General features: G+C 39.2%; 3 protein-coding genes across 5 annotated transcripts in view; all 3 read left to right on the forward strand.

The window, feature by feature from the left end:
• tmem19 (transmembrane protein 19) overlaps positions 1-29,282 on the forward strand; it is a 75,784-nt gene extending 46,502 nt beyond the window's left edge. For both annotated transcript variants that reach the window (XM_052119062.1, XM_052119061.1), the window contains exons 4-7: positions 3,810-3,947; positions 16,654-16,908; positions 24,948-25,157; positions 28,928-29,282. In XM_052119062.1, the coding sequence (XP_051975022.1) occupies positions 3,810-3,947; positions 16,654-16,908; positions 24,948-25,157; positions 28,928-29,091 (767 nt within the window). In that variant the 3' untranslated portion in view covers positions 29,092-29,282. The remainder of the gene's footprint in view (positions 1-3,809; positions 3,948-16,653; positions 16,909-24,947; positions 25,158-28,927) is intronic.
• Positions 29,283-49,669: 20,387 nt separating this feature from the next.
• On the forward strand, positions 49,670-100,029 carry zgc:171422 (uncharacterized protein LOC100001353 homolog). Of its 2 annotated transcripts, XM_052119054.1 has the most exons (9): positions 49,670-49,760; positions 51,012-51,214; positions 57,915-58,007; positions 74,401-74,496; positions 78,749-78,859; positions 87,963-88,083; positions 88,292-88,562; positions 97,651-97,703; positions 97,797-100,029. In XM_052119054.1, the coding sequence occupies exons 1-9, from the start codon at positions 49,757-49,759 to the stop codon at positions 99,020-99,022; spliced, it is 2,178 nt and encodes a 725-aa protein (XP_051975014.1). In that variant the 5' UTR covers positions 49,670-49,756; the 3' UTR covers positions 99,023-100,029. The 2 variants fall into 2 exon arrangements, with proteins under 2 accessions (XP_051975014.1, XP_051975015.1); XM_052119055.1 differs by lacking the exon at positions 57,915-58,007.
• Positions 100,030-136,226: 36,197 nt separating this feature from the next.
• Positions 136,227-144,179, forward strand: part of large1 (LARGE xylosyl- and glucuronyltransferase 1) — a 113,553-nt gene continuing 105,600 nt past the window's right edge. Inside the window, exon 1 of the mRNA XM_052118848.1 lies at positions 136,227-136,706. The gene's annotated coding sequence lies outside the window, so the exon portion shown is untranslated. The remainder of the gene's footprint in view (positions 136,707-144,179) is intronic.

Raw genomic sequence — 144,179 nt, forward strand, 5'->3', positions numbered from 1 at the left:
CGATAGCTCAGAGCTCGTACGTACACACTTTTAGGGCCTGAATATTTCTAGGTGAAAGGGTACAGAAGGTTTATTCTTTGCCAAAAACTCAAATACAATAAAACCTTACTTAAATTCTTTGTTATAACAATTGCAAGTGAAAGTATTCAACTTATCAGTTGGCTGAAGAGACAGGGGTAAACCCACCCCTTCAGAATATAGTTTAACAAAATGTAATTATTAGTTAATTCTATCATAATATAGTCATGGCAGTTTGTCTGAAAGGATACAAAATGTTCAGATGTCTTACAGCTGGTCAGGAGCAGGTACAAATTTATAAACGGGGCTGATATGATAATATATATTGTTCTAGTCAGTACTCTAGCTGCTGCATTTTAAACCAATTGAAGTTTATTTATTGAGCCTGCAGGACATCCTCCCAGTAATGCATTACAATAATGTAGTCTTAACATCATGAGCCCATGAATTAGTCTTCAGCATCAGAAACTGAGAGCATGTGTCAGAACATGGGATATCGATATAATGATTATTGATCGGCATGTGATTTTATCGATATATACACTCACCTAAAGGATTATTAGGAACACCTGTTCAATTTCTCATTAATGCAATTATCTAATCAACCAATCACATGGCAGTTGCTTCAATGCATTTAGGGGTGTGGTCCTGGTCAAGACAATCTCCTGAACTCCAAACTGAATGTCAGAATGGGAAAGAAAGGTGATTTAAGCAATTTTGAGCGTGGCATGGTTGTTGGTGCCAGACGGGCCGGTCTGAGTATTTCACAATCTGCTCAGTTACTGGGATTTTCACGCACAACCATTTCTAGGGTTTACAAAGAATGGTGTGAAAAGGGAAAAACATCCAGTATCGCGGCAGTCCTGTGGGCTGAAAATGCCTTGTTGATGCTAGAGGTCAGAGGAGAATGGGCCGACTGATTCAAGCTGATAGAAGAGCAACTTTGCCTGAAATAACCACTCGTTACAACCGAGGTATGCAGCAAAGCATTTGTGAAGCCACAACACGCACAACCTTGAGGCGGATGGGCTACAACAGCAGAAGACCCCACCGGGTACCACTCATCTCCACTACAAATAGGAAAAAGAGGCTACAATTTGCAAGAGCTCACCAAAATTGGACAGTTGAAGACTGGAAAAATGTTGCCTGGTCTGATGAGTCTCGATTTTTGTTGAGACATTCAGATGGTAGAGTCAGAATTTGGCGTAAACAGAATGAGAACATGGATCCATCATGCCTTGTTACCACTGTGCAGGCTGGTGGTGGTGGTGTAATGGTGTGGGGATGTTTTCTTGGCACACTTTAGGCCCGTTAGTGCCAATTGGGCATCGTTTAAATGCCACGGCCTACCTGAGCATTGTTTCTGACCATGTCCATCCCTTTATGGCCACCATGTACCCATCCTCTGATGGCTACTTCCAGCAGGATAATGCACCATGTCACAAAGCTCGAATCATTTCAAATTGGTTTCTTGAACATGACAATGAGTTCACTGTAGTAAAATGGCCCCCACAGTCACCAGATCTCAATCCAATAGAGCATCTTTGGGATGTGGTGGAACGGGAGCTTCGTGCCCTGGATGTGCATCCCACAAATCTCCATCAACTGCAAGATGCTATCCTATCAATATGGGCCAACATTTCTAAAGAATGCTTTCAGCACCTTGTTGAATCAATGCCACGTAGAATTAAGGCAGTTCTGAAGGCGAAAGGGGGTCAAACACAGTATTAGTATGGTGTTCCTAATAATCCTTTAGGTGAGTGTGTATATATATATATATAGAATATATGAGGCATCAATATATTTAAATTAGAAGCCCAATTTGTGTGCTTTACAATTCACTCAATTGACTTTGTTTAACAGTCTGGTGTAATAGCGTATAGAGACCACAAGAGGGTGATATAACATGTATCTCATACACACAAACACACACAGGACAAGCTGATGCTGGGCAGGAGATGGCCATCCAGAGTTATGAACGTTTTTGTACCTCTTCAAGAAATTACGTTGTTTTGCATTCTGTGTGTGGTCATGCTGCTCACCTTACACTTTCTTAAAGTTGTGTTGAGAAATATGTCTGAAGAGACAAATACTATTGTCTCTTCTATTTCTGTCTTAAAAAAATCCTGATGTACAGTGTATCGATAATCATCGGGAAAATCTTCTGATTATCGATGCATGAAAAAGGCATTGATCCCAAGCCTAGTCGTAATATAGCAATATTTAAAGAGATTAAAGAATGCTGTTCTACAAATTTTGGTAATTTGAATTTCAACGGACAAATCGGTATCAAATATAACACGTAAGTTCTTCGCTGTTGAAGATGATGTAACAGTACATCCATCGAGAGTCAAATTATATTTTAGCGGCTTGTTTTTAGAGGTTTTTGGTCCAATAATTAGTATCACTGTTTTGTCATATAACCAGTTTTTCACACGAGCCATGCTTTGTTTTGAACTAAACTGCCAGTGTGAAAGCCCCGCTAAGAGTGCTGTGTGCTGGATGGGGCCCAGAAAGGCCCGAGACCCCACAAATGAGGGAGATGTGCTCCAAGTTAACTTGAATCAAATCCGCAATCACCTGTAAACATGACACACACAAAAGAGGAACAGCAAAGACATGCATGTGGCGGACCGAGCGATAACACTCTGAAACACAAAAAGATAAATTGTGAATAACATATTTATTGTTTTTTTCTTGTCTTACAATTACAATGGATATGAACTGGAGCTCGCAAGGACACAAAATCACCATACAAGTATTATAAAAGTAGTCCATGTGACTTATTCTTATTCTATATTCAGAGTCTTCTGAAGCCATACAAAAGCTTTGTGTCAGAAACAGACCCAGATTAAAGTCATTTAAATGAAAAGGCTTTTTTACAACATAAACATAGCAGAGCAAATTCACTAAATGTTGCTTCATTTTTGCGTGCATATTTCAGCTCAGAAATCTCTTATTCACCAGCAGTTATTTTTAGTGCAAACATGCATCCTTTCTATGTAAACTAGCCTTAATATAGATTGTACTTAATTCTTAAAACTCAGTACTGTTTGTCTGGTGCAATTAAGCAGATGATAAACAGAATTTCACAGATGTGCTGTGTAGTCAAGTGCAGTATCAGAGGAGTCCTATAAAGAGAGGATTCAGGTGGCAGGGTCACAGAGGTGGAGTGATGCTGTAAAGTCCTAACAAAGTTTGCCAGATTGTGCTAGCACTCAAAAACCACTTAAAATATGGAATTGCTCCATGTAAATTGTGTTCAACACTGATTTGTGGCAGTGACTGATTTGTATAATTCCTGTAGTGGATCAGGCTCTAAAAGAGTGCAAATAATGGCCGCAATACATTCTTAGTGAAATCCCCCATTTTGTTTTTTTTACAGGAGATTGTAAAGAAATAAAGCACAAGCACACTTTTCAAGAAAAACATTTTGAAAGATTTGAAATGGTAAAACAATTCGAAAAGTATTGTGATACTTGACCATAACTTGAAAATAGTTGATGAACTACACTGACCTACAAAGGCAAAGCACAGTCACTACACCAACAATGATAAATCAAAATGGCTTTAAAGCGTTTTGATTGTCCATCCCAGTGTTATCAAATTTTCACTTTAAATATGTGCATAGTTCAGACAGATAAGAGACTGTTATATTTAATTTATGTATCAATTTTGACAAAAATATGTAGTTACTGCATTTTGCCTTTTGTAGGGCGGTGCATCCAGTAATTTATTTTGTTAATTTTGTGACTAATTAATAAATTAATAAATGTTTAATCTCATTTCAGCGATGCTGGTCGGCTTCATTCTTACTATGGCCAACATGAGCTTTTTTGCAGCTTTGTTGACCTTTTTCATCACATCCAGCAAACTAACGAAATGGAAGGGGAGCATTAAGAAACAAATCGACTCCGATTACAAAGAAGGTAAGTACGCATGGCTGTTTGTTTACTGAACAATAGAATATTGGTCATTATTTCATCTTTCAGTTTGTAACATGGTAAAAGGGAAAGGAGGACGTGAGAAACGGCTTGACAATATAAATGATCATTTAATAATAAACTGAACCAAAAAGACAAACACACACACACAGGTGTCAGACAGCTGCCCGTATCTCTCTCTGTCGCACTGCCATCTCCGGTCGGCCTTTATCCCTCTCGGAGGCTTGATTATCCTGATCAGGGGCTGGGTGTGTAGAATCACGACCCTGCCCCGCCCTCGATGTACATCCCCTCCCTCTTTCCCTGTGGGCATGCCTTCCACTCCATCTGCAGGCAGGTCATCCACGTCTACCTGGATGAGGGAGGGGACAAGGGGAGGGAAAAAATGCAGTACTTACACACTGTAACGGCGATAGTGCCAAATTAAAACACTTACATTATCAACTGAGCACGATTTAGCAATGCCTATACTGAATTAGTGAAACCTATATCATAGAGCTCATGGAGAAACTGTCCAACCAGTCACATTAGAGGGCATTCATTTTTTTGAGAAAATCAAACAAAAACTGTCTGTCCATGAACATTTTGCCCTATGCAAGGCATTTATGTTGGAAAAACTATATAAAATGTATGAGTTGAGGGGAAAATTTTCAAAGGAAAAAGAAAGAAACAGAAAATAAGTTGAGGATCTAACCTTGAATTAACTTGCATAATAATTGCTAACAATTATAGGCAAATGCAAATGAGATGACATCATCTTTACAGGCTTCAGAGTTAAACATACAGATCCAAATATGGTGAACCGTTGATCTACACAGAAGATGTTATCTAGACACATAACATCGATTAGCTGGAACCACAGAGTCTCAGTTGGTCAGCAGATAATTGTTAAAGGGTCAAATGTAATCGTAAAACCAAAAGGACTCTTCTGGTGCCAGAGGGGGACTGACCAACATCGAATTACCTGGCTGCAATTACTCCAACAATTCCTGTAATACTGTACATTTAGAGAAATACTATAGGATAGAAAGATGAAAGAAAAAGACTGCATCCTAAGAGAAATGGCAGACTGTAAAAACACTGGAAATGGACAATGCGGAGCGGCAGTGGGAGAGAGAGAGAAGAGAGAGAGAGAAGGAAAAAATAAATACATTTTCTCACCGGATCTCCGATATGCCGTAACTTGGTCCTCGGCCTCTCCTCCACCCTCTAGTGGATGACAGCCGTGCCCCCCCGGGTGAGCAGAATCAAGACCCCGCCCTCTGCCTTGCCACACATTTGTATGCAAGAAATTTCACATGGGGGATGAAATTAATATGCAAGATTTGATTCTACCATGAATAGTCTTAAGCAAGATTTGCTGGAACATATTTTAACAACACAGTACTGAAAACTGAGCCCACATTTTACATTTCCCAAAACAGCGCTGTACTTAAATCATTCCAAATAACTTTCAACACTATCAAAGGTTTTTAAAAAATCTGAGATTTAGTTGAATAAACATTCAATTAAACTTTAACTAGGCTAAAAGATTGTGCATGTTGATCATATGCGTGTCCATATAGGGGCACATAACAAGTAGGGGTGGGCGATATGACCAAAATCTTATATCACGATAATGATAGTTAGTTAATATATTAAATAAATTGTACCGTTTTTTTGGGATAATCCAGTCAGTGAAATAATCACTTCCAAATACTTACTATTATATCATTTTCTCTTTCTTTAGAACTTGACAGTAATCAAAGTAAAAAAAACTAAACCTCCAGCTTGTGGAACTACTCCACAGATGCAGCACCTGTTTTAATAACAAGCTCCTCTTCATTTTCTTGACTTGTCTGAGAGTCGTCCTGTTATCTGGAGATGTTTTTGCAGGGGGTTTTTCTGGGTAACAAATGATTAAAGTAAGTGATCCCGCTCTGCGCTCTATTGTAAATATCGGGAAGCCTGCTGGACTTGTGCGCACTAGCATGCTCCAGATATAGCGAAGGCAACATGCACATGAAACACAGATGAGCGTGTCAGGTGAGAAGCATATTAAGCACTTATGAAGCGCCGAACACAAGAACATGCCATTGAATTTGGACGGCTGCTGACATTTTTTTAATGTCATAAAAACCTTGTCCATGTTTCTTTAAATCTCAGACTTTTGTAAAGCCCTACTGTTAGATAAGCCCACGGTGCGCACATTAATATTTACATATCGCAATATACACGATATAGCATTATTTCTATTGACTGACACTTTATATTGTCTCCATGACATACAGTATATCTTCATCTTGCCCAGCCCTAATAACAATCATAACAAGCAATTAGTCTTCCAAAAAAACATTTACTCATTAATGTTCATTATGTGTCCAAATCCCAGACACTGCTTTCCATTTCTACGTTTAATTTATTGCAGTTCTGCACAAATTTCACTCATTCTTGTCCTTCAATAACCTCTCTATGTTTATGAACAATAATGAAAAATGTGAATGAAAAGTAAAACCTAAAAATAACCATCAGAGAACATCCTGTAAAGTTCTCATTAGGTTGTCAAACATAAACCTACCTGTCACGATCCCCTGTTGTCTGCCCTGTGTTTCTCACTTGTCACCTGTCCCGAACTACACTTCCCATAATCCCCTGCCCTCATCACTGCCAGTGTCATTGTTCTCACCTGTGTGTAATTTAAGTCATCATCCTTCGGTATTTAAGCCCTGTTGTTTGTTCATTCGTGGTCGGTTGTCAAATGTAAATGTAGATGTTTGGATGTGAATGTTCCTGTGATATGTTATCCTTGCCCTCCGTAGATGTTAATCCTGCCTGTGTACTCTTTGGATGTTTTTGGTGTTTTTGTTTTATTTTCCCATCGTGGACGTTTTATTTGTTCCAGTCTTGTTTGTCTTCATTATTTCAATAAAACCGCATTTAGATCCTCACCCCTCGTCTGCCTTCATAACAGAACAACCGACCGCCAAAATGGATCTAGCAGATTCTTCACAGAACTAACCCAGGCGGATTTATCAATTCGCAAGTTCTCATACTACTTCTCCACGGTTGCCATCCACACCGGTTTTGATGACGCTTCCCTGAAAACCATCTACCGACTCGGACTACCAACACGCCGGCAGAGGGAATTGCCGAAACCCGGAGATCACTCATGGAAAGGAGTATGTGATGCTCGCTTTAGAAAAACTCGCTGCCGAGGAACCACCTCTCTCGATCCCGGGTTCAGCTTCTGATCTGCCCCCGCCTGCCACGGCCAACGAACCTACGCCTACCATGGCTGACGCGCTGGAAGTCTCGTCCGTTCCAGAGTCAGCGTTGCCAGCCTCGTCTGTCCCAGAACCAGCGTGCATGGCCTCGTCCGCCTGGAGTAGGAGGAGAAGAGGAAAGGCCTCTGCTCTCCAGTCTCCGCCTTCCATGGCTCCGTCCACAGAACCTTCCAGAGCTGCGCCTTCCACGTTCCACGAACCAGAGCTTACGCATGCTTCGGTCAGCGAACCAGCGCCTGCAGCCTGCATCCTCGACCGTCCCAGAGCCAGAGCCAGCGCCTGCATCCTCGACCGTCCCAGAGCCAGCGCCTGCAGCCTCGACCATCCCAGAGCAAGCGCCTGCAGCCTCGGCCGTCCCAGAGCCAGCGCCTGCAGCCTCGGCCGTCCCAGAGCCAGCGCCTGCAGCCTCGGCCGTCCCAGAGCCAGCGCCTGCAGCCTCGACCATACCAAATTTTGTTTCGATAGCACAAAGGTTTACAGAGCTATAGTCTCACTTCCTGTTTTACGTTGACCTCATTAACTGCAATGTCGTAACTTTTAAACAAAGGCAAAAATCTAAATTCTGTTCTATCATTTCTGTGCGAATCTATCTGGAGATTATTTTGAGCAAAGTTTAAAGGACATGAAACGTTTAAACTGTAAAAATCATAATCCAAGATTGCAGCCACTTTCCACCTTACTCACAGTACCACACACACATGATTTTTTTTTAAGTTATATAGTGCCCCTAGCATCACAAATTGATGAAATCTTGCATGTGACCTCAGAATGTTCTCGTGCCCTTTTGTTTTAAGTTTTGTTAAGTTTAAATATCGCTCTTACAAGATTCTGGCCAATTAGTCATTATAGGCCACTGAATGATAGAACATTTGATTCTAGCCTGTAATGTTCCAGAGTTATTAGCAAAAAATATAATTAACTTGTAGCGTCACCTTGTGGCTGATTCTCTCAAAATGTGTTTCGTGTGGACACCCTGCTTGTGTATAATCTGTTTCATTGCCATTGGGAATTCATAATACAAGTTATTAGGTGCTGAAATTGGATTGGATTGGCTGATTAGATATTTGTCAATGTGTCAAATTCCACCGATGGTACAGTATTGCTAATGTGAAATACTTTTGATAACTTTTTGTCAGGAGGATCTGTAGATGATGTTTTACCAAATTTTGTGTGAATCGGACACCACAAAGTTGTTAGCATTTCTTTGTTTTCATAATAATCAAGCCATTTAGATGATGTGGACATTCTGAAATCAGGTCATCTGGAAATCATACTGAATACTGTAATTCTTACAACTATAACTCACATTTGAATTTTAAGATTTACCACTACATTAATCCCTGAAATAATATAAAAAAAATTCTGGTTGAGTATCTATTGTTAGGGGTATAACAGTTATGACCCGGACCAGATATGGAGAAAGAAAACCAAGAGTCAGAAGTTCAATCAAAGAATCAAAATTTACTGAAGAATAGTTTGCAGTGAAATTGGTACAGCCAGAGGCAAAGTCTCACGAGGAGATCGAAAGCTAACTCATACATTACACAAAATCTTACATCAATTATACCATTTGCAAGGAGTACATTCTATTATTTCACTCCTGATTGGCTAACAGAGCATAAAGTCACAACATATAGATAGCTATAGCACATCAACATTAATCAGCGCAATTGTCGTCCTGGCCCGAGATTTACATCTGAAGTGACCTCGCAGATGGTCTCGGCGTCTTCGAGTCTGCCTGCTGTTTCTCCCTGGGTTCAAAACCTGGGTAGAAGGTCAATACGCTACACACGAAACACTGACGAACGACAGTGTTTCTCTCAGCACAAGGGAACCAGAGCACACATTTATCAGGTAATTTTAACCAAAACAGTGAGATAAGAAATATTCACCCCTCAGGCAAAGGAGAGGAAAGAAATAATAAGAGAAAATTTACACTTCTACTTATTCAAGTGCTATCACATAGGATTTTAAATCATATAATTAGTCATGGACAGGTAAACATCAACCACAGAATACATCTGGAACATATGTTTAACATTCTCCCTGGTGTCTCATCTCAAGCTTATTCCCAAGACGACCTTCAAGTCAGCCTCTGTGCAGAACAGAGAGAGAGGCTTCAAGGAATGTGCATGAAATCAAAAATTAACTCTTAACACACATATGATTCAGCGTATATTTCAGTTATGCATAAGAAAAATAAAATTGATTATGTGATCATGCATATAGTTAATTCATCACTTTATTAAAGAAGTTAAGCAACAGAATATAGATAGATATTGATATAAAAGGATATATATATGTATTGATATATCTGAAGATACAAGGGATTTCGACCCTCACCCTTTAGTCCCCCGTTTTAGACCAATGTGGGGTCCAATACCGCCACGTCTGGTCTACCAAGTGAGGTCACTAAGGAAGGTGGAGTGGTAACGCATGCTTCCCTGACGGGTCACACTTGTCTCTTCAGCCTCATTGCGGACATGCTGGATACTAAAAATTCCCAGTCCCCACGCAAAGGCTCTCCCCCCTTCCACTCACAACAGGGCATTGATGTTATCCTTCTTAAGTTTCTCTTCCAAGCGTGTCGTCAGTTTTCTCAGTCGGTTTTCCTCCTCGGAAGGGTTCAAGTTACTGCAAGCAGACCTGCATACATAAGAAAAACAGAAACGAACACACATCCACACACACAGGCAGAGGACACCCACTCCCAAAAGAGCTCCGAAAGCATATAACACATATTTAACAGCTCCCATGACCAAATCCTCTGACGCAGCCACAAACTCCTCCCAGGCTTCCTCCACATATTCCTCCACTGTTTCCGTCATGTCAGTAAATATTGCTCCTACCGAAAAAGCCAAAACCAATGCTACTGCTATAGCAGACGGAGGTTCGAATCAGTATACCATGGAGTGCCCTTAGATTTAAGCCATACAGAATTCAAATACTCATAACCTGCAAATGGATCATTAGTTTTTATCTGTTCCAGAAATGCAGTGATACATTTCTGCCGAGCTGTTTAGCCTTCAACCGAGGAAAATATTCAGTCTTCTGCTTCAACTCTGCAACACAAAGAGACAGCTCTGCTTCGTTAGCTTTCTTACTCTTATCAACTGGACGCCATGCAGGACCCATGGGGTGTGTCAACCTGTGTTTAGCACAGTCCTTTGATGGAGTCTTAGACTCTAGATCTCTGATTTCCTGTACTGAAGGAATTGGACTCAGAAATTGTCTAAATTGTTTTGCCCTGTCAAACCACTCATCTCCAATAGCTACATCGGACAACTGAGGCCACATCCTCACCTGAAATGATTTATAATTGTCCCACAACAGCTCCTCATACTTTAAAGGTACCAGACTAGTCTTTGCTCGAGTGTACATCGTTTCAATATTCAGTTTAAACACTTGCAAATGCATCCAGGCTGTCACATTATAAGCCATCGATGTAGGACTATAACATTTATCTTCAAGGTAATCATGCAAGTGATCCATGTTGAAAACAGTTTTGTTAGCAAGGTTCCTAGCAAACTCATACTGGTGTAACACATCAGAAAAACTAGCCCAAGTGTAACCTGACTTAACAAAAGAAGCATTACACACCTCCCAGGGTATCTCCATCATCTTCACACCGGTGAGCTTCTCAGAAATTTCTCTACATTTATCAACATCTCCAGGAGGAAACATCTTAACAAACCACTTTTGAATTTCTTTACCTAAACAACGCTCAACATGTGCAGTCTCCTTCCAAGGGTCATCGAATCTAGTGTACCTGGGCCAAGAGAGGGACAAAGCATTAATAGCAGGCAAACCATTTTTACTGCCATTCAGATCGAACTTGTCCTTGTCAGTTTTATCTATCCGTCCTAACCTATCACAGACTGCACCGTAAGCCCTATTAGTGTCCCATCGGATCATGTGGCATTTAGTTGGGACTAACACTCCCCATCTCATCAAATCCTTATCATTTATTGCGGTTTGATACTCATCAGACCCAGGTTCTTCTCTAATCACAATATTGCTATATATATAGCTTAGGGCTACATCTTTAACTACTTTGTTGTAACCAAGTTCATTCTTAGCTTTGGGAAGATAGTATGACATGATGTGGCGAGGATCAGGAGCACTCGGGTAGAACAGAAGTTTCACTGCTTTTCCACCTAAAATCATGTGGGAGTCATTCACATCTGCTACCTGACGCCTCCTTCATTCTGCTCTACTCTCACCTTTTCTAGATTTTAACAAGTATCGATTAACCATATCCATTCGTATAGAGCATGCACTCATGTTTTCACGAGCTATGTGGTCAGGGATCCAGCTCATTGAACTGAAATCTCCTTCAAACAGGTCAACGCCTCCACTCCTCATCCACCGACCTTTCTGCATAATGAGGGTAGTATCGGGATAATTTGGGGAGTGACCAAGCCAATAGGTCACTGTCTCATTTCCGTCCAAACGATAACAACGATCATTTACCTTTTGGTACATAGTCTGAATTAAATTTAGACCCTCAGTTTAATTTAGACATGGGTATTGTACCCATGATGGACGGTTATCGATCTCCTCGCAATCCCAATGAGTTGAAAATGCATGGAATCTCCCTGTCCAAATTGAAATTTGAATCCACATCAAAAATGATAAAGCGATCAGAATTAAAAATACCAACGAGAGCGGAAGTACCAATTGGATGAAAGCTCGTTTCACTTTCAGTCGTCTCTCACTACGCACTTCTTCTTGAAGAATTAGCAGCTTCAGTATGTCGTCGGTTTCAGCCATCTGTAATGATAAAACATTTGTTCTAGAATTCTAGAATTTTAACATACACGACAGACATTTAATGATCCCGAGGTAGTAAGTTGTTACACTTTTCAAGTGGTTTCACCTGTGACCAATGTCTCCATACGGTAGGGGGAAACTATCTCCCGCTGTAACATTACATTGTCACCTATTTCAGGCAAACCAGGCATGTCTTTTTGCTCAACATTATCTCGATCTGCTTGTCGTGTGCTAACACTAACCCGTGTGTCTCGCAGACTGTCATCCAAAGCTTTCAGATAATTTTGTAAAGCGTCTTTCAAAGGCCCGGATGGTCCCTCATGTTGCAAGGGGGCATCCCAGGGCAGCCGCATGTAGCGACCTGTCATTACCTCCAAAGGGCTGAGCTGTGTAGTCTTGTTAGGGCTGGCTCTCATGCTTAACAAAATCGCTGGGACAGCCGCATGCCACCCTTTCCCCCACTCCAACAATCTCTTTCTCAATGAAGTTTAAGCGTACGATTAGTGCATTCAATAGATCCGCTAGATTGGGGCCTAAATGGAATGTGAAAGTGTTGCCTCACCCCCATCAACTTCATGACATTTTTCATCACCTTACCAGTAAAATGTGTACCCTGATCTGAATCAATTTGTAAGGGCAAACCCCATCTTGGGAAAACTTCATTCAACATAATCTTGGCGGTTGCATCTGCGTGTGCAGTTTCTCAGTGGAAATGCCTCAACCCATCTGGAAAACAGATCAACAATCATTAGAATGTATGTAAAACCTCCACTAGGGGGCAGTGGACCTATGAAATCAATTTGGAGGTGTGTCCACGGCCCTTGAGGTCGAGGGGCATGTCCTAAGGGAATTTTCATCTTAGAAGAAGAATTAACCTTAAGGCATACTAGACATCTCTTACAAAAATCATTGCAAGAAGCCCTCAGTCGTGGCCACCACCAGGTTTTGGAAATCATTGCATGTAGTTTTTCAGGACCTGCATGTGCCAAACCATGATACAAAGACATTAGTTCAGTTCTAGCAGAAACAGGCCAAACAAATCGCTCATGAAATTTCCACAGTCCTTCTGCATTTTTCTGAGCTCCTAATTTCGTCCATTGTTCTATCTCTTCCGAGTCGTCTTTATCATAGAGTTTAAAAATGTCTCTGGGGGTCTCACTCTCCTGAGGAGCAAGAGCCATAACACTCACGCAAGTCTCAGTCCGTGTTGCAGCCTCTCTGGCAGCTGTGTCAGCAGCTCGGTTTCCTGTGGCCTCAGGAGAATTGTCCATTGCATGTCCAGTGACTTTGATAACTGCTCCTGTTGCAGGAAGATCACAGGCATTCATAAGTTCTTTTACCTGCTGTTGATGAGAGATCGGCAGACCGGCAGTGGTTAGAAATCCTCTGCGTCTCCACACAGGGCCGAAGTCATGAACAGCACCATATGCATAACGGCTGTCAGTGTAAACATTGACTCGTTTCCCTGGCCATACTGCAATGCTCGTGTCAATGCGACCAGCTCGGCCACTTGAGCCCCTCCTCCTGAAAGAGAACCACATTCAACAGTTTCACCATGTTCATTTACAACAGCCCAGCCAGTGAAGCATTTTCCCTGTTCATGAAAGCTGGAACCATCCACGTAACAGCTTCATGGCATCGGAAAGTGGTTCAGATTGAAGAGGGCTCTGACTGTCCGTCTCGATCAGTCGGGCACAGTTGTGTGCAGTTCCTTCTTCTGGAAGTAAGGAGGCAGGGTTGATAGCAGTTTCTATGTCAATATTTATATCCACATTTTTACTCAAGAGAGTGGTCTCCCATTTAGCTCGTCTTTGATTAGAGATAGAGCCTAAACGAGTGTTTGTTAACAGTTTCAAAATCTGGTGTCTAGTGTGCAGTATCACCTTCTGATGAGTCACAATGTCCTCTGTAATCTTTACAGCCCATTCTGCACAGTCGCATATCAACAGGCACGGATGCTGTCCTGCCATTGAAACAGGAATAGGAGCTGAGTAATAGCCTACCATCCCATAGGAGTTTCTTCCTGGAACCCTTTGACCCAGGGCCACTGAATAGGATCGAGTTCCCACCCATGTCCATAGATGGAACGGCCTGCTGGCATCGGCATGACGTAATGCTGGGGAGGAAGCAAGAGTTTCTTTGATACTCACAAACGCCTCCTCCATCTCCTCAGTCCAGTCGATCAGCTCCGATCCAGGTTTTCCTCCTTTCAGCACCTCTGTGAGTGGTTTAGAAAGTTCAGTGTATTCAGAAACATACTGGCGGCAATAATTCAAAAGACCCATTACTTGCCTTAGACCAGTGACCGTGTTTGGTTTTGGAAGTTCAATGATAGCTTTAACTCGTTCAGGAGTGATGCGTCTGCCGTGCACACCCACAATTTGCCCCAAATAAGTCACTTCAGGCAGTGCTAGCTGTGCCTTCTTCAAGTTAACCTTGAATCCCCCGTTTTGGAGGGCATTCAAAACAGTCTGTACATTAGTCAAATGTTTGAACTTGGTTGGACTAGCAATTAAAATGTCATCCACATATTGTAGGACAACAGATCCGTCACACTCAATTTGTTTTCTTACCGGATCGATGAAGGATGCTAGTACCTGGTGAAACAGTGTGGGTGAGTTGCAGAAACCTTGTGGCAAACGACTCCATGTCCATTGGCGAACCCTGCTGGTGAAAGCAAATCTGCCTTGATCCTCCTTGGCTAGGGGACAAGTCCAAAAACCATTAGAAATGTCTAAAGCAGTAAAAAGACAATGTTCAGATCCTATCTCGTGTAGGATAGTTGCGGGGTTGGCCACCAGAGGTTGCATTTTCTCAGACACTGCATTCAGAGAAGTGTAATCAATGGTCAAACGCCAGCTCCCATCTGGCTTTTTGACAGGCCACATAGGAGAGTTAGTGGGGGAAGCACAGGGGATCACAATTCCCCGTTTGCATAACTCATCAACAACAGTTTCAGCACCCTCCCGAGCCTCATTTTTCAATGAGCAAATATTTTAGCAGCAAATATTTTACGTGGATAAAGTAACTATAGCAGCAACAATACTGGATTTCTACACAATACACCACAAAGTATTCTTCACAAACATCCTGGTCACATATACTGATCCATACCAATTCGGGTCACAATTTATTTATTTACTTGGGACCGCTCCTGATGCATCCCTGGCAAAACAATCCCTATTGTATTTTATTTTATTTTATAACTAATATCTGAATCCCTAACTGCCTGATTCACTAAGCTCGGGTACCCCTATCTGAGGTGGAAGAGACTGAGCAGGTTTACGGTGCCACTGGACCTCTCGTCCAGGGACGCACTCTGCCGGGTGGTGCTTCACCCATGCCCACCTGGGCCCCCTCACAGAGCACGTTTCACTTGCGCTGTTTGCTGTTGCCCCTTAAACAGCTCTCTCAGCGACTTCTTATACTCTCAATAGTATAATTAAATTACTCTTCACACGCCTCGTCGGAGTGAAGCTCTCCCGCTCCCCTTCAAAATCTCTTCCAGTCAGACAGCCCTAACAATTAATAAAAAGCTTCCTACCTTGTTTGCTGATTTGCCAGAGATGTCACCACGGAGTGATTGCCCGCATCTTCCACCAAACTGTTAGGGGTATAACAGTTATGACCCGGACCAGATATGGAGAAAGAAAACCAGGAGTCAGAAGTTCAATCAAAGAATCAAAATTTACTGAAGAATAGTTTGCAGTGAAATTGGTACAGCCAGAGGCAAAGTCTCACGAGGAGATCGAAAGCTAACTCGTACCTTACACAAAATCTTACATCAATTATACCATTTGCAAGGAGTATATTCTATTATTTCACTCCTGATTGGCTAACAGAGCATAAAGTCACAACATATAGATAGCTATAGCACATCAACATTAATCAGCGCAATTGTCGTCCTGGCTCGAGATTTACATCTGAAGTGACCTCGCAGATGGTCTCGGGCCTCTTCGAGTCTGCCTGCTGTTTCTCCCTGGGTTCAAAACCTGGGTAGAAGGTCAATACGCACACACGAAACACTGACGAACGACAGTGTTTCTCTGCGCACAAGGGAACCAGAGCACACATTTATCAGGTCATTTTAACCAAAACAGTGAGATAAGAAATATTCACCCCTCAGGCAAAGGAGAGGAAAGAAATAATAAGAGAAAATTTACACTTCTACTTATTCAAGTGCTATCACATAGGATTTTAAATCATATAATTAGTCATGGACAGGTAAACATCAACCACAGAATACATCTGGAACATATGTTTAACATTCTCCCTGGTGTCTCATCTCAAGCTTATTCCCAAGACGACCTTCAAGTCAGCCTCCGTGCAGAACAGAGAGAGAGGCTTCAAGGAATGTGCATGAAATCAAAAATTAACTCTTAACACACATATGATTCAGCGTATATTTCAGTTATGCATAAGAAAAATAAAATTGATTATGTGATCATGCATATAGTTAATTCATCATTTTATTAAAGAAGTTAAGCAACAGAATATAGATAGATATTGATATAAAAGGATATATATATATGTATTGATATATCTGAAGAGACAAGGGATTTCGACCCTCACCCTTCACTATTATACGTAATCGTTAATAATCACTTTGATTTAGAGAATCATTGGGGTTAACATGAGTCTTGTTGTCTCTGCAGGTGGCCAAAGGAATTGGTTGCAGGTATTCTGTAATGGTGGAGTTCCTACAGAATTGGCCCTGCTCTATATGATTGAAGCTGGACCTGGGGAAATAGCTTTAGATTTTGTGAAGCAGTATTCAGCCTCGTGGATGTGTTTATCGCTGTTGGGAGCCTTGGCTTGCAGCACAGGGGACACCTGGGCTTCAGAGGTCGGTCCAGTGCTCAGTAAGAGCAAGCCCAGGCTCATTACCACCTGGAGAGATGTTCCAGCAGGTACAGATACAATGTTGCTTGTTTACTGAAGTTAAAGAAATATTCTGGTTAAATACAATTTAACCTTAAGATACAGGTGCTGTTAGTTACCATGTGAGGACTAATCCCCTACCCAGAATTTGTAACTCCATTTCTATTGTAAATTAATAGAAAGTATTAAAATTAGGTAAATTCTACTTTGCATTTTTTCTTAAGAACTTGAAAAACATTGATCAGCTCATTTAATAATTATTTGCAATTGTTTTGTTTTTTTAAAGCAAAGAATCACTGTCCTAATATTGCTGTCATTACCATCACACTTTTTATTTTATTTTTAGAGAACTAGAAAATTTAATGAGCTTACTAGGAATGCGTCTAGTTGGTTATGATGTAAATGAGGGGAGTGACAGTTTAAACATCTGAAATGTAATTCATTTCAAGAAATGTACATAATGAACTGAAAGTAGCTTATTAGGTGGTATTATCAAACCATTCAAGTAATTGAGAATTTTAATTCAGGAAAAATGTATTCATTTTTATAAATGACTGCTAGCTAACTTGGTGTGTTAGCAAGTCCATGGCTTATCCAACTTTTCATCCAAAATCTGAAGAAATGTCATTACCATAACATATGTGCTGTCCAAATCTGGAAGCGCTCTTTATTAACTGTAAGCCGTTCTACTCGCCGCGGGAGTTTTCTTCGTTTATTCTGGTGAGTGTTTACATTCCTCCTAACGCGTCTGGGAACATAGCGCTGCTACAGCTGGCTGATCAAATCACAGACACAGAACAACAATACCCGGACTCAGTTATTATTATTCTTGGGGACTTTAACAAAACAAATCTCACACGCGAACTGCCCAAATACAGACAGCATATTACATGCCCCACCAGAGACAGGAATATAATTGGATCACTGCTATACAACATTAAAGGATGCATATCGCTCTGTCCCACGTGCAGCTTTGGGACTCTCTGATCACTGTCTGGTTCATCTTCTCCCGACCTACAGGCAGAAATTAAAATCAACAAAGCCAGTTGTAAGGACTATAAGGAGATGGACTATTGAAGCAGAGCTGGAACTACAAGCCTGCTTTGACTGCACTGATTGGAGTGTTTTTGAAGCTGCAGCTACAGACCTGGACGAGCTCACAGATACTGTTACATCATACATCAGTTTCTGTGAGGATATGTGCATCCCTACTAGGACATTTTTGTCATTCAACAATGATAAACCATGGTTCACAGGGAAACTCAGACAGCTTCGTCATGCCAAAGAGGAGGCTTACAGGGGTGGGGATAGAGTCTTGTATAATCAGGCCAGGAACACACTGAATAAGGAAATCAGAGTGGCTAAAAGAAGCTACTCTGAGAAGCTGAAAAGCAGGTTTTCAGCTAACGACCCTGCATCAGTGTGGAGTGGCCTGAAACAACTTACTAATTACAGGACTCCTACCCCCAACCTTGTGGCGGACCAACGACTGGCTGACGACCTGAATGTGTTTTACTGCAGATTTGAAAGGCCCGATTTCACACCCCACATGCACTCGGACCTTCATTTCACACAACTATTAACACCTCCTGCAACCCTCCTCCCCTCTCCTGCTACACTACCTGCACTCAAGATCTGTGAGGACGATGTGTGCCGTGTCTTTCGGAAGCAAAGAACAAGGAAGGCTCCAGGACCAGATGGCATCTCACCAGTTTGCCTACGTTCCTGTGCTAACCAACTGGCCCCCATCTTCACTCAGATCTTCAATAGATCACTGGAGCAGTGTGAAGTCCCATGCTGCTTCAAACGCTCAGTTATTATCCCCGTCCCTAAGAAACCTAAAATCACAGGACTTAATGACTACAGACCTGTCGCCCTGACATCTGTGGTCATGAAGTCATTTGAGAGACTGGTGTTGGCCCACCTGAAGGACATCACTGGACCCTTTCTGGACCCCCTTCAATTTGCTTATCGAGCAAACAGGTCTGTGGATGATGCAGTCAACATGGGTTTGCATCATATCCTGCAACATCTGGACAGACCGGGGACATACGTAGGATCCTTTTTGTGGACTTCAGCTCGGCTTTCAACACAATCATACCAGATATACTCCGGACTAAGTTAAACCAACTCCCTGTTCCCACCTCTACCTGTCAGTGGATTACCAGCTTTCTGACGGACAGGCAGCAGCTTGTGAGGCAGGGAAAATTCACTTCCACCACCTGTACGATCAGCACTGGTGCCCCCCAGGGATGTGTGCTCTCCCCACTTCTCTTCTCCCTGTACACCAATGACTGCACCACCAAGGACCCCTCTGTCAGGCTCCTGAAGTTTGCAGACGACACCACTGTCATTGGCCTCATCCGAGATGATGATGAGTCTGCATATAGAAAGGAGGTTGAACGGCTGGCTGTCTGGTGCAGTCAAAACAACCTGGAGCTGAACACGCTCAAAACAGTGGAGATGATTGTGGACTTTAGGAGGAACACCCCAACATTGTCCCCCCTCACCATTCTAAACAGCACTGTGGCAGCAGTGGAGTCATTCAGGTTCCTGGGCACTACCATCTCACAGGACCTGAAGTGGGAGATACACATCGACTCCATTGTGAAAAAGGCCCAGCAGAGGTTGTACTTCCTTCGCCAGCTGAGGAAGTTCAACCTGCCACCAGTGCTGCTGAAACAGTTCTACTCAGCAGTCATTGAGTCTGTCCTCTGCTCTTCAATAACTGTCTGGTTTGGTGCAGCTACGAAATCAGACATCAGAAGACTACAAAGGACAGTTCGGTCTGCTGAGAGGATTATTGGTTGCCCCCTGCCCCCCCTTCAAGATTTATACACTTCCAGAGTGAGGAAAAAGGCTGGTAAAATCACTCTGGACACCACTCACCCTGCCCACTACCTTTTTGAACTGTTGCCTTCTGGCCGGCGCTTCAGAGCTCTGAACACCAGAACCGTCAGACACAGGAACAGTTTTTTCCCTCAGGCCATCCATCTAATGAACAATTAAATTGCCCCATTGAGCAATAATTATGTGCAATACACAGTTTAATTTTAATTTTAATTTATATTTTCCATCATATCCACTTCTGCCATTACTTACATTGCTCTGTACATAATATACAGGTTTTTGTTATTTATATAACAGATTGTGATAGATTTGCACTACGTGTGTGTATGTGGGTATGTATGAAGGTGAGTGTATGTACGTATATGTATAATTATTTATTTTGTGTTCTTTTTTGTTTTTAATTACCTATGTCTTGCTGCTGTTTTTGGTATTGTTTGTATTGTTGTTGACTGGAAGCTCCTGTCACCAAGACAAATTCCTTGTATGTGTAAGCATACTTGGCAATAAAGCTGATTCTGATTCTGATTCTGATATGATATAAAAAAAGCACACCATAACACATTATGTTAAATTAGACTTGATCAAGGACATGAACAAATCTATATATATATATATATATATATATATATATATATATATATATATATATATATATATATATATATATAAAGTAGAAGTCAGAAGTTTACATACACTTGGGTTGAAGTCATAAAAATATTAGCAAACTATAGTTTTGGCAAGTCGTTTAGGACATCTACTTTGTTCATGACATGAGTCGTTTTTCCAATAATTATTTACAGACTGATTTTTTTCACTTATAATTGACTATATCACAATTCCAGCGGGCCAGAAGTTTACATACACCAAGTTAAGTATACCTTTAAGCAGCTTGGAAAATTCCAGAAAGTGATGTCAAGCCTTTGTGCAATTAGACAATTAGCTTCTGATAGGAGGTGTACTGAATTGGAGGATTTTAAGGCCTACCTTCAAACTCTGTGCTTCTTTGCTTGAAATCATGAGAAAAAGAAAAATCAGCCAAGACCTCAGGAAAAAAATTGTGGACCTCCACAAGTCTGGTTCATTCTTGGGAGCAATTTCCAAACACCTGAAGGTACCATGTTCATAGGTACAAACAATAATACATAAGTATAAACACTATGGGACCACGCAGCCATCATAACGCTCTGGCAGGAGATGCATTCTGTCTCCTAGAGATGAATGTAATTTAATGCGAAAAAAGTGCATTCAATCCTAGAACAACAGAAAAGGACCTTGTAAAGATGCAAAAAAAAGAAAGACTGCAGTTTGCAAGTGCACATGGGGACAAAGATTTAACTTTTTGGAGAAATGTCCTCTGGTCTAATGAAACAAAAATGTAACTGTTTGGCCATAATGACCATTGTTATGTTTGGAGGAAAAAGGGTGAAGAACCGAAGAAAACCATCCCAACTGTGAAGCATGGATTGTGGGAGCATCATGTGGGGTTGCTTTGCCAAGGTGTATGTAAACTTCTGACTTGAACCATATACAGCCGTTGCCAAAAGTGTTGGCAGTGACATAAAGTTTGTGTTTTGCAAAGTTTGCTGCTTCAGTATTTGTAGATTATTTTTTCACATGTTTCTATGGTATACTGGAAAACAATGATAAGCATTTCATGAGTTTTAAATGCTTTTATTAGCAAAAACATTCAATTTATGCAAAGAGTCAATATTTACAGTGTGGACCCTTGTTCTTCATAACCTCTGCAATTCGCTCTGGCATGCTGGATATCAGCTTCTGGGCCAAATCCTGACTGATGGCGATCCATTCTTGACTTATTAGTGCTCGGAGTTGATCACAATTTGTGGGCTTCTGCTTGTCCGCTAGCCTTTTAAGGATTGACCACAGGTTCTCTATGGGATTAAGATCCGGGGAGTTGCCTGACCACAGATCCAAAATGTCAATGTAATGATCTCCGAGCCACTTCATTATCACTCTTGCCTTGTGACATGGTGCTCCATCATGCTGGAAAATGCACGGATCATCACCAAAGTGCTCCAGGACCGTTGGGAAAAGTTGCTCTTGCAGGACGTTTTGATACCATTCTTTATTCATGGCAGTGTTTTTGGGCAGAATTGTGAGAGAGCCCACTCCCTTTGAAAAGCAAACCCACACATGGATGATCTCAGGATGCTTCACTGTTGGCACGAAGACACAGGACTCATGGTAGCGTTCACGTTTTCTTCTCCAGACTATCGATTTTACAGATGTCCCAAACAGTCGGAAGGGGGCTTCGTCAGAGAAAATAAAAACATTTGCACCAATCTTTGCTGTCCATTCCTTGTACTTCCTGCAGAATTTCAGTCTCTCCTTGATGTGTTTCTTGGCTTCTTTGCTGCCCTTCTTGACACCAGGCCATTGTCCAAAAGTCTTCGCCTCACTGTGCATGCAGATGCACTCACACCAACCTGCTGCCAATATTGAGCAAGCTCTGCACTGGTGGTGACACGATTCCATAGCTGACTCCTCAGCAGGAGATGTCCTGGCGCTTGCTGGACACTCTGGGATGTCCTGAAGCCTTCTTCACTGCAGTTGAATCTCTCTCCTTGAAGTTCTTGATGATCCGGTAAATGTTTTTTTCAGGTGCAATATTTTTTGTAGCAATTTCCTTGCATGTGAGGCCATTTTGATGCAAAGCGATGATGGCTGCACGTCTTTCTTTAGAGGTAACCATTGCTAACAAGAACACCTCCTTTTAGAGCAAACAGGTCTGCTCTTATAATCTAATCAGAATGATAAGAGGGATTTCACCTGACTAGTACTCGTTCACACTTTCCCAGGTGCTACTGATATGATTAGTGAAATTATGTCAGCTGGTAATTTTGTCCCATGGCCAAAAACAGTGAAATTTGGGTTTTTGTGATAAATTTCATTATTTTGGCCAATGAAGCTTTTTGCAATTATTTGCATCACTCTGCACAATATTCTAGAAACAATGTGAATCAACACCACAACAACTGAAGCAGAAACACAAAATGTATGTCACTGCCAATACTCAGGCATGTGATTGGCTAAGGACAAAAAAGCAGGAAAATATACTGATATTGCCATTTTCTTGCTGGCCGTCGGCTTCTCAGAGTGATTTAGTTAGTTAGTGTTAGTGTAGTTAGTGTTTTTTAGTTTCGGGTTGTATTTAATCTTCTAAAAAACGTCAGATCGTCCGCTTTTTGGCGGCCGCCAAAGCATATTTGTGTCCCGCAAAAGAATGACTGCTGCGCTTGACAGGGCGCAAACGAGCAGAGAGAGAGAGAGAGAGAGAGAGAGCACTCACGTCTTCAAACAACACGAGCGCTGTCTTGCTCTCTCTCCCTCGCGCATATTAATCCAAATCAATTGACACGATAGTAGGTCGGAAGACCGCAGTTTCACGTGGAGCATTTGGAGATTTTTAGAGACTCTAGGAACAACATCTCAACACTAAATTATAAAGGCCTGTCTCATATAGACGCCTGTCTCAAATACAAGCCGGTGCAGTTCGACGATTTGGGCTATTTTTTTTAAGTTTTACGGTATATGAGGTAAGCAGAGCTGACCCCATGGATCCAAGCCGTCTGAAACGCCTTTACATAAAAAACACTGTCACAACCATTCACAAGAAATTAATTTATAAGTTGCCAAAACCTTGAAAACAACTTATACATCATACAACGATTCATACAGCAAAGTTTTAAGGGTGGCTAGAAGTAGCTAACTTAGCTATCTTATTATTGTATAGCTAGCAAATACAAGTAACCCCCACCAGTTTTTTTTACAGATCTACATGATTCACGTAGGTCACATTTTCAGGTCGGAAAATCCGGAATTCCGGATTAATCCGGAAAAATCACATCCCCGAATACTTTTTACTTTTACTTTCACACAAATACAGTATATATGTATATACACCGATCAGCCACAACATTAAAATCACCAGATGGTTTAATTGTGTGTATATATATATATAGATGAAGTGGTTAAGTAAATAACATTGATTATATTGCTACAGTGGCACCTGTCAAGGGGTGGGATGTATTAGGCAGCATGTGAACAGTCAGTTCTTGAATTTCATGTGTTGGAAGCAGGAAAAATGGGCTAGCGTAAGAATCTGAGCGACTTTGACAAGGGCCAAATTGCGCTGGCTAGACGACTTGGTCAGAGCATTTCCAAAACTGCACCTTGTGGGGTGTTCCTGGTATACAGTGGTTAGTACTTACCAAATGTGGTCCAAGGAAGGACAAATATTAGATTTAAATATCATGCAAAAATTATATACAGTATAATAAGAACAAATGACCAACAATGATCTTACAGGACAGTATCAAAATGGCAAAAAATGGCTTTTTGTGATTCTGCTAGATGTATTTTACTTTCAACATATATCCAAACAGATAATAGAAAAGAAAAGTGGGTTTTAAACTGTTCTGGCAGTATTCTGTAGTTGATACAAGTGACGAGCACACAGCCCCTGAGTCTCCAGAATTTACTCCGCATGGTGCCAAAAACAAAAAACATCCAGTGAGTGACAGTTCTGTGGACGGAAATTACTTGTTGATGAGAGAGGTCAACAGAGAATGGCCAGACTGGTTCAAACTGACAAAGTCTACTGTAACTCAGATAACCACTCTGTACAACTGTAGTGAGAAGAATATCATCTCTGAATGCTATTCTGAGATGCGGGTTGGCCCGGTTTTGGTGGCACGAGGGAGACCTACACAATATTAGGCAGGTTGTTTTAATGTTAAGGCTGATCGGTGTGTGTATATATGGTGTATATATTTGATTATGCATATGTGTGGGGTTTCAATTGAATCTCTCTATTTTAGTCTATCACATGGGTGTCCAAACATTTTCTACTGGGGGCCAGATGCAAAAATAAAGGTGTTGCGGGCCGCACAGTTGTAATAATATTAATTAAATATAGCTGCAAACACTATCACGCAAATATTTTACTCTGTCACAGTATAAATTGGTTTTAATACATAAAATAGGAAGGGGGACCCTTACTTCATATTTGGAGGTTCTTGGCATCACAAAGTTTAAAAATCCCTGTGTAAAGACTTCAAGGACACTTGACCACGCCCCTGCTGCCACACCATGTTTATTTAAATGAAGTAAATTCTTAAAATGTTGTAAACATTGTTGAAGTTACATATGTTGCTCCTTTGTCTCTTTTGATATAAAATTGGTTAATGAATTCCAGGTACCAATGGAGGAGTCACTCTTGTTGGTCTAGTGGCTAGTTTCTTGGGTGGAGCCTCAGTTGGTTTAGCATTCTTCTGCACACAGCTCCTGATGGTTAAAGATCTGCATTTGGCAGATCCTCAGTGGCCCATCATCTTATATGGAGCTTTAGGAGGCCTGCTGGGATCGCTGCTGGACTCTTTCCTGGGGGCAACCATGCAGTATTCAGGTGAGGAATGTAATTAAAGGGGCAGTTCACCCAAAAACAGAAAATTATTTCAATAAAAGTTCAGTGGGTCCAGTCACAATTCACTTTTTTACATTGTTTCAGAATTTGTTCCTAAAGGTGTCACACCATACCATATTTTATTTCATTTTTTCCCCCAGAGGTCCTAACTTACAATTTATTTTAGTGTTTTTTGCCCCAGTCATTAAAATGGAATTGAATAGTAATTTATGTTCTTCTGATGTTTAGAAATAAAAACAATTATCCTCCTCATTACAAGACTGGGTGTTCCCAATTGAATCGTTTAAAAGGCATCATTGACGTGTAAATGTGTGTGGTCATATTATGTTCATATGTTGTGACATCACAACCATGAAGATTATTAAAAGTTTTTGCAGTTTAGCTACAATAAATGCACTTTTTTAAAAAACTGCGGGGATGAAGTATGTAATATAATGTACTAACTCTGACAATTATATTGATTGGCAGATGTCAAACAGTCAAAATATCATGAATGGCTGATGGATGGCTACGAATGACTGTCAATCATAATAAGGTGTTGTCAATTGTATTGAGGTTGTGTTGGCATAAACTATCACTCAAACTAAGATGTCAAGCGTGTTGTTAATCATGCTGATGTTATTATGTAGTGTGTATTTAAGGGGCACAGCACTTACTCACAAAGGAATCTGTTGTGACCATGACTTTGTGTTCAATGAGGGAGCGCGTTTAAACCAAGCAGAAAGTGTGGTCTGTAAAAACTTCTCATGGAACTGTCAAATATTGTGAGGCATGAATTTACTATGTCTACTAGTGGTCCGAATAGGTTTGTGTTTGATAAACAACGACGGACCATAAGATATACTAATGTGCACCACTCACAGGAAAAGGACTAGTCATACTGCAATGGCTTTTTCTTAGTTTGAGCCACTGCCCCTCATAATGTTTGTGCACGGTCCTGAGTGAAACTATAAACAAAGAAATAAACATACTTCAATAATAATGTCTGATAATTAATACAGCACTTGTACCATTCTAACAGCATCAGAATTAGTGTAATGTTCCATACAGCTGGCAAATAAGAAAATTGAAGAGGCTGAAAAGTGTATTGGAGTGCACCTTTAACTGAGACAAATTCAGCTGAACAGTTAAACAGGAAGGAAGATGTTGACCAGTCAGAAGAAATTGGCGTTTCAGTGGGCATCAAATATTAAAGCCATATATTAGTGAAATCAAATAATCAAAATGCACAGTATCCCATGGCTATTTTTCCAATTTCCTATTTTTAACTTGAGCATTAAATCGAGATGACAAAAAATACATCGTTTTTGGTTTTTCCGATTTTGAAATCCTAATTGAAATGAACTAACGGTACATGGATTCTGATGCACAGTATTGCTAATACTAGCCCATGGACAATTATTATCAAATCATATTACTAGCTGAAACATTTTGCATCAATATAGTAAGTACAATGAACATGAATATAACCCAAATGAATACATACAGGCGATTTTTGTTGCAAGATTGAGGATTAAATAACTATGATGCAATTGAACAGAGCAGTCATTACAAATGTTTGCTGCCAAAAAGCTCTTTTTCTTTTTTTTTGATTCATCTGACTCCGGTCTCATTTGAAGTTCCAGTAATGTCTGGCAAACTGAAGATGCTTGAGTTTGTTGTTGGATGAGAGCAGAGGCTTTTTTCTTGAAACCTTCCCAAACAACTTGTGGTGATGTAAGAGATTTTTTTTTTTACTTTCTGACCCCAAGACCCAACTACTTTCTGCAATTCTCCAGCTGTGATCCTTGGAGATTCTCACTGTGCGTGGAGACAATATAGACACACGTCCTTTTCCAGGCCGATTCTTAACATCTTCAGTTGATTGGAACATGTGATTTATTGCCCTGATGGGGGAAATGGGTATTTTCAATGCTTTGACTATTTTCTTATAGCTACTTCCCATGTTGTGAAGCTCAACAACCTTTTGCCGCACATCAGAAATATATGCTAAAGTTTAACCAACTGTGATTTGATGATTAAAGGAATTTGGCCTGTGCGTTACCTGAAACAGGAAGTCATGACTGAACAATTTCATGTTCCTAGTCACCAAAGTGCACTAAAAACGGTCAAATATGAATGGAAATATACTTCAGATATATTTTACCCATAGGAATTTCTAGGGGTGCCAATAATTGTGGCCAACATGTTTTGGAGAAAAATATTTATTTAATAATGAGATTTATCCCCTCTAAAATGTTAGATTTTTGTGATTTAAATTTATTAATTTATTTTTCAAAAGGATAAACAATGCAGATTTTTTCACAGCCTTCTTTGCTCATATTTCCCATGGGTGCCATTATTTTTGGCCACCACTGTATCATAACATTACCATTTAAAGGCAGTATTTTAATCTGTCAACAATCTACAAACCATTACAGCACATTTCCTGTCTGGCGTGATTAACACGCCACTACCAACAGCTTACTTGGCTTGTTCTTTGGTCTGTTTCTCAGGAGCAAGGAGAAGGATTGTCTTAGTAATGGGTTGTTTGAAAACTTTTGGTTCTTTTGCTTTTTTGCTTTTTTTTTAAGTCTTTCATTTCCACCCTACGGACTCTGTAGTCAAGTGAGGCATTTTGCGAATGGGGAAAAGCATCCTCAGTTCTATTTTCATGTCTATCTTTGTTGAAGGGAACAGAGGAAGATTTGTCTGTCTTGTGAAATGAGAACGCTCAACCTATTTGACTCCCTAATTGCCTTGTCTGCTTTAAGTTTGTCTGATTTCCCCAATATACAAGTTGAAAGTGAAATGGACAGAATGCACGGTCAGTAGCATTGTCACTTTGATAAGGGCTTCTGTTTTGCTGGGGAATATACCAAAATGAATCCTGCTTAATTCTTCCAAGTAATATGTACATATTTTATACATGTCTTTTCTTGTGCCACTTGACAAAGTTTTGCTCACTTCATGCAGCTGAAATGTTGTTCATTTCTTTCCATAATTCCTGTTCTTTGTATTCAATTCTAACTTACTGTAGAATAATTTAAGGATAATGTGGCAGGGCGGAGGGCGGGTCTGGGTTGTGACTCCACACACCCGGCCCCTAATCAGGCTAATCAAGCCTCAGAGAGGGATAAAGGCCGACTGGAGACTGCATTGGGACAGAGAGAGAAAGTTACGGGCAGCTGTCCGACACCTGTGTGTGTTTATCTTTTGGTTAAGTTTCATATGAAAATATTATTTATATCGTCAAGCCGGTTCTCGCCTCCACCTTTCCATGAATCCCTTTACAGATAATTACATCGATATTCAAGAAGTGATAGCCTTTGTCTAAAGTTGAGCAGGTGAAAATGCTGTTGTCTGCAAACCATTGCCCTAAGTTTTGTGTAATCAGTGGTAATTTCATTTTTAACATGATTTTATCATGAAAGTAATTGATATTGACTTGTGTTGGCAAAGAAACTGCTTGACATTTTATAACAGTATATACAACACGATTGACATCTTTGTTTGAGTGATCGTTCATCCCAACATAACCTCAACATGATTGACAATAGAGTTAGACACCTTATTATGATTGACAACCATTCATAAGCCATCAATGACATTTTGACTGTTTAATATCTGCCAATCAAACACACTTCTTCTGTGGAGGAATTTTCAAGTTCTAAAAGTTACGGTATGCTGTCATAGTACAATGAAAATTTATTTCTTGCAGTGTTCTGTGAAATCATTCTAAATATTTGACCAATAGAGTTTTTTCCCTCAAGGATACGACGAAGACATCGGGAAAGTTGTGAGTTACGAGACGAAGAGTGTCAAACGAATTTCTGGGAAACCGATCCTGGATAACAACGGAGTCAATCTTTTCTCTTCTGTGCTCATAGCACTATTCCTGCCTGGCTTTGCATGGACCTTCTGGCCGAGGCAGTGAAATGCAATGTTATTGTGCATCATATAACTTAGTTTGTGTAAAAAAACTAAAACATAACCATTGCTTTCAAAGGAATTTTCAAGGAATAAAACAGAACCATTCTGTATTAAGAATGTGCTCATCCAAAAATGTAATGTACCAGCTTAAATTGATAGTTCACCCAAAAATAAAAATGAAACATTCTCTGAAAAGCATTTACTCACTATCAAGCCATCTCAAACTCATATGACTTTCTTCTGTGGAACATTAATTGTTTCACCAAAAATCATCACTTCTGCCCAGCCCTCCTACAGTATGCACGTTCATGAGAGAAGCTTGTCCAATTGCAGCCATTGGTGTGCCACTGGCGCACCCCTTAATGCGGTGCATACATGGCTAACGCATCTCTGGGTATCAGATCAGCTTCCACTCCTCAAATTCAAGAAGTGAAAGCCTGACTCTAGATCAGTGGCTGTGGAAGAATTCAACTTACATTGCTTGAGAGGTTACAGCCGAAGCCATTTATTTTACAACAAATATTAAATAGTGCAACTGTTCAATTAAAACAAGTTCATCACAAGTTTGTTGCATTTCTTTTTTTAATTATATCCATTCACATTTACATCAATAAGCATCTAATCAAACTCAAAATGAGCCAGCAGAGATGACTTTGGAAATAAATGAATCCGAAGAATTCCTCACGCCCGTTTCACACATACTCCGTTTGCAGTGCGTATGCGGTGCGTATTTTTTTCCGTTCCCATGTTAACAGGTTAGAGCTTTTACACTGCACGCGGATGCAGTCCGTCGATCCGTTCCAGTTGCGGTGCGTATACAGCAGTGCAGCGATCGTTTACGGACCGAGTCTATTTTTGCTGTGCTGCACCGCAGTGAATTAAAGTGACAGCGCATTGTTCACATTAAAATAGACATATATTGTCAAGAAACTGTAATAATTTCTTCATATACCCATAATTACAGTTAATGTGTTCTACAGTTACTAAATTACAGGGGCAAGAAAAACAAAAAAAGAATGATTATAGTCCCAAAAGTTGCAAAATGCCATCCTATATGATTGTTTTTTTTCCTAAAAAAAGACAGTGAACCCAAATGCATCTCATTCTTCTCCTTATTAGCAACAGATATAGCGCGATAGCTTTTCTTCTGTCAACAACTCGAACTATCAATTACATTAGAGTAAACAAAAGAGGTGGGGGAGTTGCAATGTTTGTAGATAATAGGTTAAAGCGTATGATTGTTGAAAGTATGACGACTGCTATTGATGATATTTGTGAGTGTTTAACGGTGGAAATCGATATGGGTAAAATGAAGAATGTTGTCGTTAGTTGTGTTTATAGAGCACCCAACTCTGGTATTGAAAGCTTTAAAGAAGTGTTTGAGACCTTGGTTTTGAATGCCAAGCAGAAGGTTGCTTATTTCTGTGGGGATTATAATATAGATTTATTAAATCCGAGTAAATTACCTGCAATAGAACAGTTTATTGAGGTAATGTACTGTATAGGCCTATATCCATGTATAAACAAACCGAGTAGAATTACCACCCACTCAGCAACAATAATAGATAATATTTTCACAAATAATATGAGTATTAATTTAGAAAGTGGATTGTTAATAAATGATATCACAGACCATCTGCCAATATTTGTACTCCATGAATGTAAATACTATAAATTGGATACCAGCAAAATAAATAAACAGAGGAGATTAAGAACAGATCACACCATGAATAAATTAAAAAATGACTTGTTAGTTCAAGATTGGAAGAGTGTGTATGAAATAGGGGACGTTGATTTAGCCTACAACTCATTTCTAAATACCTTTTTGACTTTGTATTATAAAAATTGTCCAATCCAGCAATCAGAGATAACATCTAAACGTCCAAATAAACCCTGGGTTACAAGGGGTCTGATGAATGCTTGCAAAAAAAAGAATACTCTATATAAAGACTTTGTTAAGTATAGAACTGAAGAGAAAGAATTTAAATATAAGACATAGAAAAACAAATGAACAGCTATCTTAAGAAAATGTAAAAAAGATTATTATAGTAGATTGCTGGAAACTAATAAAAACAACATAAAGGGTACGTTTAATATTTTAAATTCAATTATTAGAAGGGAAAAAACAAGTACTGGTTTTCCAAATGAATTTATTGATAATGGTAAAATAATTAAAAACATGGATGAAGTTGTGGCTGGCTTCAATAGATTCTTTGTGAACACAGGCTCTAATTTGGCTGATGAGATAATACCTCCACAAGAGGGTGATGTCCCACAATATTTTGAAGAAAGAAATCCAGCAACTATTTTTTTGAGAGATACTGATAAAACTGAAGTACTTGATATAGTTAATAACTTTAAGAATAAAAACATCAAGAGACTGTAATGATATTGATATGCTTTTAATTAAACAACTAATTGCAGTAATAGTAGATCCCATAGTATATATTTTCAATCTCTCTCTGAAATTGGGTTCTTTTCCCACAAATATGAAAATAGCTAAAGTGGTCCCTATCTTTAAAGCTGGTAAACAGAATCTTTATACTAACTATAGGCCAATCTCACTGCTTCCCCAATTCTCTAAAATTCTGGAGAAGATATTCTCCATCAGATTGCATAGTTTTATTGATAAATATAGGATCTTAACTGATAGTCAATATGGTTTTAGAACAAACCGTTCTACATCTCTGGCATTAATAGATCTGGTGGAAGAATTAACAACCAGTATTGATGATAAGAAGTTTGCTATAGGTGTATTTATAGACCTTAAAAAGGCCTTTGATACAATAGATCATCATATTTTGCTTCAAAAATTGGAAATTTATGGAATTAGGGGAATAGGGCTAAACTGGATAAAAAGCTATTTAGAACATAGACAACAATATGTGCAGATGGGGGAGGAAAGGTCGAAGCTTCAAAATACAATATATGGTGTACCACAAGGTTCAATTCTAGGACCAAAATTATTTTTATTATACATAAATGATATTGTTAAAACTTCTGATTTGTTGAAATTTGTAATTTTTGCAAATGATACAAATATATTTTGTGAAGGAGAGAATCTCCAACACTTGTTGAAGACTGTCTCTAAAGAGTTGGCTAAGCTTAAATTGTGGTTTGATTTAAACTAAATATAAATATTTATATTCAATATAAAGAAAACTAAATTTATGATCTTTGGGAAACGTAGAATTCCCGAAGATTTAACTATTGAAGTACTGTGTGATAATTCCAGATTAGAAAGAGTTTATGAAAACTCCTTTTTAGGAGTAATAATTGATCACAAACTAAGCTGGAAACCACAAGTTAACTATATTAGTTCTAAATTGGCAAAGATTAATGGTATATTTTGTAAAGTGAGACACATATTGAACCGAGATACAATGTATATTTTATACTGCGTGCTTTTTCTTCCTTATTTGCACTACTGTACAGAAGTGTGGGGCAATATCTATAAAACCACCCTTAAGACGATATGCACAATGCAGAAAAAGGCAATTAGAATAGTCTGCAATGTTGGTTATTATGTACATACAAATTATTTATTTTTAACATTGCAAACATTAAAATTTAAAGACATAGTGGATTTAAAGACCACACAAATTATGTACAAAGCTAAAAACAAAGTACTTCCTAGTAATATTCAAAGATGGTTTAAGGAAAGAGATAGCAGACACAATTTAAGAAGGAGAGGAAATCTCTCAAGCAATGGCACGCACCACACTTAAAAGCCTGTGCATATCCGTCAATGGGGTGAGGTTGTGGAATAATTTACTTGTAATAATTAAGGAAAGCAATCATATTGTGCAATTTAAAAGAAGGTTTAAAATGTCTATATTAGAAAAGTATATGAATTAAGGTGGACTTGGGACAAATGTCTCATTTCCTCTTCAAGAGGTTGATTTGAATTACCATACAGTCTGTTTCTTGCCATTTTATTAATATTTATATTATTGTTTGTATTACATTTTGGGGTTTTCTTTTTCTTTTTTTTTTTCTTTTCTTTTTTTTTGGTTAAAATATGTTTTGTTACTAATGATTATGTTCTGAAGAGGAAGGGGAAAGGAAAAGAAAAAAAGAAAATAAATAAATAAATTATTATTTATTTAACTGTTAATGGCAGCGGATATATGGGGTAATATATGGGAAGGAATTGGGGGTGGGAGTAAATAAGTTATACTTCTTTCCACTCCCTTTCGACCAACTATTATTATAAGTGTAAATAATATGTGTGTATATGTGTATATATTTATATCTATGTATATGGGAGATAAGCTGTGCTATGTTATTTTTATTTTTATTTTTTTTATTTGTGTGTGTGTGTGTGTGTGTGTGTGTATATATGTATATATTATTTTATTTTGCTCGAAATAAACTTCAATCAATCAATCAATAACTGATTTAGTGCTGAAATATCAAAAACAAGAATTTGTTTTGGTATTTCAGTGCCTAAAATCACTCAGAAATAGTCGAAACCAAGACACATGATCATTAAGTGCTTGAGTTCACATATTTTGTTAAATGTTTTAAAGTTATTGCATGTTTTGTGATTGATTGATTAAAGATAATCTCTTATCTAACTACATGTAAAACAAAATCACAATGATTAAAATGAATTTTCATACTGTTTCAATGTCTTAAACAATCGTTTGGGTTTAAAATCAAAATTCCTTACACATTTTTGATTTTGTGGCACACAGAAACTGCGGATCAGTAGCGCACTGCAAACGCAGCATATGTGAAAGCACTATAGCGCGTGCTGCTCCTGTACCGTATACGCACCGCATACGCACCGCAAAAGGAGTAGGCCTATGTGTGAAACGGGCGTTAAACTTGTGAAGAAGATTTTATCACAACTTTTAAAATGTTTTAAGTCATGTCTGAATGCTTCGAAAACAGCATTTATCCTTAGTATTCATGTTTCATCTGAAAACAAATGACTAAAAATAATTAGCAATATGTACTGACATCTGTATATAATAAACAAGTAATTCAACTGGAGTGTTTGTATGAGTGAATGTTGTACTGTACATTTGTGTGGATCGTATGGAGGCTATAGGAAATGTTTTTTAATATTATTATTAATAAGATCAGATGGGAGGAGGGGAATACAGTGCCTTACCCTGCAGTTACTTCACTCAATATGCTTAAAAACTGGAAATACATAAGAAAATGTATGTATATGTAAACCTTTTTCCACACAGTTCTGTCCTTGCTGTTAGCTTCCCAAAGAAGGCATTCACTATCAGGTCATGCACACTTTTGGGGCAATTCGTTAATAGTAGTATAGCATGGGAATTGACTGAAGGTTAGTGACATCCTCTTCTTGATGGATAATAATGATCAAACTGATGTCTTACTCAAATAATCAATAGGTTATGTTACAACACTCTTACACAAATGACAGGTGCTTAAAATGCATGTTTCATAAAGCTTTGAAATTTGACTAATCATTTGTTTCAAATCAACGTATCTAAGCTCGCAATATATAATTTGTCAAGTCGTGCCATTTCACAGGCAGGTGTTGCCAATGTGTGCCATTATGAGCCATTTGAAAAAGTCATTAAATCAATTGATTGAATTGATTCAGAGCTTCAAGAAACTCCTTTACGATAAATATTTCTGCAAACAGTATCTCTCCTAACTCAGAAGAAGAATCTCATCCAGGGTAACTAAAAAAGAAACCCATGTTATAACATAAAACTACATAATTAACATTAAACGGAACTTAAAACATAATTAGAACCCCCAATAACTTTTAAATGTTAAAGACTCCCCAAAACCTGCACAGATGTACCTCATTAATTATGCAGTGACTATAGCCAATAGCAAGTCCTCAAGCATAAACAACAACAGACATTAAAGTATATTCCTGGTAAGGACTATAATTCTATGCAGTTTTAGCATCTGATATTCATTTAAATAGGTAAACGTGAAAATATGGTCCATAACCCCTGGAAATAATGAAAGTGGATGAGGGCACTCTGGCTAGCTGTCACTGCCGTTCTGTGTTGTTTTGTAGACGCGTGTTGAAGCGTAAGGAGATGTTCCATTATACACAAGTCCAAATGTTTGTGTAAGTTGTTATAACTTGCATTATATGACTTATATGATAGTGGTAGAATGACCATAGACTGTTTAGACAACGTTATCAAGCTTATCGTGTAAAATAACGTGTTTTAAAACCTACGTGGGTTTCGTGTTATTCTTCTTTCAAGAGGGAAATTCGTCTTAATATACAGTAAGACAAGATTGATATCGAAGATCAGTCATAAAGTCAGCAGCATTAGACAAAGTAGGATAATGTTCAAATATTGCTTTGTATACTATTATTGGGGATGAGGAAATAACTTTAACCCTTCAAGTCACTCAATGTCAAATGCAGTAGCCTATGCTGCTTTAAAAACGGTATAAATCATAAGGCATATTGTGCTTGTGTAACATTGTTGAATGAAGACACAATCAATAAAAGACTGTCAAACGGTTTAAGACACATAAAAAAGGGACCCATACACAAGAACATGCAGTTGAACCTATATAGTGTTCCAGAAGTATCCAAAACCGAAGACAGCTGCCTCATCAAAGGTATGTGTGAACTGAGAATATAATGCAGATTTGAATCTCTTTATTTAGATTACGTCAATATTCTAACTGTGTATGTTGATAAATAACTGGTCAGTCACCGTGCTTTTGACAATCTTGGAAGCTGCTCTGGTATACGTTTTTTCTTTCTTTTTTATGACCACTAAGTTATTCACGCAATCTGTCGGGTCCTGCACTGGAACTATGACTTACGTTCTCACCAATTCTTGCAGAGTAGTTTTTAGTCTGTCTATGATGGCCAGAGGGACTTTCCTGCAATCATGCACTACTAGATTTATACTTGAGTCATCATACATGTGATAAACACCAGGAAACTCTTCAAGCCCTGCAAAGACAGACAAATATTCTTCAAATAGCCTTTCTTTCATACACGTGTCTGATAAACTAAACGTTTTCTAAAACATCTTTTCTAATGGACATTAAACATTTAATGTAAAACACAACACCGCAAAGGTATGTTACAAACACACACACACACACACACACACACACACACACACATATATATATATATATATATATATATATATATATATATATATATATATATATATATATATTAATTTGGCAGATGCTTTTATCGAAAGCAACTTACCAATGAGGATTTTAATCTAGTGTCATAAAAAAAGAATATATATATATATATGAGTTGAAATCTGAAGTTTACATACACTTTAGCCAAATACATTTAAACTCAGTTTTTCAAAGTTCCTGACATTTAATTGTAAAAAACATTCCCTGTCTTAGGTCAGTTAGGATCACTACTTTAAGAATGTGAAATATCAGAATAATAGTAGAGAGAAGGATTTATTTCAGTTTTTATTTATTTCATCACATTCCCAGTGGGTCAGAAGTTTACATACAGTTTGTTAGTAATTGGTAGCATTGCCTTTAAATTGTTTAACTTGGGTCAAACATTTTGGGTAGTCTTCCACAAGCTTCTCACAATCAGTTGCTGGAATTTTGGCCCATTCCTCCAGACAGAACTGATGTAACTGAGTCAGGTTTTTATTCCTCCTTGCTCGCACACGCTTTTTCAGTTCTGCCAACAAATCTTCTATTGGATTGAGGTCAGGGCTTTCTGATGGCCACTCCAATACCTTGACTTTGTTGTCCTTAAGCCATGTTGCCACAACTTTGGAGGTATGCTTGCGGTCATTGTCCATTTGGAAGTCCCATTTGCGACCGAGCTTTAACTTCCTGGCTGATGTCTTGAGATGTTGCTTCAACATATCCACATAATTTTCTTTCCTCATGATGACATCTATTTTGTGAAGTGCACCAGTCCCTCCTGAAGCAAAGCACCCCCACAACATGATGCTGTCACCCCCATGCTTCACGGTTGGGATGGTGCTCTTCGACTTGCAAGCCTCAACCTTTTTCCTCCAAAGACAATGATGGTCATTATTGCCAAACAGTCCAGTATTTGTTTCATCAGGCCAGAGGGCATTACAAAAAGTAAGATCTTTGTCCCCATGTGCACTTGAAAACTGTAGTCTGGCTTTGTTATGGTGGTTTTGGAGCAGTGACTTTTTCCTAGCTGTGCAGCCTCTCAGGTCATGTTGATATAGGACTTGTTTTACTGTGGATATAGATACTTGTCTACCTGTTTCCTCCAGCATCTTCACATGGTCCTTCACTGTTGTTCTGGGATTGATTTGCACTTTTCACACCTAACTACGTTCATCTCTAGGAGACCGAATGCATCTCCTTCCTGAGAAGTATGATGGCTGGAAATTGATTCTGAGGTCTTGGCTGATTTCTTTAGATTTTCCCATTATGTTAAGTAAACAGGCGCAGAGTTTGAAGGTAGGCGTTAAAATACATCCACAGGTGAACCTCCAATTTACTCTATCTTCCTATCAGAAGCTAATTGCCTAGAGGCTTGACATCATTTTCTGGAATTTTCCAAACTGCTTAAAGGCACAAACTTTGTGTATGTAAACTTCTGACCCACTGTAATTGTGATATAGTGATATGTGAATTGCGACTTTTTCCATCTGTAATGTGATCTTCCAACAAACAAAAAACACTTTAACAGCCTGTCTACATAGCATTTGTCCTCTCTCCTCTAGGCCAGCCCGTATAATGTTGAATCTGCAAAAACTTCCTAATATTAGGACAAGATCTACAGACACTCGCAGCCTATTTAGGGCATTTAACACACCCCTCTATCCACCCCCTACACTGCCTGACACCTCACTGACAGTAGATGTTTTCTCTTGCCATTGATATGCTGATGACACACAGCTCTGCTTGTCTTGCCAGCCCAATGACACCACGGTGACTGCTCGAATCTTGGCCTGTTTGGCAGACATCTCGGCCTGGATGAAGGAACACCACCTGCAACTTACCCCAGCGAAGACTGGGCTCATTGTCTTTCCAGCCAACCCTGCTGTTGAACACAACATCACCGTTCAGCTGGGCTTAACTACAATAATGCCTTCCAAAATAGTCAGAAATCTAGGGGTAACATCAATAACCAACTCAATTTCACAGACCACAACTTAAAGCCAGCACGATCACGTAGATTACACTCGACAATATCCGGAAGGTAAGACACTTCCTCTCTGAACATGTCTCACACCTGCTTGTTCAGTCACTTGTCATAACGGTTGATGCACGTATCAAATCCAAGGCTCTGATGCTGGGATACAGGGCAGTCACTTGGTCTGCTCCAGCATACATAAAATCATTCCTGCAGTGTTATGTTCCCACAAGAAGCCTGCGGTCGACTAATAAGCAGTGTGAACACAAAGAGGCACCAAATCACTTTCCCGGACTTTTGGTTTCACTGTACCTCGTTGGTGGAATGACCTGGCCAACTCCATCCATGAAGCAGGCTTACTCTCTGTCTTCAAACATTGGCTAAAGACACACCTTTTTATTGAGCACTTAACTATGCACTCATAAAAATATATGAATAAGAATGATATACTGTATAATCTTGTTGCACTGTAATCTGTTTTGGATGGTACTATTCTGATGCTATAGTGCAACTTTATATTTGGATAAATGCATCTGCCAAATGAATAAATGTAAATATAAATGTAAATAAAAAACCTGATGGCATAAGTCTGTAGACCTAACCTAACTAATAATTTGTGGATGCACCTTTTGCATTGATTACAGCAGCAAGTCTTTGTGAATAAGTCTCTATTAACTTTGCACATATGGGGCCTCATTTATAAAGACTTTCGTAAAATGATCTTAAATATGACATTACAACCATTTCCTAAATGCATCCTACTTTATAAATCGCGGTTTATCTTAAAATCATGCATATTTGTTTCTGCTGTTCTCTTCTGCTTGCTTTTGCCTTTAATCAAACTGCATTGTAGTCAAATCACTCGTTTTATTTGTCCTCAACAACAGATGACATGAGGCTGAAGGGTGAATTGATAAAAAAATTAAGGCAAGTTAAAATATGAGACTGTTGCAGTGCTTTCAACCATCTGTATATTGATTTAGCTATGTTTTAAGGACTGTAAACTATTTATCTCCTCCTCCTCGCTCCCAAAATGTGCTTGATATAGCCCATTACATACCGTGTATTACACATGCCTGTTATCTCGTAGGTCTTAAAATGTATGGAAATGGGCATTCTGTTACAATGGATATTTAAAATAAAGCTTATACATTTAGCATACATAATGTAAATAATACCACATTCTGACTTGTTTTGAAATATTCTTGTTCACATAAACATGATAAATAACTTATTAATAAATTCAGTCAGTCACTGACTATTCGTATTTGGTTTTTTCTTTCTGATTAACACTTTTATTGATTCAGACACATGAAACACGTTCGCCATTCACACGTTCGACCCTCGCATGGCACCCATGGATTTTGGGATCTACCCATTTCTTTGATTTACTGACACTTTTGGAGGAGATGTTTCTTGTACCTGTATGATTTTAATGCTGACCTATGTCCCAATTTTTCTGTTACTCTAAATGTTTTAAATCAAATTACTGCATTATCTTTCAAATGTGATTCACTGACTATTTTTGTCTACATTGTTTGAATCTCTGAGATAATCACGTATGTAGTGTTTTTAGAATTTGTCTGTTATTAAATGTTCACATTGAGTGTGATTGAATGTTTATGAGATAATTTCTGATTGTTAACAGGTGTTCTCAATGAGATGTGTGTTTGAAACAAGGATATTTAATGAAGTGTTGCCTATTGAGGTGTGTCTGACGGATGTCTCTCTGTTTGAAATGTTGCTGGTGTTTTTGTGGGGGGTTTTTTTTTTTACTAAATAAAAGGGAAGTGTAACACAGTGTGTGGATTTTCCTCTTTTTATTTTCATACTACTACGAACAGAAACTGCAGCATTATCTTCATATATAAAGTGCTTATGAGAGACATCACTGCTTTCAGTGCAAAGTGATTGTTACTGTCCAATGTTTTTTGTTCCTCATTTGCATAAAGCTGAGGAATGTAAACTTTTTGACACTCGATGATGCTTAACACTTTCTCCGCACCGCTATAAATCCCAAAATCCTCGTTGAGAAAGTGCCGCTCGACTTCAATAGTGGAAAAGATGTTTTGAGTTGTTGGTATTTGTTGCGACAGTCTCGAACTCTATTCACGTTCGTGCTCCCTGTTTAGAGAAGAAAAGTCAGTCTACAGCGATAGAAGAGCATTGAGAAATGATATAGCTGGGCGAGAGATGGAAAGAGAGAGAGAGAATTGAAATGAACCCCCCATCTATAATAAAGTATAGAGATAAGTGATATGAACAGATCAGTTGTCACTCTCAAAAATCATTGTGATACAGTGGCACAAGAAATAAACACTGTTGTTTCAGCATCGCACACCAGATATGTTCAAAAATAAGGTATACTACATATTATTTCCAAAACATCTCCATGTGAGGCAGTATTAAGCATACACACTGCACTGTTCAGTTTGTTGAGACTCTACACAAATATGTTTCAGTTTAGGAGCCAATGGCTCAAACCATGTTTCTATAATATATAGAATTTTGTAACCGAATACAGCGTCAGCCTCGTAATTGCCATGTTGGTGTTATTGGCCCATTGGTAACCATTCACAATTTGAAGCTGATCAGACCAAGCATGACCAAGTTATACCCACTTCCTGTTCGACTTCCTGTTGGCTGGAGCTTAAGACTGTCAGTGCAAAATTGTCCAGCTTAATGAGATCTATATATGTACCGAGTTTAGAGACTGTAGATGAAAATAAATTATATTTTAAAGGGGGCAAAACAGAGCCCCCCCACAACTCCCCCATGTGAACTGTTGCCCAGGCCTAATGGTTAAAAACTATCAAAGTGTGTGCCAAATGTCATGTAAATTTAAGCATTCCAAGTGCCTCAAAAAAACCCTAATATGTCTGTCATGGTGTCACGATCCCTTGTTGTCTGCCCCGTGTTTTCTGCTTCACTTATCACATTCCATGTCACGTTTTCCTTGTTGTCCGGCCCGTGGTTTTCACTAGTCCTTGTCAAAGAAACTACACTTCCCATGTTTCCCGGCCCTCATCTCTGCCTGCACTGTGTATTGTCCACACCTGTTTGTTATTTTGTCATCATCGTGTCTGTCTATTTAAACCCTGTTGTTCCTCCTCTCGTTTGTCGATCGTTGTCGTTTTATGTTTTCTAATGTTTTCATGCTTGCTCTTGTTCCCATGTATGTTCGTTTGAGGATAACCTTGCCCTTCATGGATGTTTCGTGTTCGTTCGAGGTAACCCTACCCTTCGTGGATGTTCCCTACCCGTGTACTCCTGGAAGTTATTTCGTGTGTTAATTTCATTTTCCCATCGTGGACTTTTCCTTTGTTCCTGTGTTTGTTTATTTTGTTGTTTGTTAGATCCGAACCTCCCGTCTGCCATCTCCTGCCTTCCCACAATCATAACACATGGTGAGAAACATTTCCTCACGAAAACTTGTGAATATCAGACAAACTCTGTGGCAACCACAGCGATAAACTCATTCAAAGTGTTAGGGGGTGCTATGGAGTCCACTGGCCACACCCAAGACAAATGACAAAAGAATGATAAAATCTTGCCAAACTTTGATGGGTATTCTAAGTTTCAATAGTTTTGAAAAATATAATAAGAATTTACAAACTAGGGGACGCTGTGGACCCAATGAGGCACGTTTACTGAATTGCAGTATCAAATCAAAAGACGTCCTAAGACAAATGTATGTGTACACTTTCATACATTTTCAGCCATAGTAAGCCCCTCAAAACACAGCGGGAAAATGTGAAAATCCCACATTCCATCCAAAGGCTAATACAAATACAAACAAGTGAACTTTGTCTAACATGATGAGAGCTGAGGCACATCTGAGCAACTTCATCCCAACCATTGCTTGCATTTGGAGGCGCTGTAGAGCTCCTCGACCACACCCAAGCCTAAACACTACATAACATTTGGATTTTACGCAGGTCTGATGTGTGTGCCAAGTTTCTTGACTTCAAGTATGATGAATGGTTGAATGCGGTAAAAATAAAATAATAATAATAATTGTGAAAATTATAGAGTGGTGGTGGTGTAGTGGCTAAAGCACAGGGCTGTTAATCAGAAGGTCACAGGTTCTAACCCCACAGCCACCACCATTGTGTCCTTGAGCAAGGCACTTAACTCCAGGTTGTTCCGGGGGGATTGTCCCTGTAATAATTGTAAGTCGCTTTGGATAAAAGCGTCTGCCAAATGCATAAATGTAAATGTAAATGTGAAAAAACATTCCATAAACAACAGGGCTTAAGCACCTCTGGTGCTTGGGCCCTAACGAGCAGGGGTGTAAAGTAACAAATTACAAATACTCACATTAATGTAATTAACTACTTTTTCCTCAAGAAATTTACTTTTTTAAGTAGTTTAAAAAGTTATACTTTTACTTGTGTACATTTAAGTGCTGTAACTGTCCTGGCAAGCTGGCATGCTGAATATCAGCTTCTGGGCCAAATCCTGACTGATGGCGATCCATTCTTGCCTTATTAGTGCTCAGAGTTGATCACAATTTGTGGGCTTCTGCTTGGATTGACCACAGGTTCTCTCTAAGATCTGGGGAGTTGCCTGGCCAAGGATCCAAAATTTCAATGTAATGATCTCATTAGTGAATTATGATTAGTGAAATGATGTTTGCAGGTCATTTTGTGCCAGGGCCAAAAAAACAAGGACATTTAGTTTTTTATGATGAAGTAAATTTTTTTGGCCAATGAATCTTTTTGCAATTATTTAAAATACATCTGATTAGAAACAATGTGAATCAACGCCACAACAACTGAAGCAGAAAAATTTGCGAAACACAAAATGTACGTCACTGCCAATACTTTAGGCCACAGCTGTAGATGAAATATAAAAGATTGACTTTTTATTTCCTGACGTCTGTAACTGCGCACTGTTTGATTGACAGGCGTGTGTCCTCCAAGAGCGCGAATGTGGTTTCGCGCCTAAATGATCAAATACACAATAATTCTGCCAATGCCCGTCTTGTTGAGGATTTAATGTAAACGCAGTCGTTTATGTCTAAAGTGAATTGAAATAGTGGGACAAAAAGAGTATTTGTAACAAAATGTCAGACTTGAAGTGAACATGTAGGCTACGTGAATTTAGCAGTTTCTAGTAGGCAATATATCATATAAACGTTATTAATCAAACAACATCATTTACTCACCCTTATGCCATCCCTGATTTGTATGTATATCTTTCTTCAGAACACAAATAAAGATTTTTAGAAGAATATTTCAGCTCTGAAGGTCCATACAATGCAACTAAATGGTTACCAGAACTTTGAAGCTCCAAAAAGCACATAAAAGCAGCATAAAAGTGTATATATATATATATATATATATATATATATATACACATATATACATATATCACACACACACAACTCCAGTGGATTAATCCATGACTTCAGAATTGATATGATAAGTGTGGGTGAGAAATAAATCTATATTTAAGTAATTTTTTGCTATAAATTCTTCTCTCTGCCCAGTAGGTGGCGATATGCATGAAGAATATGAATCACCAAAAACACAAGAAGATAGTGAAAGTTAAAGTGGAGATTGACTGAGCATGGAGGAGAATTTATAATAAAAATGGACTTAAATATTGATCTGTTTCTCACCACATCTATCATATCGCTTCTGAAGACATGGATTAAACCACAGGAGTCACATGGATTAGGCTAATTTTATGCAGATTTATGTGATTTTATGAGCTTCAATATCTTAGCACCCATTCACTTTCATTGTATGAACCAAAAGAGCTGAGATATTCTTCTAAAAATCTTAATTTGTGTTCTGCAGAAGAAAAGTCATACACATCGAGATGGGTAAATAATGAGAGAATTTAAATTTTTGGGTGAACTATTTAAGCGTGATGTGGCCCCTGTACCAAACAACGTTTCCCATGCCTACACTATCTCCTCTATTGTGCAGGACGTGACGTGCCAAGTGATCCTGCTTATTTAGCATTTCTTTGCATTCATTGTTTGAACATGTTTTATGCATAACAATAACGCTTTGTCTGCATATAGGTAAATTTAGACCCTACACATAAACTGATTTTAATGTAATTGTTTCATACATTATGATTAAAAATGGTGATTAGTGTATTGAAAATAACTTTTTAATCTTCATTTCTGTTGAAGTTCATGTCTCCATTAATTTTTTTTGGAATCAGATATAAGTAGTGTTTATTAGGGATGGCATTCTTTAATAGTAAAAAACGAATATTCTATTATTTAAATGAAGGTAATTAATGAGAAAGAGACATTGTCAAATTATTTTTTTTAGTCATAAATGCATCACCATTAAAAAGAAACAAGCTTCAAATTATATTCAAAACAAGCTTATTTCATGTCCTGTGTTTTTAACAAAAATATTTAAACAAGCAATGCGTGAAAACAAAAAAGAATAGAACGAAAGCATTTTAGCTAAGAAAAGGAAACGGCTAATGAAATAGACTGACACAGTTAACATACAGGACGAGTTTAAACACTCGGCATATAATAGTTTTCATATTTATATTGTATCTCATGTTTTTGTTGAAAAAACAAGCTCAGTAAACTAAAAAACACAAGTTTAAATGTTTGAATGCACGTCTTTGCTGAATTGCAATATCAAATCAAAAGATGTCAGAAGAAAAATGTGTGTCAAATTTCATACGTTTTCATCCATCGTAAGCCCCGCAAAACATTCCATCCAACATGGCTGACTTCCTTTTGGGCGGAGTCAGATACAACCAATTGAATTATGTCTAACTACTGTTCAGAGTCATTCGATCTACACTTGCCAGACGCATGCACACGATTGAACTCAGCAAGTCATATGATTGGAGGGAGACTGGAACGGATGTGGTCTGGCGCATGGTCAGGAGAAGGCAGAAATTCTGGCTCAAACATTTACTAAAATCCACAGCATAGAAAATGTAGATGATAAATTATAAAAAATAAGACAAGAAGTAATTAATACGCAGGGAAAAAACAGGAATCTGATAGCATAATGGATGTTGAGTTTAATTCTTTTGAATTAATGATTGTTATCAATAATTCAAGAAATACAACTCCAGGGAAAGACATGGTTAGCTATATATAATATAGGTATATATAGTAATAGTTCATTGCTACATGTATATCAAGCTCTAATACGTTGTAGTAGCAGTGGTTCTCAACCGGTGGGGCGCGCCCCCCCGGACACTCTCCCGGGGGGGGGTCCGAGTAGGCTACGATGGAAGGGGAAAATAACTGGAATTTTTTTTTTTTTGGCCACATTTTTTTTATCACTAAACTACTGTCATAAAAAAAATATAGTTTTGTATGTACATAACTCCTGAATAAAAATTAAAATGTGTTTGGACTGATTTAAAAAAAAAGTTTTGAACACATTTTATTGGTTTGTCGATAGTGAGCGCAAATGCAGGTGATAAGCATAAGCGGTTTCATTAAGCGAGTCATTGAGTCGTTCATTCAAACGATTTGTTCAAATGGCCGATTCATCAAGAATGAAACAGATGTTTGTGAATGGGTCATTGAATCTTTGACTCAACCGATTCGTTCACAACACTGAATCATTCAAAACAGTATTGTATGTGAGATGCGCTATGCTAAATAAATAACAATACATTGTTGTAACAGTAATATCTCCAAGTTTTGTTTTTCACTGTAAAAATGTCATGATTTGCCAATGCAAAGAGAGTGCCGCCACTTTTTCCCCCCACTTCAAGCACTGATTATAACACAAACAAATCATCCTCCTGGCGGCTTTTTTTTTTGTCAAAAGCGACAAATCCAGCGACTTTTACTGGTGTTTTTGGAGACTTTTGTGGTGTTTGGAGACTCGAAAGCTCGAATCAATCTGCAGTTAGGCCTACTGTGCTCAACGAACAGCGGGTGCTGCCGTGAGCCCCTCTCCCGTCCAAAAGCACTCACAGGCGGTCAGTCTCTCAGTAGCCTCGCGCAGCAGTCAGAGCAGAGAGGAGACACACACCCCTCCGCGTCCAGGCTGCAAATGAATCGCACATGCACATGGCCGCCGCCGTTCCCGCCCTGGCTTACAGAGCGGGGTATAAATGTAAATGTTCACTCACTCTCACACAAAAATAAATCACTGCATTTAAATTGACTCACGACATAGCTTTCCATTCACTCTAGTCTAGTCTCTTGCCAAGTTCACTTGTACCAGCTCTCGCTAGTCTTATCAATCTCGATTTACATAGGCCTTTACTACAAAACCCCAACATTCTTTTTAAAGACTAAACCCACAAACATTCTTTTTTAAGATTAGATCAAATCTCAGCCCTAGCCAGTATTTTTTTTTTAACTGCTAGGCAGTAGCTACACTTAGCTAAAACTACCCACACGACTAAGACACACACACACACACACACACACACACACACACACACACACACACACACACACACACACACACACACACACACACACACACACACACACACACACTGACGAGGACTACAATCGTTAAGTATTAAAATAAAATCTGAATTGTCTGCAAAATAATTATTTTGTTCGTTTAATTAAAGATTGTGCCTAAGTCCCGACTGATTAGCCCCTGATACGTCTCTCAACATACACCACACACACAGTTACATATTGCCTAAACTTTATTGAAAACACATAAAAATTGAGAAATTTCTTGTGAGGACCAACAAGCCAACCGACGCACCACCAGCTGCAAAAAAGCTTCGAAGGTACGATGAAGCATACCTGCAATTTGGGTTTACAGTCACGGCTGATCTGAGACCTCAGTGTGTCGTGTGTGCCGAGGTGCTGGCAAACGACAGTATGAAGCCCTGCAAATTAAAAAGGCACCTCGAAACAAAGCATGCTGGCATTAAAAATAAACCAGCTGAATATTTTAAAAGAAAGCTTGATGGCCTCCATCAGCAACAGGCAACCATTTGAGTGCACAGCACTGTGTCTAAACAGTGTTTGGAGGCATCGTATGTAGTGGCCAAAAGCATCTGGATGACACTATGTGGCTTGCGTCTCTGTCCTATTTGGTCGATATATTTGACCGCTTGAATGGCCTCAACCTGTCTTTGCAAGGCCGCGAAACTCATATTTTGCTCCTTGCAGACAAAGTGCACGCCTTCACACAAAAACTAGACCTCTGGCATGGCCGCATCAGTTGAGGGAACTGCGACATATTCCCCAGCCTTGCAGACTTTATCACTGATGCAGGCACGTCACACGATTTCTCCTCCCTATTTCAATCAGCGTCTGAACACCTGTCAGCAATGAGAAAACAATTTGCGACGTACTTTAAAGAGGATTATCGCTCTTTTGCGTGGGTTCGATATCCGTTTCTGTGCACAGCAAACGAGCTATCAATTGATATGCAGGAACAGCTTATTGAGCTGAAGAGTGACAGTAGACTGAAGGAACTCTTTAGCTCCTGACCTCTTTCGTCATTCTGGGCAGCATTGATGCAGGAATACCCTGAACTCTGTGATGTCGCCTTGAAGATTCTCCTTCCTTTCGCGTCGACATACTTGTGTGAGGCAGGATTCTCAAAAATGACTGCACTCAAAACGAAATACCGCAATCGTGCACAAATCGAGGATGATTTGAGGCTATGTTTATCAAACATTGAGCCAAGAATTGAGGATCTTTGCAAGGCAAAGCAGGCTCAGGTCTCACATTAACATCACCTACCAGCAAGCTTCTGTAAAAAATGCAGATGATGCCCAGTAATAATAAAAATAATAAAGCATAAATTAATATCAGAGGTCTGGTGCCAATTCCCAATTATAGCAATAGCCTAGTAATGATAATAGGCCTACTGATGATGATGATAATAATAATAATAATAATAATAATAATAATAACAACAATAAAGCATGTAACCTCATATAATTATATAGCAATAGCCTAGTTGTTATGTATACCCTGTCTTGTTTTTTCGTTGCCCTTTGTTTGTCATTTTTGTCACTTTTGTAGCTCCTTAGTTTTCACTTTTGGCACCCTTGTAACTCCATAGTCTTGTTTTCCCTCGTGTTCATTGTTTTCACCTGCCCTTGTTAATTTGTCATTTGCTTCTGTTAATCACCTTGTCATCTAGTTTTGTTCTGGTTGTTCATTGGCCCCTTTGTCTCACATTCTTGTATTTAAACCCTGTCTGTTTGTTCAGTCTCTGTCAGTCGTTGTTTGTTAATGGAGGTATGTTGTTAGCCTGGTATGTGTTCCCTGCCTGAGTTCTCTGTTTGTGTTCATCGTGTTTAGTTTTCAGTTTTATGTTTTATTTCCCCATTGAGGGTTGTTCCTTTGTGTTTACTTGTTTGTTTATTTAATAAATTCTTAACTGCATTTGGATCCGCATCTCCTCGTCTGCCTCTCTGCTCAAGCGTTACACTAGTAATGATGATAGGCCTACTACTACTCATAATAATAATGCCTGCAAGCTCACATTAGAAGTCTGGTGCTACTGCCAATTATTATTATTATAATAATAATAATAATAATAACAACAATAAAGCATGGGGCGGGCGGGGGGCACTGGGGCCCCAACTGCAATGAACCAGCTCTGGGGGGGCCCAGCTTGCAAAAGGTTGAGAACCCCTGGTCTATGGGATGCATTGTATTGGGGCAGCAGCTATCAGCAGTCAGTATGGAAGAAACTGGATCTCAGTATAGCATTAAGAATATGCTGTAGAGTAAAAAGATCATGCCCTGTAGACGCAGTCAGGGTAGAAATGGGAGAGATGCCGCTAGACTTGAGAAATCTTCAAGGAGCATTGAACAGTCACCGTACTCATATAGTTATGCAGGATTGTTGGTGTAATGGTGTATTTCTGTTGGGTGCCAGCACACGGTGGGGTAATGGGGAATGAAGTGATTTATAAGCTAGCTAAAAAAGCATTAGATAGAAATCTGGTGGATGTTAAAGTACTCATGGGGAGGAGTGAGGCAAAATCTGTATTAAAAGGAAAATAATAAATCTATGGCAAGGAATGTGGGAAAGCAGGAATACAGGTACGTGTCTTTATAGTATTTTACAGTCAGTGGTGAAGATATATTGGCGGGAACAGGTAATATTGTCTAGATTAAGATTGGGGTGTGTAGGTTTGAATTCTACTCTGGCAATAAAGGGTAAGCATGAGAATGGTTTGTGTGGAAAATATGGTGTTCCGGAAACTGTGGAACTTGTATTTTTGTATGCAATAAATATGAGGTATATCGAAGTATAGTATAAAGAGCAGACCAGTAAAGGCTTTGAGGGATACACGGTTATATAAGGCCCTTTTTTCATTTTTACACAACACAGGATTAGGGTGTGGAATATAATGTGTGTGGATGGCAGTGTTTTGACCAGCTCTGGAGTTTTAGGAGCGCAGTGTGAAAGCGACTGTTGAAGTCTGGCTCTGTTTTTCCGGGGGCAGGGCGGGGTATCTCATCTGGACAATAGGTGGCGGTAATTCTCCTAAAGAGTGAATGGCATTAAAGAAGAAGAAGAAGAACAAGAAGAACAAGAAGAAGAAGAAGAAGAACTCGGCGAGTCAACGGTCGAAGTTGGAGTCAAGACTGTTTGTTAAGCTACTATTTTAAAGGAAAGAAATGGGTATGTACACGTATACCTTATAATCATATTAGTCATTTGATGTTTGATGATGGTCATGTTTGTCGCTCAGATAGGCTGTTAATGTGCAGTATGTGTGATTTATACGTACAAATACATCATGCAGGATGCAACGTCTAGATTATATATTAGCATGTAATGTTATTAGTTGTGCTTTTAGCTGTGTTTTAGTTGCAATTAGTCGCAGCTGATATTTATAACATAATAATAACACACACGATTTTTTTTTCTTCAGGGTTTGAACAGAAAGTCCATACCATAAACAATCATAATAGTTTCAAATTATATGCACTAATAGCATTTTTTTACAATTTCGAAAATTTGGTTGACATTTTACTTCCCAAATTCTACTTAAAAAAATTATTTAGGTATTTTTTATAGGATTGGGTTATCGTGTGTCATTAAAGTTAATTTGACTGCTAGATTCTTATGTTTTAAGAATTCTTATTCTTAACTTTTTATAAAAAATGCGAATTATAATGTTTTTTAACACGTCATCACACACAATATCAACAATCCACACCGTCACGCATTATGGCCGAAGTATACTTTGTGTTTGTGCAAATGCTTAATGTATGTGTATGTAAATTTAGACATAATAAAATGCTGGAGCACTGTACACGTGCAGCCCGATTATTCTAACACTCACAATTGAGCTGTTACAAGAATATGTAAACAAAGAAGATGAAAAATTCCATGTTTCCGTTGTATTTTTCTCAATTCTGGGATTTCAAGTTTTATTACATTTTATCATTTAACAAAACTGTCCTATCAAGTTAATTAATAGAATATTAATTAAATGAAAACAGAACGATTACTTTTCAACATACTTTGCATTATTTTTTATTAAATGAAAAACATCTATATTGATCCTCGCAGCACAATCTAAATCCCTAAATTAGACTTTTTTGTTTTTTAAACTGTATAAGTATTATTCAGTATTTTAATTATTATTCAGGGTCTGAACTCCTGAAGAGAAATAGTCCAGTATCTCGTATCAGTCGTAGCGCACATGCACCAACCACCTGTTTATGCACGCACAATCAAATGGAGTATACTTTGAACGTGTTTGACTGTACGCATATGATCAGAACTTTATTATACCACATGTGATAAGGTTTTTAACTATGAAACAGTTTAAAGCAGTTTAATTTTTTCCAAGATTTCTTGTGGTCAAAGGCGTCCATAAATTAAAGTGTGTGTGTGTGTGTGTTCTTGCTCATGTTTTTATAGAGTCTGTCCCGCCACTCTCTTCTCTACGTCTTCTGGTTCCTCCTCTGCGTCTCACATCCGCACTCATGTGGCAAATTGTTCAGGATCAGAATGTGGAGCAGTATGGAAAACTGGAGGAATTTGTTTCTGTGATGACAAACCTGGTGCCAGAACTGTTGAGTAAACGGCAGAGGGCAACTCTTATAGTAGGGCTGCGAGCGAAGGTAACATTCATTCATGAGCTTTCAATGTGGTTTACAGTCCTGACAATATGGAATTTCTTGGCAGATACAGTGAACTGATAATCATTTGCTGTTATGGCTGATACCTGCAGTGCTGTGAAAAGTATTTGCCCCCATTAGGGCTGCACGATATGGAGGTAAAATGTGATGTGCGATGCAATAATCCTACGATGACGTCATCGGAGCCCCCAACGCTAGGAGTGGGAGAAAAAATAGCTTCAGTGGTGCATCGTGGTTCTTCAACGAATGTGAATCAATTCTTAAAACATTTGGAGTCGATTCAGATTTCAGGTTAAACCACGGTAGCACAGTGGCACGTGCCAGAGACGTAGTGAGATGCTAGAAACTGCCACTAAAAATCTGATTTTTTTCATATCCAGATTGTATCCGTATTATATTGTATCTGAGTTTTTGATAGTCTGGACAGCGAAAAAAACGCATAAAATCAGATTTTTTCGAATCTAACTACATCGGGAGGTGGTTTCAAATGCAATTGAAATGTTATTTTTTTTCAGATGTCTCAGTCCGGACGCTCTGGCTGCTCAATTCGAATTTCAAATGGTCTTTTGTGTCACTCTTAACGCGACACAACGATGACGTCATAAGATTCACGCCTTTACGCAACGCCCAAATAAACTGTTAAAAAAAGGTTTATTGGAATGAAAAAGGACGATCTTTCCCAGATGTCACAAACTTATTTGTCTTTTATTCCAAATTACATAAAGCATATAATGTGAAGTGTTACCATTAGCTTTGCAGCAGATATTAAAATTCATCTATAATTATTTGTAATATTTTGGTAAAAAGCATATGAATATGAAGTTTTTTGCACCATTGTGGTATATCCTAAAATAATCTGTGTTGTTGAATATATATATATATATATATATATATTTGGCGGTAATTCATGTTTGTGTTAATTTCAAACTTGGTTCATTCATTGTGGGACTTCTTGTGGAAAAATTCTATCCAGAAGCGCTAGTCTCATTTTATAATAGCCGCTTTCCCACCATCGGGTCATTAGCCCACGTCACACACCCCGCCCATTTCACAAGCAAGAGGCGACTCGAGATGAGCTATCGTGTTATCTAGTAATCAAGAATATATAGTTTATATTGTGCGTTAACATTAGCTAGCAATATAATTAACAGGGTTTCCCGCAGCACTTTGAAACTAAGGCGGTCGCCTAAGCAACACACGCCTGCCGCCTTAACTACGTCGTCAAAAAAATATATATGAGCGATATTCGCCGTGTTACTCTGTCCTGTTTTCTCCCTTTCCATCTTTAAATATGTGATAAGCCTTCGTGTTCGCTTCAGTCTTGTTATCAGCGTTCTTCCAAGTAGCGCGCGTGTGTGTGTGTGTGTGTGTGTGTGTGTGTGTGTGTTCATCTGAGCCTCATTGGTCTGTCACTGCTCGTCAATGTCAGAATATTTGAGATGACCAATAAAATCAAAGTAGGCGGGCTTTATGTTTTGTTTATGCTTTATGTGTGAGGGGACAAGACACATTAACCAGGGTACCCGCAGGATCTTAAAAGCATTGAAAAATAATCTCAAATTAAGGCCTTAAAAGCCTTGGATTTTGTATACAAAGTCTTGGATTTCGTTACAAAGGTATTATATATTTTTTGCCTTTACTAGGATTAAGTTCATACCATAACAAAATTAACTGTTACTAATGCAGGCTAATTAAAAATTCATGCAACGTTGAGTGCAGAAATCGCAAAAGCGTGCGCACCGTTACTATGGTTACTAGGCAAGTGAATTGCAGAACAAGATAGTAGCCAAGCGTAGTTTGTCATCTGAAGTGGGAACGTTTCAGTTTAATGCCAGAATTCAAAGTTTCAGTATTTGTCTTAATTTGTGACAGGAGTTATGCAATTCCAAATACAAGTTCTTCCTTTGGGCAGCGCTTTGTCCATTGTCAGTCTAAAAGGATTTGTACTGTGCCCGCAATTTGTTTTATTTTTCCTGAACCTGTACCGTTGTGCGCTTGTGGCACAAGCCCCGAATGTGTCAGTGGGAATGCAACTGGCCCTGGCACACATTAGCACACCCTCATTTCACCCAATAGTGGAAATGCTGCTATTATTATCTCTATTATATTATTATCTCTATTATAGTATAGATTATCTATATAACAATGTGCCATAGTTCTTCCATAATATCCATAGTTTTAACAATAATATTTGTAATAAGACCATGGTAACCATAGGTAAATCCATGCATGGCTCCTCACTACCATGGTTAGTAACTATGGTTTAAAGAACTTTGGCACTTTTGTAATTAACAGCTGTCTAAATTGAAAAAAGTATTTTGACACAATGCCATAGTTAATACAGTTTGTGCTATTACAGTAAATGGTCAATGTTTGTAAGCTTTGTGATCTGAGAATTGAAAATTTTTCTCTTTTCTTTGTCAGTGCCATTTAGAATGTGGTGGCTGTTTGTTTTAAACTAGTTTCATCACTGAGAGACATTTGGAGTTTTGTAACCAATAATTCTGTATTGCATTTCACAATCCCCACCATGCATCTCACTGGTTTACAAGTACATCTGTATGTACTTGTATCAGTCTGTATGATTGAGACCGACCCACGAATGACCACGACCTGTTCTGTGTAGCTGTGTTGATTAATGGTCTTGGTAGCGCTGTTATATTCCACTTTTGGAGTGAGCAAAATGCACTCCAAACATACAGTAAAGATGACAGGGGAAGGCTCATTAATCTTCACGAGGAAAGCATTAACTGATTGGTCAGTGAGATGATCCAATCCCATGCCATCCTACGTTTTAGAAATGAGCTCACGGGCCACATGAAATGAAGTGAGTCTGACACGTGAGTTATGCGGTGATGTCACTGTGAGTATGTGGGTGTATTTGTGTATGTATGTGGTGTTGTCTCTTTCACGGTGTAGAAGGCACACAGATTACTGGAGCTGGCAAGCGTTATGTTACATCAAGAATATTAAATCGACCCAGTGAAATCTCAACTGTGGCGATCATAATGCATATAGTGGAAACACTGGTAGAACAACAGAAAATGTATTTTGAACTTTAATAGTGAAATTGTGATTAAAGCAGCAGACATAGGGGTGCAATTGTTATGGATAAGGTTAAATATGACTTTGAAGTACACAGACAGTTAACAAATAAAATTATGAGAAATTTAAATGTTATCCTACAAAAGTAACAATATATCTTCTTAAGAAGGTGCTAACTCACAAAATATCACAGAGGGTTCTGAAACATTCCTCTTTCAGCACAAGTCGGCCTCACAACAGTTTTGAAAAATGCAAATCAACTGGCCGTGGACAGCTGTGAGAACATGGCCCTTAGTGGATGGGACAGGGCTGGTGTGAGAGAGTGGGGCAAGCAGTCTGTCATCTGTCAGTTGCCCATGCCGGCTCTCACTAAATATCAATCAAATCCCTTTATTGTCACTCGACCATATACACAAGGGTGGGTGAAAGTCTCGGGAAACTGACCAGCGGTTATGTGCTACTTTATCCCGAAGTAGAAATCGAAAGCAACAGGCGGACAATTAAGTGAGAAAATTGAATTGATGGAATTCTACTATGCGAGAGCAGAAATTTTTACCAATCAAATGCTCAGTTGTACAATGGAGGCATGAAAGCAGAATGCTCCGCATACAAGTTAGGACACACTGATCCGCAAGATCATACATGTTTATTAGTTTTGATGCTGAGATTTTTTGTGTGTTCGCCGTTATTCAAGGAAATATGATTTGATGGTATTATTAATTGTACATACATGTATTTAATTGAGGGTGTCCTAACGCAGAACCAGGCTTGCATATTAACTTCGATTAACTTCGGCTCCAGTGACGCAGAGCCATACAACCAACTTTTTCTGCGGAAGAACTACAGAGAGCTAATAATAAAATACAAAAACCCAGTTGTTAGACCAGATAAAATCCACTATCAATTTTTAAAGAATCTACCCCACCTTTCCCTGAAAATGCTCCTTTAGAATTAACTCTATCAGGAAAAATCCCATCCGCTTGGCATGAAGCAGAAATAATACCCATTCCAAAGCCAGGATAAGACCATAACGACCCTATAAACTACTGCTCTGTAGCTTTAATCAGTTGTTTATGCAAAACAATGGAGAGCATGGTCAATGATCGTCTGGTCTGGATACTAGAATCTATACATTCCATAAGTAATGCCCAATGTGGTTACAGATCACCTTATTTGTCTTAAGGTTATATTTGTGACACCTTTACCAGAAAAGAACATGTTATAGCTGTCATGTCATAGCTGTAGCCTATGACATGGCATTTAAAATGGGAGTGTAGACTTTTTATATCCACTGTGTGTGTGTATATATATATATATATATATATATATATATATATATATATGTGTGTATATATATATATATATATATATATATGTGTGTGTGTATATACACTCACCTAAAGGATTATAAGGAACACCTGTTCAATTTCTCATTAATGCAATTATCTAATCAACCAATCACATGGCAGTTGCTTCAATGCATTTAGGGGTGTGGTCCTGGTCAAGACAATCTGCTGAACTCCAAACTGAATGTCAGAATGGGAAAGAAAGGTGATTTAAGCAATGTTGAGCGTGGCATGGTTGTTGGTGCCAGACGGGCCGGTCTGAGTATTTCACAATCTGCTCAGTTACTGGGATTTTCACGCACAACCATTTCTAGGGTTTACAAAGAATGGTGTGAAAAGGAAAAACATCCAGTATGCGGCAGTCCTGTGGGCGAAAATGCCTTGTTGATGCTAGAGGTCAGAGGAGAATGGGCCGACTGATTCAAGCTGATAGAAGAGCAACTTTGCCTGAAATAACCACTCGTTACAACTGAGGTATGCAGCAAAGCATTTGTGAAGCCACAACACGCACAACCTTGAGGCGGATGGGCTACAACAGCAGAAGACCCCACCGGGTACCACTCATCTCCACTACAAATAGGAAAAAGAGGCTAGAATTTCCAAGAGCTCACCAAAATTGGACAGTTGAAGACTGGAAAAATGTTGCCTGGTCTGATGAGTCTCGATTTCTGTTGAGACATTCAGATGGTAGAGTCAGAATTTGGCGTAAACAGAATGAGAACATGGATCCATCATGCCTTGTTACCACTGTGCAGGCTGGTGGTGGTGGTGTAATGGTGTGGGGGATGTTTTCTTGGCACACTTTAGGCCCCTTAGTGCCAATTGGGCATCGTTTAAATGCCACGGCGTACTCGAGCATTGTTTCTGACCATGTCCATCCCTTTATGGCCACCATGTACCCATCCTCTGATGGCTACTTCCAGCAGGATAATGCACCATGTCACAAAGCTCGAATCATTTCAAATTGGTTTCTTGAACATGACAATGAGTTCACTGTGCTAAAATGGCCCCCACAGTCACCAGATCTCAACCCAATAGAGTATCTTTGGGATGTGGTGGAACCCGAGCTTTGTGCCCCTGGATGTGCATCCCACAAATCTCCATCAACTGCAAGATGCTATCCTATCAATATGGGCCAACATTTCTAAAGAATGCTTTCAGCACCTTGTTGAATCAATGCCACGTAGAATTAAGGCAGTTCTGAAGGCGAAAGGGGGTCAAACACAGTATTAGTATGGTGTTCCTAATAATCCTTTAGGTGAGTGAGTGTGTGTGTATGTATGTATATATATATATATATATATATATATATATATATATATATATATAGTACTTGTGAAAAATGTTGCATAGTGAGGATGTCTTATGCTATAAATCGTTTTCATTGATCAGTTAACATCATACAAAGTCCAGTAAACATAAAGTTGAATCAATATTTGGTGTGGCCACTTTTGCCTTTAAAACAGCCCCAATTCTCCTAGGTACAGCTGGACACAGTTTGTCTTGGTTGTTGGCAGATAGGATGTTCCAAACTTCTTGGAGAATTAACTGCAGTTCTTCTATCTATTTAGTCTCAATTGCTTCTGTCTCTTCATGTAATCTCAGACTGACACAATGTTCAGTGGGGGGCTTTGTGGGGGCCATGACATCTGTTGCAGGGCTCCCTGTTCTTCTATTCTAATCTTTTCTATTTGCAAAAGTAATGTTTGGGAGGCTAAAATGTATTTTCCCTATTGACACACTAAAGCTGAACATATAAATACTATCTTAAGACAAATCCTTTTGTGAAATATCTTAAGTGCCTAAAACAGTTCCACAGTACTGTGTGTGTGTGTGTGTGTGTGTCTGTCTAATATAAAATAATAAAAAAAAAAAATATATGAGTTGAAAACAAGTATATATTTCCATAATAGACAATGTTCAGCAATGGTTGCACCACATTGCTTTTCCAGTTCAGTCAAATTTAATGTCAAAAGAGTTGGTCACCTCAGCAAAACAGACATTATTCCCACACAAGGACATTATGAAATTAATCAAATTATAGAGAAAATAACAATTTCAGTATCTTTTTGAGGTCATACCACATGATGTTCAATTTTGGCAAAAACACACAAGCAGTTTGAAAGGTGATTATTTTCCAAAAAATTAAGAGTGGAAATGACCTTCAACATGTACCCAGAGGTCTTTTGAATTCTGGACATCTGGTCATTTTGCGTCGGGCGCACCACATGAAAACATTTAATTAAACAAACATCTTGAGACTGTACTGACTCTAATAAATCTTTTTCTAGATGATTCTTGAGATGTGTCGAGGTGAACTTCCAGCAGACCTTCAGACTGTCAAATCACACATTCACCGCATTCAGACCACTGATTTATTAAAGGTATGCCAATCTTGGATGATCTGTTTTCTATATAGGCAAATTTTTTTTTTAAAGATGAAGTTTGTCATTTCGGTGCCACCAGACAAAATTGCAAAAAGAAACCTTTTCAAAACAGCTTTCAGAATACGCTGCTGTTGCCAATCTTCCATTGATCAAACAAACCGATAGACCCACCCACAACTCATGCCATTGGTTGAGTCAGTTGTGTTGTGTCTCATAAACCGTGTCAAGGTTAAAAAAAAATAAAACCAATGCATGGATGAATCGTTCACAATAAGATCAATAAAATGTATTTAGAAAATGGATAGGGTCATGAGACACAGGATCACAGTTTGGCAACTGACACTTCAAGAGATTTGCCCTCACTACAAATCACCATGATTTTACTACAGTAACTATAGTTTAAACATTGTATTTGTAGTAAAATCATAGTTAGCACAATATAAACATGATTACTGTCATGGTTACTATATAGAAACTACAGTATTACTGTTATAAAACCATGGTGACAGCAGTCATGGTTACTACAATATTACTATAGGAAAACCATGGTTAATTTTTGCCAGGGTCCTTAACATTTTCTCTAATTATTAAAACATTTGAACTTAATACCTGCACTAATACTCTACATGCATCAATTTAAATTGCACTTCAAACGCCTCTCAACATTGAGAAGCTGTACATCACTATAAAAGTAATAACCTTGCTATTAGTATGCATACGAGAAGAGATGTTGTGATAATGCTGCTTGAGTATTTTAATCATACATGGAAATCCCACTTGAACACTGCAAGTGCTTTAGTTGCTGTTTCACGTCTGTCCGAATTGCTTAAAAATGTAAAGGAGTGTGTGCAGTCTCGGCTCACCTGCGGCTCTTTCCCTGGGTGATGTTGTCGTAAATGATAATCATGTATCATTGTATTACTATAATGGCATCTTAATGGCATTAATCAAAGCCCATTATTGACGCTTGTGATGGATTACAGCCACGCAAGGAAACAGGACAAACTTGCATGCGCGTTTTAAATGAACCCTCACACGTTATTGGCATATATTACTAGTATAAGGTACTTGTGTCGAGTGATGTCTGCAAACAGTGCCTGTTTTGTAAAAGTTTTTTGACCATCACCCTTCCCTTTTTCTTCCAATTTGGAATGCCCAATTCACAATAAACTGTCAGTACATATGGTGGTGTAGTGACTCGCCTCAATCCGGGTCTGAGACCATCAACCCACGCATCTTATCACGTGGCTTGTTGAGCACGTTGCCGTGGAGATATAGCACGTGTGGAGGCTTTACGAAATCCACCACGGCCCACCAAGAGCGAACCACATTATAGTGATCACAAGGAGGTTACCCAATGTGACTCTACCCTCCCTAGCAACCAGGCCAATTTGGTTGCTTAGGAGACCTGGAGTCACTCAGCACGCCCTGGGATGAAATGTTTTCTTGACCAAATCGTGCTCCAGATGCATCATTATATGTGATGTGAACCCACCGCGGTGCCAGTGCTTCCCGAACTGTGACTGGCGACCCATACGTTTTTTGTTTTTTTTAATAGAGAACCGTTACACCACAAGTGTATACCTAGTGCACAGCTGTAGGCCTCTGCTAACCTGATAGCTAATGTTATTGTGTTGAAATAGTTTTGCTAATCAGCTGCGGGCCCACTTTTACCTACAATTGTGTAGAATTATGCAGATTGTTTTTTGTTCTTACTCTCATGAATAGTGTTCAAGTCTGGAGATGGATACATTTTTTACAAATGGTCATTTTACATCTGCAATCCACGGAAGTGCCTGGCTAACTTGCTATGTAACGTTATTGTTTTGGTAAAGGTTTACTATTCAGCTGTGGGCCAGCTTTTACCTAAAACTGTGTAACAAATTGGTAAATCTCAAGAGTCTTATATAATTATAAGCTGTAATGTTATGGCCTCTATCGGTAGTCCACAGCTTAATTGCTCACTAACTCTGGAATACTCCCAGTAATGAGGGAGTAAGCCTCTGTTCTCCGTTCATAGCTCTGGTGAAAAAAAGTTCACCTACACCCGTTCCAGCAAAAGATGCCTAACTTAGATGCACTACATGTCTTTCAGTTGAGTTTTTGTTAGGTTCACAATAATCAACAGTGTACTTGTAAGAAAGCTACAAAATTAAAACTTACCACTGTGAAACGTCCTGCTAAAGTCATGCTTGCGATGGTGATTCAGGTCGGTCATCTTGTTCTTCCAAACTTTCATTATCGGACTCAAACTGGTATGGCAAAATCTGATGCCACTGTTACTGTAGTTATAATAGTGTTTACAGCTGTTAAGGAAGCCTGACACTCAGTAAGGGGTGTTTCCGACACATGGTTGACCAATCACAACAGACTGGGCCAGCTGACCAATCAGAGCAGACTGGGCTTTTCGAAAATGGGGGCTTTAAAGAGATGGGACCTAAATCGGAGAGTTTCAGGCAGAAGGTGAAAAGAGGTGCTGCAGCAATGTCCAGTATGAGAAAAATAATGTGTTTTTTTTTATATATGTATATATTAAAGCATGTAATGTTCTAGTAGACTCTCAAAATAAAGCCATGAACCTGTAAATTAGCATAATATGGGCTCATTAATGCCTTAACATGAACTAATGATAAACAACACTTATTTACAGCATTTATTCAACTTTGTTAATGTTCATTTAGACATGCACATTATTAATGTACATATATAATATAAAAAAACATAATATACTATATACAGTATAGTGTGTGTGTGTGTGTATATGGGATATTGAAAGAATTGTTATTCAGTTATGTGATTTTACTGTGTTGTTAAAAAAAAAAAAATATATATATATATATATATATATGTGTGTGAAACCTATTGTAAAGTGAAAGCAATTCGCATGATACAAACATTTGCAGATTGTCAATAAGTTTTGCACTAGAGAACTCATGTTTTCTTAAAAAATTTGAAGTTTAGTCCTTAATTTTCAACTGTATCATTTCTTCCACGTTGGGTCCATTCTTGGTGCTTTCCTTCAGTCAGAGCAGTCAATGCTGAATTGGAGTTTCCGGGAGTCACTTGCGAGTCTCCCATGGTAACACTGTGGGTGGCATTGAGGGTAATGTAGTTCTTCATCATGAAATCGACAGCTGAACCATGGAACCAGATGTTTCCAAGCTTCATTTTTATTATTACAATCATTAATCATTACTTATAATAATAATAATAATAATTATTATTATTATTTCTACAGTGAGGATTATATTTGACTATACAGTTATAATATATTTCTGTTGCAATTTCTTCAATTTCAGGCGTTTATCTTTTATTATGAATCGTGCTTTTATTTTGACGTGTATTTTTGATGGAGATTTAACTTCTCTGGATAAACAGTTTGCTAAATGGCCCAGTGCGATCGATAAAACACAAATGCTGTGATTTAATTATATTAAAATAATGCTTCAGAGTGGATTAGTGCTCTGTCATGTCTGTGGAGTCCGTCAGGGCTGTTTTAAGGTTGTCCTGTGCCCCGGGCTTATCGTTCGCTGGGCCCCTGTCAGTCGTCATAGCGGGTGGAAGGTTTACACTCTGATCATGTGCTACACTGACGGGTTTAGATGTTGCGCACTCTCTATATGTTTACATCAGCGTCTCCTGCAGAATGTGTTTACATACGCCCTCCCAAGAACATCAATGGGAAAATACAGCGAATAATAAGCGAGTGAGCATTTGAAAGCAGTCGTGTGTCAGTTAGACAGTGTGGGTAATTAATTCGGTTCTCAGTACTGTTGAATTGTTACATCTTTTTTATTTTAGTGCCGACTTGGTACCGAAGTACCGGTACTTTTGACAACACTACTAACAACTAACACTTTACAAAATGCATTAGATAACGTCAACTAACACTTAAAAATAAACTTGTCTTTACAGTATTTATGTCTAGTGCAATGTTAATAATAACATCGCACAAGACAAATCCTGTAAAGACATGTTATTTTTAAGTGTTAGTTGATGTTAACTAATGCATTTTGTAATGTTCCTTTTAAATGAAAGAAAATGTATTCTTATAGGCTGTTGTATAAACCAACATTAAACACTTTAGAGGCACTGTTCCTTGTTAGGTCACATTAACTATTTATCTATAAATGAAAATAAACCAAGATTAATAAATGCTGTAAAAGGGTGTTGTACATTGTTAGTTGACATTAGCTAATGCATAAAGTAATGTTTACTTGTACACACTTTAAATGTTAATAAACGTGTTAGTATATGTATAAATTAAGATTAATAAATGCTGTAAAAGTGTTGCTCATTGTTAGTTCATGTTAACCAAGACATTAATTAATGTTAACAAATGCAACCTTATTGTAAAGTGTTACCAATTAATGAAAGAATTCACACATTTATTCAGTATACAGCCATGGCCAAAAGTATTGGCAGTGACATACATTTTGGGTCAAATGGGACTTCCAAATGTACAATGCCACAAGCATACCTCAAGTTGTGGCAACATGGCTTAAGGACAACAAAGTCAAGGTATTGAAGTGGCCATCACAAAGCCCTGACCGCAATCTGATAGAAAATTTGTTGGCAGAACTGAAAAAGCGTGTGCAAGCAAGGACGACTACAAACCTGACTCAGTTACACCAGTTCTGTCTGGAGGAATGGGCCAAAATTCCAGGAACCTATTGTGAGAAGCTTGTGGAAGACTACCCAAAATGTTTGACCCCAGTTAAACAATTTAAAGGCAATGCTACCAATTACTAACAAACTGTATGTAAACTTATGACCCACTGGGAATGTGATGAAAGAAATAAAAGCTGAAATAAATCCTTCTCTCTACTATTATTCTGATATTTCACATTCTTAAAATAAAGTAGTGATCCTAACTGACCTAAGACAGGGAATGTTTTCTACGATTAAATATCAGGAATTGTGAAAAACTGAGTTTAAATGCATTTGGCTAAAGTGTATGTAAACTTCTGACTTAAATTGTATTGCAATACAAACAACTGCAACACAATGAACTGTAAGCTGTTAAGAGAAAATATTGTATTGTTTGTCTTCTATGCGGTGCCTAGTAGCAGTCACGTGACAAATGAACGAAATTCTGCTTGGAGATGATCTAATCAATTCTGTTTCCTGTAGAGTCTGTGCGGCTGTCACCTGACTAATGAACAAAATTACTTGAATAAAGTTTCATTCATTTTGCTGAACTAAATCCAAATATCCAAGTCAGTAAACTGTTTTGATATTTTCCTCCCTACTACTTTCAAGGCGAGGTATTTGACAACTCAAAAAAGCCTAACATGAGGGTACACTGATGAAAATGGACTCAATCATGTTGTCCAAAACATTGAAAATCGGGGGTAAATAGGGAAAACACAGACTGATCCGCTGTTTTTATGTGATGTTATCAAAAATGTCTCATTTCAATAAAATATTTATGCTAATTTATTTCTATGCTATCAAAATGGATGTCGCTCCTATTCTGTGGACTGTATTCCACTACAGTTATAATTGAAATCATTGGTAATTAGAATACAGTTACATTTCAGTTAAGTATTTTGATTACTGAAGAGATTACTTTGCATTTTATTGTCATTTGTTTCATTTAATATTTAGTCCTTTCAGATGGAAAACATTTATACATATAAATGATGCGATGTGATCAAGAAAATTCACGTTGGATAATAATAATGTTTTTTTTCTAATAAGACCTTTTGATATTAGGGCAAAAATCATATTCTTCATAATAATTTTTGTATTGTTTTACTGTAAAAATCCGTAAGTCAAGATCAGTTTGATCTATCTTGTTTTAGAAACAACACTGCATAAGATATTTGGGTTTTTCAGATAATGTACTTTTAACATGTGTATTTTGTTTTACTTACATTTACATTTATTCATATGGCAGACGCTTTTATCCAAAGCGACTTACAAAAGAGGAAAACATCAGCGAATCATCTTAAGGAGACAGTGGTACAAAAAGTGCCATACTACTAAGTTTCACTATCATCAGAATAGTATACAAAACAGATTTAAGTGCAACAAGAAATGTAAATAATTTGTATTTATTTTTTTTTTATTTTTTTTGACCGGTTAAGTGCTTTTGGAAAAGATGTGTTTTTAGCCGTTTTTTGAAGATAGAGAGTGAGTTAGCTTCCCAGATTGAGTTGGGAAGGTCATTCCACCACCGTGGTATGATGAAACTGAAAGTCCGGGGAAGTGTTTTGGTGCCTCTTTGTTTTGGTATGAGAAGGCAACATTCCATAGCCGACCGCAGGCTTCTGGTGAGAACGTAGCTCTGCATAAATGTTTTTAGGTAAGCTGGAGCAGACCCAGTGATTGTTTTGTATGCCAGCATCAGGGCCTTGAATTTAGTATGTGCATGAACCGGCAGCCAGTGGAGAGAGAGACAAAGAGTGGTGTAACATGTGCTCTCTTAGGTTCATTAAAGACCAGATGTGCTGCTGTATTCTGGATCATTTGGAGAGGTCTAATAGCACGTGCAGGAAGGCCTGCAATGAGAGCGTTACAGTAGTCCAGTCTAGTTATGACAAGTGATTGAACGAGCAGTTGTGTGGCATGTACAGAGAGGAAGGGTCTTCCTGATATTGTAGAGTGTAAATCTACATGATCTTGCAGTTTTTGAAATGTGGTCTGAAATTTGGCTCATCATCAATGGTTACCCCTAGATTTCTGACCGTTTTGGAAGGCGAAACTGTAGTTGGACCCAGCTGCACGGTGATGTTGCGTTCAACACAGAGTTTTTATAGTCAAAACAAGTGAAAAAATCTACCAGTGCTGAAGATGTAATCCAAAGTGTTAAGAATCCGTTACTGACCTTGAGTAATCTAACAGAATACGTTACAAATGACATTTTACAGCATGTATTCTGTAATCTGTAGTAGAATACATTTAAAAAGTAACCCACTCAACCTTGTGGATATGTATGGAGATGTGGTATGCATGTACTGTATATGTATGTATATACACTGCCTGGCTAAAAAAAAAAAAGTTACTGTTTTTGGATTAGCATAAGCAGATACTTAAGAGCCTATGATTTGATTATCATTGCAGTGATTAATATGTTACAGCTTGCAACAATTCTTTTAACACTTAATCTTCTAATCGGGCAGTGGTGGCTCAGCGGTTGAGGCTCAGGGTTACTAACCAGAAGGTTGGGGGTTCAAGCCCCAGCACCACCAAGATGCCACTGTTGGGCCCTTGAGCAAGGCCCTTAATCCTATCTGCTCCAGGGGTGCTGTATCATGGCTGACCCTGCACTCTATATGTGAAAACTAATACATTTCACTGTATATATGCAAAAAAAACTGTGTGTATAAAGTGTGACCAAAATAAAGGATTCTATCTTAAACAATCATGCCGGAAGACATATCCCGTGGTTGTGGAAAATATGTTACTGTGTTTCAGAAGCGGCAAATTATTGGCTTGTATTAATAAGGAGATTGCTAAAATCACTGGAATTGGGTAAAAAATCGACAATAGAACTCATGGCTATGTTTTATGGTGAACGTAAGAGCATCTCCACATGCAACGAGAACTTGCAGGCTTGGGACAAAGCATCTGTGTGGTCACTTGTTAGTGAGGCTAATCAGAAAAATACTACTTCAGTTTGCTAGGGAGCATAAAGATTGGACTGTTGAGCAATGGAAAAAGGTCATGTGGTCTGATGAGATGTACCTTGTTCCCAAGCGATGGGTGAGTCAGGCCAAGAAGGGAAACGAATGAAGCCATGCACCTGTCATTGATAGTGCCCACTGTACAAGCCTCTGGAGGTATTGTTATGATCTGGAGTTGCTTCAGTTGGTCAGAACCGCCTTAAGTTCCTCCCAAGCTATGCCCACAAGGAAACTGGGGACCAGTTGGTCTCCATATAAACATTGATTTCAGCTTTTAACATTTGTTGAAAATCAGGATTTTGCAAAAGGGATACATTTAAAGCACCAACGATATGATATTTATTTTTCTCCGTATGTGGCAACACCTCTAAACTCACCAGGGTGTGATCTGAATCAAAGTGGTTTCCAATTGAGCAATCAACAACAGATGAAATGAGGGACTTGGATATAAAAAAAAAAATCTATTCTGGAATAAATCTTATGGACTGATGAAAAAAATGTATAGTCCCTACCAGATGGGTTCAAAAGTCTAGATATATATATATATATATATATATATATATATATATATATATGTATATATGTATATGTATATGTAAGACCAATGCTCTAGGGGGCTTGCACACGTTTGCTTCACTATGATCAAGGACTTCAAAAGATGAAAGTCTCCTCACAAATTTTATATCATGAGGGGTGCCAGCGGATTGCAAAATCCCTTCAAGATCAATAAAAAAGCCCTGTTCATCAAAGTTAGGTGCATAAATATTAGCCAAAATCAACATTTGCCCCTTAATATCTGCTAAAACAATAATAACTCTTCCTACTTTATCTCTATTCTGAGACATTTGAATTGTAGATGTTTACTTATCAATGTAATGACTCCCCTGCTCTTACTTGAGCCAGCACTAAAGAAAACACCCCATATCTTCCCAGATTTTTCAGCTTCCTGTGGGGAAACATGCATTTTTTGAGGAAACACAATATCATATTTCTTACGTTTAAGAAAATAAATGGCATTCTTTTTATAGGGTGCCTGAACCCATTAACATTCCATGTGTGGAGAGACAATCCGACATTGTGACATGTTGGAAAAAATTGATTGTGTGTCAAACTAAATTATAAAGACCACCTTCCAACATTAGCACAACAGTCAAACCCCAAACTTTCCTCAGAACAAAACAAACCGATAAAAGGAAAATGTGCACATTAACCCCCTGCACGACTGCGCCAACCAGCGTCCATTCCTCTAAACTCAAATAGTCTACGAGAGTCCCCTCGACAACTTTGTCATCGGATTGCTCAAGTCCGGTGCTTCTATACAAATTTTGTGAGGCAGAATTACATAACAGAATGTAATCTATAAATATAGGCAGAATAAACACAGAGAACGTGTAGATTCATTCACAAAACTGTCTCGAAGGTGTGTTCCTCCACAAAACAACTCCAGCCCCTAGCGAAACCAGCACACACACAAAAAAGGCTTTCTGTTTCCTCAGGCAGCCCAACGAATGTTTAGTGAGCTGGCTGTTCATAAGTGCAGCAGATGACCTAATCATTCCAAAGTCCTGTAAAAAATACACCACAAAATGAACTCCAACCAATTGGAGGCATAAGCACAAAGAATGAACAGATTCATCCTCAACACTGTCCCAAAGGGAGTTATTCTACAAAACAAATTTCCTGCCGCTAGGCGGAACCAGCAGAAAAAGAAACAAAAAATCCTTAGTTTCTATTCTCAATTTGGCTGGGAACATAAGAGCAAAATCGATCTTCCGTTGATTTAAGAGTTTCTTGCATTACTTGTATCTATCATGTTTCTCTTAATGTTTCTCTCGTCAAAGTATGGGAACAAGAAAATGCTGTGGTTTTTCCAAGAGAGCTTTCCTTTGCTCTGCATAACAAGATCTTAATCGGATCTCAGAAATTTGGCCAGAATTGATCTGGGCCTGTCTCCATCAGTGGATCTGCAAGCCGAGACTCCGTGAGCTCCCTTGATTTTCAGCTTATGGCCTGTTATGTCAAGCAGTCTCCGGAAGAACTCCTCTAGGAATTTAACCATATCTCTGCCGCCTTCATGCTCAGGAATTCCAACAATTTGGACATTGTTTCGCCAATTACGATTCTCCAAATCCTCCAGTTTTTCCAAAATATCTTTGGTCACTAGCGGATTAGCTGCTAATTCCGTCTCAAATGATTCCAGATAATCGATCCGTCTCTCGACATCCCCGATTCTTGTAACCAACTTTCCATCGCAATAATTGATAGACGTATTACAGCAAGATCCTCTTGAAGTCAGCAAAAACTTTCATCAGCATCACAGATATGCTCGCCAGTTGCTGCTAGATTTCTCGCGCCGCACCGTCCAAACGGAGTCCCTGGTCCAAACCCGTCCGAGGCACCAGCTTGAGCACGTAAGTGTCTTTTAATATCTTATTGAGCCCGAGGATTTTGAGTTCTTTGACATGTTGACTTCAAAGAACAGATATGTAGCAGGGTGTATTGAATATAATTAAAAACTAGCAAAGTGAGCAGAGCTCGCCGTTTACACATCTGCTCCTTGCATGGCGTCACTTGACTCAAAACACATTTATTTTAAATGCTAACAGTTGCCTACACTTGCACACATGGTTGGCACTATGGGCACAGGGCAGCAACATTCTCTAGGGCTGCACAGGTCGGGCACTTCCTTTGCTGACATGTGATGCATGCAGCACGTTTGGGACCATTTAGTTCTCTATTCTGCGTCTGGATTTTAACATTTCTTTAACTTTTTTTAAATATTTTTTTTTAAACATTTACACAGTTCCAACAGGAAGTCATATGATAACAGTAGTAATGTGTTGTATTTTATACATTGGCAGTCTGTCAGAGAATTCAAGGAAAGCTGAACCTCCTCAAATGTATTCAAAATGTATGTAACAACTAAAGTGATTACATTAACAGTTGTTATGCTCAATTGAACTACTAATGTGCAGAATTCAGATACATATAATATGAAAGCATGTATTTAATTTGTATATTTAGTTCATAGGCGGTAGGCTGGGCGAGTTTTAATCACACAAGTCTGACAGCATCCAAGTTCCGCTCCGTAAACGTACAAATCAAAATGGATTTTCAAAGGATGCAACAGCATTTGTTGGCCCCTATAAATTCCGTGATGCAGAAAACACGGACGGAATTGCATAATCCAGTCATATAAAGAGAATGAACTATTAAATGCGGAATGTCACATATTTGGGATCAAATGAATGTATAAATGCTTAATTAATTAAATTAAAATTGTAAAATGTCCTAGTGTGGTGATTAGTGTGAGATTTTAATTAAACAAATAGCCATACGGCAGGGGTCAGGATCTATTTTTCACTAAGGTCTAGTCCACACTAATATGTTTTCGTTTGAATACGCCATCATCTTCTCTCTGTTTTGGCCTTCCGTTCACACTGAGACCGAGTTTTTGTCTGCGAAAACTGAGCTTTTTGAAAACGCACTCCGAAGTGGATACATTTGAAAACACCATTTCTGTGTTGCAGTGTGGACTGAAAACGGATGCTTTGGGAAAATGATGATGCAATTTTAATTATGTGATCTATCCAACCAAAACAGTCAAGATGGCGGCCCATGTAATAGCGCCGCTGTTGTGCCTGATACTCACTTTGGTAGCGTTGTTAAAAAATAAATGTCACTTTGTACAACCTTCACATTGCATTCTTTCAAAGGTGAAGGGAACTTAATCTGAATTGGTGTCCGGCGACGGAACTCGAGGACAATTGCGTTTCAGACCGTACATGCAGAGGGATTTTCCGCTTGAGCAGTGCCACGATTCAAGTATTTTCATATGTTTCAGTGTAGACGAGCAACTTTTGGAAAATTCTTTAAAACATTAGTGTGGACAGAGAGCGTTTTGAAATGAAAACGCCGGTTTCAAATGTATCCAGAGTAATGTAGACGTAGCCTAAGGAGCACGTTTGATTTATTTTTGGTTGATGCATTTTTTTCAAAAGGGCCATAGCACAAACAAATAATTTACTATTTTCAAAAACCATGTTTTTCAATAAATAATATGTTTATATTGCCCATAAACTACTCAAAAACAAATTTGCTTAAATTAATAGGTAACATGTTGCAATATGGAATTGATTACACGTGTTTGTGCAGGTTTCCATAAAAAAAATTGACTTCCCTTTTGGGCTGGGCAATATGTAAAACATATTTTAATGATAATCGCCTTTAAAATATCACGATATCTGATTATATGGTCAACCCCCACCAAGGGTCGGTGAATGTTTTTGCTTTATTGATTTTGCATTCAAAATTAAATAATTTATTGAAACACGAAACAAACGGCATTTCTAAATTCAAATTGCTCTTTCAAACTAAATGAAAAAGCAATTCAAATTATGAAGCGATTAAAAAATCTTCTATTTAACCACCTCCCCAAATCCAAACATTTACCGTCTCCAACGTCACGCAAGTATCCCCCAATGACAAGAGGAGAAAAATTACTAATAACGTACAAATTAAGAACTTAAGACAGTTATTCATAATTATGGCGTATCTCTTCAGTGAGTTGATGTAAGCTGGAATGGGGTCCTCCGTTCATTTTTAAACTAGTTGATGGCACTCTGATTTATTTGATCTACTCTTCTTGCGATGTTGGTGATCGGATTGGATTGAGATTGGAGCCATTGTATTGAGCAGACGCAGTGTGATGTTCACTAAATGTGTTCCACATAAGAACGTCATACAGGTTTGATTTCTGGGTGAACTGTTCTTTAAACTAGTATTTTGTGGTACGTATTCTCATGTTTCGCAAATGGCAAAGAATTGAATTGGCCCTGATGTGTAAATTAACATAAGTTACACTAGAAAAATATATATAACAATTTAATACTAGAATTTATACAAATGTTTCAAATGTATCTGTTTTCTACATTTAACTTGCGATAGCAAGAATTCATGCAAATTCAATCAGTCTCCACATTATTTGCAGTAGATTGCAATTTTTTATAATTCCTGCTATTTTTCCACACACAAAAAAAAAACGTGAATCTGAGGTAATCCGATCGCATTTCTCCATGTGGCAAATAAATGCTGAAAAGCTCTCTGCATTCGGGACATATACAAATGCACAGCCGCCATTCTATCGTCTCCATAGTAACAGAGGAAGCAGACGTCATCTCATCTGTGAGCCAACAAGAATATTTGCCATTACACAAATGTTAAAGTTGATTCTAATCCTCATCTAAACATTCCACAGACAGTGTGTGTACATCACGTTGTACGGGGCCCCTTAGAGGACAGGGCGTGAAGTAGATTTGCGTTCCCTTGCAATACATTTACTGTGGTTTTACAACAATAACCATATTTTAACCATGATATTCATAATGAACCATAGTGATAAAACAGGAAAATGGCAACTATAGTAATAAAAATCATAATTTGTGGGCATCATGGTTCATCTTTGGTTTTACTACTGTAATATTGTGGTAACTTTAAAATAATGTTCCATTTGCTAACATTAGCTAACAACATTAGTTAACATGAACTAACAATTAATAATATTTTTACAGCATTTATTAATCTTAGTTAATGTTTATTTCAACATACTAACACATTTTTAAAATCAAACCATGGTTTTACTATAGTAATATTTTAGTAACCATGATCTATTAACTCTAGGCTATTGTCATATAATAATTATGTTGCAGGCTAACCATTTTATTTATGTAACTATCAAAAGTATCCATGTTCTTTGGTGGAAACATGCTTTTAATACAGTACACTGGATCCATATAGTAACCATGGTTTTACTATAGATGAACTATAGTTAATCTTGTAATCATGGTATTTATTGTAAAATAACCACACAATTATGATTTGTACCATAGTTTTTGTTTTCCTGTGTAAGTACTATGAATTTACTTTTGAAAATGGTTAAAACATGGTTATTTTAGTAAAAACATGGTATATGTATTGCGAGGGAATGCAAAACTAATGTGAGGGCACGCAAAACTATTTCAGAAAAAACTTCCTGCCCTGTCCTCTGTACACCAGAGCAATATCTCTGAAAGGTTTTGAGTAAAAAAAAATCATTAATAAAAATGTGTTTTCTCTAGTAAAATCATTTATTTTTATCCTGGGCAAATTGATTTGGGGGCAATAATGTTCATAGATTTTAGTAGCCATGACGTTTTGGTGTGTATATACAGAAATGACCTTCAAAAAAATTTTATTCACTCGAGTGAAATGTGACAACTTGCCCCATTCTACCCTACATTTTCCATTAAGTTCACCCAATAAGGATAATTATCTCATCATTTACCCATCCTTGTGCAGTGTTGAACGCATATGACTTTCTTCTGCGGAACAAAGATATTTTGAAAAGTAGTCTGTTTTGGCAGCCTGGCATAGTTTGATGTTTTGCCATTAAACAGGAAGTTGTTGTAACTCAAACATACAATGTCCAATCTGCTCCAAACTTCACATGTTTGATAAGAATCCCGTCCTGAACACTTCTATATGCCAATATTCAATTATAGTCATAGTTTACATAGAAATTACATGTTTTACACTGTGATATACTCTTAACAACATTGAAGTGCTAAAAAATGCTAAAAACAATTGGAGTGACATTCCTCTCGCACAGCAGCCCCAACGTACCCCAGGGTGCGAGGGCACATTCATCGCTGCTGGCAGCTTTAAGAGTTAGTGTTATTATTTGTTATGCTATTAATGCTGATATTGAGAATTGTCAAATTTCACTACATGCAGTATCTCACAAAAGTGAGTACAACCCTCACATTTTGTAAATATTTGAAATATCTTTTCATGTGACAACATTGAAGAAATGACACTTTGCTACAATGTAAAGTAGTGAGTGCACAGCTTGTATAACAGTGTAAATTTGCTGTCCCCTCAAAATAACTAAACACACAGCCATTAATGTCGAAATCTCTGGCAACAAAAGTGAGTACACCCCAAAGTGAAAATGTCCAAATTGGACCCAAAGTGTCAATATTTTGTGTGGCCACCATTATTTTTCAGCACTGCTTTAACCCTCTTGGGCATGGAGTTCACCAGAGCTTCACAGGTTGCCACTAGAGTCCTCTTCCACTCCTATGATGACATCATGGAGCTGGTGGATGTTAGAGACCTTTTGCTCCTCCAAGGTAGTGGTTGTCTTGGAGGTGTGTTTGGGGTCATTATCATGCTGGAATACTGCCCTGCGGCCCAGTCTCCAAAGGGAGGGGATCATGCTCTGCTTCAGTATGTCACAGTACATGTTGGCATTCATGGTTCCCTCAATGAACTGTAGCTCCCCAGACCATGGCACTCCCACCACCATGCTTGACTGTAGGCAAGACACACTTGTCTTTGTACTCCTCACCTGGTTTCCGCCACACACGCTTGACACCATCTGAACCAAATAAGTTTATCTTGGTCTCATCAGACCACAGTACATGGTTTCAGTAATCCATGTGCTTAGTCTGCTTGTCTTCAGTAAACTGTTTGCGGGCTTTCTTGTGCATCATCTTTAGAAGAGGCTTCCTTCTGGGACGACAGCCATGCAGACCAATTTGATGCAGTGTGCGGCGTATGGTCTGAGCACTGACAGGCTGACCCCCCACCCCTTCAACCTCTGCAGCAATGCTGGCAGCACTCATACATCTATTTCCCAAAGACAACCTCTGGATATGAGGCTGAGCACGTGCTCTCAACTTCTTTGGTCGACCATGGTGAGGCTTATTCTGAGTGGAACATGTCCTGTTAAACTGCTGTATGGTCTTGGCCACCGTGCTGCAGCTCACTGTCAGGGTCTTGGCAAACTTCTTATAGTCTAGGCCATCTTTATGTAGAGCAACATTTCTTTTTTCAGATCCTTAGATTTCTTTGCCATGAGGTGCCATTTTGAACTTCTAGTGACCAGTATGAGGGAGTGTGAGAGCGATGACACCAAATTTAACACACCTACTCCCCATTCACACCTGAGACCTTGTAACACTAACGAGTCACATGACACCGGGGAGGAAAAATGGCTAATTGGGCCCAATTTGGACATTTTCACTTAGGGGTGTACTCACTTTTGTTGCCAGCACTTTAGACATAAATGTGTGTTAAGTTATTTTGAGGGGACAGCAAATTTAACTGTTATAGAAGCTGTACACTCACTAATTTCCATTGTAGCAAAGTGTCATTTCTTCAATGTTGTCACTTGAAAAGATATAATCATAAATCAAAGTATTTACAAAAATGTGAGGGGTGTACTGTAGGTGCACTATTACGTTAAACTCGGTCTCATTAATGCTTTTGCGAGAATTGTATTGCCGTGTCATCACCATTCATATCTATACAACCAATGTGTTTGATTAAATTACCACTAGAGCACAAACACTATGTTCTTTATAGATCTAGCCTCTTCATTTTGCTCAGATTGATGCATTTAACTTTAAAATGTACCAAATGTTCTTATGGGGTAGCACACCTCTGGACACCCCTAGAGGGGCCTACATCTGATTATATCCAAAATCTAACCATCGGACATCAACAGAAAAATATTTTAATTGGGTGTTCTAGGTGCGTGCACATTTGGGCAAGTGCATTAACCATTATAAAATACTGTAGATTTGAGAGAGAATTGCGTGTTTGTTTATTTAATATTATAATTCATATTAATATTCATATTGAATTTATCAGGGGGTTACAATTTGAAGTTGAGAACATCAGTAGATGATTTTAATGTTCGGTTACTGTGTCTTTAGGTAAGTGACTCAGACATGGAAAGTTTACAGGACAGTGTACTTCAGCTTGTCCTGAGCTTGCTGGGAGACTCCTTCAAAAGACAACACTTCTTTCAGGTCAGTGTTTTTTTTAATTATTTTTTAGATCCATTTAAAAATTGTTTTAAAGACCTCATGAAATCAAAATGAGGATTCTGTAAGAGTGATTGCAGTATGGATATAGATTTTGATAATGTAGTGTTAGCTTTATTAATTTCAACAAAAGGTTTGAACAGCAGAGGGCATAGTAAGTGTAGGCCGGTTTATACATCTGCATTGAAGTATAAACTGTATGCTGTGTGTAGTTGCCAAAGTGGTGGTTTGCATTTATGGTTCTACATTGATGTGTCTGTCATTCTGTGAGCACACAGCCAAGTTCTAGTATATTGAAAGAAAATGCCTTAATTTCTGAAATACCTGTACATTTGATAAATAATGGCAGTGTAATTAGTAAATTCAGAAATATTCATTTGTTACAAACAAGTTCATCAAAGTATGAAGTATTTATGTACATTTATTATTCATGTTGCCATGGAGAGAGAGAGAATAAACCATGCATTTACTGTTTGCTTGCTCTTATTAATGCATGTTACAGATCTTATTGTGAAGGATTCTTCCATGCATATTTGCTATTTATAAAAAAATATATTTTTGACCTTGTAATCTTTAATCAAAATATCATAACTTTCTCTTCTCTGCTGACATATGCATGTGATCCTGCCCCTTCAGGAGTCTTTTAAACAAACCTGCTGACAAAGCAGCTAATGCAGAGTTGAAAATGTGTATTTTTCAGCTGTTTTCCCCCAAAACTCCCATTCCTGAATCCAAACCTCATTAGTTATGGGCCAGTTGACTTGAATTGACATTTTGAAAGAGGAATAACAGCAAAATTGTGATTTCTGTTTTAGACATGTCATGCTTGAATTGCTGAGGTGATCACTACTGAATACAATGTGATTCTAATACCTCTGGAGTTCATTCATATTTTTAAATGCAGATATCTTGGGATTTACAGCACGAGTAAGTGCTTTTATCCCTTTATATTTATGGTATTGTGATTCAAAAAGTTAAAATATTGTGATCTTTTACGCGTTCGTTCTCAACGGCTACTGCCTCAGCGTAAACATAGACCGTGATGTGCTATTATCAGTTGTGATGGGGAGGAGGGCGTGGCCGGGCCATGAGGATGTGTGGTGCGTCAACGTGAGTCTCTCTGGCATCTCCTGCTGCTCCTTATCTCTCTCTCCCGCTGATTGGTTAAACTCAGCGCCAGGCGTGCATTCTCATGGCCCAGCCACGCCCACCTCCTCATCACATCCGTGTGTTGAGATTGCTGCTTGATTTCCCGGTAACCGGCTCTGGGTTCAGCAGCACGGTGGAAGGGGTGTGTGTGTTTGTGTCTATGTAACTGCATTCAGATCTACCTCCACTCCGATATGCAATGCTTACTTTTCACAATCCAATCATCAATCAACAGATATAATCATGTCCCCACCATAATTATTATTTTTTCTTGTAAAATAAGCCGTTGTACTCTGAAATATGTCACAATACGGAAGTAAATTTGGTCGCAACTTCTGTTTCATGCTGACTTTAAAACTTAAAAGCTTTTGATAACTTCAGATATCTTTTTCTGTTTTTTATTCTTGGGATGGTCTGTGGTTACAAAGCAGACCAATCACAGCTTTTGCGGACTATGTTGACATGACACGTTGTAGGTGATATGCCGTTGGTTCGACACAAAGTATAAATCGGCCTAAATACATAATATTTTTGGTTTGATGCATCATTACTAGTACATGCCAAATACTGCATGATACGATGCTTAGATCCTGAGGTAATCTTCATGGAGCACATCTCGACAGGCTGACCAGCAGAGGGGAAGTCAGGCAGCTGCTCCTGGGTCATGCAACTTCTCTGCGACTTATACAGAGATGCGACTTAATTTTATTGAGAGAAAAAAAAAGTTTTGACCAGGTGCGACTTTATTTCCGAGATATACACTCACCTAAAGGATTATTAGGAACACCATACTAATACTGTGTTTGACCCCCTTTCGCCTTCAGAACTGCCTTAATTCTATGTGGCATTGATTCAACAAGGTGCTGAAAGCATTCTTTAGAAACGTTGGCCCATATTGATAGGATAGCATTTTGCAGTTGATGGAGATTTGTGGGATGCACATCCAGGGCACGAAGCTCCCGTTCCACCACATCCCAAAGATGCTCTATTGGGTTGAGATCTGGTGACTGTGGGGGCCATTTTAGTACAGTGAACTCATTGTCATGTTCAAGAAACCAATTTGAAATGATTCGAGCTTTGTGACATGGTGCATTATCCTGCTGGAAGTAGCCATCAGAGGATGGGTACATGGTGGCCATAAAGGGATGGACATGGTCAGAAACAATGCTCAGGTAGGCCGTGGCATTTAAGCGATGCCCAATTGGCACTAACGGGCCTAAAGTGTGCCAAGAAAACATCCCGCACACCATTACACCACCACCACCAGCCTGCACAGTGGTAACAAGGCATGATGGATCCATGTTCTCATTCTGTTTACGCCAAATTCTGACTCTACCATCTGAATGTCTCAACAGAAATCGAGACTCATCAGACCAGGCAACATTTTTCCAGTCTTCAACTGTCCAATTTTGGTGAGCTCTTGCAAATTGTAGCCTCTTTTTCCTATTTGTAGTGGAGATGAGTGGTACCCGGTGGGGTCTTCTGCTGTTGTAGCCCATCCGCCTCAAGGTTGTGCGTGTTGTGGCTTCACAAATGCTTTGCTGCATACCTCGGTTGTAGCAGTGGTTATTTCAGGCAAAGTTGCTCTTCTATCAGCTTGAATCAGTCGGCCCATTCTCCTCTGACCTCTAGCATCAACAAGGCATTTTTAGCCCACAGGACTGCCGCATACTGGATGTTTTTCCTTTTCACACCATTCTTTGTAAACCCTAGAAATGGTTGTGCGTGAAAATCCCAGTAACTGAGCAGATTGTGAAATACTCAGACCGGCCCGTCTGGCACCAACAACCATGCCACGCTCAAAATTGCTTAAATCACCTTTCTTTCCCATTCTGACATTCAGTTTGGAGTTCAGGAGATTGTCTTGACCAGGACCACACCCCTAAATGCATTGAAGCAACTGCCATGTGACTGGTTGATTAGATAATTGCATTAATGAGAAATTGAACAGGTGTTCCTAATAATCCTTTAGGTGAGTGTAGATATCAATGGGAGATTCACAAACTTCCACTGCTTTTTTACCATGTGAATTGAGATGTATTACTGACTACTGATGTAATCTGTGAAGTTATTCAAACTTACATTTTTAGCTTACGTTTGACACAGAATTATAAATCGTCCTTAAAGACACAAACACTTCTGCATGCTGTTATACCCTCATCATTTGGATAATGTAACTTTTAGTGCCATCTTCAACACATCTCCTAATGTTTACTGTAAGACATCTGGTTAATGATTGTGAATGTTTGTGAATCTGTGTGTGAATCTTTTAATATGTTTGTACATGAAAGTGATGATTAATGCCCCGATATACTCACAGCAAAGTTCTCCGTTCTTCACTTAGGAGCTAGACAGATGTTTGAAACAGTCAAGCAATGGTGTTTTAAACTGTTTTCAGCACAGCTCTCCCAGGCTTCCGAATGCTGGCAGTATAGCCTATTTTGCGGTGTGTCCTGGCAGCATTTAATAAAACGAGCTTCAATCCTGCAAATAAAAATCTTCCCGAAGCAAGAAGGTCATTTAGCTGCTCCAAGACAAGGCAGCTCCCCCAAGATAATGTGTTGTGGACGGAAATGTGCAACAATTTGTATTTTCTTTAAAAAATTATAAACACATTAGTGGAAACCCAGCTACAGACACACTTGGAGACTGTTGTATTAGAGCAGAGGGAAGGCCGGGGTCCCCGTGAGCGTTTTTGCTTCCGACCATAAGCATTTTGCTGGAGCAGGACACCGTACTGGAACCTATAAGAGCACATATGGGCTGCCCTGTGAACGTGCACAAAGATTGAAAGGCAGAAGTCTTCTGATTTACTAAACAAACCGTCTGACCATGCCCATGGGTATCTTTTTGTCACTGTTTACCAAGCCTAGGGCAGAGGCTACATGCCTCATTCTATGTCCCCATTTTCACCTTGCATTAACGTGCATTTCATATACGGCTATTATCTGGATATTCTTTAGCTAGATTGTATTTACACCTTTCAGTCCAAACAAAGAAACCACTGCAAAATGGAAGGTGCTACTTACATATTACATCAGACATTCAAATGACAATCCTGTCATCTGTCTCCAATCATGTGTTTCAGGAGATATTTCCAGTGGAGTACGGTCCTGACTTTGATAAAGCACTGCAAGTCCTTGTTGGCTTCTTCCTCTCCAGATTGGAACAACTTCTGCCTGTGCCAAACTTCAAACAGGTCTGACTATATGCACTTCACCATATAAGAAAGATTTAAGCCAGCTTAGCTTGTTATTTGTGTAGTTACATGCCATAATTCATCTAAAACTATTTATTTGTATGGTATCCACAAATGGATCATAACATATTAGTTGACCGTTTAAGCCAAGAGCACACTACATGACTCAAGCTTTCAGTTGTCCAGATACTCAGGTGACATTTCATCCCACACTTCCTGTAGCACTTGCCATAGATGTGACTGTCTTGTCTGGCATTTCTCAAGCACCTTACAGTCTAGCTGATCCCACAAAATCTCAATGGGGTTAAGATCCATAACACTCCAATTATCTGTATTCCAATGTCTGTGTTTCTTTGCCCACTCGAACCTTTTCTTTTTGCTTTTCTGTTTCAAAAGTGGCTTTTTCTTTGCAATTCTTCCAATAAGTCCTGCACCCCTGAGTCTTCTCTTTACTGTTGTACATGAAACTGGTGTTGAGCGGGTAGAATTCAGTGAAGCTGTCAGCGGAGGACATGTGAGGCATCTCAAACTACAGACTCTGATGTACTTATCCTCTTGTTTATTTGTACATCTGGTCTTCCACATCTCTTTCTGTCCTTGTTAGAGTCAGTTGTCTTTGTCTTTGAATACTGTAGTGTACACCTTTGTATGAAATCTTCATTTTTTTGGAAATTCCAAGCATTGCATAGCCTTCATTCCTCAAAACAATGATTGACTGATGAGTTTCTAGAGAAAGCTGTTTCTTTTTTTTTTTTTTTGCCATTTTTGACCTAATGTTGACCTTAAAACATGCCAGTCTATTGCATACTCAAAAACAAACACAAAGATAATGTTAAGCTTCATTTAATGAACCAAATAGCTTTCAGCAGTGTTTGATATAATGACAAGTGATTTTCTACTACCAAATTTGCAATTTATCATGATTACTGAAGGATAAGCTGTTGGAGTGATGCTGCTGTCTATATTTGATCAAAAATGACTTTTCTCAAACAGTGATGTTATTTTTTACATCAGTAATGTCCTGGCAATACTTTGTGATCAGTTTAATGCCACTTTGGTGAATTAAAGTACCAATTTCTTTCCAAAACAGCAAAATCTGTACATTATTCCAAACTTTTGGCCGCCAGTGTAAATGGAGGGTGACATGCCCTAATAATTGAGATAATTGTTGCTGTTCTGCTGCAGTCCATTATGCACCACTGTTTAATTGTCATCAAGTTGTTGCAGGGATTAAATAATTGTTGTAAAAAGTTTAGCGTGGTCAATCAAATCAAAGAAGGCGGGACTAATAGTTATGTGTGAATCTAGTTAATCCAGCACCACTCATCAGCATGCTCAGCAGTTCATGTTAAGAGTGTTAGTGCCATGCAAGATGTAAGTATACAGCTAAACATGCTATATTTGACCATTATTTTATGATAGAAATGTTGCAACAACCAAAAGTAATTTCCAACGATTTTAATTACTCACCTTTTGGTGAAATTTGACATTTTTAATGAAATGTCTTGTACAGGACGTGATTCATAATGTTATTTGTTAATGTGAATGTGAAAACATTAACAGAGCAGTTTTATTTTTTATCACATTTATTTTTCCTTTATTTAACCAGGAACCAGACTCGCTGAGATTTAAAAATCTCTTTTACAGGAGTGTACTGGCCAAGATAGGCAGCTGATTTTGCATACAATTATACAACGAAGTTGCAACATACAATAATAAATCCAACAAAAATGATACAACCAGTTAAAAACATTTTGCACACCATTAATTCATTCTCTAGGTTACATAGTCAAATTTTAAAATTACTATAAGACACCAAGTTTTGTAGCTTCATCTCCATCTGGAGAAGATTCCAATCCGAGGTGGCGGCATATTTGAAGGAAGTTTTACCAAGCTCAGTTCTAACAAGGGGCACACAAAGATTATAACTTGATTGAGAACATAATGAGTAATTGCCAGGGAATTTCCATTGAATAAAACAAGATAAGGGGACAGATAACCTAGTATAGCGTTATATATCAATAAATACCAGTGCAGTTTTCTTCTAACATTCAACGAAGGCCAAGCAACTCTTTTGTATAATTAACAATGGTGTGTTGAAAATTTACAATCAGTTAAAAAATCACAGAGCACCAAGTTACGAAGCATCCAGAGAGGCGAGAATGTAAGAGGGAGTATGCTGATACACTACATCCCCATAATGAAAAACTGGTAAAAAAAAGTAGCGGACACTAGTTTGTTCCTCAGTTAATAAAAAGCGAGACTTATTTCTAAAGCAAAATCCTAACTTTTTCTTTGCCTCAAATAATTCAAATATAAACCTAAACTTAACAACTTATCAATAATAATACGGGTATTTGTACTCTGACACTGATGTAATCTGACTTTCAGATTACATCAGTCCAAAGAGCAATGGAATTTGAGAATAACTTTCTTTTTTTAAATGTTTGAGACCAGCTTCAAAGCACAAAACCTATTTTGGATGATATCAAAAGCAGTTGGTAAAAAAGCCACAGATTGCTGCTTAGAGGGAGCCGGACAATAAATAATAGGATCATCTGCGAAAAAATGGACCCTTGCATTATCAATATTAAAGTCAAGACAATTTATAAATATATTGCTGCCCCAACACAGATCCTTGAGGGACTCACTTAACAACCTCCTTAGGATCTGACCGAATACCTTCCACCTGTACATATTTGGTTCTTCCCTTTAAATAAGCAGTGAACCAAAAGTTGCATTTTCTGATAGTCCTACCCATCTAAGCCTATTTAAAAATATGTCATGGTCCATAGTGTCGAAGGCCTTTTGATAAATCAATAAAGAGACAAGCACAATGTTGCTCATCATCTAAGGACTCCACAATATCAAGACTTTTAAAGCAGCAGTAGTAGTGCTGTACACTTTACGGAATCCTGATTGGTTAATAGACAGACTATCATGACTATTTAGGTACCATGTCAATTGTTTGCTAACTAGATTTTCTAAAAGTTTTGAGGAAATACAAAGTTTAGATATAGGTCTATAATTTTCCATTAAAGAAGGATCGCCTCCTTTTGACAGAGGAACTACAAATGCTGACTTCCAAATCCGTGGAATTTTATTACTTAATAAAGAAAAATTAAACAAATACATCAGCGGAGGTGAAATAAAATCAGCTGCTAATTTTAAAAACAACAGCAATATTATCTGGACCTGGCGATTTATTCACATCGAGTTCTTTTAAAGCAGAACAGACATCAGAGGAACTCTCTTCTCCATAGATTCTGTTCTGCTTCAAGGAATTCTAAGTTCTAGTTTATATAATTATTTGTTTGGAATAAAGATCCTGATGCAGTAAAATGACTGTTAAATCTGTTAAGCATTTGATTTTTTTTTTTTACAATTTTAATAGAATCTTTCATTATAAAAGGGGGGAGCTTTGTAGTGGTTTTATTGCCAGTTAAAAGCTTAATATTTCTCAAACTTCCTAGAGTTCAAGATCTAGTACCCGATGGAGTTCTATAACAACCAGCTATGGTGAGCTGAAGGGTCTTGGACACACAAAGATTTTGAGCTTATTGTTCATACTGTTTAGCTATTGAAATAGAAACACACACACAGGATCCTTATATTCTTCCCACTCAAAAAAGTTAATGTTTAATCATGAACTTTTATACCTTGAAAACATGGCAAGAGACATGACATTTGTTGTCATCAACATTCTCCACATTAGCAAGCAAGCATTTAGTTACTAAATGTGACATACTTTCATGAATAACGTGTAAGTAACAAAACATGAAAATCCCTGGTTACAAATCATTCTGGTTAATTCATTGGTTTTACAACATGAATAATACATTACATATTGTGAGAAACCTGATTGTCAGGGTATAATATCCAGTTGAATAGTTACCATTGTTAGTAGAATGAGACAAATCATAGAAGATTCAAGATTATAATCATCGATTTGTCAGTTATAAGTGATTTACAAATCATTACACATTTTAAAAGGTACATCAGGCTCTAATCATTCATTTGTCAGTTCTAACAGTGATTACAGGTCATAGTAATTTTCAGATTTATCTATCAAGGCTAGGTATTGTGTACATTGTGGGTTTTAATGCATTCTGTACATTTTAGAGAGTTAACCCTCTGGGGTCTGATGGTGTTGTGGGCCTTTGGAGAAGTTTTGAAATGCCTTGACATTTGTGCTTTTTTCAGTTGCTTAAAAGCATATTATTGGCTAATGTCTGAACACTGTATTCAGCACAAACTGGGTTACAATAACATGTGAGCAACATGTATGTTCATGTTTGTATTTTTGAGAATGTTTATGCGTAGTTTTTGAAAAAGCTAAAATTTTAAGTTGTTGAAATAAGAACATATAACACATACTAAACATTTGTCCACAACACTTTTGAGAACTGGATCTTGTAGCCTAGAGTTTTTGCTACAAAATTATGTGAAAACCATCCTGATCACTCGTTCATACAAAACAATATAGTAATTGAACTTTTGTAAGACTCTTAGTGTTAGAAATGTCATATGGAGGAGGCGTGAACTATCATGAATATTAATTGTAATGCACACCTGCGGACACAAAGACCCCTCCCCTGGGCCTATCAATGAGTAATGTGACAGAAAGATAATGAATATGAGGAGACTTAATGATCAATATCAAGTTTTAATTTAAAAGTAATCTGACTATACATAAAGACTTTACTTAATTTTAGACCTACCGTAATTTCCGGACTATTGAGCGCACCTGAATATAAGCCGCACCCACTGAATTTTAAAAAAATTATTATTTTGAACATAAATAAGCCGCACCTGTCTATAAGCCGCAGGTGCCTACCGGTACATTGAAACAGATGAACTTTACACAGGCTTTAACGAAACACGGCTTGTAACAAAAATAAATAAGCTTTAACGAAACACGGTGTGGCAGCGGGGGCGTGGTCAAGCGCCCGTCCGGGAGAGAAAAGCGGTAAGGGTGCTTACATCAAGTGCTGAAAACTGTCACACTGGTGCCAGTGTGACAGTTTTCCCAAGAAGGACACGTGAAACAGGGCACTTGACGTTCCAGGTAAATCTTTTAATGGCCACAGCAATGTTTACAATCAATTTTATAAAGTTTCTCAATTCTTGGTCTTCTATGCGCCAACACTAGACTCACTCTCTCTCTCGAAGCTCTATGGCTGCTGCCTTTTTATGCTGCTCTACCCACGCTTACTGAAATTAGACACAGGTGTTAGACATTAGCTCAGGTGTAAGCGCCCTTACCGCTTTTCTCTCCCGGACGGGCGCTTGACCACGCCCCCGCTGCCACACACGGCTTGTAACAAAAAATACAAAATTAGCAGTAAACAGTAGCCTAGCAAGAAAGTCATTGGTCACTATCATCTTCCTCCTCTTGTGCACATGAAACCACTGAAGTCATCTCCTTCTGTGTCGGAGTTGAATAGCCTCAGCTTTAGTTGTCTTTTTGCACTGAGTCAATTCCTCACGCTGCTGTTTCCAACGTCTCCCGTGCAGCAGCTCTATTTCCTTTTCCAACAGCCAAATCAATCGCCTTCAACTTGAAAGCTGCATCATATGCTTTTCTCCGTGTCTTGAGGGTGACAAAATGACTACCGTAATCAGAATGATGGGAAGTTTGAGCGCGCTCGATTTAATCTAAACCGTAAACAAAAAAGTTGTTTGACCTTAACCCATTCGGCAATTTCATTGGTCTAATGAAAGCTTCATGCCGGCAAAAAACTGAGCACGTCACAGAATGTTTTTTTTTTTTTTTTAAATCAAATTTGAAAGCGGGAAAAATCCATATATTAGCCGCATTGTTATTTAAGCCGCGAGGTTCAAAGCGTGGGAAAAAAGTTGCGGCTTATAGTCCAGAAATTACGGTACACTACCATTTAAAAGAATTCTCTTCTGCTCACCAAGACTGCATTTATTTGATCCAAAATACAGTAAAAAAACATTGATATTGTGACCTCTTTTTACAATTTAAAAGAACAGTTTTCTATTTGAATATATTGTAAAATGCAATTTGTGATCAAAGCTGAATTTTCATCATCATTATTACACTCTTCAGTGTCACATGATCCTTCAGAAATCATTATAATATGCAGATTTTCTAATATGGGCATATTTAAAGTGCATTTTACTCATTTAACCTGAACACATATTTGCAAGCACAAGCAATGTTGATAATGAGGCAGCATAAACACTAGATAAAATATAATCTAAACATTCATATAATTTAGTCATATTACATATCATATTTATATCATACAGCATACAATTTAAATACCTGCTTTAGCCGAAACAGCATTTAAACGTAACTAAAACTTGCCTATTAGGACATATTTCAAATATCAATACTCTGAATCCTGGCTGGCAAGTCTGGAAACAGTCGCACTAGTAAAATATGTACATGTTTATATAAAATAGCATGTCAAATAATGAAAACTAAATGACTTACTCGTCTGAAATTGGGTCCTCTGCTGGATCAAGTCTCTCTTCAAAATACAAACGTTCATCGGAGTCCCGCTCTTCTTCTGAGGAAAATTGTAACTCTTCCTTACTATCCAGGAGTTTCCTCACCGGTGTACTGTGCTATCTTTCAAATGCACAGAAAAGTGAATGAACTTGATGTTTTTAAGGCACAGTCGGGGGCGTTTACCATTTGCCTTGATCGTCTCTGCACATTAGCGTATGAATAGCGCCTCTGCCCGTGGGTGTGATCACATTAGAGATAATTAGCTGGGCCTGTAAAAAAATTTACATCACTTTGTTTTATACAGATTACATTGCAGGAGAATATTTGTTTTAAATTTGAATTGTTTTATTTAAAAGTAGACATTTTAAGCTTTATTTAGACATATGTTTCATGTATGTGTGATAAGTATTCGTGGAGTTTGTTCATTTGTTTCAGATATATGCTGGTGAACACAGAGACAGCTGACAGCTCACCCTTTTTATTTTCTTTATTTTACAAAAGCACAAGGTTTTGTTGTTATTGTGTGTACATTCTGTGTACCCTTTATAGTCTCTAATGGTGTCTTACACTTATCTGTATGCCCCAAAATTGAGTATTTTAAGTTGTTTCCGCTGTAATGAAGAAAAAACAGCAGTCCGTCGACCCCAGAGGTTTAACTCCGCAAAGTTCAATTGTCGATATAGGATGCTTTTTACTGTGGATATAGATACTTGTCTACCTGTTTCATCTAGCATCTTCACAAGGTCCTATGCTGTTGTTCTGGGATTGATTTGCACTTTTCGCACCATCTCTAGGAGACAGAATGTGTCTCCTTCCTGAGCAGTATATACACCATGGGATGGCTGCGTGGTCCCATGGTGTATATACTTGCGTACATTTGTTTGTACAGATGAATATGGTACCCTCAATTGTATTTGGAAATCGCTCTCAAGGATAAACCTGACTTGTGGAGGTCCAGTTTTTTATCTGAGGTCTTGGCTGATTTATTTTGATTTTCACATGATGTCAAGCAGAGAGGCACTCAGTTTGAAGGTAGGCCTTAAAAAACTTCCACAGGTACACCTCCAACTCAGAACACCTCCTATCAGAAGCTAATTGTCTAAAGGTTTGACATAATTTCCTGAATTTTTTCAAGCTGCTTAAAGGACAGTTAACTTTGTGTATATAAACTTCTGACCCACTGGAATTGTGATATAGCCAGTAAAAAGTGAATCAGTCTGTCAGTAAACAATTGCTGGAAAAATGACTCTTGTCATGCACTCTTGTCATAACTCTGAAATCTGCTGTAAACATCATGTTTGTGTCCATACTAAATGCAAGTATGTTTAAGAGAAATGGTGTGCCGGTTTATAGCGCTTTATTCTTCTTTTACTTTCTGCTCTTTATTATGCATGCAGTAATAAACTGACTTGATTGATGTATGCCATATGAAATCAGAGACTCTCCACTCGAAATCCAAGCACAACTGGTCAAAAGAGACAAACAGGTTTACTTATGATCTGATCCTCAAAAATGCTTCTTAATACCCGGTGTAAACAGGGCTTCAGTCGGGACATATGGTCCTGTAGTTGATACACATTGTCACGTAGTGTGTGGCGTTCTACCACGACTGAAAACAAAAGACTTTGAATCTTTAAGTGTATGCAGGGCGCTGACTGCAAGTCATGTAGTCTGGGATTGGCTTAAACTCTATGATATGGGAGAGCTGCGGATTGGACTCGTGTTTGTCTCCGCTGTTGTAAAGCGCGGCTTGAACGGGGGGGGGGTATTTGACCGCTGCTATGAGGAGTGGCTCACACTAGACAGCCTTACTTAGTAATGCGCGAATAACCAATAGAGCAATCGCTTCATAACTTCTGGTGGGATACACTTACAGATGTAATCGTGTCTCAACTGTAAGCACGATCTTGTTATTATCAATATATCTTCATACATCAGATACCGTTTACATCTTTTTACATAAAACACTGTGTGTTGACAATTCACATTGTCAATGTTTCTGTCATTAGATTTTAAAATGTCTGTTCTAATATATGACCAAGATTTGCAGTTATCCCTTCTTTCCACCGAAAACCGAAAATGGCATTTATGCAATTTTTGAACGCAATTTTTCGACATCCAAAATTTCTGTGCATCTCTAATTTTATAAGAGTATGTGGACTATTTGTACTATTTGTAGTACTGTCCTGCAAAAAATGACAATTTATACTTTTTTTTTTTTTGCTGGACTATTTATAATAAACTATTAAAAATTGTGTAAAATGTAATCAAAATGGTAGATGGAGTTTTATAAGGGGTGCCCAGAAAAAATATCAGATTTGTTCAATTTTTCCTTGATATCATAAATGTGTTTATTAAATGTAGTATTTTAAATACATAAATGAGAGAATGAATTTACACTTATAGGGTTTTTCTGACACCACACATTTTGAATTACTTCTATATTCTTATACATTTGAACCTACAATCTTGATTATATAAACAAGTCTATGGATGTGTTATGCGTCATTTAGCCCACCAAAATCAAATTAAATTCATAATTCTTTGTTTGTAGTGATGTTTGTTTGTGTTTTGAGAACTTGGAATACTACCAAGTATGATTTTTCTTTTTTTTCTCAGCTTTCATTATTGCTCAGCTGTCACCTTGGGGAGTTAGATGCATGTGTGGACTCGGTTTGTAAATCAGAGAATCTGCTCTATTTGCTGCAAACAGATGTCTGTGGGACTTTGGAAAAAAATGGTAAGATGTTGTTCTTGAATTTCAGTATAATTTATCATTCCATATGTTTAAGTTCCTTTTCAATAACCTTTGCTTACTTGGTTAAGAAAACTTGCCATAAACCTAAACCTAACATAAAAAATATTAGAAAATACAGTCGTTGTACACAATCTAAAAACAACAGTTTTCTTTATTCCTCTTAATGTTTTAATTTATTGTATTTTTTTAGTTCTTCCATCAATAGTGGAGGATCGAATTGTGTGCTCATTGTCGTTGCCTCCTCTTGGGGACTTGGCCGTTGTAAGCCAGCCCAGCGACGATGATAAGTTACAGCTGCCTGTTGATTCTGAAAACCTGCCAATCCCAGAACCCATTGTGGTCAAGCAGACTGATACAGAAGATCCAAATGTCCAGGATGTGGGGTGCAGCTCCAGTGACTCATCAGAAGGAGACTGTGATGGAGAAAAGGTCATGAACTCAACTCCAAATGAACCGCAACAGTAAGTTACCACATGACATTTGCTCATTACGCCTCCTGAATTAAGCTTGAGTTTTATTATGGGTGCACGGTTAAGAAAAAAAATCTGAATTGTTGTCAAAGTCACCTTTGAATGTGGTCCGAATCCGTCCCTGACCACCTTCAAATGTGGTTTGAGTGATCTGATCATGATCTGATCACAATGCATCTTGGGTGCATTTACACATGGCATTTAATGCAGTCAAGTGGTATCCGATAGCAATCCGATCACTGAAAATGCATGTTAATTCAAGGTGTAAATTGGCCTATAGGACCTATTAGCAGCATGACCTTTTGTTCTTTTAATTATTTAAAATGTAGAATAAATGATCAGCACTGAAGCTGCCACTCAATGCATGTTTACACCAGGGGTGGGCAGTATGACTAATCTTATATCATGTTATGAGTAGTTTTATATCACGGTATACAGTGCCTTGCAAAGATATTGAGACCCTTATGCAACTCTCATATGTTATTAAAAAAACAAGTTATTTACTTTATCTGAAAACAATCCCAAAATGTATTTTTCACATAACCAATGTTAACTATTTTGAAGAAACATAAAAATTTGATATACTGTTTGCAAAAATATTCAACCCTTCAAAGCTCAATTTAACACCTATGGAAAAAATTTACCTGGGTGAAGTTGGCCCCTCAACTCGAGTTTGAGTGACTCCAGCCAGGTGTCCTAAGCAACCAAATTGGCCTGGTTGCTAGGGAGGTTAGTCTCACATGGGGTAACCTCCTCGTGGTCGCTGTAATGTGGTTCGCTCTCAGTGGGGCGCATGGGGAGTTGTGCGTGGATGTCGCGGAGAATAGCATCAGTGTGCAGTGCCAAGGGTGCGATGATATGAAGTAGGCATTGATGTTTTTCTGCTGTAGAAGCGGTCATGAATTAATGCACCCCTAGTGATGTAGGGTAATTGCAAAGTAGAGAAAGAGGTGTTTTTGTAGCTTGGATTCAATACATTTTTTTGTATTGTTTTTGTATTGTCATGTTTTTATAGTACCTCTTATATGTCAAAATATCTAGGAAGATTTGATTCCTCATGACATGACCCCTGTAATATTTTAACGTTTTAAATACATTTTGTCAATATAAAACGGCCATTTTTAATGTAACTTGTGAGTATTGACTAGTGATAGTTCATCCAAAAATGAAAATTGTCATCACTTTGTCACTCACCTTCATGCTGTTGCAAACCTGTGACTTTCTTTTTTTAGTGGAACTCAAGGAGATGTTAGGGAGAATGTTTCAGTCACCATTCACTTTAACTCAATTAAAAAAAAGATGCAGTGACAGTGAATAGTGACTGAGAATAACATTCTGCTTAACATCTCCTTTGCTCCATGGCAAAGAGAAATTCAAATGGGCCGGAGGGTAAGTACTGATGACAGAAATGTATTTTTTGAATAAACTGCACTTTTTACTACCCATTAAACTACTTGTTAAATGTATCTTCCTAGAAAAACGATATAAATGTAATTTAACAGATGATTGCATCATGTCTTGCTGGAAACATGTGACTAAAGAAAGTGACACTGTCTGCTCAGGCTACATTCATAATGAATTCATTTAGATTTTTTATGTTATTCATTTCTACATATACACATACATATAGACAGTAAAAGTTCTATACAGTATGTTAACGTTAGATAATGTATTAATAGTGAATTCATAAGACATTTAGACTTTTAATATTATATTATATTATATTTTTTTTAAAAGAAAAACAAACACAGGCAGCCAAAAGTTTGGAATAATGAAAGGATTTTGCTCTTATGGAAATAAATTTGTACTTTTATTCACCATAGTGACATTCAACTGATCACAATGCATAGTCAGGTAATTTTGAAGGAAAAACAAATTCAGAACTTTTTAAACTACAAAGTGTTTTCATCAAAAAATCCTTCACGTGCAGCAATGACAGCTTTGCAGATCCTTGACATTCATGCTGTCAGTTTGTTCAGATACTCGGGTGACATTCCACCTCACACTTCCTGTAGCACTTGCCATAGATGTGGCTGTCTTGTCTGGCATTTCTCACACACCTTACAATCTAGCTGATCCCACAAAAGCTCAATGGGGTTAAGATATATAACACATTTTTCCAACTATCTGTCTTCCGATGTCTGCGTTTCTTTGCCCACTCGAACCTTTTCTTTTTTCTTTTCTGTTTCAAAAGTGTCTTTTTCTTTGCAATTCTTCCCATAAGGCACCCCTGAGTCTTCTCTTTACTGTTGTACATGAAACTGGTGTCGAGCAGGTAGAATTCAATGAAGCTGTCAGCGGAGGACATGTGAGGCATCTCAAACTACAGACTCTGATGTACTTATCCTCTTGTTTATTTGTACATCTGGTCTTCCACATCTCTTTCTGTCCTTATTAGAGTCAGTTGTTGTTTGTCTTTGTACACCTTTGTATGAAAAATCAAGCATTGTATAGCCTTTATTCCTCAAAACAATGATTGACTGATGAGTTTCTAGAGAAATCTTTTTCTTTTTTGCCATTTTTGACCTAATATTGACCTTAAAACATGCCAGTCTATTGCATACTCAAAAACAAACACAAAGATAATGTTAAGCTTCATTTAATGAACCAAATAGCTTTCAGCAGTGTTTGATATAATGACAAGTGATTTTCTACTACCAAATGATCAATTTAGCATGATTACTGAAGGATAAGCTGTTGGAGTGATTGTGTTGTTTTTTACATCAGTAATGTCCTGACTATACTTTGATCAGTTAAATGCCACTTTGGTGAATTAAAGTACCAATTTCCTTCTGAAACAGCAAAATCTGTACATTATTCCAAACTTTTGGTCGCCAGTATAAATTCACAATATAACATAAACATGTCCAGAGACATCAAAGTAGCCTCAGTGATTTTCCTGAAAAGTGTAAACACTGTCCCTGGCCCCATTTACACCTGGCATATACATGCGTTTTATACAGTAGGTATTCAACCAGAATAGGCGCTTTACCACCACAATCACCGCCTGTAGTCATTAGCAGCTCTAAAACGCTAAGGCACGCTATAACCATAGAATTTCCATAGAATACAACGTTTAGTGGATTATTAAGACTTTATTGAAAACTGCCCCAAAGCTATCAGTCCAGAATGTGTTTATTCAAAGAACTTGTGCTTTTCTCTACACCACATTGTCCTCTGTAACTTGAAAGGCATATGACATATAAAAAAAGCACACACACACATATATATAAATGAGTAATAATATATACAGTGAGGAAAATAAGTATTTGAACACCCTGCTATTTTGCAAGTTCTCCCACTTGGAAATCATGGAGGGGTCTGAAATTGTCATCGTAGGTGCATGTCCACTGTGAGAGACATAATCTAAAAAAAAAAATCCAGAAATCACAATGTATGATTTTTTAACTATTTATTTGTATGATACAGCTGCAAATAAGTATTTGAACACCTGTATATCAGCTAGAATTCTGACCCTCAAAGACCTGTTAGTCTGCCTTTAAAATGTCCACCTCCACTCCATTTATTATCCTAAATTAGATGCACCTGTTTGAGGTTGTTAGCTGCATAAAGACACCTGTCCACCCCATACAATCAGTAAGAATCCAACTACTAACATGGCCAAGACCAAAGAGCTGTCCAAAGACACTAGAGACAAAATTGTACACCTCCACAAGGCTGGAAAGGGCTATGGGGAAATTGCCAAGCAGCTTGGTGAAAAAAGGCCCACTGTTGGAGCAATCATTAGAAAATGGAAGAAGCTAAACATGACTGTCAATCTTCCTCGGACTGGGGCTCCATGCAAGATCTCACCTTGTGGGGTCTTAATGATCCTAAGAAAGGTGAGAAATCAGCCCAGAACTACACGGGAGGAGCTGGTCAATGACCTGAAAAGAGCTGGGACCACCGTTTCCAAGGTTACTATTGGTAATGCACTAAGACGTCATGGTTTGAAATCATGCATGGCACGGAAGGTTCCCCTGCTTAAACCAGCACATGTCAATGCCCGTCTTAAGTTTGCCAATGACCATTTGGATGATCCAGAGGAGTCATGGGAGAAAGTCATGTGGTCAGATGAGACCAAAATAGAACTTTTTGGTCATAATTCCACTAACCGTTTTTGGAGGAAGAAGAATGATGAGTACCATCCCAAGAACACCATCCCTACTGTGAAGCATGGGGGTGGTAGCATCATGCTTTAGGGGTGTTTTTCTGCACATGGGACAGGGCGACTGCACTGTATTAAGGAGAGGATGACCGGGGCCATGTATTACGAGATTTTGGGGAACAACCTCCTTCCCTCAGTTAGAGCATTGAAGATGGGTCGAGGCTGGGTCTTCCAACATGACAATGACCCGAAGCACACAGCCAGGATAACCAAGGAGTGGCTCTGTAAGAAGCATATCAAGGTTCTGGCGTGGCCTAGCCAGTCTCCAGACCTAAACCCAATAGAGAATCTTTGGAAGGAGCTCAAACTCCGTGTTTCTCAGCGACAGCCCAGAAACCTGACTGATCTAGAGAAGATCTGTGTGGAGGAGTGGGCCAAAATCCCTCCTGCAGTGTGTGCAAACCTGGTGAAAAACTACAGGAAACGTTTGACCTCTTTAATTGCAAACAAAGGCTACTGTACCAAATATTAACATTGATTTTCTCAGGTGTTCAAATACTTATTTGCAGCTGTATCATACAAATAAATAGTTAAAAAATCATACATTGTGATTTCTGGATTTTTTTTTTTTAGATTATGTCTCTCACAGTAGACATGCACCTATGATGACAATTTCAGACCCCTCCATGATTTCTAAGTGGGAGAACTTGCAAAATAGCAGGGTGTTCAAATACTTATTTTCCTCACTGCATATATATGAGCTGGTTTCAGTTGAACCATATTTTTGTCCATTACACATTAGCCGGGTCAATTATAACTGTTTATCGCAGTTAATTAAATGCATATGTGTTTTTTTTCACAGTCTAACAAATAAATAAATGGGTTATGTCAAATAATTTCTCACCTTGGCAAATTTCCTTGGCTTTTTATTTTTGGCTATTTTCCTAAAATTTTTCATAGCACAAAAGTGTTTTGCTGCCAAAGTGAAGGAAAATGTGTCCAGTCTACAACTTGAGATTTACATAAGCCTGATGTCCTTCTCTACAGAAGACATCAACACTGTTTTGATGTGATACTGAAGTGAGAAGCGTTTTACTGTGGGAGATGAAATGGGACCGCATGCTGCTTTCTGCAGTGTGCGGGATAATACCAATGTAGTCGCAGATTAGGACTTTGCAAACACAGATGTTTAAAATTTCCCGAGAGCTTGCGAAGTCCTGTTATCCTTGGTAAGGTGTCACAATGGTACATTTGTGGCATAAATAAAGGGGTTGCTGATGCATCGTGTTAATATTTTCACAGGATATTTTGTCATGTTCTGACAATGTTTGAATTTTACACATTTTAACGGTAAAAAACTGGTAATTACCGACTAACGGAAACCCTGTTGCTAGTGTCACTTAAGATTTAAAATACGATTATGTTGAAACATTGAATACGTTTCTGTGAAAAAAAATAATAATTGTGGGTGCCATTTTTTATTTTTATAATCATATCGAATTGTAAGGCTTCTGTATTGTATCGTACAAATGTGTGTATCGTTACATGCCTACTCACGGATAATTCAAATTATTTCCAATACGTTGAAAGTTAAATAAAAATGCATCTTTCATTTTGAAACATTTCCACTTTGAAGAATGCTAATAGTGGTTATAAAAAGAGTGAGAGGACAAGGGGGGGTGAACACAACAACTGTCTGATTCAATTCACTCAGCTTTATTTCACTAATGCAGTTAACAGCATCACAAATTCTCACAATTACTCGGAACAAAATAGACAAATTATACACAGTTTTGTAAGCTCACAATACTGTACTCACTGGTAATCAGGGGTGTAAAGTAACGAATTACAAATAATTTTCCCAGGAATTGTACTTTAATGCTATGGTTTGTAATCCAGAGAGGCTAGCAGTTAGCAAGCTAGCTTTGAAAGCATAGAGCCCGCCCTCGCTTCAGAGGTGTCTCCAAAGCCACGCCTCCTCTATCACACATGAACACACACACAGAGCCGAGTCTAAGTGATTGGTGGAGAGATGTGTTGGTGGAATAGATCAATGGTTTCAGATTACCTCATGTCTCATTCACATGTTAGACATTACAATAATAAGGAATGTTATCTCGCACTCTGCACAGCATCAAGGAACCCGCGCTGATGACGTGTGATTGTTACGTGGTGGTTTGCAAATATAGATTGACAGACAGGAAGGACATCCTATCATTACATACATTTTTTTTGTCCTGTTCCTTCCACAGAAGATATATATATTTTGTTTTACACTTTAGACCACTTAAAGTATTGATTGCTATCAGGATGTGAAGAGACTTTCAACCAGTATAACAAAATGTTTCTGGAAAAGATTGCACACCCTAACTTTAAGTAGTTTAAAAATGTTATACTTTTACTTGAGTTCATTTTAAGTGCTGTAACTGTCCTTATAATGCGCTATTTTCCCACTGGCTGTGTTCTCTACTTCCCTGTCCTGATTTTATTTTTAGCTATCAACATGATTGGCTAGGGAGAGTTTCATGACTCTTTCATGACGTAAAAAACGGCAGCTGTAGATCAGCGCCAACTGTGGAGGATGCCTCAAGTACAGTTTACAGCTGAACATCACGGCCGCACCTGAAAGAGATTTTCGCAATGAAAAAGGCCAATTGCTTGATCTTGGTGAGGCATTATTGTAAACGTAGTCGGTTATGTCTAAAGTGAATGTAAACAATGGGTCAAAAAGAGTATTTGCATCAAAATGTCGGACTTGAAGTGAACATGTAACCGAATTGAGCACTGTCTAGTAGGCAATGTCATATAAAGGATATTAATCAAACAACTATAACAAGGAAACGATAAAACCACTGAACAACTTTAAGCTTTAAAAGTATTAATATAATAGAATATGTTTTTAATAATATTCTTAGTTTTTTTAATAATACTGACCCCTGATGTAGAGAGAGTGGTAATTTATATAATAAATTTAAAAAAAATATTTATATAATAAATTACCAGGAAAGGGTGACTAAACGATGTGAGAATTTTCGTTTTTGGCTGAACTATTCCTAGTCCAATGTGGCCCCTGTACCAAACAACTGCTCTACCTCCTCTATTGTGCGGGACATAAATGCTTTTTTAGTGTTGTTTTGTTTTCCTTCCATTGTTTTGAACATATTTTATGCGCAACAGTAACTCTCTCAGTCGGCATTTAGTTAAATTTTGACCCTACACATAAACTGATTTTAATGTAATTGTTTCATATATTATGATATCTTTTCATTTCTGAAATCATGTCACCCTTTTATTTTTTTAAATCAGATTTATGTAGTGTTTACAGTATCATAGATAAGTGATGTTTTTAAAAATTGTCAATCATAAACACCTATAAAATACCTATATTTTTTATTCTTTCTGGGAAACAGCCATAAAAGTGAATGTAAATTATGATATGTGTGCAACATTTATACATTTGCAGCATAGATGTTTTATTATAAAGGGGCATATCTTTCACAACTCTACTCAGTACTCATGAGTACTTTTAAATGAGCTACTCTTTTACTCAAGTAGATTTTAGGACATGTACTTTTACTCTACTCAAACTAAATGGTTTAAGAATTAACAGTACTTTTACTTGAGTATTATTTTCAGTACTCTTTCCACCCCTGCTGGTAATTTATATTTGTAACTTAATGTGCAAATAAATGTCAAGCCATGCACTCTGTATTGAATGTTAATGTTTTTTACACTTGAGACTTATTTCAAGACTTTGATTCAGAAACATAAGTGCTTAGATCGGTAAACACACTCACATTAAGGATGGATCGATAGCATTTGTGTTTGGAACAATCAAAGTAAACCACGTCTCAAAGGAGTCCCATTCAGAGTCAGTCCACCTTAACGCATATCTTGAAACACTCACATTAATAAATGCGTGCTACGTAAACTTTTAAAAGATGTTACCCTCTGACTTAAAGCCTATCCTGCCCTTCTGTCAGCACCCTGGGATGGGGTTTGAGTCACAGTAATTTCAACTGTCTCAACTGAGGTGCTTGAGAGTTTGATCCCAAAATTGCTTACTATCTAATTTGTTCTCCTAGCAAGTACTGTTGCAGTACGCTGTATTTTATGTAAGCAAATAGGCAACATTCGTAATGGTACTGAAACTGGAAACATGCTCAGTTTTAACAAGGCACAGCAGCCCCTCAGTACACTAGAGCAGAAGGGAAAAAAGCATTGACTTCCCTGAAACTTCACCTGGTGCAGAACAATCTGGAACAATCCCCTCTATGCAGCCTGAACTTGTTCATATGGTTGAATCTTTGCGACACCTGCGCTGAAAACAATCTAGACGCAGGTCAAAGAATAACAAGCGTTTTTGACAATTTTAAGTTCCGGACCTGCACGAGACGCTGGGGAAAAAATGCAAGACTTGGTGCAAATGGCAAAGACCTTCGTCCAGCAGGTGTATAAACAATGAGAAAACAACAGATGCGCACAGACACATTTGGTGTGAACGGCCCCTATTTCGTCCGTTCGCACGTCTGTGAGAGCGTGTGCATGAAAAAAGTTCGATAAGCCCGTTTATTTTACAAACCTGACCCAAACCCGAAGTCTTACCTGAAAACTGACCTGAACCCCGCCTGAAACCAGTCAGGTTCTTTGGTCCCATCAGGCCCGGGTCAGGTTACAGACCTCTAAGTGTTTCATTATCTTTTAACAAAGTTTGACTGTAGCACAACCTTGTCACTTAATTAATTTGTTACGGAATTGTGTCTGGATAATGAAAACACATTAGCACCTTCTTTGAATGTGGACAGAATCGCATTCTGGAATCAGTTTGAAATTGGTGTTTATTTTAGCATTTTAAGATTTTGCACTTGAAGCTTTAGTAATCTTCATTTATTATCACGTAATTGTGCATTCCTACGTTTTATATGCTTAATATGTAATAATAAGTGAAATATGCTCTTTATTCTCTTGTAGGAGTAACCTGGAAGAGCCAAGTGTACCATCATCAGCCAGTGATGCCCACGGAGGTACAGCCTCTCAAAGTTTCTCTCAATATTCTCATTTGCCAGATCTTTAGACTGAACTCTCTGTCTGTTTCTTTCTCCCTTGTGTCCTTTTAGGGGATTTAATTTTTAAGGCAGCAGTGCCCGTCCAGCACCCCCCTCTAGATACCTTCCCAAAGACGCCTTCTAAAGGCTTCCATTATGCTGGCAGGACCGTTCATAAATGTCAGCAGTGTACCAAGTATTTCATCTATCGCTCTGATCTTGTAAAGCACCAGGAATCTCACACCCCGGCAAAGGCGCATCAGTGCCCTCAGTGCGGGCTTGCTTTTGACAACCCAACACAACTGGCATCACACGGTAAAGGCTGTAAGTCCAGAGTCTTTAAATGCCTCAGGTGTTCAGCCCACTTTACTTCTCTCAAGACCCTGTACAGACACAACCGAGTACACAAAGAGAAAACCACCCACAAATGCCCTGAATGTGGACGGATATTCACCAGTCTGTCGCAACTGGTCGGTCACCGGCGAACTCACAGAGCTCCCTCCATTAAAAGGAGCTATGATTGCAAAGAATGTGGTGAGACGTTTGGGTCATACCGAGACAGTTTGATCCACCAGAAGATCCATAAAGCTAAAGACGTTCAATCGTCTAAACAAGAACGGCAGCCAGGAAAGTGTCGCTTTTGCGACTTAACGTTCAGCGTTGACAGCGAATTACGAAGCCATCTCAAAAGTCATGCGGAATTCCGGCCGTATATATGTGACCAGTGTGGGAAGTGCTTTTCGGCCAACAGCAGTCTGCTTGCCCACCTCTCGAACCACACGGGTGAGAAACCTCTCCTATGTTCGCAATGTGGAAAACGTTTTTACAGCAAAATCCAATTGAAGTCGCATATGAGATGTCATTCGGGTGAACGGCCGCACATCTGTCCGTACTGTGAGAAGCAGTTTACCTTGTCTGGGAATTTGAAGATTCACATCAGAATTCACACTGGAGAGAAGCCGTACGTTTGCCGCCAATGCGGAAAGGGATTCGTATCTGCTGGATGCTTGCAAGTGCATATACGCTCCCATACGGGCGAAAAACCATATCAGTGCAAAATCTGCAACAAGAAATTTGTGGTTTCGAGTCACTTGACGGCACATATGTGCTTTCACACAGGAGAGCGTCCGCACTGTTGTTTGCAGTGTGGGAAAAGGTTCATCCGACGATATGACTTGAGCAAACACATGTACACTCATATTGGAAAGAGGCCCTTTCCATGCCCCCTGTGCCCGAAGGCTTACACATGTCGCACACACTTGAATCGGCACATGAAGAGCCACAGCGTTGGACTTTAAATCGATTTGAGTGCCTCGTGTGGAGTGAAACATCAATGATTTCATCACATTTTCTCACCCTATTGGCGTTCCGAACCTGTATGGCTTTCTTTCTTACTTAGAATACAAAAGGAGAAGTTTAGCAGAATGTTTACGCTACTCTTTTTTTTCATACAATCAAACTGAACAGTGACCAGTGGCTGCCAAGCTCTAAAAGCACCATAAAACTTATGCGCTTTAAATGAGTCTTCTGAAGCCGTAAAATAGCTTTATCGTAGGAAAAGACCAAAATTGAAGCTGTTCACCAAAGTTCTCAAATTCACATTGACATATGTTCATATTTGGCACATGACGACATGTTAAGCTAGGTCTAATGTCAATGATGGCGAATGTGTTTGTCTCCAAAAATCACGACATGCTAAATTTGAATATCCACATATTCAACCTGTACGTGAGATTTGAGAGGATTTTTTGTGAATATCTTTTCACCTGTTTCTCACACAAAGCTAGTGTATGTCTTCATAAGACTTGGAATGTAGCGCAGAAGTGGCATGAACTATTGTTGGTACTTTTGTGGTGCTTTTTTTGTTGTCATTCCCATCCACTTACATCATATGGAAAACTGCAGTGTGAACTTTCTCCTTCTACAACATGAACGTTTCTTTTTGTTGTCTTTGGAAGAAACTCATATGGGTTTGGAACAACATAAGGGCGAGTAATTAATGACAGACATAAAAAAGAAATGTGGTGAAATAACTTGAACTAGAACAACTTAAACCGGAGTCCTGAAATCGGTTTGGACTGTTAATGTGTAACCATGGATATTTACTGTAGAAATCTAGTCTTAGAGACCAATGTGCTTTTTATTATTTTAGATATGTTTTTCATTTAAATTTAGCATGAGCATTAGTCGTCAGTAAGCAACTATGAATGAAATATGCTGAATGTATAGCCTCATACTAAACAATAAATGTGTTGTAAATGTGTCCCACATCACTTAACATGGGAATTAAAAATCTCATATGATTCATCAATGTCGTGTCAGATTTTTTTATTTTGCCGTCCACAAAAACAGTGAACCTCGTAATCTTCAATGAATGCTTGTCATTGGCAGGACCATACACAGGGCCTCCACTGTCTTCACTGATCCTGGAAGCTTTCATCCCTACCCACAGAATAAATATAAAAAACGCAAACCCGATGAACAAAGCAGTGATTGCAGATGTCATATATAGGCACTGGTGCTCCTGCCAATGTTCCACAAATTTTTCCTCCATTTCTTCGCTCAAATGAGACTTTCTTGATACCGCAGCCATGCTTGTTGATGTTCTGTTGCAGGTACATCAGGACTCCTCCCACTGAAACTTCCCGTGCCCCATTTCTTGCTCTCTCATTGGCTGTATTTCAACGTTGCTGTTGTATTCAGTCAAAACATATTTCACACTGCACGATTTGGAATTGCAGACAGGTTCAGATATTTAACATTCTAGATATCTCGCTGACATCGGTAACGCGTCAGCGCTTCTCTCAAATCACGTCTTTGATAGTTCATACATTGCAATCGTCGTTAGAGGGTGCAAGCTCAAATTTGACCATGATTTCGGGCTTTTATCAGCGATCTCCACAAAACTGTCGGCGAGTGAAAATCGGGCTTAAAATCGTACGTTTTAACACTTATTAATACATGTTTTATCTTGCACTTTAGTTTAGAATGACGTGAACACAAGCGCATAAACGTCACATCCTTTGGACATTCCCGGTCAAAGTGACCCGCTCCCTTCCAGTGTTGCCAACTATTTTCAATGGAAAGTAGCTAAAGCCTGCTTGAAAAGTAGCTAAATGTCGCCAGATGACGTCATACGTCATTAGCATATTAATGACGTCATCGCGTCGTATTTGCATTCTGCCTAATTTGTCGGTACTGTAGCCTACTTCAGTTTATAATAACGGTTATCTCCCCTAAACCGTGCTCATACTGTTTTTATAGAAGTATATAGCCGAATGTCCAGTAAAACGGTTCTCAATTACATATTTTCTGTTAGACAACGTAACGGAACTTAGCTAACGTTACATGTTTATGAGTTTGAAGAAGGTTTATTGTTGTGTTTGGATAAGTAAAATGTATAGAGTCTGTAAATATACGATCTGAAGTCGGAGAGTTCAGAAACCGAACCGGAATGAACTAAAACTCTGATTAGTAGTGAATATAAGCGCATGCCAAGAAAAAACGGTCAAATTAAATGTTTTGAATTAAAACAAAGGAAAAGGCAGCTGATATGTGATCACTGATTGGTTCCTGCTAACACAGCGTGCACATGCGCAGCTCATTCATGTCTATGTCCGCTGGCGTGCAGTCAACGGAATGTGCTGCTCCTCTCAGCCGCTCACTGAACAGAGCAGACGCAGCGGGGAAGTAAGACCTCACGCTTGCAGTACTGGCAATATTTGGAATTTTGAAAGTTGCTAAGGTTTGTCCAAAAAGTCGCTAGATTTGTCGCTAGTCGCTTTTTTGAAAAAATGTCGCTAAAGGGGTCTGAAAAGTCGCTAAAAATAGCGACAAAGTCGCTAACTTGGCAACAATGCTCCCTTCCCTTACAAGCCATTTGCACATTGGCAAAAAAAAAAGTGAATATTACATGAAAATTTTACATATTGCAACTTTAATAAACAATATTTGGCTAAAACAAAAGATATCACATGAAATGTACAAATGTCTTGTATATCGGTCAATGACATTATTCAAATGTTTTTGTCCGGTTTTATTAAGTTATTTAAAAATGCAATTCACACAAAACTATTAATTGAACACACCTCTGCTAAGAAAAACATGTTTTCAATTTATATGTCCGCATTCATTTTGATATTGTTTCTATGGCATAAATGTCTACGGCCCGGGTTTACTTAAGTTTGCATATAAACATCTTGATAGCATGCACATAAAATGACCGAGCTGACCTACATCACATAATATCGTCTACTTCACAGTAGCGCATTTTGTCAGTTTTGTGGCTTTCCCTTCAATGATTACGACACATGCTATCGGACTTACCGTAAATATGAGTTTTGCACATGAAGTCATAATTCTGACTGAGAAACTCTAAGATCATTTTGATACCCAAGTTTCCAAGTTGGGAGGAGACATAAACTTTCAACATAGTTAAGAAGTTTCTGTAGTGAATGATAGGTTTAAGTTTAAATTCTTTAAAATTAGTTAAGTAAAAAAAATTTTTTAAGACAACACACAATCAATAATACTCTAAAACCAAACATTTACAACATGTTATAAAACAAGCAAAAAAAGTTCATACTAAATATGTGCGTGGCGAGTGCATGGATGCCGCGGAGAATAGCGTGAAGCCTCCACGTGCACTATGTCCAGATGCGGGGATTGACGTCTCAGACATGGAGGCAACTGAGATTCGTCCTCCGCCAACTGTATTGAGGCGTTTCATTACGCCACCATGAGGAATAAGAGCACATTGGGGATTGGGCATTCCAAATTGTAGAGAAAAGGGGAGAAAATAAAAAAAAATCAAAGTGCTGATGTGTGACACGTCGCTAACCTTTGAGTGTGTGTGTGTGTATGTGCAAACGGACGTCTCATGACTTGTGTGGTCACACCCCCGTGACCCATTTAGAGGGTATAAAAGTACAAGTACAGCTGTTGTTCGCAGATTTGTATATCATCTGGTGCTTGCTTGAGCTCTAATAAAAGCCACTCTATGAAGTCCTCGGTGTCATGTGTTTCTTTCTGGCTTAAGAGAGAAACATCTCTCCGGTCCAACACACACAAGACTTCCCATATAAACCAGATTTCATGATGGTTTAGTGTATAATAGAGTTCAGTTTAAATGGCAGCTGTGGACTCCTTTCTCAAAGCTTTGTGCATCATAGGATTTTGACCAATCGCAGGCTGCAGCACCTCCAACAGTCCCTATACACCCCTAAAGTACCTACACCAGAGTAGGAGTTAAAAATTCCCCAAAACGGCTCTAAGGATCTATAGTTCCTTACGTGCAAATGCAACGAAAAGTACTAGTCCCGGGGAAAGTACCTAAAATGTGTTTTAGTACTGGCAGTGGAAAAGGGCCTTTTGAAACTTTCCGTTCCAGCTTCACTCTGTATTTAAACGTATGTAATGCAGGGACATTGTCCTGCTCCGAGCATGAAAGCAAAGAGAGGAAAACTGGATCATCTGCATATTTTACCACATCACAGTTGGCATGAGAACTTTGGCAGTCATATAGAGTGAAAAAAGAATTGGGAAAGGACACTTCCTCAAGGTGATTTGGTAGAAGAGTATAATGTATCCGGTAGTGCTGTATTTGTCTTTATTTGTTTAGCGCTTTAAACAACACACATAGTTTCAAAGCAGCTTTACAGAAAATGATGCTGTAACAGAAAATGAAGCTTTAATATCTGTAATGTCTTACAGTCATCATTGTACAGTTTGATGAAAATGTGGATTATGCCATTATATATATCTACATATACCGATCAGAAACAACATTAAAACCACCTGCCTAATATTGTGTAGGTCCCCCTTGAGCTGCCAAAACACATCTCAGAACAGCATTCAGAGATGATATTCTTCTCACTACAGTTGTACAGAGCGGTTATCTGAATTACAGTAGACTTTATCAGTTTGAACCAGTCTGGCCATTCTCTGTTGACCTCTCTCATCTACAGGACGCTTCCATTCACAGAACTGATACAAGAAAAAACTATTGGGAAATTGGTAATCATACCCGATTGCCAAAACATGTTTTTTTCTTACCCCATTTGCAAATAGTTTTTCTTGTTTGTTTTTTTAAGCATAAATCTCACAACATTTTGTTAGATTTATCAAAAAACATGACAAAATATCTGAAGAAAATGTTTCCAAGAATCTTGTTCTAAGGATGCCAACATGGTACATTTGTCTTGCTTTCCAGTCAAATGAGTATGACAATTCATTTATGCAGTGACATTCCCTGAGAATCAGACCAATGACAGTGACATCGAGAACACAATGTTGAGCCGCAGTCTTTAAATGTACCAAAGATCAATGAAAATCCAATGGCAAGTAAACTTAGTTGTCCAGATCAGTGTTGTCACTGATTGGTTGACTGACCTCCAGATGATTCTGGAGGTGTTTAATGTAGCTTATGGCAGCTCGCAGAGTCTCTACCTTGCTGAGCCGTTTATCCTCAAATTCTTGTGGCAAATGTTTTCGGAGTCTGGCGTATCCCTCATTGACAAATCGAACTCTCTGTCTCTCTCTTTCGTTGCGTTTGTGGATGAATGCAGGCTCAAAGGAATTCTCGTGCACACTGAAGTGCCTGTGATAAGCCAGGTACGAAAAGCATCCAATGTACGGCTGACTGCAAACTGGCTCCTGGTAATTCTGTGGATTTTGAAGTGCATCTCTAAATGGGGAATACTGGTGGTCCAAAGACAAGCCAAAAACCAAAGGCTTAGTATAGGACACTCGCTCCACAACACCATGATCTAAATCCATTTCTCTGGAGAAAAATACACATAACAATATCACAGTTCTTCAAATTGAAAGAAATAATAAAATCAATGAAATTTATAGTTATTGCCTTACTTTGTAGAGCACATTTGGTCTGGTCTATCTCTGCAGTTGACATGGATAGATAGTTGGTCATGAAGTCTATTGTGCACAGAATATTACCATCTTCTCCCTCCGCTGGTTGTTTCGTAACTGGGAGTAAACACTTTGCTGCTCTTTTGAGGTAGTTTGACACAAGTAAGCCAATAGGAGGATGTCTCTACTCCTTATAAGATAGTATCTCTGCTATTTCTGAGAGGGGGTGCCCTCGTGCCCTCTGTAGTGTATGTTGATATGGTTCTTATGTTATCCTGTTGAATCATATTTAAATGTCAATGGTGTAATTACACAATTACCTGCTGCTCAGATATATTTATTTATTTCTGAAGTTAACACATTCCTATGAATATGCACACAAGTTGGAAGATATACTAAGTATAACGGTGTGTTTCTTCAAATATGGGCACATTTGACCCTGTTTATTTAATTTGGCTATTAATGATGTCCAACAGCAATTTTTGTTTTTCCACCACATCTCAAAGGACGTACTACTGGACGTGCTGTTTGTTTTTCTGCATGCATAGAAATACCCAGATGAACAAAATATACTAAATATTAATAGGCTTACTGTATGTAAAAAACAATATATGTTTTCACATATTTTGACTCCACAACATAGCGTAAGAGCTAAAACAAGCAAATAACAGAGTACAGGTCTCCAGACTTAAGAAATGACTTGCTCCTAAACGGAAACATTAAGGAGCCAAATGGCTGTTTTTAGTTGCCAAATCACAGATTTGCTTGATTTCGATTGCTGTTCAGAAACACGTTAGAAAGCCGAAGAAAAGGAAGGCAGCTGATAAGTAATCGAAGGTTTAATAAACAGGATATATAGTTGAGAAGATACGTTTGCATTCACACCCCTTTCATAATTAATACAAAAATAAGAGATAATATTATTTTATTTAGTACTGCACTTCAGAATGTACATTACAGATATTTACATTAAGTACTGTATGCATATAGTACTGCGTCTTCTTGAGCATCAATAAATGTTTGCACCTTAATAGTTTGTGTAATAGTTGTGTACAAGTCCCTCAATTGTCCAAAGTGTTTTGGATCGGAGGTATAGTTAGTTTATTTTGTATTATTTAATTCTAGTGCATTCTATGTGAACACATGGTGTACAATGAAGATCTTTAGATGGTTTAGGATATCTTTGCAAAAAAAGAGTGAAATCAACTGGTAAACTGAAAGAATATTTTTTTTCAATAATACTTTAAACATCGAACTAAATGAAATCAAACATGGAAGATACATAGTTTGCACATCAATTGCTGCTGTTGTGTGAAAATGTTGGTTGTTTTATCTGTGCTAAACTAGCTGAATCTGGATCCTCAAACACCTTTGAAATAAATGTATGCTATAACCTGAATATATGATTTCCCAGATATGAGGCATTTCAGTGTTTAAGATATTGATAGAAAGTGTTATGCTATTATTGTACTTGTGAATTAAGTTCCTCCTCGCCCACTGCTTGCCATTGAACTATTACGATCAGGGTACCAGCAACTGACTTAATTACCGGCTCTTTTTCACACGGAAGGTCTTTTGTTGACACTGTCATTACTCCTTGACAGAGCACTCTTTCATCCTTCCACGATTCATTGGTTTTCCCCTCTGCTGGTCTTCTCTCACACTGATTTCCAGTCCATTTTGATGGTTTAGAGTTTTCAGAAAAAGGGCACGCATACCTTGTTCCTGTAGTTTAGCTAAAGCGTGAAGCCTAAGAAGAGATAACGGGGCATTTTTTTGTCTTGATGTGGCTTATACTTCCTTCCTTTTCCAAAGTACTGTAACAAATACATTCCAGAGCATATTATTCCGATGGGTTTGCGTGCCTTCAGACACTTTGGGTGTTTGATTATCTTTGAGAAGTATGTTTGGAAAGACATGGTAAATGTGATATATAATGAAGAAAGTCTGTGTGATGACCCAGTACACTAGAGTACAGCTGGGGCCAATAGAGACCACACCACAACATTCCACCAAAGGTGGAGCAAATCACACATGTGAAAGTCTCAAGCCACAGTACAGTATAAACACAGTACAAAACATAATCAAGGAGAGAGGTTATTAATTAGTTATTTATTTTTGTGAATTTTCTCAATATCTGAGCATTACATTAATATATGAAAATGGTTGAAGTATACAAAATATGTTTTTATTTCTCCACTGAAGGATTGAATCTCACTTGAATGTGTTGACCTGGATTTCAAAGCCATCAAATGACTCCTTAACGTGGAGTGGTGAGACACATGGGACACAGTAAGAAGTCCATTGTCCATTGGGTTGTGTACCAAAAGGAGATGGTTTTGGGGGGTCTTCCATTCAGTATAACTTAATTCTGTTGGACTTGTACTGTACCTTGAGATGAGTAAGGTACTACAGCAGGATTGCAGAGGACAAGTAAACATACTCTGGACCCAATGCTCTCCAGTTCATGCATCCAGATGAACTCTCTCCTGTTGCATACACACACACACACAACACACTCTTTTGTTTGGCAATAATTTAACCAGCATTTAAAACTGGTCTCTTCCATCACCGTGACCTTTGGCTTTTGTTTTTTTAGCTATCCTGGGTTAAGTGGTTGATATTTTGACAGGCTTAATATTTTAATTCGTTTTATATTATTTAATTTAATGAACTATTTTAAGTTCATCACAGTTACAGAACTTGTATCAACAAGGTTTAAGTTTTAAAACAGCCACGGAGTAGTCCCAAAGAAGAGCATAAGAACCTTCCCTCAAGCAACTTCCGACTTTCCCATCTGGCTCTCACTTCCATGTCTTGCCGCTTGTCCTCAAGTCTCAAATCAAGTCATTTTCTTCATTTAAAAAAGCAAGTCACTAGTCATTAAATTTGCAACTCGAGTCAAGTCATGTAAACAACATGATCATACGGGAGGTCGGTATGTTTTTTCCAAGAGTTCTGGTACACATCGGCCACATTATGCCATCTCCAAACATCGGCTCCAATTTTTTTAACTTCCCCTGTAGCGTGACCAGAAGTGTGACGCATCAGAGATGCAAATTTAATGACTAGTGATTTTCTTTTTTTAATGAAGAAAATGACTTGACTTGAGGACAAGCGGCAAGACGTGGAAGTGAGAGCCAGATGGGAAAGTTGGAAGTTGGAGACCCAGGTTTGGATCCTGCAGTAAAACCAGGAGTGTGTGCTTGTGTGCACTAACAATACAAGCACACAAATGCACCCCAGTGATGGGTTGAAATGAGAGAGAAAGAACAGGTTACAATGAGACTGTGGTGTCCTGCTAGGATTACTAACTTCAAAAGACAATGAGCATTTGTAATAATGTGGCTTCACCAATAATATTAATAATACTCCATGCATTGTCTGTACGAGTAATGAGTCAAGGCACAAACAGAGGTGGGTTGAGTAGCCGACACCTTTACTCAAGTAAAAGTACTAATACTTTAAAAAAGATGATTACTCAAGTAGAAGTAAAAGTAATAAAGTTAATAATTACACGAGTACGAGTAAGAAAGTATCTAATGAAAAAATACTCAAGTAGCAATTTACTAGTTACTTCCAATATGATTAAAATTCAGAATCACAGAATGATGATGATGTAATGTCTGAGAATCATATAAATCATGATGTATGTTTACTCTATATTCCATTACATAAAACACATCTAACATGTACAGGTGCGGCGTTTGAGAATGTACATCATAAGGAAATATATCCAGTGATTTTACACTGTGTGACATGAGGTGGAACAGGAGAGACGTGATCAGTAAAGGGCAAGAGTGTTTTATTCTGTGAGCAAACGGCAATCACTAAAGGTTTAGTCAGTGAGTTCATTTCTCATGTGTAATAATCGCCAGTCTCAGCAAAATCCACAGCAAGTGATATTGATCAGAAATGGCAATAAACCATATTGTTGACTTTATATCACTGACTATGAGTATAAATGTGTGAAAGTGTTTGATGATTCACTCAGCAAAATGTATTGCTAAAACATTACAAAGACTGTGAACTGTGGAGTACTGAATAGCCTACGTGCACAAGCGTAGTGACGAACTTCCGCTGTCGCCAGAAGTCGGCATATCTTTTTCCGGTTTACTTGCGCGTCGCCCAAAATGTCTGTTTTTACTCGATGTCTCCATGATCTTCCGAAAATTAGCGTCAGCGATGTTCATCGCATTGTTGATGCCTGGTCCCCTGCTCCGACAAGCAAGAGGGACAAGGGCTTTAAACTCTACATATCGAGTTATCTGCACAACTACAAGGGTAAGTATTTTAATCTAATGTGGTGTGCCGGCAGATAGCGGCTAAGCTAGTTCGCCACGTGTTCATTTTTAATGTGTGGTGGTGGTGTAGTGGTCTAATCACATAACTTGTAATCTGATTATCAGAAGGACACTGGTTCAAGCCCCACAGTCACCACCATTGTGTCCTTGAGCAAGGCACTTAACTCCAGGTTGCTCCAAGGGGATTGTCCCTGTAATAAGTGCACTGTAAGTCGATTTGGATAAAAGCGTCTGCCAAATGCATAAATGTAAATGTAATGTAACGTTTAGTATAGAAGCTTGTTTTTTCTTAGTTTTAAAGCAGACTGTTTGTTAATTTTTGTGATAATTGTAATATCAATTATATTAACTTGCTCTCCTCTCAGTTTCTAATAAAGATCAGGGCACAGGTGAAGTCACTGTCAGGGCATTGTGTTACAGGTCCATGAGGAAAACGGAGAAACCTCACAGTTTGAGTGTATGATGAAGCTAGAATTGATAAGACCGCAGTTACAGGCTTGTTACTTTAATAGCCCGATGTTCCCGATGTTCCTGGGGACTCGGCTAAGGTTATTCATGTTTAATGTAACTCAAATCAAATGAAAACAGTTATTGTAGGCAGGTAAGTTTCCCTAGCTGGTCCCCTCCGGGTAAAATGCGTTCTTATTCAAGTTTTCAACTCAGTCATTCGTTTAAGATGCAATCTTGTGTTATTAGTATTAGGTTATCATGATTATACAGTGAGCAAGCTATATAAATAAGTATTTAATATAATAAAAGTGTAGAGCAACAACCGAGGGTGTAAGGTAAAGGCTGAATATTGTAGATTTATTACAATATGTTGCATGTTTGAATTAAAATACCTGTGGATATGCAGGAGCACACACACTACAAAGGCCTGACTGGAGATTTGCCTGATCTATCCATCCTTCAGGTGAGTAGGGATATAACAATAGCAAATTTCACTGTACAGTATGATATATCAACCAAAATCTGTATACCAATATTTCATTTTCTTTTTCCTCCCCTTTTACAAACAAATATTCTGCTTCAAAGAAAAAAAAATGAAATTGATGTTATCATAAGGGTTCTTCAAGTCAAGTCAAGTCAAGTGGTTTTTATTGTCGTTTCAACCATATACAGTTAGTACAGTACACAGCAAAACGAGACAACGTTCCTCCAGGACCATGGTGCTACATAAAAACAACAAAGGACCAACATAGGACCACATGAGACTACACAACGAAATAAAATACCTATATAAACTACCTATATAAAGTGCACGTGCAAACATGTGCAAAAAGTACGGGACAGTACAACAAATTACTGACAATGAACAGGACAATAGACAGTGCAGCGCCGACCAGTACTCAGTAGTGCAAAAAGATGACAGTTTCTAAAAATGTAAACATAACATACTATGAGATAATTGTTGTGCTGAATCTTTAAAACGATTCTCAAAGAACTACATTTCCCAGAGTGCACCAGCAGTAGCGATCCAGGTGCTTTATTAAGAGCACCTGCTGAAGCAAAAAAGGTTCACAGTCATTCAGACAAGCAAACTTCAGAGAAGACACTCCAAGTTCACTCACAGGTTCAGTCCAAAGACGCCAATGGTTGGTGAAATGTTTAATTAATTTTTATGATGTTTGAAATACTGCTAAATATGTTCAAGCTATGTTTAACTTCTTGGTAGATGGTTTAAGAAACACATTGCAGTATTGACTTCATTGATTTTGTGTTAAATGGGTTTGTGCTAAGAAATATTTAATTTGTGATTGGGAAAATTAAAAGTATAAGATTTGAAGGATGTACAAAGTTAAAAATGGTAAAATATTACATTTCTAGTAGATGTTAAAAATTTACAAATGAATTTGAATTCATGAAATCATTTTTCTTTATGTAAAAGGAGTTAAATGGTTAACTCATTTAAAATTAATCTAAAATGCTTCACGAAATGTTTAATTAGAATGGTAATGTTTGTTCTCTGGTTTGAAGGTTTACAACCTATCACATTACAACCTAAAATGTTGAACAGACCAATCAACTGACAAAGAAATGAGAATAAAAGTGATTGAGTTGGAAAATTGAGTTGTCCTTGTGTCCTTTGGATGTTGAACTGGAGGAGGACTTGACAGTTGTAAACCACGCGGAGCGGCCTGGCCCTGAGGATAAACGGCTTCAGATCCAGAAAGAAGCTGTTGACGTGAAGGAAGTCAAGATGGCGGAAGATGTTCTGGGGAAGTCGGTCCAGCAGCTCAAAAAGGAGAGGACCGCTGCAAAAAGCAGCTTCACCAGACAAGCCAACTTCATTTCAAGAGGTGCAAGCAGCATGCTTCAGGTGGAGTTAAACGAGGAATTTACTAAGCTTTCAGACTGTTTCAGAAAGATGCTCGATGCCAGTGATGATTACAGGATTGGATTGGAGGCTGATGTTAAGACTGAAGGAATGAAAGGTCTTGATGAACAGCAAGAGGCCGACATTGAGAGAGCTGTAAATGAAGGTGAAACAAAGTTGGCTGAGATAGGAGGCATTGTTCAAACAAACCTATGGTCGAGGTATGGAAGGAGTGAACTTCTTGGGGCAATCCTGGAAGCAGAAAAAGTCAACGATGAATCGGTTGACGTACCTGTGGTAGGTGCTAATTTAGAGGGCTATGAAGTGTGCCTCTCTCTCTGGAGAAGAGAATAAAAGAGACCGTCTCAGCAATGTCAACATGGGAGAGATGGATCCCTGAAGAATTAAAGGATGAATTAGATGGAAGAGTCAAGAACGTAAGAGCATCCTACTACAGGCTTGAGTTAAGGAAGGCTGAATTTGCCACTGCACGGACGATCGATGGGCAAGGAACAGGAGTGAGATGACCCCAACCAGCAATATCCACACCAATAGTGAGAATCAAGCCAACCTCTCTACCCATCTTCAATGGAAGCAAGAGAGAATATCACAGATGGAGGAAAGACTGGGAAAGTCTGCAAAAGCAGGGAGAGCCATCCGGATCGACTGAAGTTAAGAAAATTCAACTCTTGGAGAGTGTGGATGACAAGATCTCAAAAGACCTCAGACTTTCTACCTACACCACCACGAAATGACATGTTCAGAGTCCTGGAGAACAGATATGGAAATAAGTCAACCATCATAGTAGAAATCCTTGAAGAACTTGAGAAACTGCCACATGTGAAAGGGAACCAGCCAAGAAAGGTAATTGACCTCATACAGTCAGTAGAGAAGGCCCTAGCAGATCTCACAGAGTTAGGAAACTCTGGAGCCATAAAAACCCATTGGTAATTAAAACCATTGAAAGCAAGTTGCCTGACTTTATTAAAAGAGATTGGGTGATGTTCATGGTTGAGCCCAGAAATGATGTCACACCAGACAACCACTTTATCATGCTCTTGAAGTTCCTGAAAAGCCAAGAAGAAATACTAGAGAGACTCGAACAGCTCAAAACTGTGGAGAAGGTGGAGAAGACAGATCGCTCAGAAAAGAGGTATGACAGAAAGATTGCCTCAACAAAAACCACAAAGAAAGATGAGTTTGATGAAGTATGTGGTGTCTGTGGTGATAGTGGGCACAACAACAAAATCTTCTTCTGTAGAAAGTTCAAAAGACTTAAGCTACCTGAAAAGAACGCTGTATTGAGAAAGCTGGGAGCATGCAGAAAATGTCTCGGATGCCATGATGGAGATGGTTACTGCAGAGACACTTTCCTATGTAGGAATAAAGACTGTAAAAGGGAAGGTGGTACTAGACCACCAGACCACCATTTTTCCTCTGCCCAAAAGAAGTCAAAAGATGGGAAGAGAGAAAGAGTGGAAGAGATGTCAAAGGTGAAAGCAAACTAACAGAGGAACAAGAGGAGATATTGTCTGAACTCTCCCCAGAAATGGCAGATCGATGCAGAAAGGCTTTCACCAACACCAACGAAACCACAGTGAAACCAAATGTTTCAGGCCAGTCTGAGCTACTGCAGAGAAATAGGCTCTCTGAGCTACCTGTCATCATGATGTTGATGCAAGTCTATGCAAACGCAGGGCAGAAGATTGGGACTTTAATTGACCTTGCTTCAGACACTAACTACATTACCCATAAGGCTGCTGAAAGACTGAGATTAAGAGAGGAGAAGGTAACTTTAGTTGTGCATGGGGTTGGAGGTATGACCATGAAGGTAAACACGAAAAGGTATCTCCTCAAGGTCAGAGTCAAGACAATTAAAGGAACAGAGAGAGCTCATGAAATGGTCTGCTACGGTTTGAACAGAAATCGCCAGAGTGCATCAAGTAATTGAACCTGAGAAGTTGAAAAAATTCTTCCCAGAAGTCAAACTCAAAGAATTGGAAAGGCCAGAAGAGGTTGAACTTCTCATTAGCCACCGAGAGGGAAGGCTCGCTCCCCAGAGGGTAAAAATCATCGGAGACCTTGTCTTGTGGGAGGGTCCATTGGGGAAGACAGTGGGTGGAGCACATCCCGACTTATTTGAAGAAGTGGAGGTTGCAGCATACGAGTCCAAAACACACTTTGCTCGCTCCATGAGGACAGCAGCTGTCAAATATCAAGAAATCACAAGTCCAACAACTGACACAGCCCGGTTACAGAAGGAGGATGTGGCTCAGACCAAATTTACAGCTGCCAGTAACCGTGAGTTCCTTGAGTGGTGGCACTGGAACAGCATCGGAGCTGCATGTGAGCCAAGATGTAGAGGATGCAGATGTGGAAACTGTCCACCTGGTGGAAAAGAAATGACCCTGGCAGAGGAAGGGGAGCTGGAGATCATTAAAGGAGGCCTCACCTACAAGCAGGGGGATACGCACACACCAACTCCACATTGGGATGCAAAGTATCCTTGGACAGTAGATCCAGGCTCTCTCCCAAACAACAAAGGTGCAGTCCAGGCTTGTTTCCTAAGGATGGAAAAGCAACTTAGCAGAGAACCAGACTGGAAATTCGCATATGCTGCTCAGATCCATGAAATGGTCGAACGAGGAGCAGCCATAAAACTCACTAACCAAATCATGGACGAGTGGAATGGACCAGTGTGGTATGTAAGCCACCTGGTGGCGCCAAACCCTCATTCGGTGATGACACCCGTTCGTATTGTATGGAATAGTAGCCAGAAATACAAAGGCGTGAGTATGAACGATCTTCTTCTGAAGGGACCAGACGTTCTCAACCCTATCAGAGCTGTCCTGCTGAGGTTCAGAGAAGGGAGGTATGCATCTCTGGGAGACATCAAAAATATGTACAACTCTGTATGGCTGGAGGAGCGTGAGATGCATCTCCATAGGTTCCTCTGGAGGGACAACCCAGATGAAGAGATAAGTGAATATGCAATTACCAGAGTCAACATTGGGGACAGGCCTGCTGGGTGCATTGCTCAGTTGGCTATGAGGGAAACAGCACGCCTTCCCAACTTTCTTCCCTTGGAGGATGAGCGCAGAGTCATTGAAGAGGACAGCTATGTAGATGACCTTTTAACCTCCCAAAATGACCTAAAGAAACTTGAACAAATCACAGCAAATGTTGAAAAGATCTTGAAAGCTGGAGGCTTCTTCCTCAAACCATGGGTCCGGTCAGGGCAAAGTGGGAGGAAAGGATTGGAGACAAAGGTTCTATCTGAAACACAAGGTAAAACCTTAATTCTTCCAAATCAAATGAAGGATGAAGACAACAAAGCCTTGGGTATCGGCTACCAAATGGATGAAGACAAGCTCTACATGTTAACCTCAGTTAACTTTTCCAAAAGGAAGAGGAAGATGAGAGTTGGAAAAGATCTTCTCACGGAGGAGGTGAGAATTGAGACACCTAATCCACTGACTAGGAGGGCTCTCTTAAGCCAAGTGGCTGGACTGTATGACCCAATTGGCTTAGTTACACCGGCCAAACAGAAGGGAGCAATACTTGTTAGGAAAGCATTCCAAGAGGGAGGGGGTGGAAAACTAACCCAAGAAACTTGGGACCAGCCTCTCTCAGAAAGCCTTAGAGAAGAAGCCATACGGTTTTTTGAAGAATATGTGCAGCTTGGAAAGGTGAGATTCAACAGGAGCCTCACACCAGCTGGCTGGGAAGGAAAACCTTGGGGCATCACCTTCTCTGATGGAAGTGACCAAGCCTATGGAGCTGTGATGTACTTAAGATGGCAGACAAGTGAAGGCACTGAAGTTCGATTCGTCGAATCTAAAGCCAAGCTGACACCCCTGGATCAAAAAGGAGAAGCTGTAAAAGCTGAGATCTGTGGTGCTGTTTTCGCAGCTAGGATCAGGAAGTATGTGGAAAAGCATGCTCGAATGAAGATCGAAAGATGGTTCCATCAACTTGATAGTCAAACGGGTTTGGGAGCCATTCAAAGAGTCAGTTATGGGTACAAAACCTTCTTTGCGAATAGAGTGGGTGAAATCCAGAAGGCTGGACTAGTGCAAGACTGGTGGTGGATCCGTGGAGATCTAAACATAGCTGACATCATAACAAGAGGGGGCACTCCTGACGATTTGAAGGAACATTCCACATGGCAAAATGGACCAGAGTTCCTGAAGTGGCCAGTGGAGAGATGGCCTATAAAATCAGCTGAAGAGGTTGCAGTTCATGCCAGGGAGAGTGTAAACAAGCTCCAGAGGAAGGCATTCTCAGGTGCATTAACAAGAGCTCAAGCAAGGAGTCAGCAGAAAGAAGACTTACAAGGCACTCAGGAAAGTCCAAAGAGTGGATCTCAAGAGGGAATACCTGGGGAAAACTCAACTCTTCTTCTAGGAAGGAAGCCCTCTGGCTGGGTTAAAGATCTTGTGGAAGTAAGAAGATTCAGTAGCCTATTCAAACTGGCGAGAGTCATTGCCTGGGTTTGTCTAGCTGCCAAGCAGTGGATGAAGAGGAAGTGTCGGGCCCCTATACTGTCAAAGTGGGAGGTAAAATCACCCAAGCGAGCTGTGCTGACTGTCAAAGAACATGAAGATGCACTCAAAGACCTATTCCTCGCAGCTCAAGTAGGTACAGTTTTTTCAGACACAACTCTGAGCAGATTGGCAGTATACAAAGATGTGAACTCTGGACTGCTAGTTTGTGGAGGCAGAGTTCAGATGTTCAACGGAGATAAGACAGCAGTGCCAGTTTTACCATTTGAAGCATGGGTGTCCACACTGCTGGCACTAGAATCCCACAAAGTAAACCATGAGGGAGTGGCAGGAACCCTTCTCCGGATGAGGAAGAAAGCCTGGGTAATAAAAGGCCGTAGACTTGCCAAGAAAATGGTTGATAGCTGTGTGGTCTGCAGAAAAAACAAGGCAAAACAGTGTCAACAAATCATGGCAGACCTGCCTCTGGAGCGAACCGGCCCAGCTGCACCGTTTGAGTTCACCACCATGGACCTGTTCGGCCCTTATGAAGTAAAAGATGAAGTCAAGAAGAGAACTCGACTTAAAGTATGGGGAATAGTCTTCTGCTGCATGGCTTCCCGAGCCATACACACTGAAGTGGTGAGTGACATGTCATCGGAAGGATTCCTGCTGGCCTATCAAAGATTCACTTCACTGAGAGGACACCCCAGGAAGCTCTGGTCAGATCCTGGCACTAACTTTGTGGGAGCCAGACCTGCACTGGAGAAGCTTCACAAATTCCTAAACCAACTAAACAAATCTGAACTTGAAGACACAGCTGCCAAGCATGGTACAGAATGGTCGTGGAAGATCCATCCTGCAGACTCTCCCCATAGGAATGGTGCAGCAGAGGCAGCTGTCAAAGTAGTGAAGCGGGCGTTGAGCAACATTGGTGGAGATGGTGTTTTTACATGGGGAGAATTCCAAACTTTTCTCTTCATGGCAGCCAACCTTGCAAATGAGAGACCCATCGATGCAAGAACTCAAAGCAGAGAGGACTGCATAGAGTACATCACCCCAAATTCTCTGCTTTTAGGACGTGCCAATCCAAAGGGAGACCCTGGAGATTTCCAGTTTGATGGCTACCCTTACAAAAGGCTTACACATATTCAAGCAGAGGTAAGCAATTTCTGGAAGAAGTGGAGCCAATTGGCTGGACCTAATCTGTTCGTAAGATGCAAATGGCACACCAAAGAGCGTAATGTTGCTGTTGGAGATGTGGTCTGGGTGGCTGATCAAAATGCCCTGAGAGGACAGTACAAGCTGGCTAGAGTGGTCGGTGTAAATGCTGACAGCAAAGGCATAGTGAGAGATGTGTTTGTGAAAACTTTCCCCAGCTATCCTGTTCACATCTCAAGAACAAGCAGTGAAAGAACCAAAAAACTTCATACAAAAATCCCAGCTACAATTCTTCATAGGGATGTCAGACGACTTGTCATTCTACTTCCCATTGAAGAACAAGCAGAGGTGTGAAGGTGATGTGTAATTGTGTGACCTCTCTGGATTTGGAAAACCAGGAGCTCAAGTGGGAGGTGTTGTGCTGAATCTTTAAAACGATTCTCAAAGAACTACATTTCCCAGAGTGCACCAGCAGTAGCGATCCAGGTGCTTTATTAAGAGCACCTGCTGAAGCAAAAAAGGTTCACAGTCATTCAGACAAGCAAACTTCAGAGAAGACACTCCAAGTTCACTCACAGGTTCAGTCCAAAGACGCCAATGGTTGGTGAAATGTTTAATTAATTTTTATGATGTTTGAAATACTGCTAAATATGTTCAAGCTATGTTTAACTTCTTGGTAGATGGTTTAAGAAACACATTGCAGTATTGACTTCATTGATTTTGTGTTAAATGGGTTTGTGCTAAGAAATATTTAATTTGTGATTGGGAAAATTAAAAGTATAAGATTTGAAGGATGTACAAAGTTAAAAATGGTAAAATATTACATTTCTAGTAGATGTTAAAAATTTACAAATGAATTTGAATTCATGAAATCATTTTTCTTTATGTAAAAGGAGTTAAATGGTTAACTCATTTAAAATTAATCTAAAATGCTTCACGAAATGTTTAATTAGAATGGTAATGTTTGTTCTCTGGTTTGAAGGATTACAACCTAAAATGTTGAACAGACCAATCAACTGACAAAGAAATGAGAATAAAAGTGATTGAGTTGGAAAATTGAGTTGTCCTTGTGTCCTTTGGATGTTGAACTGGAGGAGGACTTGACAATAATGTTCTATGCACATAGCAGTTATTGAGGTAGCAGACGGTTATAAAGTGACAGTTATTAAAGTGCAACTCCGGACACGTGTGTGTCAAACCAGTCTCTGAGTATTGAGAAGTCTGATGGCTTGGGGGAAGAAGCTGTTACACAGTCTGGCCGTGAGGGCCCGAATGCTTCGGTACCTCTTGCCAGACGGGAGGAGGGTAAAGAGTTTGTGTGAGGGGTGTGTGGGGTCGTCCACAATGCTGGTTGCTTCTGTGGATACAGTGTTTTTTGTAAATGTCTTTGATGGAGGGAAGAGAGACCCCAATGATCTTCTCAGCTGTCCTCACTATCCTCTGCAGGGCTTTGCGGTCCGAAGCGGTGCAAGTCCCAAACCAGGCAGTGATGCAGCTGCTCAGGATGCTCTCAATAGTCCCTCTATAGAATGTAGTGAGGATGGGGGTTGGGAGATGTGCTTTCCTCAGCCTTCGAAGAAAGTAGAGACGCTGCTGGGCTTTCTTGGTGATAGAGCTGGTGTTGAGGGACCAGGTGAGGTTCTCCGCCAGGTGAACACCAAGAAATTTGGTGCTCTTGACGATCTCCACAGAGGAGCCGTCGATGTTCAGCGGAGTGTGTTCACCTTGTGCTCTCCTAAAGTCAACAACCATCTCTTTTGTTTTGTCGACATTCAGGGACAGGTTGTTGGCTCTACACCAGTTCGTCAGCCGCTGCACCTCCTCTCTGTATGCTGACTCGTTGTTCTTGCTGATGAGACCCACCACGGTCGTGTCATCGGCGAACTTGATGATGTGATTCGAGCTGTGCATTGCTGCACAGTCGGTGAGTCAGCAGAGTGAACAGCAGTGGACTGAGCACACAGCCCTGGGGGCCCCAGTGCTCAGTGTGGTGGTGGTGGAGATGCTGTTCCCGATCCGGACTGACTGAGGTCTCCCAGTCAGGAAGTCCAGGATCCAGTTGCAGAGGGAGGTGTCCAGGCCCAGCAGGTTCAGCTTTCCAATCAGGTGCTGGGGAATGATTGTGTTGAATGCTGAGCTGAAATCTATGAACAGCATTCGAACGTATGAGTCCTTATTGTCTAGGTGGGTGAGGGCCAGATGGAGGGTTGTGGTGATGGCATTGTCCGTTGAACGGTTTGAACGATATGCAAACTGCAGTGGGTCTAGTGAGGGGGCAGCTGGGTCTTAATCTGCCTCATGACGAGCCTCTCGAAGCACTTCATGATGATGGGTGTAAGTCGCGACGGGACGGTAGTCGTTGAGGCAGGACACTGAAGACTTCTTTGGCATGGGGATGATGGTGGTGGCCTTGAAGCACGTTGGAACAACGGCGCTGCTCAGAGAGATGTTGAAGATGTCGGTAAGAACATCTGCTAGCTGGTCTGCACATCCTCTGAGCACTCTGCCAGGAATGTTGTCTGGTCCAGCAGCCTTCCGTGGGTTGACTCTACGTAGAGTTTTCCTCACATCTGCCGTGGTAAGACAGAGCACCTGGTCGTTGGGAGGAGGGGTGGACTTCCTCGCCATCACGTCGTTCTGCACTTCAAACCGAGCGTAGAAGTCGTTCAGCGCATCTGGAAGGGAGGCATCTTTGTCACAGGCAACTGATGTTGTCCTGTAGTTGGTGATGGCCTGGATGCCCTGCCACATGCGCCGCGTGTCACCGCTGTCCTGGAAGTGACTGTGGATTCTCTGGGCGTGTCGCGCTTTGCCTCTCTGATTGCCCGTGACAGTTTGGCCCTAGCTGTTCTTAGGGCTGCCTTATCGCCTGCTCTGAAGGCGGAGTCTCGGGACCTCAGCAGCGTGCGCACCTCCGCAGTCATCCACGGCTTCTGGTTGGAGCGTGTGGTGATGGTCTTGGAGAAAGTGACATCATCAATGCACTTGCTGATGTAGCTGGTCACTGATGCTGTGTATTCCTCCAAGTTGGTAGAATCGCCATATGTTGCAGCCTCCCTGAACATGCCAGTCAGTACACTCAAAACAGTCCTGAAGAGCAGAGATGGCTCCTGCTGGCCAGGTTTTCACCTGCTTCTGAAGCGGTTTTGTGCGTCTGACGAGCGGTCTGTATGCTGGAATTGACATAACAGAGATGTGGTCTGAGTAGCCGAGGTGGGGGCGGGGCTCCGCCGATGCAGCGCCTGGGATGTTTGTGTAAACAAGATCAAGCCGTTCAGCCCCTCTCGTTGCAAAGTCCACATACTGATGGAATTTAGGGAGCACTGTCTTGAGATTTGCATGGTTGAAATCTCCGGCGACAATAAACAGTCCGTCGGGGTGAGCGTTCTGCAGTTCGCTCATAGCCCCATACAGTTCACAGAGCTTCCTTAGCGTTACGCTGAGGGAATGTAAACTCCGGTTAAGCAAACAGTGGTGAATTCCCGTGGTAGATAAAAGGTCTGCATCTAACAGTCACAAGCTCCAACAGCGATGAACAGTAACTAGAGACTAACATAGAGTTCTTGCACCATTCCGTGTTGATGTAAACACACAAGCCACCACGTGAGTCTTACCGCAGAGAGCTGTATTTCTGTCGGCACGAAACGAGGCGAGCCCGTCTAGCTGAATGGCGGCATCCGAACTCTGTCGCTGAGCCACGTCTCCGTGAAAACAAAGACGCAGCAGTCTCTAAACTCACGCTGCGTAGCCTGCTGGAGTCGGATATAGTCCAGTTTATTGTCCAGGGAGCAAACATTTGAGAGCAGGATAGACGGGAGAGCCGGCCGGCTAGGGTTTGTTTTTAGCCTAGCATGGACCCCGCCCTCTTTCCGCGCTTCCGCTCTCGCACACCGCTTACGACGTCCTCTCCCCGGCCACCGGCATCAGGCGACGCCGAGGGCTGGAGGCCTGGTCTCCGCAGCAAGCCGAGTACGCGTAGCGCCTCCTGCAGGTCATTATGCAGCTTGGTTTTTGCATGATTCTTATATTTGAGTAGTGTCTGGCGATGGTAGACACGAACACTGGTTGCTCCGATGTCCATGTGTTGCAAAAGTCGGGCTTTTTTAACAAAAATAGCACCGTTGTGGATCCGGAGTGGCCGCTGCGTGCTACCGCGCCGCCATCCATTATGAACTTGTATGCCATGCATAACATACTGTGGATAGAAATTACAGGGAAAGTTACTGGTATGATAATTGTGGTTATATTATATTACTATTATATTTAGTGTATTGCTAATCAATATATTGTTACTTCTCAGATGACAGCGGCTCACTTATAGAGCAGGTGAAGCAAGTTGGGACAATGTTGAAGACATTTGCTTGCACTGGGCAATCAGGTACAACTTGCAAACAACACCTGTGGTTGTTGGTTTAATTCCCACTGGGGCCACCTGTACATGTAGTAGTCCTAGATATAAATGTCATAGTTTAGTAGTTGAAGGACCAGGACTGACTACTTTATTCTTTTATTCTGGGAACCCCTGTAGATGCAGATCAGACCCTAATGCTGCGACGTCTTGGAGAGTTTGGCGATGTTGTGCGTAGCATGGACAACAAAATGGATGCCATGCTGCAACATTTCAGTGCCAATGTGTCTGTTGGAGAGTTATCCCTGCCAGGGGATCTGTTACTCCCCCCTAGACATCCAGGAAGATTTGGCGTTGCTTGACAACAGTTTGAGGCAGGATAAAGAGCTCCAGCAACGATTTGTAAGTGTGCCGATTTCGTTTATAACGCCATAGGGTAATCTTCTTTATGAGAAGCTTCAGAGAAATGTAATTTGTAACACGTTTTTTTTGTATTTTCAGCTTCGGTTTTTGGCAATCAAATGTGGGAGGGACCTAAAGACAACAGTGTGGCGAATGCGTCAGAGTATCTTCTCTAATCACCTTTCCATCAATACAACCTGGACTGGTGTAGGGGATAAAGCATGTTTTAGAGACATGTTCCTGAAGACCATTGTTCAAAGTAAGTTGGATATTTTTTTTATATTTAAGTAGATGTGTATGACCTTATGACATTCAAATGGAATGACAGATCTTTATTTTCTACAGGAGCCATCTGGAAGAACCCGGCAACCCAGGATGCCACTGATGAGGCGATCCAGGTTAACGTTACGCGTTACCTGAAAGGAGCATCTGAACGTGAAGGTGGAAAATGGCGCCACACAGCTTAGAGGGACCCACAGCCGACCCCTTAAACCTTGGCTGACTACTGACACCGCAGCATCACTGACAAATGGAACCCTTTCTTTCTGCTGTTAATTGTATTTGTTCCCACTTGTTGTCATGTGTAAGTTGAATGTCAAAATGTATATTATACCTGTTATCCGGCACATTCTTTGATACCAAAGATCCCAATTATTTAATATACAATTTGCTGCTTATTTCATTGTTACAGTGCTTAACTATTCTATTTTTAAATATAGCTTGTACATCCTAGATTATACATCTAATACTTGATATCTACACATTATCTGGTATCAAATATTCTACTTACCGTGACTTTAGTATTGCTTATTTCATTCCGTCAGTGCTTAACGATTCTATTATAGTTTGTAAATCCTATTTCATACCTCTGATACTTGATATTGCACATTAACTAGTACCAAAAATTCTACTTTCATTCCGTCACAGTGCTTAACTGTTATTCTATTGTTAAATATAGCTTGTAAATCCTTGTGCCAGTTATAATGGTATATTCTACTCCAGAGCTTTAACTCTAAATTATTACCACTTAACCTATTGTTAGAAATGACTTGTAAATATGATGTTATACCTCAATTTATTTGGTATCCTGCACTTTATTTGGTACCAAATATCCTCATTCATTATGTTTACTGGTAATTCTTTTCATCCCAGAGCTGACCTCTTTATATTATTAACAATTATTGTTAATGTTACAATAGTGTTTATTTACAAAAGTTTTTTTTTTTTTTAACCAAAATTGAATTGGAAACCTGCATGTTCTTTAGTGTGTGTGTGTGTGTGTGTGTGTGTGTGTGTGTGTGTGTATATATATATATATATATATATATATATATATATATATATATATATATATATATATATATATATATATATATATATATATATATATATATATATAATGTTTGTATTTTTCTGTTATTTATATTTCAGTGATCTGACATCTTGTTTCAATGACAGTTACTGTAGGCCTACTTTGAAATGTGGAATTAAAACGCCAAATGGAAATTTGTCTGGTTTGATCAATCATTATTCTTGATAAACTGCATGCTATAAATATATATATAAAAAATATATATATATATATATATATATATATATATATATATATATACACAATAAGCGGCAGCAGATCGCTCGAAAATAGCGTTTGCCTCCGACCCCCCGCGGAAGGTCCGCCTTAACGGCGGCGGAACGGCGGATGGCCAGCGGGCCGGCCGCGGAACTAAGGCGGTAGGAAGGCGGCGCGCCGTCAAACGTGTTTGCGATAACGCCATTCTGCCGCTTCTACTGCCTCCGGAGCACCGCCAGCGGCCCGCCGACTCATTGCAATCTGGGTGTGTGCTGTTTGATTGACAGGTGGCTGATGTTTGAGCGCTATTGCAGGTAAGCGCCTAAATGATCAAATACTCTTTATAATTCCGCCAATGCCCGTCTTGGTGAGGCATTATTGTAAACGCAGTCGGTTATGTCTAAAGTGTTTATAAGCAATGGGACAAAAAGAGTATTTGCAGTGAACATGTAACCGAATTGAGCACTGTCTAGTACGCTGTCATAAAAAGGATATTAATCAAACAACATTGCAACGGGAAAACCTCTCACTACTTTTGACTGTATAATTTGAGTAGCTTTAAATGTATTCATGCAATAGAATGAAAATAGAATACATTTTCTTTTTCAATAATAACGACCCCTGATGTAGAGCGAGAGTTAATTTGTTCTAGGAAAGTAGAGATGATCAAATATTTTATAATTATGCTTCGCCTTTATCAAGTTTTTTCTAATGCCTGATAGAAAAGTGTCAATCTTTGTAGAGCAATACTTGAGTACAATATTCCACCAGTCACAAAGAATAAGAATACAACTATTTCTTGGCTTAAACGATACAAGAACTAAATCAATGTGGAACATTGTATTTCAGAAGGAGGACACTACTAACGCCTCATATGAGTTCAGCACTGTAGGTGAATACTTAAGTAATGAATACTGAAATGGTTTGTAGGTACTTTTGGTTTAGATCATCATAGTTTTAAACATGTTCTTAATCATTTTATAATATGTTTTTAGGGCTGTCGATGTTAATTCAGTGCGATTAATTATATAAAAAAATAACTTTAATAAATGAATGTAATAAATCATGTCCCTGGACCGTTATTCAAGCTTGGAGTACCACCTGTTTTCTCCAGGGGGCAGTTTGCGAAACTCCGGCTGAATAGGCAGCGCACAGCTATTAGAGAGAACAAAGCACACTTACCAACAACAGGCAGCACAATATGAGAACACGTTTTTGGGTTGAAACACTGCATTCCAAATGCAGGGATCTCAAGATGTGTTTTTCTATGTTTAAACTATGTTAAACTTGACACAGTGACCTAAAACGATATGAATATGACACAATGCAACCGAGATGCTCCAAAAGCATCCATCTGACGCAGGTGTACATTGATGCATCCTTAGAAAATCCCTTATAATAAATCTATTTCGACAGATTGATGAATTATGTTCCAAAATGGATTGCTGTGAACTGTAGGCCAATGACTGGCTTATGTTCAATAATATGGAAATAACAAAATATTGGATTCTAAAGCCACTTTTAGTATTGGATTTTTGGCAACACTTTACTATGAGGTTCCATTCATTAAAATTAGCTAATGCATTAGGTATCATGAAGAAACAACTATCAAAATATTTTTTAATGCATATTTAATTTTAATGTATTATTTATTTATAGCTATTTATAATATTTGATCATTCGTAAAAGACCTCTGTTTGGTCGGGAAAGGAGGACGCTGGGACCCGGCTGAGCAGTCAACATAAAGTTTTAATGATACAAATGAACTTCAACATAACATAGAAGACACACACAAACTTAACTCTGTGTCTCTCTCTCTCTCACTGGCATCTTCGGCTCCCCTTTTTCTCTCTCTCCCACTGATTAGGTGACTCGGCGCCGGCTGTGGACCCTCACGACCCGGCCACACCCTCCTCATCGTGACAATCCTCCACCGCCCGTTTCAGGCCGATGTGCCATCCCAACTGGCTTACTCCCCCGTCTCTCTGGAGGGGAGACGCTGCCCTTCGCTGGTCCTCCCTGCCTCCTGGGTACCTGGGGAGAGGCGAGGGGATGAAGAGGGGAGAGAGAAAGTGTGAGCGGGAGAGAGAGAGAAAGAGAGGGGAGAAAGTGATAGAAAAACTGGCTTGCTGGTCCTGAACAAACCGTCCACTGGTCCTCAGCCGATCCCCCCTGGTAGAAGCAGCTCCTCTGCCCCCTGGTGGACGGCAAAGTTTCCTCCACGACCCGGCAGACGGCAGCGGGTCCTCCGTCCCCTGGTGGCTGGCAACTGCTCCTCCGCTTCCTGCCAGACAGCAGTGGTCCCTTCCCTTCCTGGCGGACAGCAGGAGGTCCTCCATCCCTTGTCGGCCGGCAACGGCTCCTCCGCTTCTTGCCAGACAGCAGCGGTCCCTTCCCTTCCTGGAGGACAGTAGCCATTCCTCAGTCACCTGGCGGCCGGCAATGGCTCCTCTGCTTCCTGCCAGACAGCAGCGCTCCCTTCCCTTCCCTTCCTGGAGGACAGCAGCCGTTCCTCCATCACCTGGCGGCTGGCATCGGCTCCTCCGCTTCCTGCCAGACAGCAGCGGTCCCTTCCATTCCTGGCGGACAGCAGTAGGTCCTCCATCCCCTGGTGGCCGGCAATGGCTCCTCCGCTTCCTGCCAGACAGCAGCGGCCCCTTCCCTTCCTGGAGGACAGCAGCCATTCCTCCATCACCTTGCAGCCAGCAACGGCTCCTCTGCTTCCTGCCAGACAGCAGCGGTCCCTTCCCTTCCCGGAGGACAGCAGCTGTTCCTCCATCACCTGGCGGCCGGCAACGGCTCCTCCACTTCCTTCCAGACAGCAATGGTCCCTTCCCTTCCTGGAGGACAGCAGCAGTTCCTCTCTCCCCTGGCGGATGGCAGCGATCCCTCTGCCCCCTGGCAGATGGCAGTGATCCCTCCATCCCCTGGCAGATGGCAGCGACCCCTCCATCCCCTAGTGGATGGCAGCATCGAGTTTTCCCAGACAACGTGCTCTTCCTCCTTCCTGGGTATCGGTACCAAATGTAAAAACCTCTGTTCAGTAAGGAAAGGAATAAGCTGGGGCCAGGTTGAGCAGTCAATACAAATTAAATTTCACATAATATAAAAGGACAGCAGCCATTCCTCCATCACCTGGCGGCCAGCAATGGCTCCTCCGCTTCCTGCCAGACAGCAGCGCTCCCTTCCCTTCCTGGAGGACAGCAACTGTTCCTCCGTCACCTGGCGGCCAGCAACGGCTCCTCCGCTTCCTGCCAGACAGCAGTGGTCCCTTCCCTTCCTGCCTGACAGCAGCACATCCTCCATCCCCTGGTGGCCGGCAACGGCTCCTCCGCTTCCTGCCAGACAGTAGCGGTCCCTTCCCTTCCTAGAGGACAGCAGCCATTCCTCCGTCCCCTGGCGGCTGGCAATGGCTCCTACGCTTCCTGCCAGACAGCAGCAGTCCCTTTCCTTCCTGGAGGACAGCAGCCGTTCCTCCGTCACCTGGCAGCCAGAACGGCTCCTCCGCTTCCTGCCAGACAGCAGCGCTCCCATCCCTTCCTGGAGGACAGCAGCCATTCCTCCGTCACCTGGCAGCCGGCAACGGCTCCTCCGCTTCCTGCCAGACAGCAGCGGTCCCTTCCCTTCCTGGAGGATAGCAGCAGTTCCTCTCTCCCCTGGCGGATGGCAGCGATCCCTCCGTCCCCTGGCAGATGGCAGCGACCCCTCCATCCCCTAGTGGATGGCAGCATCGAGTTTTCTCAGACAACGTGCTCTTCCTCCTTCCCGGGTATCGGTACCAAATGTAAAAACCTCTGTTCAGTAAGGAAAGGAATAAGCTGGGGCCAGGCTGAGCAGTCAAAACAAATTAAATTCAACATAATATAAAAGACACAAACATAACTCCATGTGTCTCTCACTCTTTCACTGGCATCTCAGGCTCCCCTTTATCGCTCTCCCGCTAATTAGGTGACTCAGCGCCGGCCGTGCACCCTCACAAACTCTCACGCCATCCTTCTCTTTATTTTTTCCTTCTCTCTCTCTCTCTCCTGTCTCTCCCACTGCCACTCCTTGTTGGCCTTTTCCCTCTCTTTTTAAATATGAGTGTTTTAATTAGGTACATCACCGTTATGTCGTGTAAGTACCAAATTTTTTTTTGTTTCCCCTTATCCCCTCCCTTATCCAGGTAGACTATCAATTAAATTGATAGTTATTGCCTTACTTTGTAGAGCACATTTGGTCTGGTCTGGTCTATCTCTGTAGTTGACATAAAACATGGATAGATAGTTGGTCATGAAGTGTATTGTGCGCAGAATATTACCATCTTCTCCCTCCGCTGGTTGTTCATAACTGGGAGTAAACACTTTGCTGCTCTTTTTAAGATTAAGATTCAACTTTATTGTCATTGTGCAGAGTACAGGTACAGAGCCAATGAAATACAGTTGTTTTTGCATATCCCAACTAAGCTGGGGTCAGAGCGCAGGGTCAGCCATGAAACAGGGTATAGGGTCAAGGGCCTTGGTCAAGGGCCCATCAGTGGTATCTTGACGGTGTTGGGGCTTGAACCCATGACCTTTCGGTCAGTAAGCCACTGGCCACACTCTTTTGACAGTAAGCCAATAGGAAGCTTCTAAGATAGTATAAGGAGAATGTGGACCATACACATAAGAAAACTAGACAGCGTTTAAGTCTACTTAGGAGGCTTAGAAATGTTGGCATTCATAGGAGGATCTTAACTATTGTTTATAGATCTATGATTGAAAGTGTTTTAACTTATAATATCGTATCATGGTACGGAAACTTAACATTGAGACAAACAAATTAACACGAGTAATTAATGAGGCAAATCAAATTATTGGCCAAAAACAGTACATTGCAAGAGCTGTTTTCACATTTCATGGAGAAAAGGGCGCTAGCAGTATATTCAGATCAGACTCATCCCCTCTACTCCTGCTTTGAGGTCCTTCCTTCAGGGCGGAGGCTACGTATACCGTTTGCCAAAAGGAACATGTACAAAAGATCATTTTTTCCATTGGCGGTGACCGTTTTAAATCAAATTCTCAAATGAGGCGGGTACTATAGGTGTGTGAACATGTACATGTTGTATCAATTTGTTTTATTTATGTATGAGTGTTCAATCATTTATGTTTTATGTCATGATACCAGTGTCAAAGATGAATTTCTGTCCAGTAAATCTGAACAGACAATAAAGTCAAACAAACAAACAAACATAGTATCTTTCTGAGAGGGAGGGGGGTGTATGGTTCTTGTAACTGCCTCACATTTTTTAGTTAAGTTTGTTACCGTTTTTGGTTCCTACCTGAAAAATAATAGGAGATCCTAGAGGCGGAACTAATTAGCGCCTATCTCGTGTTCCGCTCGTAATTAATAGATACAACACCTGCAAGAAAAGCGCTAAAATCATAGCATGGCAAGAGCTCTCAAAGCTAAATAAATATTAAAAATATAATTACATCTGGACGTAGATTACCTGAGAAGAAGACTAGGAAGAAGAAGAATTTAAGATTTAGCCCCTCTTAAGTAGAAAGCAGCCTACGAGGTATGTTTCATTTATATCTGGGTTTTTGTGATATATTTCAAGTGCATAATTTTTGTGTTAACTAATGTGTAGCTAAAGTGGCACAACTGTGAGTTCCAGACATACGTACATGCATTTTATTATTGTATCCTTTTATTTCTTTTCTTTTTTTTTTTCACGCAGTTCTCACGGGTTGACATGATATGTTGGAGAAATAAAACCCCGTTTTTTAAACAAGACCTTGTGTTACGTGTTGACTACTGGAGGGAGCTACAGTTCTTATGTTATCCTGTTGAATCATATTTAAATGTCAATGGTGTAATTACACAATTACCTGCTGCTCAGATATATTTATTTATTTCTGAAGTTAACACATTCCTATGAATATGCACACAAGTTGGAAGATATACTAAGTATAACGGTGTGTTCCTTCAAATATGGGCACATTTGACCCTGTTTATTTAATTTGACTACTAATGATGTCCAACAGACATAAATGCATCACAGGAGAATTCTGCAATTTTTTATATTTTCTGAAAAACATCTCAAAAAACATTTCCATCACTTCTCAAATAACGTATTGTATTTTCATAATAGTCTGGGGTGAAAACGACATTCCAAACATTTTTGGACTAAAATGCAAACTCATAGCGTCGGAGTGGTGGTGGTGTAGTGGTCTAAAGCACATAACTGGTAAACTGGTAATCAGAAAGTTGCTGGTTGGATCCCCACAGCCACCACCATTGTGTCCTTGAGCAAGGCACTTAATTCCAGATTGCTCCGGGGGGATTGTCCCTGTAATAATTGCACTGTAAGTCGCTTTGGATAAAAGCGTCTGCCAAATGCAGAAATGTAAATAGCTAGCATTTTATGCATTATGAATACAAATATTTAAAAAAATAATAATAATAATTTTGTTTACACTTTTTACATAATTTCAGTTATATTTACCTTGATCTTTCTTTTCTTTTTTCACATGACGCCTCATAGTTCACAGTATCTCAAACATGCCCTTCACCGACACATATTGTCAGTATTGACTTTCCTAAAGTTACTTAAGTGACTTTCTGGCATACAATCAATGGGATACTAACACACTACACATTACATTTTTGCAGTATGTACTGCATGCTGTGTGCTTTTCTGCATGCATAGAAATACCCAGATGAACAAAATATACTAAATATTAATAGGCTTACTGTATGTTAAAATATGTGTCACCAGGGGCGATTCTAGTGCCAGAGCTTTAGGGGTGCTGAGCACCCAATGAGCCTCACTGCCACCACCCACCCTCTTTTCACACAAAAATAATTGAAAAATAACTTTATCATTTTAACATTGGTTCAACTAACTCCAAAATCCAGATTTCTTTTTCTTTCTTTTTTTTTTTCAGAGCACCAGCTTAATTGTGAGAGTTCACACAGACAGCCCCCTGTAACAAACACAAAACCTTCTTCACTCAGCTGCTTTTCCTGACCGTTAACTCCATGTGCCTCCTTTTGTATCAACAGTCATCAGATTGGTTAGATGAGATTCAACTTTATTGTCATTGAACAAAGTAACAGGTACTTGGACAACAAAATGTAATTCATCTTCTTTAAATTATTTACAAAAAATGGTTCTTGAAAGGCTCTTTTTAGTGTGCCAAACTGAGTATGAGGGTATTGAGACAGCTTTAACTGTTTAGGACCAGTGTCCTTATCCCCTAAGTCTGAACAGTTCTCTTCTGTCTCTGCTGCTTTGGCTTGGTGGTCTCTATGTTGCACTCCCTCTGTCTCTTCATTTCTTTCACTAGTCAATTCCCTCTCATCCGTTGTTTTCCTCCATTATGAACAAATGTGGTGTAAAATAATGTTACACAAAGTAAATGTAATATAGGCTACTTAATGCCAATAAGTTAGTATAGGAGTATGAGTAGTTACGGTTTTGCTTGCCACTATTCACTACATGTCAATTTATTGTTGTTTCCTCACCTGGTTCTTCCTGCATGCTCTCCCTTTCTCCTTCTCCATCTCCCTCTCTTTCCCTTGGCACTGACAATCATACACAAATATATTGTAGGCAGGAGAGTTGAGGTCAGTTTGTCATGTCACAAAAATGTTATGGAGACCATTTACAGATTCTAAGGATATGATCAAAAGGCACACAGAGCGTGCCATTTTAAATGTCTTTATTATTATTATTATTATTATTGGGCTTAGAAACTTTTTTAAATCACAAATTCCTTTCACAAGAGAAGCTGTATTCTACATTGTGGGTTTGAAATAAATAAAAAAAATAAAAGCAGGGGACCATTGCCTAGATAAGTAATTTGATACAACAACAGATAGCTGGTTTGCATTATCTGTTACTTTAGCTTAACACTTTTCAGAAGAACAAAAAAAAAACAAAAAACAAGACAGAGGTCATTATGGACTGTCCCTAGTCTCTCACCTCTATCTGTCTTTTTTGTTTTAAAGAACTGCTGTATGTCCATTGCTCACGGGCAGGCCACACACACACACACACACACACACACACACACACACACACACACACACACACACACACACACACACACACACACACACACACAGAGAGAGAGAGTAATGCTAGGAGTTCAGCCTGGTTCAGGTTAAATCCTCTGTGTGTGAGGAATTAATAAATACAGCAAAAGAAAAACATTAAACTTTCTTTTATTGTCTAGTTTTATAGTCAGCCACAACTGAAAAATAACAGATATAAATCTAGGAATGAATAACAATTCATTTAAAAGCCACAGTGAGTTTTCACACATACTGGTGGTATACAGTGATATGTTTGTTTTACTCTGGTCCAAACGCCAGGGGCCTGTACCATGAAGCCGGTTTAGGTGGCTAGCCAGCTATGTTCCAGTTTAGCTTCCGCCAACCCTGGGTTTTAGGTACTATGAAAGTAGCTCGGCTTTAATCGGTGTTCGTTGCCATGGTATCTTACGCTGCACGGCTAACCTGCTCCGGGGCAGGTTATGTTCTGGATTCAAGATCTCAGACTGAAGTTTGACCAATCAGCTGTGAGCAAAGAAACATAGGTGACGCAACTAATTCCCAGCGTCTGTTCTCTGCTGCAATGGCTTCACCTTTTCTCCCAAATCCTGTGGACATCTCCGCGCAAATTGTTAGACGAGCTCTTCGTAGAGAAAGAGTTTTTAGGGACAGACAAAATTCATTTGACTTTCCCGATACTTGTATGAAAGATACAGATTTTCCGCGGAAGGAATGTCTTATCTTTGTGAACTTCTTGAGCCGCACATAACAAATGTGACTCGTCGAAGCCATGCCCTTACTGTACCGCAAATGGTATGTATTGTGTTGCGTTTTTTGGCAAGTGGTACATACTTGTATGCGGTCGGTGATGCAGAGAATCTAGGGAAAAACACGGTCTGTCGGACCATTCGCAAGGTGGTCCTCGCTCTGCAGGGGTACATAAATAGCTGCATTGTGTTCCTGGACATTTATCGACCATGTCCATAAAAGAGGGATTTTATAAAATTGCTGGTAAGATATCTTGATTGGGTGACATATGAACACATTTAACCTTTCACGTTCGTTTTTTTTCTTCTGCAAAAAAGCACATTTCATACTTAGAAATATATAATGCAATAGTCTACAGTAGCTGTTAAGAATGATTTTAAATATATATTTTTAATTCCTATGATAGGATTCCATAGAGTCATAGGAGCAATAGACTGCACACATGTTGCAATCTCCACAGCTCTAGGAGAACATGAGGCAGATTATGTGAACAGAAAGTCCTTTCACAGCCTTAATGTTCAGGTATTTGAAAAATGTGAAGTTATTTTTATTTGCATTGAGATCAATCTTTAAATAAGTAACTAACAGATAGGACAATTATTTACTGTACATTTCATATGCAGATGACTTGTGATCATGAATGCATGATCACAAGTTTGGATGCCAAATGGCCTGGCTCAGTGCATGACTCACGAATTTTCCGTGAGTCTATTTTGTGTCAGCGCTTTGAGGAAGGCAAGTTGAAATTGGTACAGCACACTTTAAAGTTTTAATTTGAAAAGCTTACACAATTTTTCCCTTTTCTGTTCTATGACAGGGCTTTTTGATGGCCTGTTGGTAGGAGATCGAGGTTATGCATGCCAGAGGTTTTTGCCATTCTGCACAATATAGCCACTATCAGAAAGGAGCGAGTACCACCACAAAACCAGATTCCCCCTGATGAAATTGACCCCATCACAATTGACCACCCAGCTGGCGCAGCTGTCAGAGATGCAATCACAACACAATATTTTACTTAATAAAAGCACACTGACACTGCTGATAGGTCTCAAACTGTTTTATTGGTCATGTGGCTAGGGAGGAAAGAGAGAAAGAAAAATGACATTAATAAACAGTCATAGTGTTCATACAGGGTAACTTGGTTAAAAAAAAAAAAAAAAAAAAAAGTTCACATACTGAGATCTGTTTTTTCCAGCCGTTTGATCTCCAATTTATTTTTTTTAATTTGGAGCCTCCTCAGCTCTCAGCCCAGCTCCTTCAGTGAACAGTCTAGTTCTAGACTCCTTTTGTAAAGGGCCCTGACTGAGTCTGTTTCCACCTGAAACAATTCCACCACAAACAATCATTACACGTTTTCTGGAGGTTGATCAAAATCACAAAAAGTGGCATGACTTTCTACAAACATAGGACTGACTGTAATTAAGGGTTTAAAGCATTACCTTGTTCACATTCCTTCTGAAGCCCATTGAGGTAGAGGCTTCAGTTTCTGGGGCAGGTTGTGAAAAATCCTACAATAAAAGAGATGTGTACGAGCCAGTCATTTAATTATGACATTCAAATGTGTGCTATAATAAAAAGCCCAGTGCATTCACCTCAGCAACTGTCTCTGAAGACACAGACAGAGTGTCTTCATCATTTGGTTCACCCTATAAATTGAAGGCCAATTTAAATCAAAATTGTTATAAAGCAGGTTATGTTCATTGTGTTCTGTCTGGTGTACTGACCTCTGTGCAGGAGACTGTGTGCATGTGTGCTGGCTTCAACAGGGACACTGTATTTCCCTCTACTGTGCAGAACATAGAGTCAGCCATATTTAACTTTTTTTTTTTAAAACATTAGTAATGCATTGCACACACATACCCAGTGTCACTTGCTTAGAGGAGCCAGCACCAGGGTCAGACTGTACAGCACTTGCAATCCCATCCATAATCGGCCTCCCCTTGTTGTTACTCAGTGCCAACTCCTCCGCCACTGTGTATTCTGGAGGAGGTGGCCCTCCCCCAGTTTTCCTTATGTCACACTTTTTTCTGTTTGCTGCAAACAAGTGTTTGTGATTAAATGTTCACAAAAGTAATAAAAGGTTTTGGTAAATACTCACCACTTTGAATTATATTTTTATATTTTGTTTTGATCTGCTGCCAAGAACGTTTGGAGTTGCATCTAAAAATCAATGAATATCAATCTTTCTTAGGATGTAATAGCCTATACATTCACACTTTACATACATCTACACACACACACACACGCACTTATGTATGCATGTATATATCAGCACGAATACACATTTTAATTTTAGCATTTAATAAATTTTTAATATGATTATCCTACATAAATTTACATTAATTGTTTAACTTAGCCTACGCATTAACGCAATCTTCCTCCAAGATTGTTCTCTTGCTTTGGCAGCAGATACAGTGTTACTGCGTGCTTGAAAAACACTCCTATATTCTTCATATTTCTGAATAATAATCTCTTGCTCCTGCGCGGAAAAATATATAGCTCTCGCTCTATCCATATCGAACGCGATTGGTTGTTCAGTGTCGACGTCACTCTTTTATGTGCACGCGCGTGTGGAGTAATCATAGCTTAAGGATCAAAGCCTGAGTTGACAGAGAAAGTTGATGAGCTGCGTCATGGTACCAATAAAGCCTGATTGCATCGGTTTGGTTTTGTCGACTCAAAACCAATCCTGTAACCCCGAGTTTGTTCAACTACCATCATGGTACAGGCCCCAGGGCTTCATGTTTCCATGACGACTGACCAGAAAAGACGCACGTGATGTCATGTTTACATGACTCCCGAATGTTAAAATGAGTATCAAATTAACGATAAACTTTAACAACAGAGACACACGCACGCACTACACTGGTACGCAGTTTATTTGTCGCGCTGCTGTTTTTGTTTCACGCTCTAGCAGTTAGTAAACAGAACTGCATGTGTCTTGCGGAAGAACATTGTAACCGGCGCTACTTCTCTCCGTTTATGACTATGGATGTGTCACCCTGGTCCTGTGCTACTCCACAGCGGCGGCGACGCGCTGGACTAAAATAGTCCAAAAATAAACACTTATTATAGGTGTACCATGGTGATTCAGGATACTGACTCCAGTACTCACCGATATGGTTTCGGAATCGGAACAACTCTAGGTAAAAGGAAAGAAGTGTGAGACACAGCTTTGGAGCAACTTAGTTGATTCACAACGCTAAATAACGGGTTCTCTGCGTGTGTTTCGCGCTGGATGACGGTCGTGCTGAGCGGTGCAGGTACAGAGGAGAAGTAGAAGAGGAGAAGAGGATGACACCATTTGCTAAGCGGGGGTGTTTTCATTTTCATACTTAACACATACATTTTAAACCACGAACTACGGAGTATGTTTTGGACATTATTTAACCTGGTCAAAGACGAACAAAAATTTTAGAATAACAACATTTCTTACTCCAAGTTTTAGGGGTGCTGAGCTAAAGCACCCCTAAAAAGGGGATAGACTCGCCCTTGTGTGTCACACTGATAATGGTTTATACTGGACGTCTACAAGCCAGACATGTGTAAACCGTCTAGAACAGGAGAATAAATGTGTGATATACTGCTGCACAGTGTTGCACACAGACCTCTGCAGGGGCAGAACGACAGAAAACAAGGGCACTTTAAAAATGGTTTATACCCTTATATAAATAACTTGCTATGTCTTAAATTATCTTTAATCTAAAAAGTATTATTTTCTTTTATAAAAAAAAAGTTTGATTGTTTATTAAAGTATCTTTAATAAATATTTTTTAAACAATTGCTTTGTTTGTTAATTGCTTACTTTATTATCCAGTAAATTCTGTCAACTCTGATTCTTTCTGTTATTCTAATGTATATCTTCTAAGTGATGTTTCATTAATAACTGAAAACTGTTGTACCGACCCAAGCTTTTTCACCTTTAACTCATATATAAATAAAATATTAAAACAATGAATCATATTCAAAATCACCTCAAAGTCTATCAGATTTAAAGTATTTAATTTCTGTGATTCTGAAAGTGTACAGTTCAATACAGAACAGAAGCCTACAGAGGTACAAGAACTACAGGTGTATGATCTTTAATCTACTTTTTATACAGCAAAAAAAGTACTAAGCAAAACATCCTTATTTTAGATCTCACCCAGGAGCCTCAAGACAAACAGCAGAATCCAGTCCAGGTCTTTGTGAAAACACTATTGCATGGAGGGGACGGTGGGTGTGGATTTGGGCAGTGATTGGAGAAGAGGAGTGAAGGAGCTGGGAAAGACACAGGGAGTGTTGTGTAGTTTAAAGGCCGAAGTGTCGATTATGCACATAGACATCGAACAAACGACGCGTTTGGTGGTTTATGACGTTTTAATGCGCATTTAACAAAGCAGAAGCGATCTACAGCAGATCGTTATTCAACAGAACCGACGGTTAGAATCAAGCATGCGGCATTTTCACGCGCTGTTCGTAGGATGTGAAATCAACTCAAATGCAGATATTTGACACGATTCTCCCGAGAGTCTTGAAAATACCGGCGATATGTGCTCACACTTATTCTGACTGTATTTCTGAAGAGGATTGACAGTAGAAGCGTTATCTCTTGTGTGTGCAGAAAGAGTGACTCATGCACGTCTTCCTGTAGTTTGACCATTTCATCGTCTGTTTGTCATGTCGCTACTGCGGATTTACTGACAAAGAAGGAATCGTCTTGTTTGAGTCCAGTTCATTCAGTCATTTCAACACCACAGGTGAGACAGCATTCAGTGTAACATGCAACAATTCACCATGGTAACCATAGTTTCCGCCACATCACCTTAGTTACCGCAATAATGCAACTATGAAATCATAATAAAACAATATATCTCCTTCACACAGTGTAAAATGTTTCACAAGATTTCTGTCATTTTGTTTCATTGTTTATTTGAATGCAGCACAATTCCAAGTTACCGGAGGAGACTCCTTATTAAAGACAAATCTCTTCTTTACTCATAGTATTCATTGTTTGATAATTTCCTGTATTTTACGGACATTATATAAACTAGTATTTAAGCTTGCAAGGTAAACTGTAGTTGCCATTGTAATTTGTGGTTCTATTTAGTGAAAATTAAGGCCTTCATAACTAGGCCTAATCAAAGTACCAATATATATGTGTGTGTGTGTGTGTGTGTGAAACTCTAGTGTGCTTTGATGAATTAAACTGTCTTTGGTGCTAGTTTTAAAGAGATAGTTCACCCAAATTGAAAATGATGATGTGTTTGACTTCCTTTCACAAACACAAATACTTTTAGAAAAGTATATCAGCTCTGTTGGTCCTTACATTGGAAGTAAATGGTGACCAGACCTTATGAGCTCCAAAAATCACATAAATGCATCATACAAGTAATACATACGACTCATAATTGGTTTATTCTATGTCTTCAGAAGGGACATGAAATAGGTGTAGGTGAGAAACAGCTAAATACTTTTAAATGTTTTTTTTAATCTTGTTACTTTAACATTCAATTTACAATTTGCAATTTACATTTATATTTTGAAAGTGGAGATTTATGTAATTATGTACCATTTTCAACTGGTAGGTACACTGATTTTTTTTCTTCGTAACTTCTATTGAACCCAGAATATTACTTTAAGCTCAGTCGACAGCATTTGCTGCATAATGTTGATTGCTACAAAAATGTATTTCGACTCGTCTCTCATTTTCTTTAACAGATGCAAAAATCTGGGTTACAGTGACACACAATGGTTGTGAATGGGGCCAATCCGTAAATGTTAAAATACTTGTTTTAAATGTATAGCCACAAGGCATAAACAATAGCTGCTTTTCCACTATCGGGCAGTGTGAGTTCTTTTTCCCTACGTTAATTGGTGGGCCATTTTCCGTTGGCCCTGAGAATGCCCCCCAGGAGGCACGATGAAGCCCCGGAAGTGATAGTGAAATTGTATGTGGCCCTGGCATGCACTAGCCCACCCTCATTTGGCCCAGCAGTGGAAACATGGCTAATATGTGTGTGTTAACATGATTTTAGTGAGATATAATCACTTACTAACCTTTTCTGTGTCAAGTTATATCCAATTTTACAACTTTGTTGCCATGACGACGTAATGCCGTAAACCCTAAAAACTAAAAAGAAGTTATACAGGTTTTAAAAAAAACATTAATTCAAGGGGTTTTATAAAATTATATATTTCACATTTCTTCATTGTCATTACAATGCAAGGCAGTGGTGATCAGACCTGTGTAGCTCCAAAAAATCACTTAAGAGTAACAAAAGTACTTCAGTTTTGATCTATTTCTCACCCACACCTATTGTATAGCTTCTGAAGATATGGATTTAACCACTGGAGTCTTATGGATTATTTCTGTATCATTTATGTGATTTTTGGAGCTAAAAAGGTCTGATCACCATTCACTTGCATTCAATGGACAAACAGAATGCTATTTGCTAGGTGCACAAGTTGGCACAAAAGTGTATGCATGCTTTCTTACGGTTGAATAATCATTCATTGAAACGGAGTTAGATCACATGGTTTGATTGTGGTGGAAGTGAAGCTTTATTGTTGCTGTGAAAAGAGACTTCCAAATAAGACTTGTTAGAGACTTGGCAGAAACCAGAATCGGCATGTTTACAAATAAAGTATGAGATGTGAGATAACATCCTCTTTACATTGTTGCGTGCCTCTGCCAGCAGTGAGGTGCTGACCAACGGTATGAAGTAAATAGGGTTAATAATAACTTCATATACTTTTACAGCATTAATTAATCTTGATTATCATTAACATGATATGGCAACTTACACTGATCAGCCATAACATTAAAACCACCTGCCTAATATTGTGTAGGTCCCCCTTGTGTGGCCAAAACAGCGCCAACCCGCATCTCACCACAATTGTTCAGAGAGGTTATCTGAGTTCCAGTGGCGGATTTAGCAAATTGGGGGCCCAAGGCGAAGGTATGTATGGGCCCCCCCCCCCCACCAAAAAAATTTACAGACTGAATGGTGGGATAGGCAGGTAAAGCTAATCTACGGCCCGTAGCATGCCTACAGTGCTTTGGTCGGTGGCAGCAGGATTAGCACAGCTAGGGCTTGGGCTATTACTACACTGTAAAAAAAGTAAAAAATATCAGATAGATATTACAAAAAGATTTTCTCTGGCTGATTATAAAACACATTCGTTATGGCATGAAAATCCGAGAGAAAATGTGATCAGGTGTTGTTGGCTATTTATTGATGATGACATAATCATTATGTAGTGGCCTGATTCAATGATCTACAGAGAGGAATGCTTAATACGAATTAATATTTCACGTTTTTGAGTATTAAAGCTCTGTGAACCTACCGCATGCGAGCTAGCAGTGTCAAACAGGTAATCTGAAGAACTTTAAAAACACATGGTGTACAATAACGGTTTTGAACTACAGTATGATGTAGACCAACACAGACATGAAGAATCAGCATATGAATCTCAACAACGGTGACAATCAACAAAATAATCAGATAAAACTCTGAACATCACAAAACAAGCTACTAAAAAGTTGCAACAATAACAACAGCAAAAATAAAAGCAGATAATAATAATAAAAGAAAATACTAAAGGTGATGATACACAGGGCAACTTTTTGAGCAATGTTGCTGGGCAATGTTGCCGTCAACAGGCAACCAGATGAGACACAGGGCCTACGACCGATCTAAAATATCCAGAGAGAAATGTATTGCCCATTTTCAATGGGAAAGTGCCCAAGCAACATTGCTCAAAAAGTTGCCCTGTGTATCATCACCTTTAGGCAATTCAGCATAATTTATTCATGCTGCAATGTATGCTGGGAGGTATTGATGAGTTTTGATTCATGGCTCCCATCATGCACTGCACTTATATCATCACAGTTGTTGATAATGATTCATTATGCTGAATCTTGATATCTGTGTGTGTCTGAAAGTTCAAACCTTCATTGTGCACAGTGTTTTACAAATTCTTCAGGTTAACGTTATCACAACATATGATGGATCACATGCTGTAGAATCATAGGGCTACTATTACGTTAGTAAAAAAAAAAAATGTTTTACCGTAAATTTCACAGGTTGACTCACCAAAGCCTCCTCATCGCTGTCAAAATGGCCATCACTGGACAACTCTTCCTCAGTGTCAACCTCGATAACACTGTCGGATGACGGCGGGCGGCAACAACGCGATGTCCTCTTCAATTACTTGGTTGACGTTATCCTCACCTAGCACCACTTCACAGCTAGCTGCTGCTGTAGCGGCATGTTCAACTCGTTGGACGTTTTTATTCCTGTCTGTATCAGTAACGTTAGCCGTAAAAAAGTGTGTCATCTTTGGCAGCGTTGCCAAATACTTATCAGCCTCTTTTCACTTTTTTCTTTTAATTGAGCCGCTTGGTTAACTTCTTTTCATTTTCGCGTTTAAGGCGATTGCACACTGAGTTCGAAATTTTCGTATGCGTTTTTTCGTGTTCATCAGCCTAAAAATTCGTCACGCACAGAAACCTTGCACACTGAGTCCGATGCGTATTTATTAAACCTTTGCGGAAAAAAACGCAAAAAATACAAAATGGATTCGTCAAGCAGTGAGGGATGATTTTGTTGCCCTCTCTCTTCTTTAAAAGAGAAAAGAAAGAGGAAATATTGGGTCCATCCAATCCTGAGATTGCGCCGAGAGGAAGGAGAGTTTCAGCTCCTTATCAAGGAGTTGCGAAATTATCCCGAGCGATTCAAAATTTACCTCAGAATCAGAATGTCTGTGGAAAAGTTTGATGCTTTGCTAGCGATACTGGAGCCACACATTAAAAAGAAGACTACAAATTTCCGTGAGCCAATCGATCCTGAACAGAGACTGGCAGTATGTCTAAGGTAGCTATCACACACACACACACACACACACACACACACACACACACACACACACACACACACACACACACACACACACACACACACACACACACACACACACACACACACACAGCCGGCGGAAGCGCTGGGCAGACAGATCAGCTGTATACAGGTTATATTTTGTACCCTAATAATACAATAGTAATCGAATTGGCTGCTCAATCACACCTAAATCGATCCGAAATTTCGATCTGATTGAAAGGGGAGGTTTATTCCTTTTCTATTCCGATCGAGAGAACATACACTTGATCGAATTGAAAACCGAAACTGAAAGGACTGCGCATATTCAGTGTTTTTGTAATCCGCATTTTGTTTTTCATACAGTACTTTGTGCTGCGAGACGAAGTGTATCAACTTGTCAGACGCCATTCTGGATTTTGCCGGTCACTTGTACGGTGGCTCCGATTTGTCAAAAAACCTCTCAAAATGCTGGCTGTGGATGCGAAAAACGCAGAAAATCGAACCCGATCCGAATTTTTTTATTACGGACGAAAGTTTCGGAGGCAGTGTGCAAGCGTGATTGAAATAACGTGAGGTCGAATTTTTTTTTTAACATGCGAAAATTTCGGATGCGAATTTCGGACTCGGTGTGCAATGGCCTTTAGACTCGTCTTGTTTCGTCTCTGTTTGTGTACATCCCTGTTCTCCTGTCACTGTGTGTTTATCTTTCGCGGCGCGCACCATTACGGACTAGTCCATTTCATTGTGAAAATAGGGGGTGTATGTGTAGGGACAGATAACCATGAACTGGACATTTTAACCAGTACTTCAACGTTTCAACGTATTTCTTAAGAATGTTAATAAAATGTACTATGCTTTTGAAGCGTTCATGATGATAAGGGGCCTTTTATTTGATTATTTCTTATTATTTGTTTTAGGTTGGTTGGGGGCCCCCCTACTTCGACCGCTGGTAGGGGGCCCCAAGCAGCCGCCTACCTATGCCTCTATGTTAAGACCGCCACTGCTGAGTTCCCAGACTGTTCAAACCAGTGTGGCCATTCTCTGTTGATCTATCAATAGGAAAATATATTGCAGAAAGGCTTGCTTCCCACATTTTAAAAGTTGTTTTCTAAAGAGGAATGATCAAATGTGGTTTTTTAACAAGTCAATGTTCCTGCCTACACTGCAAAGACTGCCAAGAAGTGGCTTGAGAACAAGTCCATCAGGCTCAGGCTTCGGCCTGGTCAGAGTCCAGATTTGAATGGGAAACATTTTTCAACTACTCATAAACTGTTTGAAGCCATCAACATTGACTCTTCTTGCTGTAAAAACATTTGCAAGTTTACCCACAAGGCTTAAACATTTAAAGAAATCAAAGGTAAAATACTAATACTAAGTTACTTTTCCAATTTTTTAAATTCTTACTAATTTCTAGGGATGCACCGAAATGAAAATTCTGGGCCGAAACCGAAACCGAAAATCCAGGATGCACTTGGCCGAAAACCGAAACCGAAATTTTTACCTATTTAAAAAAAAAAAAAAAAAAAATGTTGTGTATAATTGTATTAAAACTTTTTCATTAATTTCATGAATTTAATTAATCTGAATTGAAAAACTACAAACCAATAAAATAAATCACACTTTTATTGAAAGTAGCACAACAAAATTGGACAAAAAATATATTAAAACTATATTAAATATTCTTCTTCTTTCAGTTCTGTAAAAATCAAATTTTACAGATTTTATTAACAATTATCCAAATAATGTAAAGTTTTAGAAAACTATTATATGCAAAACAAGAGTCAAGAAATGAACTTAGCTGACATCTTTCAAAAAGTTTAAATATGCAACAGTAATTTTAATTAAAACAACAGGCAGAACACAGAATGGCAGAGGGCCTCTATTCCACTGATCTATATATAACTATAATATATAATTATATATATAGATCAGTGCTATATTCTGTTTATGTAAACGTATGTACACTTTAAGTGAAAATGATTGTGCAAAACAACAGTAATTGAACTAAATCCAAAGGCAACTGTAAACGACAGATGTATCCTCAAGTGAAGAACAAGTGTAATGTAATTGCTATACACATCATATTGGACCGCTTTCTATTTAACTACAAGTGACCGGTTTCTCTTCAAGAACAAAAGTTGCTAAACGTTCTGACCGTCTCTCCTGTCAGAAAGCTCATCAAGAACATGAGATGCTGCTCTGAACAGTCTCTCACTCTCTGTTCTGGTGCTTGGGCAGATAAATACCTGTGCGCAATCCGCGCAAGCAAAGGAAAGCGGTCTTTGTTTATGCGCACGTAGTCAAGGGGATTGTCGCTTCTGGAGTAGTTCAGATAAATACGTCTCAAGTTGTGGTGTAGCTGCGCTAGTTGTGACATTTTCCTGTAGAATCTCTTGCTGTACTCTGTATATATATATCTTGAAAGTTCTGCTGAATAAACACTGCAGATCGCAAATTTGATGTCCTTATCAGAAACTTTGAAGAATTTCCACACCGCTGACATGATCGGCCTTTGTTTGGTAGCGCTGTGATAAGGGCTAGATCGATCCAGATTGAAATCTGAGCACTGAGGGGCGGGGCGAGGAGGTATATATTTTCGGCTCATATTTTCGGCCTTTTTTCTCTTTCGGCCGAAAACCGAAAGTGCTGAAAGTGCCATTTTCGGCCGAAAATTTTCGGTGGCCGAAATTTCGGTGCATCTCTACTAATTTCCTGAACAATGATTTGTGGTTAAGACCATTAAAAGCTTAATGTCTTGACATTTGTTCTTGGCTTATTTTTAATTTATTTATGCTCAGGAGTGTAAATATTATTCATTTATATGACTACAAATGCTATAGTATGTCAGAGTACCAGAGGTGTGGACTCGAGTCGCGTGACTTGGACTTGACTCGGACTCGAGTCACTAATTTGATGACTCGTGACTCGATAGAATCAAAAAAGACCTAGACTTTGACAGCAATGACTTGCAACTTCACTTGGACTTCAGCCGTCTGACTTGGAAATACTTTTACTTTTTAAAACCAAAGATAAGAGTTGTATAATTAAGAAATGTGCAGTAAATCAACGATTAATTTCCCAAATAAACGATTCATTTGATTTTCAAATCTGCATTTCAACGCTTCATATTCAACCAATCAGACAACCAACCAATCAGCTTCCACGTAAGCTGGACCAAGTTTGAAGACTGTGGCGCGCACTTAAGGACAAGGACACAGCAAAAATTATACCAAAGGTGATATAATTGGGATATATTGAATACAGCGTTAAAGGCAACAGAAGGATTGCAACATGTAGAACCTGTGGTTCCAATATTACAGACACCTCGTCGACAACGTCCAATTTTGTGAG

This window comes from Xyrauchen texanus, chromosome 45 (genome assembly GCF_025860055.1).
Source record: "Xyrauchen texanus isolate HMW12.3.18 chromosome 45, RBS_HiC_50CHRs, whole genome shotgun sequence".
NCBI classification, from domain to species: domain Eukaryota; kingdom Metazoa; phylum Chordata; class Actinopteri; order Cypriniformes; family Catostomidae; genus Xyrauchen; species Xyrauchen texanus.

Bases quoted from the DNA above. Each gene is read 5' to 3' on its own strand.
- zgc:171422 (XM_052119054.1), top strand. The intron at 88,563-97,650 runs GTAAGTTACCAC...ATTCTCTTGTAG, and splicing joins ACTCCAAATGAACCGCAACA to GAGTAACCTGGAAGAGCCAA. The intron at 97,704-97,796 runs GTACAGCCTCTC...GTGTCCTTTTAG, and splicing joins AGCCAGTGATGCCCACGGAG to GGGATTTAATTTTTAAGGCA.